This window comes from Arvicanthis niloticus, chromosome 29, assembly GCF_011762505.2.
Source record: "Arvicanthis niloticus isolate mArvNil1 chromosome 29, mArvNil1.pat.X, whole genome shotgun sequence".
NCBI lineage: Eukaryota > Metazoa > Chordata > Mammalia > Rodentia > Muridae > Arvicanthis > Arvicanthis niloticus.
The window spans coordinates 17,514,550-17,643,060 of NC_133437.1; the positions used below are offsets into that span (position 1 = coordinate 17,514,550).

General features: G+C 38.1%; 1 protein-coding gene across 3 annotated transcripts; it reads left to right on the forward strand.

Annotated features, from left to right (window-relative positions):
• The first annotated feature begins 11,107 nt into the window (after positions 1 to 11,107).
• Positions 11,108 to 121,617, forward strand: Homer1 (homer scaffold protein 1). Of its 3 annotated transcripts, XM_076927153.1 has the most exons (10): positions 11,108 to 11,250; positions 48,174 to 48,330; positions 53,433 to 53,564; positions 56,356 to 56,448; positions 63,844 to 63,983; positions 94,108 to 94,143; positions 95,061 to 95,217; positions 99,683 to 99,793; positions 100,434 to 100,514; positions 109,158 to 121,617. In XM_076927153.1, exons 1-10 carry the CDS (start codon positions 11,246 to 11,248, stop codon positions 109,344 to 109,346), a joined length of 1,101 nt encoding a protein of 366 aa, XP_076783268.1. In that variant the 5' UTR covers positions 11,108 to 11,245; the 3' UTR covers positions 109,347 to 121,617. The 3 variants fall into 3 exon arrangements, with proteins under 3 accessions (XP_076783268.1, XP_076783269.1, XP_076783270.1); XM_076927154.1 differs by lacking the exon at positions 94,108 to 94,143; XM_076927155.1 differs by lacking the exons at positions 94,108 to 94,143; positions 95,061 to 95,217; positions 99,683 to 99,793; positions 100,434 to 100,514; positions 109,158 to 121,617 and adding an exon at positions 74,217 to 75,059.
• Positions 121,618 to 128,511: the final 6,894 nt, after the last annotated feature.

Sequence of the window (128,511 nt, forward strand, 5' to 3'; positions counted from 1 at the left end):
AAAGGAAATTGAAATGCATATTAATGTCTCATTCTATTGTACTATAGTTGAATTTTGAACATTTATTTGAGCCAGAATCTGGATCTCAGTATTCAGAATGCCTTCAAACTTGTAATCTTTCTGCCTCCCAAGTTAGGCATCACTATATGCATTTTTTTCTTTTTTCCTCTGTGTGTGTGTGTGTGTGTGTGTGTGTGTGTGTGTGCCTGTGTATATAAGTGGATGTGCAAGCCATGGAAGAATTTTTCTTCCACCAATTTTCTACCTTTTTATTTTGTCTCGTTTCTTGAGACAGGGCATCACTAAGTAGCCCTGGCTGGCCTAGATTTCTCTATGTAGACCACGTTGGCCTTGCACTCACAGGAATCCGCCTGCCTCTGCCTTACAAGTGCTGGTATTAAAGGTGTGCACCACCATGGGCCAGCTTTCCATCTGATTTTTTAAGACAGGGTCTTCCTCTGTTACTGGAGACTAGAGATTCAGGTAGACAGGCTGGCCAAAGAAGTCCAAACGATCCTTTTGCCTTTGCCTCCCAGCACTGGGATCAGAAGCACATACTGACTCACCCAGTGTTTGATGTGTATGCTAGGGATTAAATTTGGGTTCTAGACTAAGCACTTTACCCTCTGGGCCATCTTTTGTGGCCCATATCATAGGTATCTTTAATAACATTTAAAACAAATTGGTTTAGTTTTATATTATTAAAATAATACATGCTCATTGTAAAAAGAAGTCAAACAACAAAAATTTATTAAGGGAAATATAGAAAAATAAAACAAAGCCTTCATTTCTAACTCCCAAATATACATTCGCACATCCTAAAGGTAACTGCAATTTACTGTCCATCCAGAATTCCTTTTTGTATTAGGCATCTGTCCATATCAGCATGTAGAACCTCTCTAACATTTTTAGATAGCTGCACTGTATTTTATTGCAATGATTATGGCATCATTTACTTAGCCAGCTCTATACGGATGAACAGTTTACTCCTTTTTCAATTTAAAACAATACAAAAAAAATCTTTGCACATGTTGCTTTGAACACTGAAAAAATGTTTATAAAATATATTTCTTGAAGTAGACCTGCGGTGTCAAACTTTACCTATCTCCAAAGGCATATCAATTTATATTCTTACTGGGTGGGTGAGCTTGTCTTCCCAGGTGCTGAATTAGAAAATAACTGATTTCTTAGGACTGGCAAATGCAATGTAACTTGGACTGTTTGCTATCTATCCTTCCAGGTTCATCCTGCACTCTTCCTTACCCCAAGATGACAACCACAGGCTCTACCTGTAGCTTCCTGTCTGCCAGCTTTAAGAGAGAACCCTAGCCGAGGGAGGACTGGGTAAAGAAGTGGACTGACCAGTTATCAGATCTCTGTATGATGGCTGCGCCCCTTTAGCAAAGGACACAGCTGCCCAGGCAGCCTTCCCTGTGTCTGGGTTCCAGCCATTGCTTTCTTTCCCTGACCGTTCAGGCACAGAAAGGGTGTTCTATCTTGTTGGGCCAGGTCCTGCCTCTCTCCCTTTTCCCATCTATCCCACCTTTGTAAAGGGTAATATCCTTATTAAATGCCCCTCAAAGTACCCAATTTAAATTTCCTGGTTCTGGGGACCTCAGTCTCCCTAATTTTTCTGAGCTATGTATGACACTTCTAAATCCATGGTCTAGTTACTCCAGATTCTGTAGTTCCTCTCAATGGATAAGGAACCTGACACAATTAATTTCTGCTTAAGGAAAGCAGAACATGATAGTTTATTCGACATACCACAACCTGCTGAGCACTCGCTATGTGCTAGACACTGTCTTGCAGAAGGCTCTGAAGAAGAGATGAGGAAGGTTCCTGAGACACAGGTGTGTGTGTTGTGTGTGTTGCATGTGTTTCTGGATGTCCATGCCCATATATGTGAACGTGGAGGGCAGAGATTGATATGAGGTACCTTGTCTTATCACTCCCCATGTTTAAAAAATTATTAATTTTATGCATATAGGTATTTTGTCTGGGTGTATATTCATGTACATATGTGTTCCTAGTGCATGCAGAGGTCAGAAGATGGTTGGATCCCCTCAGACTAGTTATAAATGGTTGAAAGCTGCCATGCGGGCACTGGAAATTGAACCTGAGTACTCTGGAGGAGCAGTTAGTGCTCTTAACCACTGAGCCATCTCTCAAGCACTAACCTTATTTATGTTTGAGGCAGGCCACTTACTTAACCTCTTGGAGAGATGAGCTGGCAGTGAGTCTCTGACACTCTCGTCTCCACTTCCCAGTGCTAGGATTATTGGGGCGCACTGCCAAGCCTGACTTTTACATGGGTGCTGGGCATCCAAACTTGTCCTCATGCTTTGCAGTCAGCTCTTTACTGACAGAGCCATCTCCCAGCCCTGTTTCTCATCTTCTGAAGAGTGTCTCTTCATTTCATTTGCCCATCTATTGATTGGCCCACTTGTTTCTTTGTCTATTTTTCAATAGGTCTTTGTAGATGCTAGCTATTAAGTTCCTATGAGATGGATAGCAGCAGGCAAAGATCTTCTCTCTGGGCTGCCTTTTCACCCTGTTTTCCTGCTGTGCAGGTTTTCAAGCTCACACAATTCCGTTTATCAATCATTGCTATTATCCCCTGGGCTGTTAGGGCTCTCTTTGGCAAGCCCCTGGCTGCGCCTGTATCCTGAAGTGCCTTCTGCTGGCAGCTGCAGTGTCAGGCCTTACATTATGGTCTGTAACACTTCTTGAATTTATTTTTATATGAGGTGAGACCTAGGAATATAGCGTCATTGTTCTACAGGAGGATATCCAGATTTCCCCAGAATCATTTGTTAAAGGAGGCTGTCTTTTTCTCCAATCAATGTGTGTTTTGGAAATTCCAAAATGAGTTGGCTGTAACTGTGTAGATTTACTGTAGGGCCCCTTGTTTTATTCCATTGGTCTACATGTTGTTTTGGATCCAATACTGTGCTCCTTTCATGAGTATGGCTCTGTAGTATAATATAACATTCAGCATTTTGATACCTCCAATGTTGGTATTTTTCTTCTCAGAATTGCTTTGGTTGTTGGGTGTCTCTTGAGCTTTCTTATAAACGTGGGACTGCCTTTTTAGTTCCATGAAGAATACCTCTGGAGGTTTTGGTGGTGGGGGAGGCGCTGCAGTAGATGTGCAGAACAGCTACTTTCATAATGTTAATTCTGCAACTCTGCAAGCAAAAGGGGTCTTTCCAGTTTTAATGTCATTTATCCATTTTTTTTTCAATGTTTTAAAGTTTTCATTGTGAGACTGGAGCGATGACTCAGTGGGTAAGAGTGCCTGCTGTGAATGCAGGGAGCCCAGGACAGATTTTCAGGATCCACATAAAAGCTGGGAATGCTTTTCATGCCTGTATGCTCAGTGTTGGGAGGCAGAGATAATCAGATAATGAGCCAAAATGATGGGCTTCAGGTTCAGTGAGATAGACCCCCTCACACACAAATGCACACTCACGTTCAGTGAGATAGCTTCCCCATCCACACACAAATGCACACTCCCAGCATACGCATATGCCACACATCTAACACACAAACACAAAAAATAAAAACAATGATAGGTGTTTTTGTATCATTAGTTTGGTTTAGTCCTAGGTATTTTTTATAAACATGTGGTTTGCTTGTCCAAAGGACACTGACCCCTCTGCTGTGCTGTAAGATACTTAAGTTTGTTCAGCTACAACATATTGACACAGGGATGGACTAAGTCGCCAGTGTACAGGGATGGGTATACAATCTAGTCTTGACTATGAAGCCACAGAAGAGAACTGGGGAGGGACAGCACGAAAGATTGTTTTCCCTGATGAGTAGGAGGAAAGGAGGAAATGCATGTCGCCTCCTCCTCCTTTCCTTTCTTCAGATGCTCTTTGTCTGAATAGGAAGTCTGGAGATTAAAGATGTGACAAATATGAGATAACAAGAAGACAGCAGGGTGAAGGGACAGAAAGGATGCTGGTGACACCTTGGACCTTTAGAATCAACTGCAAGATGACCCACCCCCTAAACCTCCGGCTACATAAACAAGTAAAAATAAACACAGTGTGCTTTTAGCTCTCACCGTTATTTGGACTCTCTGTATCTTGCCATTGAAAACAATCTAGCCCACACACTGGGAAATGGTATTTAAGTTAACAGAGGAAAAGAGGGGCCACAATCGTGTAGTTTCTCTTAGGATAAGACATGAAATCTGGGTTTCCTTCAAAGTGATGGCAACAGATACTTGATCAACATAGGAAAATACATTTTTGTCAAATGTAAAATATGATGAAAATATAATCATTATTAAAATAATAGATGTTGTGAGGGTGTTAAGTGTAAACTTGATGGGGTTAGAGGACAACCAGATAACTGGTAAATTCTTATTGGTAGAGTGTCTAAGGCATGCATAAAAGATTCACATTTAAATCAGTGGTCTTACTAATATGTCTAGTATTATATTATCACCAAGTACCATTTAATCTGTGGACAGTCTTGAGTAGGACAAAAAGACAACAGACAGAATGCTTTTCTACACTAGAGGTTGGACAATCATCCCCTGCCCTGAGACATCAGAATCACAGGTTCTCAGGGTTCTAAATCTGGCCTAAGAACGATAGATACTATTGGCTTCTCTGGTACCCGGGTCCTTTAGGCTAACAGTGAATCGTTATGCCAGCTGACAACTGCTTGGTTCTCCAAGGTGCAGACTGGGACTTTTTGGTTTCCATAAACTATGAGTACCAAACTTACAATAAGTCTGTCATCTGTCTCTCATCTGTCCGTCTGTCTGTCTGTGTGTATATATTATATTGGTTCTGCTTCTCTAGAGAACACTAATTCCAATGTAACCTTTAGAGAAATTATGGTCTGAACCAGATTAAAATAAATAAGAGCCTCATAAATAACTCGTGAAATGTTATGGCTAAAACCATCAAATGCTGAGAATTGTTCTGCCCGCTTATATTGGAGAGAAACTTAACAGGGTTGTGGGTATTGTTTCTGTCAGCTCAGGCATGTCCGAGACGTTACCAATTACATGCAGCTTCAGCCTCATTTCTCCTGGAAAGAAGGCAATTTCCTTTACAAGCATGCCTGTTCTGAATGCCTTGGGTGCTGTTTTTATACTTGCTGGCATCGAGAGTCACAAAATGAGGTAGCTCGTTTTAAAATATTTTCCTCATGGTTGTTCTGTTTCCCCATTCAGGAAAAAGATTATTGGTTACCATGGCAATCAGCTTCCGCAGCATTCCATTCTAAGTAACCACACAGGTGCAGCTTACTCCACATTCTTTACCGTGGTTTCCCTGAAGACTGCGTGCTTTCCCAGCTTTCCCTGTTCTGTGTCTGCCTGCTTGAAATGTCTAACAAAACAAAGTTAAGCTAGGTAATTTGTTGAAAGGTACTATATCCCCCGAATGTTAAAAAAATACAAATAGATTGCAAATTGATTTCCTGATTATGGGATTATTATTATCAAGTCTTGTATTCTATTCAGGCCCTCAACAGGACCTGACTGGAAACCTTCCGGAATTTTCTTTTACAAGCCTAGGACTGTGTTTTATTTTTCTGACAATACTTGGAAAATCAGCAATGAGATTACAATAAAAACCAAAGCAGGAGAGTGCCATGAGGTCATTTCCCATGCTCTATAGACATTTTCCTGTGGATAATTCTCCAATCTCGCTCTCTCTACAACTCACAAACCATTCTTTTTAAGAGAAAAAAAAAGTATCAAGTATGGATGCTATCAGATGGGTAAATCTGTCTGGAAGACTTAGCCTTGGAGAAACCAAACACCTATATTCCCACTCTGGAGGTTGTTTTTTTCCCCTCTTTTTAACTGAAATGCCTCTGAAGAGACCTTTCAGCCACCTCATTTCTATTGAGATGAAGACTGGTAATAATAATAAAGGATGTTTGAATGAAACTCAAGTTAATGATGGCCTATAAATGTGCTAAATCTTAAACCATGTGAAATGAGACTTTTAGCATCCACTAGAAATTCTTTTCTACTATTTCATTCTTTTCTTGTTACTTTTAGTGTTCACTGGTTATTTAGTTTCTTATACATTTTTGTCATAAGCTAGTGGGATTTCTATTGCTGGGGAGCTATCTAATATTTCTGCTTATGACTTTTTTGAAGTGACAGTGACATTTTGTGATTAAAAATACAATAATTCCAAAGGGAGTTGCTATTATCTAATGTTAGTCAATTAAAAATAAAACCTGGCTTTAACTCTCTTTTCTACATTTTTTTTTTTTTCTAGGTCATGAATGACTTTTCATTGAAAAAGACCCATTTCATGACACATCTATGAACAATCCCCATTGGAGACTACCATCTTCTGCTAAGGGCATGGAAATAAACTCAAAACTGAAACAGATGTCTTCGCCCACAGATTCTAAAATCAGAGGGTATTCATAAACCGCCCCACAAATTTGAGAGCATACTGGGAAAGAGAAACTGTTAAAAAACTGAAATGCTACTAAAGTACTTTCTTCCTCTTCCGGTGAGAGAAACTCATTCCTTTCTAGGAAGTTCAGTACTTTAAAACAATAAGGAAATTAGAGTTGGAATTCATGGTATCACAGCTCATTTTAGCAGAAAGGATATTTATTGATAGATAAAAAGCCACACAATGGTTCTCAGACTGCTGTCGGAAGTGTACTAGAAGTGTTTCAAAGTAGGGTAGGAAGGGCATTTATTTTCCCTAGAACACGTCTCATTACGTTTCTAGGTTTTACTTACATCTTTGGCAAAATACACACAGTTACTTCCTGATATGTGAACCCCACACATGGGAAAGAACAAAACTAGGCCAATTATTGCTAGAAAAAGACGCTGAAATGATCACTTAGGTTTTGAGTAATCATATCACAGTGAGCCGTCAGATTTACATACAAAGAGTTGCTCTCTTTCCGATGGCAAGAGGTAGCTGAGAAGAAACCCCACTTACGACAAACAGAATCCAAGCAAAGGGCTAGTACTCTTAAAGGCACTGAAGCAGCTGATGGACTGTCTTGGCATTTGGGTAAAAATCTGATAAAGAACACAAATGGGAGGAAGTTATAATCATAGGCTTGAATGAAGTGTTTGAAAATGGTAACGTAAGAGTTAATTAACACGGTAAGAAAGACCCAGAAATAGAGACTTACTTTAGGTGGGAAGTAGTTTTTTAATTTTTTTTTTTCATTTTAGAGAGTAATAACACTTTGCAAAGATCATAAGATGACAGTATTTGAAAAATAACAGTGTCATTGCTTTTGTATTTTATATTTAAATAAAAAGCTCAATTTATCTGAAATGTAACTTAGTGCCAGTTTCTATCAGTATGCTAATATGCATTAGATAAATTGGAAAGCAGATACTTGCTTTTCATTAACCTTTCATTATAATGTTAAAACAAAGCAAACCCCTTAGTTACCCTTCAAGTGAGAAGATCAGAGTTGAGATCCCCGGCATCCACACAAGCCCTGAGTAGGGTGGCAGTCCACCTGCAGTGCCAGCACTGGGAAGGCAGAGACCGGAGGCTCAGAGTAAACTGGCTACTTGGATTAGCCCCCCCTGATGAGCTGAGTTTGGCTGAGAGAGAGAGAGAGAGACCCTCTCTCAGTTGATAAGGTGGACAGCAATCAAGGGAGATTTCTCACATTAAACCTCTGATTTTCATTCTTGCCATGTACACATGTGCCAGCATATGTACACGCGCGCGCGTGCGCGCGCACGCGCACACACACGCACGCACATACACATGCATACACATGTGAGTAAAAGGAAAAAAACCCTCAGTCTTTTTTAATATTTCAAATTTAAAGCAAGATCATGACTTTATAATGTTCAGATAAATGAGCAGGCAGTCTGATTAGTTTACAAATCGGTCCTAACACTTTGCCCCTTTTACTCCCTGAGTTCCAAACTCGGGCAAGAAAATGTCAATGCAAAAGAAAAAAAAAAACAAAAAGAAAAGAAAAAAAAAAAAAAGAAAAAAATGTTGTTTAATTAAGAATCATGTACTACTATAAAAAACGTGTATTAAAACCACATATAGCAGGCAAGCAAGGGACATTCTTGTAATTGCATTGCTTAGGAAGGATTCGGGAGGAGAAGCTGGGAGTTCAAGGTCTTAGTCAAACAAGGCCAAACAAAACCCACCACTCCTGGCATAATCTATAGAATTTTAGCTGACTTTATTTTGAACTGCATTGGTATTGATGTACCATTCTTCTAAGGACAAAATTCATGATTTCGTAATACTATTATGTCCTGGATTTTCCGGGTCACTTCAGGTTTTGACTGTTCTGTTTAATGTCAAATGACTTTAGTTTGTAAAATGTGGTCACTGAATCTATAGAGTAACTGAAGTACTAATGCCCTTCAGCAGTGTACAGCAATTCTATTTCTGAACCACAATGGTCAAGTTAAATAAAATAAAAAAAAAAAGCAAATCTCATTCTGTAAGTCTAACTAATAAAGGCTCTCTTTAAAACTTTATGATTTTAAAAACACAATTTCACACATGTAGCTATAAATTTATGGGTGGCTAATCATCCTTGCCACACAGAAAATGAAAATACACTCGAGAGGTATTGCGCTTACAAAATAAAAAGTAACCCAAATGTATGTTTGTGTTATTAAAGTGGGACGTCGTTTCTGGACTGTAATTCATATATCCTTGGTAACTCAGACCTGAGGCGATTCGTTGGCATTTGCGATGCTGTAGAAGGATGGATAATTATCTGAGGAACTAAGTTTTACTTTAATGAATTTGATTCATTATGCCTTGCAGAACCAAGGCTATGTTGAGAATAGCAACGTTTAGAACATTTGGAAATCTCCGTCTGCTTTAATCACTATTCTTTGTAATAAAGACAAAAAAAACCTCTATTTTTTTAAAAGTTAAAATGCACGGCATCAGGAGGGGAGAAAGCTTAAAAGTTGACTATGTTCGGGATGGTATTTGGAAATCTCCGTCTGCTTTAATTACTATTCTTTGTAATAAAGATTAAAAAAAAAAACTATTTTTTTTAAAGTTAAAATGCATGGCATCAGGAGGGGAGAAAGCTTAAAAGTTGGCTATGTTCGGGATGGTATTTGGAAATCTCCGTCTGCTTTAATTACTATTCTTTGTAATAAAGATAAAAAAACCTCTATTTTTTTAAAAGTTAAAATGCATGGCATCAGGAGGGGAGAAAGCTTAAAAGTTGACTATGTTCGGGATGGTATTTATGATTCCTAAAATTAACGGTGGTTTTCCCCGAGTCTACCAGTAGTGATCACTCTCCCTCCCACGTTTCCCTGCAGGTTGGGATGTGAACAGCCCGGGGATGCTGGTGCAAACCCCGTGGGAGAGAGAGACAGGACTTTACCGGCGAAACTTCGGCACTGTTGCTATGAGTGATTCATTCGCATTTGGCACATTTGTGCCAAGGAAACCTCTCGCCGCTTCCTTCTCCGAGCTCTCTCCGACTGTCTCCGGCGCCTTGGCCTTTAAGGAGAAGCGAGTGAAAAAAAGAGAGCAGGTTGGGCCCGGAGCAGCTCGCCAGCCCGCCTCCCCCAGCTTCCTTCCCTAATTTAGCAGTACTTCCGGCCGCGTGACATCATCCCCCGCACAAGGTGACGTGAGCGGAGGGTGACGTATGTGCGGAGAGGAGCGCGCTGACGTTGCTATTTAAAGGTCCTCCTGCGGGGAGGATGGAGACACAGCGCCAGTGCCTGGCGTGGGGAGCGGACCAGGCCGTGGCCTCCCAGAGCCAGCGCAGGAGCCGAGCGCGCTGCCCGCCCGCCGCCGGCCGCTAGGGGAGGGGAAGGAAAAAGGGACGGACCGACGGACCGGCCCGCTAATCCCCTCCGGGGTTGTTCCTCACCGCCCGGGTCCGAGCCCGTGCCCCGCCTCCGCCGCGCCCCACCTCCTCCGCGGGCCTGCGGCGGCGGCGGCGGCGCTCCGCCCCTAGAGCCGGGAGGGCCGCGCTCTCCTCTCCGCCCCGCCCCGCCCCGCCCCGCCCCCTCTCCTGCTCCGCTGCCGTGCTCGCCTCACGCCGGCGGCGCGGACCCGGGAAGCGGAGCCCTCGGCTGCTCCCGGTTCGGAGCCCGCTCTGTGGAGTCTGAGGCAGCGACGGGCGCCAGGCCGCCCGGAGCGGCGGAGGCGGCCGCTGAAGGGGAGTGTGAGGAGGCAGCGGCGGCCCCGGGAATGTGAGGCAGCGCGGAGCGGGAGAGACGAGCCGGGGTGGGGGCACGAGCCGCGGCTGCCGTGCCTCGGACGAGCCGCGAGCCTCTCGCCTCTCGCCTCTCGCCTCTCGCCTCAGCGCGCGGCCCGCCAGGAGCTTGGGGGCTGGGTGCCGGGGGACCGCGCGGGGGCTGGGTTCTCTGATTCATTCATTCTCCGCCGTCGGGAGCCCGAGGCCGCGGGTGCTGCGAGGAGAGGCGGGAAGAGGGGCGGCCGCGGAGCGGGGCTCCATTGTGCTCGGCGGGGGCCGGGAAGCCGAGGGAGGTGGGCTCGGGCCCCCAGCGCTGCTCCCCGGCGGCTGCGCCCCCAGCTAGCCGCCAGCCTGGAAATGGCTCCGCTGATGCTCCTCGTGAGAACGAATCGATCCTTCCCAGCCTTCTCTGCCTGCTCTCCACCTCCTCTCTGCTCCGAGTCTTAGGAGGACGAACATTCAAAGGACAGATTCCAATGTGGTGTGCCGTGCACATCGCGAGTGGTCGGGGCTTGCACTAAGAGATTTCTTCCATATAATTTTTTTTTTTTTTTTAACGTAAGGGAGACAGTGGCATTGCTGCCTGTAGGATTTTTATCCAAGTGCACGTCGCGTTGGGTTGCACGCTCCACCCCCAGGGACCTGGTGTGGTGAAATTTGAACCCACCGCCTTAGCCCAAAGGCCGAGTAACCTGGCTGCCTGAGTGTCGTGGAAGACGTGAGCGAAATGACCAGCGAACTCATTTTTTATTAGACTCGCTGAAGCTTGGCTTTTGCGTTTTTCTACACGTACACTAATTTTGTGGAATAGTTAAGTGCTATATTCTCCGCGCAACCTTTTCAAATTCCAAATGTTTGAACGTTTTGGTGTCAGCGCGAGTGAAATCATTTTACCGACAAGAACTAACTGAATTGTCTGCTTCGTTGAGTTGCCTCCGGAAAAGATCTTCGGGGGTGGAAAAGCAACTGCAAAATAACAGACGGAGAAAATTCCTTGGAAGTTATTTCTGTAGCATAAGAGCAGAAACTTCAGAGCAAGTTTTCATTGGGCAAAATGGGGTAAGGATTTTGTGCTTATCACAGCTTTAAATCTGCTTATGCCTGTGTTCAGTTGAGCGGTGGTGGTGACCATATTTTTAAATTCGATCCCTTGCAAAACGGGTACTACTTTAAAGTAGAGATTATATTTGTATTATTGTAGAGCGACACCAGAGGTCCTAATTGGAATGTGTAATGTTTGTAACTCAGTTATAGTTTTATTAATGATAAATATATGAAGACAGTGCACTAGTCTACCCCGTACCTCCTAATTGATCAAACTGCTGTATAGGTTACTAAAATTTTGCCATCTTAGGTTTGGTTGACGGTGTCATTTAAAGAGAAGAGCTGCATTCTTCCAGTACTTTGTAGAAATAATCAGTTGTACAAAGGGAGGATTGTAATGAGTAGTTAGACTCCAGTCCTTGGCACTGGTCCCTTGTAAGTTGGTGCCCTGGCAGTGCCCTCTGTTTTATCCTTGAACATCCAAACAGCTTGGTTTACTGGGCATTAAACGGAAATCTCAGTCTGTTTCGATCTCCACGCTGTGGGTGCAGGAGAGACAAAGCTGTTGGTTGAAGGAACTTGTTCACTTTTTCTGTTTGCCTCAGACCTTTAGCTTGTGCTAGCAGTGTCAGGTTTACATCTTCAGCATAGCCAAAAGCCAGCCTAGAGCACATTTCCAAAACTTTTCATTCTAAACACCGCAGCTTAATGAGATGCCACTTCTTTACTTAGGCTGGAAACCTGTGTTATGAAGTGACCGTCTGTTCATTTTAGTGGATTGTCAGTGCTGTCTCTGCATTCCTCCTGCGGTCCAACTAGCACCGATAAATAAGTAGTGGAGGAACACGGTTTAGAAGGATGGGTTTTGAAATTTATTCTGATAGCTTAGGAACACACATTTTATAAAGGTCTTGAATAGTTGCCTTTTGTCCTGGCAATTAGAATTCAAAGTTTATTACCTTATACAACTTTGAAAATAGAGACACGTGGCATAGCAGTTCTTCCTCAGGAATTAATTATGAGTTGATAATTATTTTTAATGCTTAAATGACAGGTGCTAAGAATGTAATTAAAATGCCTTATTCTATTTCTGGTTCTGCTATTAGTAGCATAGTGACCTTCAGCAAATTACTAACCTTTGTGGGCTGTATTCTTGTCGGTAAAATAAGGAGCGTAAGAGTTTTCCAACTACAAAAATGTTTGGTTTTTTTTTTTTTTCCTTTCTTCCCTCATTTGATGGTCAGCAGTTTTTTTTTTTCTTCTAATCTGTTTAAGTATGTAAGCTAGGAAATGAAGGTGTTAGAAACTGTTCTGGTCAGTTGCACCAATTTTTAAATGAGAAAATACTAAAAAATATGAAGTATGGCTTCCCTTGATTATATGCAGCTCCACAGTTTAAAATGTGTTTGTTTTTTTTTTTTTTAAAGCCATGTTGGAGTGTCATGTGCACTCTCACCTACACACAAAATCAAGTGGCAGCTTTTCACCAAGAATGCTGCATCCTTCAGACTGGAGTAGCATCATCAGAAAAGAGAATCAGTTTTCTGCATCTCATACATTACATGAATGCTCACTGTTTTACCAAGAGAAGAGTGAGATTAATTTAATAGTAAAGGGGACTTCTATTTGAAATATGAAATTAAGCTACCTACGTGAAATACATTTAGATACTCAACATAATTTGTGTATAAACAAGTCACTTGCCTTTTTGTTAAAATTATACTTTAGGGGCTGGAAAGATGGCTCAGGGGTTAAGAGCACTTATTCTTCAATAGGACTTTGTTTTGATTCCCAGCACCCACATGGTGGTTCACAATCCTCTGTAATTCCAGTTCCCAGGGATTCAGTACCCTCTTCTGACTGCTGCAGGCACCAAGCATGCAAGTGGTGCTCATACATACATGCAAGCAAAACACCAATACATATAGATTAGAATTTAAAGCATGAATAAAATAAAAGCTAAAAATGATATGTAAAATAAGGCTGTAATAGAGCTTTGCCTGGTGAGTGATATAATTTGAATTTGCCCCTCCAAAACTCAGGTGCAAAGCTTCATGGCCAGTTGGTGATGGCTGAGTGTTAAAAGAGATCTAGAAAGAAGGGCTGAATATCCGGCTCAACAGTTAACAGCACTTGCGATTATTTTATTCAGATCCATACTTGGGAGTGTGATGCTTTCTTACTGAGGATGATTTGCTTTATTTGCATTGTTGAAAGAAGAAGGGTGGGTGGAACTAGAAGAAAATATACAGCAAAGGCATTCACAGACGTTTCTGCCCTTTGTGAGTGAATAAGCACAGCCATCTGGGCCTCTTTGAAACATACGTTAATATGATGTGACCTTTAAAGTTTTCCCAGGCAGTCCTTAAATTACCTTACTTGGATGATGGATGTCCAGAATTTCATGTGGATAAGGAAGTTTATATATGACAGATGGATTTTTGATTAGTATTGTTAGAAGGTTTACATTTACCTTAATTATAAGTATAATTAGGGAATAAAAAAATTATTTTTCAAACCAAAATAAATGATTAGGTAGAAAAAAAAATGACTCCTGTAATACTAGTTTATGAACTCCACGAAAAGGAAAAGGACGGTTGAAGTCAACAGTTGGCAGAGTCTGTCAAAGTTTCGTGCACCATGGAGTGAGGTCAGCTGAAGTATGGATGTGTAAAAAGAAGTGTACCAGACACCTTACAAAGATAGCTGAGTATGAAAAAGGAAACCCACAAGAAGCTTCAGTGTCTCCATGAGGCGTGCCTGCTAGGCGCATCCCTAGTAGTATATCATAATGTAGCAGTGAGTCTGGAGCTCTCTGAGAACACTTGAGAAGGCAGCAGATATCAAGTCAGTTAGTTCAGCCAGTTACTTTGTGCTACTTTTTGTTTTTACTTAGTTTAGTAATGCCTGTCTCTATTAAGAGATAGTTACGTATAAAATGGGGGTTTTCCCTACAAAAGGATGTTGAGATTTTTGTTTGTTTTTCTGGTATCTACCTGACTTTGCAAACTTTGAGCCCTTTCTCTTGCCTTAAAGCATGGAGTGGGAGCTGTAGCATATTACCTGGAGTCTCATTTTGCTTAAGGAGGGGGTGGTAGGAAAAATGTGGAAATGTTGATCCACCGTCACAATACGAGTGCACTTTGTAAAGGCAGAGTAACAACTTAAGTGCAAGTACTTAGTTCTTTCTTAATTTTACCAAATGTTCAGCACCAGTTATGTGGCATAGACTCAGTTGAGTGTTGTTGAATAGTCAGTAAAATGTGGTTTTTCCCTATAGGAGTTTATGTTTAGAATTGGGGATCATGGTTTAAAGTTAGATGTGAAATGTTGGAAGCAGGTGATGTTAAATACTAAAAGGTAAGGACAGGTAGGCTTGGAAGACAAATTGGAGGGCATTTAGGCAGAACAGTGATTGACAGCGTCACTGCATAAAAGTGTGGACTCCTTTAATAGAGAGGAGTGAGTCCCCAGAACTTTGTCCAGGGCCAGGCTAGAGCTTTGTAGGCCAATGAAAGACTGGTGTTTAAACTTAAGATTTAAGATACATGACCCAGCCTTGTATGACATGCACTATACACCTAGTCCTCAGAAAAGTGAGGCAGGAGGATTTGGAGTTTGAGACCAGTCTGGGATATATAGAAAGATCCTGGGTTTTGTTTTGTTTGTTTTTAAAGCCAGACTATTAATAAAAATATGATCCATTGGCAGCATACATTTTTAGGCTGTGATCTAGTATTCATATTTAAATATAAAATGACATAAAAAAATATTCTTACTTCATGTGATGCAGTCGGGTAGTTTCTACTATCATTTCATTTCCATTCCATTTCCTTTTCGAGAAGAAACAGTAGTGAAGACCCATTAATTGGAGTTAACAAACCTGTGGTAGCAACTGGCAATTTAGGAAAACACTGTTCTTGGTGGTGTGGGAAGAACCCATCAGTATGGGACCATAAGCAAGCAGAGCACTAACAAGAAGGCTCAGAGAAGTAGTGAGAACAGCCTAAGCCAATTCAGATCTGTATGCTGTGTCCTGTAGAAACAACAAGCTGAAACAGTAGCTCTGGCTGGGCAGTGGAAATGGAAATGACAGGCCCTGGGATGGTCCCAGTGTGCAGAGGGAGGGGCAGAGAAATGTGCAGCTGGACTTTAGAACTAGGAGTTTTCAAGTACAGCTAGAAATGTGTGCTCAAATAAGAGGCACTCATGAAACACTGAGACGGAGAGGTGAGAGAGAAACTGGCCCCCGTTGCTGACAGTCAAGATAAAAGGCATTCACATTTCAAAAGATCAAATCTCTGTTCTGGTGTTGAGCTTTCTTTCTGTCTTGAATGTTGCCAACTGAATAAAAGAACAGGAAAATGGATCCCAAATATTTAGCATTATCCGGTATCCTCCAGTCCTATTTTAAGGCTTAAATAACTGTTAAGTGGCTCTAGTATGTTTAGTTAGGACCTGTTTAGTTAAATGTAATGTACAGGCTTTTGTGTGTGTGTTGCTTGTGTTTAATATCTTATGATTTGTGCCACACACAGTGGAAACAATGTAGTCTGTAAGATACATTACGTTTGTAAAAGAAGTAAGAATTTCTTGGAGATCAGAAACTTATCTTTTTAACTGAGTAATTTTGAGGTATTGTAAGAGTTCACGTTAATTACAGAAACATTTTTGTATGTAATAAGGAACTTTTAGGTAGCTTTAAGTCCATATATGAGAACAGGAAACATTTTCTTACTTGAGACACAGAGTATTGCTGAGTAACTCAGATTGGCCTCCAGGTTTGATCTTAATGCTTCAGCTCCCAGAATAGTGTACCACCACACTCCATAGAACTTTAACCCTCTGAATAGGAGTATAGGTAAAATTTCAGCAACAAAACCCCAGTCACAGTATATAAATATAATTGTGTATCTAGATTCATTCTTTTAGGTCAAAGGAAAAAAATGTCAAAAATAACAGCACATTTTCTCCTTCTCTGGACACCTTTCTCTTTTCTTTCCTCTTTGCCACTCCCTTCCCCTTCATCACCCCCCAGCCTACCCTACTTATGAAAGGGTTATCTTGTACCCAAGTGGTTGGAAACTTGTGATCCATAGCTTTCTCAGTCCTTGAGTGTTGGGGGTGAGCTACCTCACTCAGCTTCAATTTATGTCCTTAATTGTTATGACATCTTATATTGATAGTCTTCCCTTGGAGTTGTAAATCTAGTGTGTTGGTCATTTTGTGTTTCTAAGTTAAGTGTCTAAGGAAGGAGAAGGGAAGAAAAATCCAAAACAAACTAATTCTTGTTCTTTGCTTTTGCCTTTAAAAAGACATTTATGAGTAATTGACATTCATATCTTTTTAATATTTTGACTTTTTACTCTACTTTTATTTTTGTCTTATTTTTATAGTTTCAAAAAAGCTATAACGGGTCTTAAATCCATTATGGCTTTTGTAATTATAGCTAAGTAATTTTTAACTGAATTCCATTTATATACTTGATTATCTTTTCTATTTTTAAGGTAGGCTGACCAAATATTTTTCTCATTTTTTTTATTAGAAAATAAAATTGTCCATGAAATCTAAAATAATGTCTAGTCAATGTTTTATCCTCATAATGGTTTACCCTTGCAATTTTTCTAGCTTTTGAAAAATATCTTAATCTCTTTAAAACCTAATATTATTGAAACATTAACTCTACCCTAGGGATATCTTGCTTTTTTCTTTTTAAGTGAATGTGTGTGTGTCTGGAGAGAGGAGCGTGTTTGCATGTGTGTAGGAGGGAGGCATGTCATTGTGTGCAGGCTTGCTTAGGACGGCCTGACATTGGCATCAGTGTCTAACTCAATAGCTCTCCACCTTATATTTCAGCAGGGTCTCTTGCTGAACCTGGAGCTCACTGTTTTTGGCTAGTCTAGTCAGCATGCTTTAGGGATGCTGTGTCTCCATGTCCCTTCCCAAGTTCTGAAATTACTCCACCCACCTGGTTTTTACATGGCTTCTGGGGATCCAAACATCACACCAGGCTTCACATTTGCTGGGTAAGCCTTTAACCCATGGAACCATCTTTCTAGCTCTGGATATTTTCTTTCAGTGTTCTATAAAACGTGAAGAACACTTCCATCTTATCTTTGAAATGAAAGGGTTGTTACCAAGTTCTAAGGTAGAAGGGCTGTAAGAATTGACAGCTTTTTGTAAAAACTACCAAGTAATGGAAGTGAAACAAAAACTGTGTCTTCAGTCATGGATAGCATGCATTTATTTTCATTACTGTATAAAGTTGTTTAAAGTCATTGTCACCGTGTCTTATATCTAATGTCGCATCTAGATCCATGTCTTCCTGTGCTGCAGGGTCCAAAAGACCATAAAAGAGAATGTCTTTGACATCTTAAATATTATAGAAGGACTTGTTTCTAGTTCTACTGTTTTTTAGTTGTTGGGTCTTAATAAAATATGCCCAAAGGTCGTGGGAGGTACAGCTCAGTGATGGAGCAACCTGCCAGCAAGCTGAGGTTCTGGAGTCAGTGCTTGCACTACTGCCTCAAGGAGATAGGGCAATGGGAGGGAGCCTTACCTCTGATGTGTTTTCATGGGCAAAATCACATTGTTTCTAACAGATGAGTTTGTAACACAGAGCCACACTTGTAAAATTAGCTGAAAGGATTTGAGTGAATTAGGTCCCATTCTTATATACAGAAAAATCCTTATTTCTAGTAATTTGGATATATCATTTATTTTTTTATTTATTATAGGTAGACTGTTAATTATTTTTTGTACTTACGTATGCCTCAGGATAACTTGAAAGCTTATTACAGCTTTTTTTTTGTTTGTTTTGTTTTTTCTTAAATATTTGTGAGATGTCTTGGGGTTATTCTGTATTTTTGTGATTTGGAATTTTCATCCCTGATTACTTTCAGTTTCACCTGTTAGGCTCATAAAGATCCCTAGTAAATGATTTTGAATGGAATAAACAAACAAAGATCTCAGCATCTCAACTTAGGGAAATGTTATGCCTCTATCCTCCGATGTCCCTAAACTTAGGATAATTACTTCAAACCTGCTATCCCTTTAGCTTTTTCTGTGCTGCCTTTTGGCATGTTCTTTTGTGAACCGGTGCTCTTTCCTGTCTTACTCTGTTGTTTCGAATGGCTGGTTTTTGGCTTCTAACATTAAAATGTGTATGGTTTGCTTAATTGCCCTGCCAGCTTCCATCATTTTACTTAATAAGGACTCCACCTACTCTTTTAGTATTGCTAGGGATCACTAAGTATTATTACCAGGGTTCAACTGAGTCAGAAGAGCTGGGCATGGTGGCACATGCTTTAAGTCTCAGCATTCAAGAGGCAGAAGTAGACAGGTCTCTGTGTTCAAGGCCAGCCTGATCTATAGTGTGAATTACAGTACTACATAGAGAAACCTTGACTCAAAACAAAAACAAAACTGGAGTGAGAAGACTCTTAAGCCACCCTTACACCCGACTTTCTTTAAGGTTCTTTGTTGATTAAAAAAGCACAACTAGTTAGGTCTTGCAGGATGTTCTTTTACTTTTTCTGCTAATTGTCAAGAGTTTTATTATTTTGTTAAGTCTTTGATAAGTTCATGCACATATTCAGTGTGTTGTGAACAGAGTCACCCCATTGCCCTCTCCTATGTTTCCTTCTCTTAGGGATAAACTCCTCCTTCCCAACTAGCCCCTTCCCACTTTCGTGTATTATTTTGTGTGTGGGTCTGTGGGTCTGTGCATGTTCATGCAGTCATAGCTGCTGTGTGTTTGTTCTCCATGAGATTGCCCATGTCATATCTAGAAACCAGCATTTTATAGGACTCCTCTACAGTGCTTCCCAACCTTTCTAATACTGCAGCCCTTTCATACAGTTCCTCATGCTGTGGTGACCCCCTCCATCATAAAATTATTTTTGTTGCTACTTCATAACTATGATTTTGCTACTGTTATGAATCATAATGTAAATATTTTTAGAGATAGATTCACCAAAGGGGTGATGACCCACAGGTTAAAAACCACTTTTCTAGCCTTAACAGTGTTTCTGCTTCCTCATCCTTGATGTCCCCTGGCTTTTGGAGGGGATGATACAGATGTGCAGTTTAGGGCTGAACGTTATTATTTTCAGCATTTTACTAGTTAAGAGTCTCTGTGTTGAATGTTAGCCACTGGAATAGGAAGCATCTCTGGCCAAGGTAGATAGCAGTGTTAATCTAAGGGTATAGCTATAAACATTTAGAAAGCAGTTTGATTACATATCCATTTAGTTTAAGTAATGTACAGAATTTTAATTGTGTTTTTTCATTATTGCATTTATTTGGTATTTTATTAGTGTTAAATATATTTGTGTTACTATTTCAATGACAATATGGGATAAAGTATAAGATAGTAATGACAATGTTACTGTTTTAGTTTATTTTGTGACAAATTAGTGTATTCTGAGTATCAGTATTTAATCCATAGGTAAATTTACGTTTTTTTTTTTTTTTTTTAATGTGGCAAGGAAGCTAGTCTATAGAATATTTCCAAAGATGGTAGTATTTGCCATGATGCTAAAGTGTATAATGGGGCTGGAGAAATGGCTTAGTGGTTAAGAGCACAGGCTCTTTCAAGAGGACCTGGATTCTATTAAAAAACTTACACGGCAGCTCACAGCCATCTGTAACTCCAGTTCAGGGGATCTGATGTTTTCTTCTATAGTGCACAAAGATGAATGTAGGCAAACACATAAAGTAATCAACTAAATACAAAATATACAAGAGTGTGTATTTTCAGGACTGCATACATAAAGTATGTTTGTATATACAAAAAGTATGGGAAGGAGGGCTGTAAAGTGCTGCCATGTTTCTAGGAAGACTACTTGTGAATTTTTTTGAGTCTGAAGTGTGTAGTTTCTCTAAAGTGAATACATTTAAGTCAGTAACTGCTTATACATATAGCTATCTAAGCATTTTTTAAATCAGTTTTAGCTTCTACATCTAACATTTTAGTTCATTATTCTCAAGATTGACTGAAGAAGTAGTTATTCTTCTGTTCCAGCAAAAACTGTTTTAAATGTAAGGATTACTCTGTTGACAGTTCCTGGAATATTAATGGTATCTGCATCTTTATGGAGAAAGGGCTCCAAAGGAACACGGGACTAGTGGAACATTACACAACTATGAAATGATAGACCATGTGTTAAGGCTTGCGGCTGCTGGGAACCTAAATGGATGCTCAGTGATTGCTTCAGAAAGCTGTGTTTAATCCCTCGTAGTTCTTCTAAAACATTCAAATTTAGTGCAAGCTTGGTATCTTGGTGAGTTCCTTAAATGCATGTCTCTTGTCTTTAAGATGATGAAACCCTGCATTTCACTTTAATGTATTTAAATCTGCTTAATGCATTAGATTTGGAATATATTGAAGTACTTTAAGTGATTTGACATTATTGCACATGTTTGGTATATAGTGTTTCCACCAGTGATTTTAAATTGAAACTTTTATAAGCCAATCTTCCTTGTAGTTACTGGGCACTTCAGCCTCTGGAATTCTTATGGAGATAGAATCTTTTTCTCTGAAGATCTCAGGCTGGTGGGTGGAGGAGGGATACTTAAGATGTCATTTTGGAATATTTTTCCTATGCTAAAAAGCACAGACCTACAAATGGAAGGCCAGAATATAACATTTCAGTTTCTGAATCACATGGTCTCTACGTCACTTGCTTTTCTAATCTGTAAACAAAAGCTGGACCATACTGTATCAGATTTCTAATTTGTCATAATTGTTTAAAAATTATTTTATTTCATGTGTATGAATGTTTGGCTGTAAATATACATGTGTACCACATACTTACCTGGTGCCCACGGAGGCCAGAAGAGAGATCTCCTGTAACTGGAGTTACAGAAGGTTCTAAGCTGCAATGTAGGTTCTGAACTGAATCCCCAGGTCCTTGAAGAACAGTAGCTCTTAAGTGTGAGCCATCTCTCTAGCCCCTAAATTTGTCCTTCTTTTGGAATTACCTCCTCCTGAACTCTAGTGTAGCCATTAGCTAGTCAGAACAACACATGGTAGTGTGAGGTAAAAAGGCGTAGGGGTTAGTGAGCACTGTGAGAAAGTCAAGAGACCATCCGCGTCCTAAACTCATTGTTCTGTAAACCTAGTCAAAGAAGCACATCTCTAGCCTGATCTATGATTTATTCTGAAAACTATTATTATCATTTATCATTTTTATAGCAGTTGTGGTATGTTAGGTAGGATACAGTTTTGAAATGCATTATCTTGGCTACAGCAGGAAGAAAACACAATTATAGTATGATACTGGCAGAAATTAATACTAGATTAGTAGTTCTCAGTTGTGAGCCTATATCAGTACCTCCTAGAGGACTTGTTAAAAAGAAAACAGATTGCTGGGTTTCCTTTGCCTTCAGAGGTTTTTCTTCAGTGGGTCTAAGAGTAGACCAACAAATTTTTCTAACGAATCTGCAGTTACTGCTGCTGCTGCTGTTCCTGCTGCTATAGTGACCTTACTGAGGGATGCTGCATTCCTTCTGTGAAGGTCATGAAAGTGAGAATTTCTGTCTATTCAGAAAGCTTATCTGATTCTTAAAAGTGCCTCTGTCTCCCATTCCCTCCCTACCTCCTTCCTTAGGCACAATTCATACACTTTAAAGTTAGAAAAACCCTATGACAAACTTGGGGCAGCAACACCTGATTTAGCAGCAGACCTAGAAGATCCAGGACAGTCTGAAGCCAGTTGCTTTGAACCTGAATGCTTTTAACCATACTTAACAAGTATGACCATTTTCTATTCAGGGTTTCTTCTGCTTGCTGGCATTTTTAAATGCATTGTTTATAGAAATTCCTGATACAGCTTTGACTTCTAAAGTTCTCTGTTTTAGGATAAAATATGATTTTCTTCTAAATTACTAATTTTTACTTAGTTTCAGGTTGCATTGTTTGTCGTAAATATTAGGCTTTTATTGCTATGTGAGATTTTACTAGTAAGATTTTACTGGCTTAAAACAATTTACTGGTTTAAGACAATTTATTATCTAGAAGTTTCTGTGGGTCAAGAGTCTAGGCATTGACAGTTAGCTGAGCCGGGCGGTGGTGGTGCACGCCTTTAATCCCAGCACTTGGGAGGCAGAGGCAGGCAGATTTCTGAGTTCGAGGCCAGCCTGGTCTACAGAGTGAGTTCCAGGACAGCCAGGGCTACACGGAAAAACCTTGTCTTGGAAAAAAATCTTCCTCATGTGGCAGTCCAGGTGGAAGCTAGGATTGGGATCATTGACGCCGGCTCTCCTCTTGTTGTCACTAGAAATAATTTCTTTGCTTGCTGTGTGCCTTCCAGACCAAGGAGCCTTCTTCCTGGCTAGCCATTTACAGATCTCACCTGCATAGATCTAGAGCACTTAGGATAATAATGTCCCTTTTGAGTACTTCACAGTCAGCAGATTTGTGATCTGTCATTTGTGTGCACCCTACTCTATAGTAACTGTTCATCCTCTCTCTAGAGCAGTGCTCTCAGCCTTCTAATGCTGTGACCTTTACTACAGTTCTTCCTGTTGTGATGAACCACAGGCGTAAAATTGCTGATTTGCTACTGTTATAAATCATAATGCAAATATCTATGTTTAACTATGGTCTTAGATGACCCCCGTGAAAACACAGGTTGAGAACTACTGCTCTGGGGGATTATGCAGAAAATGCCATCAAGGGAATAGTAGTCTTGGAGGCCATCTTAAAATTGGCATATCAACTGCACTTTTTTTTTTTTTTTTTTCAAAGTCTTTAACCTTTAAGAATTGTCATCTGTGCTTCTGCTCCTACATGGACTGGTTACTCTGTATGCTTTCCAGATCTTCCCTTTTAATTTTCATTCATTTGCTGGATACTGTGTCTTTTGTGTTTTAATAACAGCACCTTTTGCTATAATACTATACTATACTATAATTCTGGGCTAGGTAGAAGATAACCTTTTTTCAGGTGTTATATACTTAAAATTGTTCTCTCTCAGTTGTTGAGTGTATTTATATAGAAAAACATTTTGTAAAGATCCTACTGTGTTCTAGTTTTTAGTGCTGTTGAAGCTGATTGTTTCTGCCGTTTCTTGATGTGTATTGTTGATGCTCTGGACCTTCTTGATGGTATGGCGTAGGGTTTTTCTTGAGTGCTCTTATTTGTCCGTTTACCTGCAGTGCTGTGGCTTGAACCCATAGCCTCCTACCTGCTAGGCATGTGCTCTGCCCCTGAGCTAGATTCCCAGCTCTGCTTTTGTTTTTACTTTCTAATCATTTGTTCTTTAGTATTTGGAAACGCACCTCTCTAAATTTGGAGATTTCCTTGTATTTTAAAGGAATAATTTTTCTCCTCTCCCCTACTTCCTGAGTCAAGGTCTTATTCTGTAGCTCATGCTTTAAACTATCCTGCCTCAGTCTTCTAAGTGCTGGGATTATAGACGTGTGCTATCTTGCCTGGCCAGAAATATTTTCTTACCCTTTTTTTCTTCCCTCTTTATAAACTGCCAGTTTGTTGGATAGCAGATCTCCTTTCAGTCATGCATGAGATTTTAATTTCTTTAAAGAAGGTTTTGCACACACGTATATACACATCCATATCTCTTAGAATTCTGAGATAAGTATATTTCTCATTAGACGCAAGGGTGGTTTCTTTTGGGAATGGTCTGGTTCTATTTGTAGCCTCTTTTCTTAATACTCCTGTTTCAAACACTGTTCCCTTTTGTGGAAAAGGTATTGATGTTAGAGCAGAGGTAGAGTCTGGAACCCAGTGCTCTCTATCAAATCTCAGCAAACCCCTAGTTAAGTCCCACACCTTCAGTTCTCTGCAGTCACCTTGCCTCTGTCTTCTGGCCAACAGGCTGTTCACATAGGTACTTTCACATTTCCTTGTACTGCCAGTTCAGCTACTATATATTTTGTTTTCCATGCTTGAAAAATTCATTTTTTGTTCTTTGATCTTTTGGATTTAAACTTCTTTTTCCTTCACTTTGACTTAAATGGGACTTTAGAAAGAAGATAAATGTGCGTCATTATTTGCCATGTTTAATCAGAATCACTGATTCTTTAGGTCTTGAATTTATATAAGGCATCTTTCAGAATGTTTTGATACTATTGATTAATTGGTTGGATTTTGGTAGATGACAAACATACTTTTTAAAAATCTGTCTGTAACTAACACCTGCAAACTCAAGAATAATGTAATTGGGGAGCTAGATTGATGGTTCAGTGTAAGAGTAGTTGTTGATCTTTCAGAGGACCTGGGTTTGATTCCCAGCCAGTACAACTCCCAGTTTCAGGGGATCTGATGTCCTCTTCTGGCCTCCTTGGGCACACATACATGGTTCACGGGCATACTTGAAGCCAAAATACTAATACACATAAACTAAAATAAAAATATTTGAGAGAGAGAGAGAGAAAGAGAAAAGCAAAACAAAACAGAGACCTCTGCATAATTTGCTCTCTCTGCTGTATTGGACAAACCAACATGTGAGTTGTCCTTCAAAATTGGGCCTCTTGAGCACTTGTAAACAAAACAAAACATTAAACACTTAATTTGTGTCATGAGTCACACTAGGTACCAGCAATGGACATGTAAACAAAAAATTATACTAAATACTGTAATAGAATTTGAGCATTTGATGCAGTCAGGTGTTTTATATAGACAGCTAAGTTTAAGATGAGGCTTGAAAAACAGAAATTGGAGGAAGATGTGAAGAAGGTGATTGGGATATTTCAGGTGGGGAAGATGTGGGTAGTTTCGGAGTAAAAGTATCCTTGTTAGAGTACTGTAAAGTACTTAAGAGAGATGTGAGTAGAAAGCTTCTGGGGCCAGTTCATGACTATCATGTTAAAAGTATTATACATTTCCCCCAGGTTAGTGGTTTTCATGTGTATATGTGCCTGTACCCATAAAAGATTTGAAGCATCTTCCTTCATACAGATATATTTATAACTTATATGTCCTAAATATGCATGTATATTTTTATATGTGTACATTTTGTATAAGAGACACATTACTTATATAATAGGCATACTTGTATATAATAAAACATAAAAGTAGACATGAATAAAGAGGAAACTAATGCTATTGCTTTAAGTAATGGTGACCATTAGAATAATTCCAACTAGTAGTTTTTACCATCCTTGCATTTTATTAACCATTCAGTCGTCAGTGTGGGGAAGTGTTGTGTGTGTAAGAAATAAATGGAATCGAAAGACACTTGAATTTAATTCCAAAGTAGGTTAGTTGCAGGAGTTTAGTCAGGAATAATTGTTTGAGTTAAAACATTGCCCTAGGGCATGGATTCAAGAGATTTAATAGTGCCATCTCTTAGAGTTGACAGTAAACTAGATAAATTTGGAGAGTAGGGGAGTAAAGAAGTTGGCTTGCTTAACCATGAATTGAGGTAGAGAACCAGTTGGAAAGAGGCAAGTTTACATTGGAAAGAGGTGGTGACTGGAAGTTGGAAATTTATGGTCGTCATCATTGAGAATATCTTATAATTGTGCTAGGGATAGAGTTTGGGGAATCATTAGAATATATGAGTATTGCTTGATGCCTGAGTGTGGATGAGCTCATTCAGGGTATTTATAGAAAAGAACAGGCTAGGCTTCTCTGGGAATCATCATTTTAGGAGCAGGCAGAGGAGCTGGGAGAACTGTCAGGTGAGAGAACATGTCATAGAATTAAGAAAATAAGCTTGAAGAAGGGAGTACCTGGGATCAGATGATAGAATGCCCAGCTGAGGTAAGGAGTCCCTAGTGAGTTTGCTCCAAGAGTTCTTTAAAGACTCTGCTTTGAAAACACGGTGCCACCTTGGAAACCAAATTGCTACAGAGTGAGGGTGCAGGATGAAGGAGCAGATTAGAAACATAGATGTCTATGTTCATGAAAAGTGTCTGGGGATAGGAAGGTGGCTACAGCAAGAGCATTCACACAGAGGTCTGAGTTCAAATCCTCAGAACCATGTGAAAAGCCCAGAATGGTTACCAGTCTGTAACTTCCATATTCTACAGGTGAAGATAGGAGAGTCCTGCACTTGCTGGCGACCAGCTGGACCCAGGTTCAGTGAGAAACGCATCTCAAGGGAATAAAGCAGAGCATGAAAGAACAGAGCACATACTGCATACACCACACACATTCTCCCTTTCTCTCCCAGACAGACAGACAGACAGACAGATACACACACACACACACACACACACACACACACACACACACACACACACACAGAGACAGAGGAATATGTGTAAATCAGTGTAGCTTCAAAATTCTGTAAGGTTCAAAAAGTTGAGTTTTATTTTTAAATATATAGGCATTCTTTGAGAAAAGAATCAACAACTGAAAGTATTTTTAAAATAAAGGAGAAATCGTTGAAACATAAGACAGGATGTGATATGGGACATAGGTAAAATAGTTAACTGTTAATAAGAGAAATAACTTTCTCATAAACTGAGGGAAAGGGTGAAAAGCGAGCTATGGCTGTATTAAGTTTGTACTTTAAAGGGCAGGAAGCCTGTAGGGAGTTCTTTAGTTGGTAGACTCCACTTTCTCAATTTGTTTTCTGGTTCCTCTAACATATTAATGTGCCAGGCACTGTTCTAAATGTACAAATCAATCTGTAAACAAAGCCTTGCCTTTATGAAGGTTATATTCTAATCACTAGAATCCAGTGAGTGATAAATGACAAAACCATCTGCTAAGTGTAGAGTACATACTCAGCACCTTGGAAAGAGAGGGGAGATCCTGGGAGAGATTGCTAGTCATGGCCTCTGATAGCTTTAGGGTCCGTTAGGGCCCAGCTGAGGTAGTGACCACAGGTTTGGGTGACCTTTGACTGTTCTACTCAAGTAGGTAGAAGAATTTTCATGGCTTCTATTCTATTGAAACATGAAAGGACTGTGTCTAATTTTAGTGTCCAGTTTTTTTTTTGTTTTTTTTGTTTTTTTTTTTTGTCTTGTGCTTTGAGACAGGGTTTCACCATGTAACTAGGAGGCCTGGAATTGGCTATGTAGATATGTAGATGAAGCTGGTCTCAAACTCAAAGAAATTTGCCTGCCTTTCTCCCCCAGTTGCTAGATTAAAGATATGGGCTATCGTACCTGATCTCAGAATTATTTTAATGTTTTCTCTTTAGTTGTTTGTTTTCTTCTTAGAGAACATTCTGTGATCTTGGAAGATCAATTTCATAAGAGTTTGTTGAAAACCATCAATTCCTTTCCCTCCTTTCCTCTTTCCTCCTTTCTTCACTGCTCCAACCCCCCAGCTACTGTGGGCTAAACCCAGGGCTGTACACAAACTAGAAAACCTCTCTACCACTGAGCTGTCACCCTAAACTCAGCCACCAATTGAAACATCCTGAAACAGTCCTATAGAAAGTTTTAAAGCTTTTTTGAGAGCCGAGACTGTATTTAATATATTTAATAGTCCTCTCTCATAGTTCAGCACATATACTCATGGTGAATCAAAGTGTATAAAATCATGAATAAGGCTTTTTCTTTTCTACCTAGGAAGTCTTTTTTGGTTTTTTGAGACAGGGTTTCTCTGTATAGCCTTGGCTGTCCTGGAACTCACTCTGTAGACCAGGCTGGCTTCGAACTCAGAAATCTGCCTGCCTCTGCCTCCCAAGTGCAAACTTCTTCTTTCTAAGTCACTCAAAGAAACTTGGACCCTATACTAATTCTGATTTTGCCATGATAGCTTGGGCAGTGTTTTAATTTTATGATGGTCTGGCATGCTAAAGAGATACATGGTAACCGCTCATTGGATAAATCAGTAGTAAATGAGAGATAGAGACTTTATGATACTGAAGAGTTTATTCTTTGCTCTGTAAAGCAGAATTTTATGTGTGGCTCTTAATATAAAGTCTCATTTTAGATCTTGAGATAGGGCTTAGGCTACCTGGGCTGTAGGTAGCGTGCCATGATACAGTGCGGACCTACTAGCTTAGCAAACAGACTGTGATCTTGAGCAAGTTATCTTAAGTATTGTATGCCTCAGTTTTCATATCTGTAAAACAGGGACAGAATTATGAAGATAAATGGATAAAGTAATTAGAGGGTTGTTAAAACTTTTAATACTTTTTTTTTTTTTTTTTTGGTTTTTCGAGACAGGGTTTCTCTGTATAGCCTTTATTGTTCTGGAACTCACTCTGTAGACCAGGCTGGCCTCGAACTCAGAAATCCGCCTGCCTCTGCCTCCCAAGTGAAAACTTTTAATACTTAATAGTGACTAATGATGGTTCTTATTACTCTGTGATTTTTTAAAATTTTCACTATAGTTTTCCTTATTTTCACTTAAAGAGGACAAAGGGAAAGAGGACTTAACTGCTTAAAGAGGAAGCAGTTCCAGATCTGCTTCATTAATAGTGAAAAGTATGGGGGCTGATGAGATGACTCAGCAGGTAAAGAGTGTGTGTGTGTGTGTGTGTGTGTGTGTGTGTGTGTGTGTGTGTGTGTAGGGGTATGGAGACCAGAAGACACTGGAGCCCCTGGAGCTAGAGCTATAAGTGGGTGTGGGCCACCCAATTTGAGTTCTGGGATCCACACTCTGGTCCTCTGGAAGAGCAGGAAGTGTTTTTAACTGCTGAACTCCCTCTCCAGCCCATGTTAAGGTTTTAACTTTCAGATGTCCATGCATATGGAGGGAGAGGCTAACATTAAATTGACATCAATATTTTTGACATCATGTTTTTTGAGACAGGATCCCTTGTTGAACTTCGAGCTTACCAATTGGCTGGACTCGTTGGGCCAGCAAGTCCAAAGACTCTTTCTGTCTATACATTCTCAATACTTACCAGTGTATATAGATATATATTGCTCTGTCTAGCTTTGTTAAATGTGGGAATTTGAACTCAGATCCTCATAGCCGTTTGGTCTAGTAGTTTGAATGAGTATGGCCCTCATATGCTCAAATATATAAATACTTTATCCCCAGTTGGTGGAACTGTTGGGAAGGATGAGAAGCTGTGGCCTCGTTGGAGGAAGTATGTCACTGGAGATGGGCTTTGAGGTTTCAAAAGACCATGGGTGCCTCAGTCTCTCTGTCTCTGCCTCATGCATGGGGATCAGGCTGTAAGTTCTCAGGACTCCTCCAGTTCCATGTCTGCCTGCCTGCTGCCATGCTCCCCACTGTGATGATCATGACTCTCCTTTGGAACTATGAGCACCAAATGAAATGCTATTCTTTTATAATTTGCCTTAGCCATGGCATCTCTTCACACAGCAATAGAAAAGTACATGTGGTATGCTCTTTATGACCAAGCCATTTTCTCAACCTCTTAATTTTTATTTTTAATAAGGAAAATTTTGAATGTATTCCCTAACTGGTACATAAAAACACAAAAGTTACACATTATTAAAATAAAACTTAAAAAATAATATTAAAATGCTAAAATGATATTTTAATACATATATTTCTTACTGACTAGGTTAAGCCTATTGATTTTTTTTATTTATTTCTTTATGGCAAAAATCAAATTCTTTTAGTTTTTGATTGTTTTCTGAAGTCACTGTGCTATATACAGCAGTATATCAGAACTTCCTGTCTATCTACAACTTAGCACTCATTGATCAATGTTGATCAATATTTCTATATGTTTGTTTTTACAGAGCCTTGTTATATAGTACAGATTGCTCTTAGACTTATAACCTGCCTGTCTCAGCCTTTTGAATGCTGTGTATGTGCCACTAAGCCTATCATCATTGCTGTTAACAGTACACATTTCTAGCACATTCCACTCTACTTCTGAGTGAACTCACACTACCTTATGTGCAGTAAGAACCTTAGTCCTTTCATCCTTTTGTAATTCAAGGAGTCTTTGCCTCGTGGATGTCAAAATCTGCTGTTACTCAAGTCTCTTATATAAAATGGCACAGTATTTGCAAGTAATTTACACATATTATCTCATATAGTTTAATTAGTTGTGTCGTATTGAGGTTACACTAGAAGTTTGCTCGTGTTTGATTTTGTTCATACTCTGAGCTCTTTTAATTATTATTTATGATAATAAAATGTAAGAACTATGGAAATAATTCTTTTACTACTATTTAAAGAGTAATAGAAAGGGGGAAAGCATTGGCATATGAAGTTTTAATAGTATATCTGTGATTGGTTAAAGTCATGATAGGTATGGTATGGTATGGTATGGTATGGTATGGTACAGTATGGTATGGGTTTGCATACTGCGGGTATGGAGAGCCTACTTCATAGTGTCATTCTTCTACCTTTGTGCTATTGTATGCTTTAACTCCTTCCCCAACAGTTCACCCACGAGGAAACTAACATTCGAACTTACACGCTTATGGGAGCCATTTTCATTCAAACCACCTTATTCTACTCCCAGGCCCCTATAGGGTTGTAGCCGTTTCATAATACAAAATGCATTAATCAAATTTCAAAAGTCCACATAATCTTTCCCAGTCTTAACACTATTTAAAAGTCCAAAGTCTCAAATGTACATGGACACCTTTATCACAGCAGAGGCAGGCAGATCTCTGAGTTTGAGGCGATCCTAGTTTACAGAGTGAGTTCCTGGACAGCCAGGGCTACACAGAGAAACCCTGTCTCAAAAAAAAAAAAAAAAAAAAAAAAAAAAAAAGAAATAATTTCAAACTCTCTTCTGAGACTTAAGACAATCTCCCAACTGTAGCCTCCTGTAAAACCCAAAAGAAAAATACATACTTCCAACCTAAGCTTTGCTTTGCTGTTGCTCTTTAGGAACAGATGACTCCTCAGCGCATTTGTTTTCACAAGTTGCAGGATTAGCTGGGTGGGTGGGGTCTTGCTTAGAGGGCACCACTCCCTTCATTCCATTTCACACCAGGCTTGTCTGTAAACTTTTCAGCTGAGACTTGGCTGCAACTTTCATTCTTTGTCTCTGCAAACAACAAGAATAAAAGCCTAACACACTTTGTTTCTATTTCTATACCTTTCAGTTAAATAGTTGATTTCTTTTTTTTTTTTTTTTGAGATTTATTTTACAGTATCTAATTTTTAAAATCTTAATCATCCTGATCACTCTTTAGCTGTGATCATGATGTACGCTATGGACAGGAGAAAAGCCCTCTCAATACCCAGAGTGAAATTTCTGTGTAGCTTTTCCCTGTGCTTAGCTCTTTCCTCTAATTCTTGGTCCTGCCACATCTCACATTTGGTTGCTTTGCCATTCCAACTTGTATTCTGTCCTAAACAATTCTGTTACATTTGTGTGCTGTGTCTGCAAACCCTCTTCAATGAGTGGAAACATTCCCTTTTCTCAGGAATCACTGTGCTATCTTGCGTATTGTCAGTGTTTGAAAACACTTCATGTGTTTTATTCAATATTGTAGATTTAGGTGGGAGAATAGATTCCATCAAGGTCTAGAAGTAGACCCTTAGGTATGTGAATAGTTTTTTTTTTTTTTTTTTTTAAAGCTGTAATTGTGATGTGTCACAAAGTGTCATGAACGTGGAAGTTTATCTGGGATCTGAAGGTGCTGCCCAGTGAGTACTCCTTACATGAAGGTGTTAGAAAAGCAATGAGAGGGAGTGTGGGGCAGGTTTTAGATGAACAGTTGTTGAAAGCATTCACAATGTAGCAAATAGAACTCAAGATTTTTGTCTTTTGAACTCTTTTTCATCATTATTCCAGGATAGTTGTTACAATTGTAAGTCTTGATTATTCAGTAGTCTTTGTATTGGACAGTTTGAAGAAATTACCTTGCCTATTTAGCTTGTCACTGTTTTGTCTAACAATATCTGGAAATAGTTGATGTTAATAAATGTGTGTGGAGGAATACATCAGATGCTTCTGTGTTTCATATATAAAGGTAGCAAAGTTCATTCACATGGGGAAGGTTGGAACTCAGTTGTGAAAGGGCCTCATTAGAGAACTTCATAATTGTCTCTGCTGGAATGTTGTTGATATAGTGCAGCAATATAACTTTAGTTAGTGTTCATGCTAAACACTTTCTTAAAAAGCTACTTAAGAATTTGATAAGATCTATATATGTATACTTATACTACCTTTACATGTATTTTGAAGACAGCTCTTACTATGGGAATATATATGCATATATATATACATATATATATATGTGTGTATATATATATATATATATATATATAGATAGATAGATGTATGTGTGTGTGTGTATATATATAATTTTTTTGAAACTCAAAATATAATACTTAGTCCAAATCCCATATCTTCTTTAGCCATTGGTTGGGTTTCATGATACATAGCATCTGACAAGCATAACATGACAAGAGGAATATGCATATTTTCATTAAAAGATAAACTTTACAGTGCTTTCTACTTTTCCCACCACTAGTTTTTCTATTTTGACTTTATTTTTTCCTGGCAAAAACACCAAGAATTTACTTTCTCAGCATTTATTGAATACCATCTCCTCCCCTATGGGCAAGGCATAGGTTTGGTGACAGCAGTAAACTCTGGTTTCTGTAATAATTCTTCCATCCAGTTATTCAGTATAGGGCTCTAGACCAGACTGTATGTGGATGTTGGTGATATAATGTGCCCAGCTAATTGCATACCCTGTTGATCCATTGGTACCTCATCTTCAAAAGGAGGATAATGGTAACTATTCACAAAGGTTAAAAATTTTAAGGCAAGTAGTATTTAGAACCAAACTCTAGAAATTGTTAATGGTGATGAGAATTTACCACATCTTGTAAGTGTAGGCTTTTGTCTTCAGGCTTCAGTGTAGCATATTTAAATGTCTTAGTTTGCAGTATCTGATGTCTGACTTCCCTCTGGCACAGATAAAGTTCCTGAACAGTTTCTTGTATGCATCTTGATTTATTCAATGAATAATGTTAAGGCCTCACTTAATTCCAACTGCAAAAGGTTAAAAACTATTAAGATTTTCCTGTAGCTATTAACCTTTTGATTCAATATCTGGTATTAAGCCATTCATTTTTTATTATATTAGGTCTTTGACCTTTATTACACAGAATTTATTTCCACAGGAAATTTTTGTTATTTTGTTTTTTAAGCCAATAACTATAAAGCAAAAGAGTTGAAAGAGTGTTGAGTTTGGGTATAGTTCAAAGTCATCTTCAGTAACCCTGAAACATAGTAGATTACTAGTTTCCATGATGGAAAGTTTATAGGCCCAGTCGTCTGCAAGTTCCCAGAGATAGCTGCTATGATGTCATGAATTAAAACACATTTTATAGCAGCGTTTTCTAACCAATAGGCTCTTCATATTCTTTCCGCTCCTCTTCTGCAATGTCCTCTGAGTCTTGGAGGAGTCAGCACTCAACAGTCACTCATTCTTGGTGCTTTGACCAGTTACCTTTTCTTCAATAACTATGTGCCCCCACCCTGCCCTGGAAAAAGAACCTATATGCTAAAGTACTTACCTTTCGGGCAAGATGCCCCCACTGATGCAATAGTAGCATGACTATTGTATGTGTGTGTTGGGGGGAGGGCGTTGGGTGGCGGGCAACTATTTTCTTTTGGGATTGAGGCCTAAAAGGAATTAATGCCTGACACTGCAAACCTGGTCAAAAATCCATGGCTAGGAGACCATAGGCCTTACAATGAAACCTACTACTGCTGTTCTACTAAACAGATGTATTATCAAACTGTCTTCTAAATATTCATGTTTATACTCACAAATTAGTGCTGCTCTTAGCCTTGGTCAGAGAAGTTTCTTTTTACATTAAAGACTTTTCTTCTCCAGCTGCCTTCATAGCACCTTTCTAAGCTTGATTTCTCTGTTTCCTGCTGCTGAAGGGTATGATATCTTCAGCCATAGGCTCATGCCATTCAATTCCTGCTGGTAGTCAGGAGCGATGTCATAGTACAGTAGCTCATATTGTTTTGGGAGGCTCTGGGTTCTTGCCTAACTACTAATAGTACTTAATTCCATACTTGGCATTGTAATTTTTGTTCAATGATATATGGTTTCTGGAAGCAGTATTATCTATCCGTTCAGGATATTTAATCCCAGAATCTTAAATTTTTTTTTGCCGGTAGTTAAAAAATATTAGATTTCCATGTGGCTTTTGAAGATATATTTTAGTTAGGTTAACCACCCCTGCACATATATGCACGTTTCACTCCTTTCTTTCTCCAGGCTCATCCCGACTTAAACCGTCCTAACTTAGTATTTCCCAATTTGCTTTTATATCACTGTTCTACTGTTCTACTGTTCAATGCCACACATATACACAAGCCATATCCCCCTTTTGGAACTTCCTTTTTTCTTTCCCCCTTTTTTTTTCCTTTTTCTTTTATTAAGTATAGGGTCTTATATGTAATCTCAGGCTGGCCTTGAATATGTAGGAGGCTGCCTTAGCCTCTTGAGTGCTGGGTTTATAAGCCTGTGCTTGCCTGCCTACCTGAGAACTAAAAGTATTTAGTAACTGCATCTTACCTATTTCTATTTTATAGGAGTAAAGAACTTAGGTTCTTGAAATTTTTGATAGTTTTACATGTTTTAATACTTTTCATAATTTTGCATCTGACAATTCAACGATGGATTAAAAACATTTGAAAAAAGGAAGTCTATACTGAACATATTTGGGCTTTCTTGTCATTTCCTAAATAAATTAGAATAACTATGAAACATTTCTATTATTCTGCATTTATATTTTGTATTATAAGCAATCTAGAGATAAAATGTGAGGGTTATGTTGGGGGTCGGGTGCAAATATTATACCATTGTATATATAGGACTTTGGAGTTTTCACCTGTGATGATTCTGGTGTCAATCTCCTGTGGATACAGAGGGACCACTTCAATAGAAAAGAGTGAATGCATTTAGGATACTGGAAATAGAATGGTGTCGTTTTATAAGAAATGTTCCAGTGTGGGTTATAAATCATGTCAACTTTGCATTCCTCACCATATTCATCCTTTATGGTGAAAAGGTCTTTAAAATTGCCACAATGTATAATTGCTGTAGTTTGTTGTGAGGCTCCTTGTTGTTAACAATACCTTTGTTGTTTAATTATTTCTCCCTCATTTAATAATTTACTTTTCTCAAGCATTCCAAAGGAACATTGGACTGAGGCTTAAGAGTTCTTGTTTGGATAATTTTTTGACAAGGTAAAATTTAACCACAGATATTACCACTTTATTTAGTCTCTAGAGTATGGCTTTTATGAATCTTAAAATAACTTTTTAAATGGTTAGATGAGATAACTTGATTTGGGTTTGGATAATATTTATTTAAATGTTCTAGAAGTCTGCCAGATGGAAAGGCTTTAGTAGAATTGATACTTCTGTGTATAAATTGGTTAAGTAAGGATCTGCATTTAGTTAAACCATCATCTTTGCTAGCTTGGAAATCCTGTGGTTTCAGATGATTGGCTTGCTTACTTTCCCCTTAAATAATTAGTTCTCTTACTAGTTGTAGGATCTCTTAGTGTGAGCTTGCAGTTTTACAGTTAAAGCCACAGAAGCAGCTGTAGAATTCTTATTAGGTAGGATAATGCTAGCTTTGTTGTACACCAAGAATATAATTCTGAGCTGACCTATTGAAAAAAGTTTTGCATCAACGAAGATTTGTGCCTGGTTTCCTTTGCAAAGAAGGAATCGTTTTATAAGTAGGAATGTCTTCAAGTCTTTTTTTTTTTTTTTTTTTTTTTTTTTTTTTTTTTTTTAATGAATCTAATATCCCTAGAGCTACAAGTACTTTTAAACTGGGACTAATTTTAAAAATTAAGACATTTCAATGTCTTTCAAGTCTAGATTCTTATTGCTCAGATTTATTGTGTGTGTGTGTGTGTGTGATCACCAAGACAGCATTCCTAGTTGTGTTTTTAAATACAGATGAATAAATTGGGTTGAAATTGTTTGCTGAAGCATTTTTTTCCTCATATAAAAAATGGAGATGAGTCAAATCATTTGTAATTAATTCCACCAATGAGAAGTCTTAAGCATTTTGGTGTGTAATCTTTTATTCGCTTATTAAGCTTTTTCCATATGCCTTATATATTGCTATTTTGCTTGAGGTACAGTAATTAAAACAAGCAAAATCCTTTTCTTTGAGAGAGACAGAGTTATGATTTTTTAATATAGGTACTAGGTACATCTTCACTTAGCGAAGAACTTGAGGAGACAAAGGAAGATGCTGGGAGGATCTGAGGGAAAGGAACACTAAATAAAATTCTTAGGTGGGTGGTGGTGGTAGTATAAAAAGGGTTGGTTGTCTGAAACATCAAGAGGGCCATTGTTATTGGAAACAAAAGCCGAGAGACAAATGAGGTTAAAGGATGTAGTTGATGAGAATGCCCCCGACCCTTATGGGCTCACGTGTTTGAATGCTTTATTACTAACTGGAATTGTTTGGGAAGGATTAGGAGGTGTGGTCTTGTTGGAGAAAATGTGTCACTTAGGGTGGGCTTTGAGGTTTCAAAAGCTGATTCCAGGTCCAGTCTTGGTTCTCTCATCTACTGCTTATGAATCAGATGTAAGTAGCTAAGGCTACTGCTCCAAGGTCACGTCTGCCTGCTTGGCTACTGGTGTGTTTCCCACCATAGTGGTTATGGACTAACCCTTTGAAACTGTAAGCCAGCCTCAATTAAATGCTTCCTTGTATAAATTACCTTGGTCATGATGTCTCTTCACAACAGTAGAACAGTGACTAAGACGAAGTGGGATCTGGAGGCACATCGAATGCGGTTCTTCCTCCTAGCAACATATGAGAATTACCTTGTAAACTTAAGCCATTTATTGATGCTGTGCTCCTGTGTAGCCACAGTTAAGAAATAGTAGCAGAAAGTCACTAGGTTGCATTAAGGAAGGAGATGTTGAAGCCAGTGAAGAGTTTGGAGGAATTTTTTTTTTTTGTCTTTGGTTTTCTTATTTTAAAAAGAGAATATATTAGAGAATTTTCTAGACATAGAAAAGTAACTTCTAACTCTCTTCTTTCACTAGTCATCTACATGTTACCATATTTGCTTACTTTGTTTTTTTCCTTCCCTGCACATCCTCCTTTTCACTAGAATATTTTAGTGTTGCTTTTTTAAAAAAACAAAACAAAACAAAACAAAAACCAACAAAAAATAAGGATCATTATGGTTTCTGAGTTGAGATAGATAAGAGACAGGCAAGGCCTAAAAAAAAAAAAAATGCACTTTTTGGTTGATGTTTCGGTCATGCAGACATATAGTGTATCCACTCACTTATGAACCACTTTCATTTATTATATTGAACAGTTTATGTCATTGACTATTCTGAAACTTCATTTTTTCATGGTTAAATACTATTCCATTCGAATGTAATTTAATCTTAAACTACAGAGCATTTTAACTCATACCCTTCTGTATTCAGCTGTGGTGATAGGCCCTGTCTTAGTTAGGGTTTCTGTTGCTGTGATAAGACACCATGGTCAAAAGCAACTTGGGGAAAAAAGAGTTTATTTACCCTTAGCGCTTATAGCCCATCATCCAGGGAAGTCAGGACCGGAACCTGGAGACAGGAAATGAAGCAGAGGCCATAGAAGACTTGCTGCTTAAAGGTTTGATCTTAATTGCTTACTCAGCAATTCAGTTCGATTGCTTATAGAACCCAGTTCCACCAGCGTCCGGTTAGGGGTGGGGACACCACTATCTGTGAACTGGGCCTTCCTACATCAGTCATCAATCAAGAGAATCTACCACGGGCTTGCTTACAGGGCTGTCTGCTGGAGACATTTTCTCAATTTATGTTTCCTTTTCTCAAATGAATCTAGCTTGTCTCAGGTTGACATAAAACTAGCCTCTACAGATCCCAATAAATAGGTCTCTGTAATTAGTCCTATAAGATAAATGGATAGAAATGCTTGGTCAGAGGGTGTATACAGAAATCTAAAGGCTTTGAAATACATTATCAAATATTTTCCAGGAAGACTCTACAGACAATCTGACTGCTTCTGAAAGTATCAGTTCCGACTCTCACTAACATTGAATTTTGTCAGATTTTTTAAAATACTGCTTCAACAGGTAAAAAAGTAATTCTTGGTTTCAATGTGCAGTTCTTTGATTTCTAATGAGATAGACTTGAGCTCTCTCTTCATTTACATAAAAAAATAATCATTTGTATCAATTGCTAGCTATGTGACTTTAAGTCATTTAGGAATTTTACTTTTATATTATAAACCTGCTTTGTAGGTTACTCATGAATATTAAAGCATTTTAAAAATTGAGAGTTTTAAACTTTTGACCATTATACATAGTTTTTTGTAGCTAAAAGTTTCATGGACCAACACATACCCCCTTAGCAAGTTTGAGTTGTTTTGAGATTTTTATATTCATACTTATTTTTGTAAGTGCTTTACTGACCATTATTGATCATAACCTGGGTGTGGCCTACTGTTTGCAAAGCACTGAACTGCTCTAAGTTATGTGCTGCTGGGTTTGTTCACCCCAGAAACTCAAAAGCCAGCTAATAAACTTTACTTCCAATAGAGCTAGATAGGAAAAAGGCCCCAAACCCATGCTGCTGTATTCCTGTAGCAATGTTAAATACATTTCAGTCTCTATGATGCTGTACCAAGTGAATCATTCACATAACTGTTGGGAGATACAGCTAACGTATTTGAGCAGAAATAACATTATATTTGCAGACTCCACAATTGAAAAACATGGATGAAAGAATTCCATTTGTGATTTTTAGTTCCTTAAAATATGACAAAAATGATAACACTTAGTTTTAATATAGCCGTTTTTAAACAAAGAAAGAGAATGAGAGCTGGGTAATACTAGGAAGTCAGAAGTTGAGGATGTGTTTCTGCCTTATGTAAAGTACCAGGTATTTACTGGTGGACTTAACAGTGAGTAAGAATGGACTTGTGGTGGGTGTTGTTTGGAAACTACTTGGTAGTTTCCCTGATTGGTAGTACAACAGTGTTTTTACTCTTGATATGTAGATTAAATACGTCATATCTGAAAAAATTTATACTGAGTAGAGTGAATATTTTAAATTTTTTTTTTTTTTTTTTTTTTGGTTTTCCAGACAGGGTGTCTCTGTAGCCCAGACTGTCCTGGAACTTGCTCTGTAGACCAGGCTGGTCTTGAACTCACAGAGATCCACCTGCCTCTGCCTCCCAGGGTTTAAAGGTGTGTGCTTCCACCACCCTTGACCATTGTAAATGACAAAGGTATGAGCTTAAGACATTCACCACTCCTAACATTCCACATTGGAAAAACTTAGAGGAGTGTTGCAAACACTCATTATATAAAAATTAATATTTTTATTATATAGAAATTTTATATTGAAGAACCAGTTTATCATTGGGAAAAGAGAAGAGTATGTATGTTGTATCTATCCTGTATTTTTTAAACAGGTACTACCCAATTAGAAAAATAGGTAACTCAGCCCTTCTATAGAGAATATTGACATTAATTATTTGTCTTTATAGTACATATAGTTAGTATTAGATATGAGCTATCCCTATGTATATGGTCTGAAGTCATTATCTAGTATAGCATTCTAGACATATGATGTGAGTTATGTGTGTCATTTTAATTTTCTTTTAAAGTTCAAAACAAACCCAATTTCAGCTTATTTTGATGTATCACATTATCCTTAAATATGTAATAATTAGTGTAGAAACAAAAAAAACCTCCACTAACTTTGAAATCTATTATGTATTTTCATTTAATGAAAATTTCTACTCTTGATATTACATTTTCATTGGAAGTACTTCATCAGAATATATGTTTCATGAAATTTTTTTCAAAGTTGTCCCATATATTTTTTCCAGTAACTGAATTTTCAGACTTTAAACTTTCTCATCTTAGTAGTACCTTCTTCACGTCCTCTGTAGTAGTGTAGGAGTGTCTACTGTGTTAGTGATCATAGTGTACTGTCATGTAAATGGCAAAATAAATTGACTACATATGAATAACTAGTCAGAGTTTGTAGTGTTAATAAAACTAGAGGAATGGTGAGGGATTTTATTGTTTGAGCAATTTACAACATTTTTGTTTCTGTGTGTATGCATAATACCTATGATCATTTTTCAAATACTAATATTTTGCCACAGCACCTTTGTATCTTTAACATCAATCTTGATTTTTTATTTATTTGTTTAGATATTTCAGAGATTGCGAATCCACCTGTATGTTTATCGCCTATATGAAGAACGGTGTAATGTAGTTGAGAATTATCTTGTTTTTTGAAGGTGCTTTTAGACCTTAAATGGCCTTTTAATGTTTAAGTCATTTTTAAAGTTTAAAGAACTGAATGTCTACTGAGAAATCTTCCTCAGATTTTTCTAGTACATACTGTATTCCTCTAAATTTAGCTTTATTTAGACAAACTTATCAAGATGGAAAAGAACATTTTAAAAGTTTAATAAAATTGTTAATACCAATTTTATACATAATTCTAAATGTTATAACTCCTGATTCATTTTAAACTCATAGTATTTTAATTGTGTTTCTAAGTAGAGAAGATTTTAAGTGGATGGAGAAGCAGAAGTGTGTATATCTTCTTGTGGCAAGGTCATGTTGTAATTTTTTATTTGTCACGGACATATTTGCAGGTTTTATAATGCACCACCTGCTGTGTGTTTGGTTCATCACTAGATGGAGTTCTTACAATAGAAATGTTTTCCTCAAAGTAGACTTTATATATATATATATATAAAGTCTACATATATATATATATATATAAAGTAGACTTTATATATATATATATAAAGTATAAAGTAGACTTTATATATATATATAAAGTAGACTTTATATATATATATATAAGTAGACTATATATATATAAGTAGACTTTATATATATATAAAGTCTACTTATATATATATATAAGTAGACTTTATTTATATATATATATATATATGAAGAATTAAACATATAACATAGTAATAAGAGTTCTTATGTGGTACTGTTCTATTGGTTTGTACAAAAAACACCAAACATTTTAGTTACAATTTTTGTTAGGTGCCTTTGGGAAGGGATGGGAAAGGAATTGAGACTTAATACGATAGAATAGTGGTTTGTATCATGAACTTAGCCAAGATAAATCTTTTAGAAATGTCAGTGTCTGTGCTCCTGCTTGCTTGCACGCAGTAGAAGGCCATGGGTGTGCGTGTGCATCAGATAGTCCTCTGTGCACTACTCCTTGGCTGCCCTGGGCTTGCCCTGGGCTTTAATCTCACCAAGTGTCATTCTGCTCTTGCCACTTCAGATAAAGTCCAAACCAGAGTTTTGTTTTGTTTTCTTGTTATTTTCTCAAATCAAGGGGAGGTATTTTTCTCAGGAGTTGGATATACCTTCTGTACTTCTGTTAAGCCATCAGGCCGGTTTAAATTTCTGCTCCTTTACTCTTCCTTTTTTCCTTTCTGTAAATAATAGGAATACTTTTGTGTCAGCTACTCCATCAAACTCTAAGGGACTAAAAATCATTCAGTGGCTCGTTGGTACTCTTTGAAAATGTTCCCTAAAACATGCTTTTCCCAAGTTACATAAATGTAACTTTTCAACAATGACATTTTAAAAGATACTGTAGGGCTAGTGAGATGACTCTGGTTAAGAGCACTGACTTCTCTTTCAGAGGTCATAAGTTCAAATCTCAGTGACCACATGGTGGCTCACAACCGTAATGAGATCTGATGCCCTCTTATGGGATGTCTGAAGACAGATACAGTGTACTTACATATAATAAATAAATAAAATTTTAAAAAAGATACTGTAAGCTGGGCAGTGGTGGCGCTCGCCTTTAATCCCAGCACTTGGGAGGCAGAGGCAGGCGGATTTCTGAGTTCGAGGCCAGCTGGTCTACAGAGTGAGTTCCAGGATAGCCAGGGCTACACAGAGAAACCCTGTCTCGAAAACCAAAAAAAAAAAAAAAAAAGATACTGTAATACTTTTGCAGGGGTAAAGAATTTCAGTAGTAGTTAGAAGAATTATAAGCAAAAGTAGTTCTCTGTTCCATGCTCCCCTTTATCCATCTGCATGGCCAGAGGCAGCTGCTTTAATTTAAGAAATAAATCTAATACTTATTTCTTTCTGAGGTCGTCCTCATATAGCTTTAAATGCTGTTGTGTTCTGGTTACTAGTTCTGGATATTAAATCTCTGATAGATCATTAACTGAGTAGACAGTGGTGGTATTCAACATTCTTCCTTCTACTTCTTCAGTTGTAGAAGTCTCCCTTACAATGGTAGGATGGCTTCTTCAGGTGTAGCAAACAGTATAGAAGACAACATTCTTTGTTATGTGTTATCTGCTGGTGAATGTCCCTGGAAGCCTCTAACAAACTTCTGAGTTATTTCATTTACCAGGATAGCTTCAGAGCTCCATTTATAGACCAAGAATGTTCTGGCAAGAATAAAGTTGTAGAGGAAGGTGGGATATCTAAGGTTAGCTAAGGAGGAGCTAGAAAGGATGATGAGTGGATAATCAGCCAACAGTGTCTCAACAGTCAGATTCCCAGTGGAAATATTACCAAGTGTAGTCCCAATAAGCAGGCCACTGTGCTTTGAAAATAAAGTAGAAAAGGAGTTATTTGAAGTTAAAATCTTCTTTATATCTTTGCTAAAGTGCCCATTAGTACTTAGATATCTGAAAAGAGACTAGAAAAACATCATTTTTCTTCAGTTGTATTTATAGGGTCTGTACTTTTGTACTTCCTTGGAACAAAGCTTTATTAGTAGTTACAATATTTGCAAAAGTATAGATTTAAATTTTAATAATCATCTTAAACAGCATTGGCACTGATTCCTTTTGAAGTCAAGGCTATTCAAACAATAAAGGTGAACTTTTTTTCCTAAATCTAAATTGTCAGTATCCCCTGGAAAGTATCATTTGTTTTGTTCAGTTTTAAAGTGCTCAGTTCTTTCTTATTGCACAGATATTAAGAGCTAGATATAATTCTTTGTCACCTCTATTGAATTTGAATAAGACTCATCTTTATAACAAGGTTTTTTATTTTCTTAACTTTCTCACCTCAGTTATCATCCACTTTCAGGTTCCCGTGTCTATATTTAAAGTTTTAGAAATCTAACACTGAATATAATACTTTAACAGACTTTTAGCTCAATATATAGAATTCTTTAAATTTTCATACCAGTTTCCTAAAATAAATTAATGAACCAAGAGAAAAACATCCCAGTAAGCTGTTCTTATATTAGTACAGTGCTCCTTATCACGTGCTGTTCTGGTTATAGATGTGAAAGAAATGACCAAGTACACTAGGCTTATCTCTAGGATTGAGTGTGTGTGTGTGTGTGTGTGTATGTGTGTGTATGCGCACTCGCGTGTGCTTTTCTAAACTTGTCTAAAACATTTCTTAGTGAATGTGTTTGCTGTTTGAGATTTATGTTAAATTCCTTAGAATGGTTACTTTGAGTGTTCTTAACACATATGTGCTAAATAAATAATACTGCAGTCATTATTTAACAAACCCTTAATTATGTATTACCTATATATACATATTTTCCAGTGACCATTACTACACATATATAATTAGTAACATCAGTACTGAGGTTGAATATCAAGCTTAATTTTCAGTAAGGTAATAAATACCTCAGAATTTGTGGTTTAATTTTTATAGTATGAATAGAAATACAAGCCTAGCATGAGGAAGAGATTAGAGATAAAATAATTGTCTATATACTGGATTATTTAGTTACATGAATTTCTTTATTGCAAAACTTGTTAGGGTCTTTGCTATTCAAACACATTTTCATACTTTGAATTGGAAGTAAAATAAACATTTTAAAGTGGAACTTTTGCTTTTTCAGATAGTTGCATAGAACATAGAAAAGCACTATTTGATTCAGTTAGTATTTTTGTGAATTATTGTGAAGCAAGTAAAATGATCAACTTTTACTAATAATTACTGTCTAGTTTATTAGAGAAAGTATTGTGTCTATCACCGGGATGCTTGACGGTTTGGAATGCATTTAAGTCTTTCTAAAGATGAGACATCATAATTTGAGACATATATCCTTTCTACTGCTTCTTCCACAGCGTTTCTCTGAAGAAACTTATTAACATGCAGAGTATTTTAAACTGCTTTGGTTATAAGATCTGATGATTTTCCCAAGCTCTGCCTTCACACGGTCTCCTCATCTAAGTTCTAAACATGTTGGATTTTTGACTGGACAGGTCAACTCACCAAATCTTAGGCCTCTGAATTTGGTCAAGAGTGTGTGTTCTACTTCTCGTCTTTCATTCCAATCTCAAATCCTTTTTTTCCTTTGCTATGCTGGCTAACAGCACTGTTGTCTCTGTATTTGCCCAAAATAGAAATCCAGGAAACTCGGGTTCCTCCTTCACAATTCACATCACACCGTTGACATTTTGGGCTAGATAAGTCTTTGCTGTCCTATGCATTGTAGGTGTTTAATAACATCCTGTCTGTTACTCACTACATAGCAACAGCAGGCTCTCCCCTGACCTTGCTCCCCACAGTTTTAAGACCTGAACCTAGAGTGTTAGGTGTATTGTGCAGATAGGCAAGTGTAATGCTGCCAACTTTATCTTTTTAAACTGCACAATTATTTCTTGTCTGATTTCAGTTGCTTCCAATGGAGACCCTCAAGAAGGCTTTTCTGTTTCTTCATTCCTATATCTTACTAAAATTCTTGTTTTATTTAAATTCAAGAAATATGTATATGCTTGTTTTGCCCACATGTATGTGTATGCAAAATGTGTTTGTGTGTGCCATAGGGGACCAGAGGAGGGTGTCAAGATCCCCTGAACCTTGAATTACAGGTGGTTATGATCTGCTGTGTGAGTGCTGGGAATTGAACCTTGTCTTCTGGAAGAACAGCCAGTGCTTTTAACTACTAAGTAATCTTTCTAGCCCTTTTACTAAAGGTCTTGCTGAACACACCGTGTATTATGCTCCCTTCCCACTGTGCCCTGATTTGTATTAAACTTTCCCCAAGCATTCATTTCTCCACAAGAGGCCTTATTTTATTAGCATGTTTTATCCCATCACCAAGCCAAAGTGTTCAAGGACAGAGATCCTGAGCTACATCCCCAGCCTCTCTCTCAGTTGTTTGCATGTAGTAGGTGGTTTTGAATCTTTTGCTCCTATGCTTGTATCAGATGTTGTAGTGGTCTCATTAGTTCTAGGAATTCTCTTCTTTGTATTAGTGACAATCATTTCCCCAGCCTTTGTCATCTAGACTTTGTTAGGTTGATTCTTGACCACAGACATCTTAAATTCAACTTTAATTAAGGAGCCATTTATTCAGAACATTGAACAAAGCAGTATATGTCCTTAGTTGATATTCAGATGTCATTTGTTTATGAGATAGCCAGTTAGCAGATGTTACTGAAGAATTTATTGTAAATTGAGGAAGTTAATGTATAGAGAGTCTTTACTCAATTTAAGTAATTGTATTTGAACTATATTGGCTGAATTATAAATTGTATCTCTGACAGTTGTAAGCAACCAAAGATTCAGTTATATTGGACATCTCCCTTTATATGCCTTCATAACATTGTGTGTGACTCAGTTTCCCTGTGAGTCGGAGTTGGCTATAATCTGATCAGCTATACTTTAACCTGTAACTCTAATTAAAAGAAAAAGAAGATAGGGATTCCAGAGGTTGTGAAGTGAATGATTAAAGGTGGAGAAAGGAGGAATGAGCAAGCCCTCACCATGCAGAATTCTTGATACATTCACTGCCTTACCACACCAACATGTCTCTGTGAAAGGACTCCATCTAAGAGCAGTTATGCTTCCTTTTAAGGGTCTAGCACAAATATATTAGTCTTTAAAAAACAAAAAGAAAAAGAAAAAAAAAGCTTTAATAAAGTGGGGGCCAGGTTTTATTTCCAGATTAAAAAAATAAAATAAAAAACTGGGAAAGCAGCAGATGACCTGTAGGGACTGTACCTTTCATGCCAGTGCCCTATGTGCTAATGTGTGTAGCAGGCAATATGGTGTCCCGCCCGTGGGGCTTTTACTCTGAAGAGCCTTTTACCTCAAAACCCATCTGCTGTCACCATTTTATTTGCTGCTTTGTTTTGCTTTTCTTTTCCCTATACTCTGTTTTCCCTGAAATTTTACTCTTTTGAATGTACTTTAAATTATTTAGAATAAAATTTGATTTATTTAGCTTTAAACATTAAATATTCCTAGTTAAAAGCTTAACATTTTGAGCCAAGAATGGTGGTTTACCCACTGTAATCTAGCACTTAGAAAGCTAGGGCAGGATGGTCTTGAGTTCAAAACTAGCCTGGGTTATAATAGCAAGACCTCTTCTTAGCCCCCTCTCTCACAATACGTTAAGTTAAAATTTTTAGGATCTTGAGCTCCTTCAGAAAAGAAAGGTATGCAGTGAAGTGAAAGAGATGAGATTTGTTTGAACTAAAGAAAAACAAATAGCAAACATGACCTGGTAAGTGTGGTTTTTAAAGCCTGTTTACTCAGAACTTGGAAGTCTGGACTATAGTGCTCCTGTTACTTGCAGGTTGTCTTGTGCCTACCTTTCCACCTTGTAATATTATTTTGAGTTTTGATTAGTTTTTGTTTTTCTACTTGTAACTCTGTTGTTTAGATTCTACATGATTTAAGAAAGTGCTGTCTATTATTTTGAGTAGGTCCTCCATATCCTTTTCAGGAAAGGATGGTATATTGAATGGAACCTTTCAGTTATTACAGAATGATGTAGTGATAAGTGTGTAAAATATTAAAATGTTACAGCAGGACTTCTTTATTTTTATAGTCTATTCTATAGTATATTCTGCTAGTCATAACACTCAGGATCTATAAAGGTTCTAGGAATAATTAATTAGCAAACAGTGTACTTTTGCTCCTAGGGAATATTATACCATGTTCCTATAAGCCTCTCATCACATTTTTATAAACCAGCCAGTACATAACATTGTTCCATGTGCATTTCTCCCATGTCACTTAATCTGTCTATCTAATTTATTTATAGACATGGTCTCTTTATGTTTGCAGCTCAGTTCAGACTTGAACTTTAAGATCCCTGTCTCTGCTTCCTAAATACTGGGAGCACAACACCCAGTTGATGTGTGCTTTCCTTTATTATTATTGCTGTTTTAACATGTGACCAATTATAATATGACTTATGCCTGAGTCAAGCTTATCTAATGCAGTTTTCTTCATAAGGCACATTAACTTTCCACCCATGAGTATATAACACTTAGAAACACTTCAATGTTATGCTGAGGGGCCATTTTAAGTAGTGAACGCATTTATAATAACACAGAAGTGTAAAAACCGTGGTGCTAAACAGACCACTAAAAAGACAGCTGCTTGTATAGTCTAAGTGCGGAAACAGGATGAGAGTATTGTCTTGTTCATCCTCAGGTGGAAAAGTATATGCTAGGTGAGTCACATTTCCCACAGATCTGTGTATATGGCAAAAACTTAGCAAAAAATAAAAATCACAAGTACTTACTTGACTATTAATTTGGTTCTTTACTGCTTTGGTAAAATAATAACCAAAAACAAATTGAGGGAGGAAGTGGTTTATTTGGCTTAGAGCTTACAGTTCATTATGAGGAAAGCCTGGGCAGGAGCTGTAGCAGAACTTACAGATGACCATTGCTTACTGGCTTGCGTAGCTTGCTTTCTGATACAACCCAGAACCACTTGTTCGAAGGTGGCATGTCCATCATTGGGCTGGATGCCTCCCACCCCCATGAATCATTGATCAGAAAATATTCCTCAGAGACCGCATCCAGAGGCCAATTTTATGCATGTAATTCCTGAATTGAGGTTTCCTCTTCAGGTGACTCTAGTGTTGTCAAGTTGGCAAAAGCCTGCAGAGTTACTGATGACTTTAGTGGGTAGCTGAATTCATGTGTACAGAATCTCTGAGTAGCAAGAATTGAGTGTAATTGTTTTAACGAAGTTTATATTTAGACTACTTACACTTCATACAAGAAAGATTCTTTTATTTATGGATATATGTAAGTTTCTCGTTAATGCAGTCACTTTTACAGTTTGTATGTCCTCTTATCTAATGAAGTAAAACTGTTTTTAGTTATCATTTTCTTTCTTCCCTCAGGGAACAACCTATCTTCAGCACTCGAGCTCATGTCTTCCAGATTGATCCGAACACAAAGAAGAACTGGGTACCCACCAGCAAGCATGCAGTTACTGTATCTTACTTTTATGACAGCACAAGAAATGTGTATAGGATAATCAGTTTAGATGGCTCAAAGGTAAGCTGCATTTACTTCAAATCTTATTGCTTTATATAACATAGAACTTCAGTTTCATTCATATTTTTATTTTCATTAAAATATTTCTTCTAGACTTTTTGAAGCTTAACTTTAGGAAATAAAAAGTGAGTATTCTTAGAGTAATAGCATTTTCCCCTCAAGTTATTTGTAGAAACTAACTTCCTTATTATATTGAGGAGACATATTCTTCAACTTTATGATGGGTTAGTTTATTTAATAAATATTCCTTGTATTTCTGTTTTAACATTGATGTTAAATGATAAGAATATTTCTGATAGTCACCATTTTATTATTAGAACAATACCAGCTATTAGAAAGGCATTTATTAAGCTTACAGTTTGAAGGCTAACAATACAAAGGGAATAGCCCTAGCTTCCTGATGCTTCCCTTGGTTGCAGCACTGTATGATACTTTAATGATGACCAATGTATGGGTTAGCAAGTAATTACATTTCGAATTGGTGGAGCTGAATGTGGTCAGGCCTGCTCTCTTTGTGACAGTCCATTCAGTAGAATTGAAGGAGTTCTTAAGATTCACCCTCTTAGAGCACATTCCCAGTGGCCTGATTACCTACCTCTACACACCTTTGAATTGTCTATAATGCCTCCTTCCAATCACAGGATCCAGGGGCATGGGACTGAGGATCTGGGTTTGGATCCCAACACACACACAGAATCTCTAGCTCCAGGATCTGACACCCCTTTCTGGTGCCCTTTGTAGGCACCAGGCACACATGTGGCAAAATACTCATAAACATGAAGTAAATAAATCCAAAACAACAGCAGAGATCCTTTAGGAGAACACAGTTAATGATAACTAACCATAACAACTTCTGTATACTAGTCGGTAGTTCTTAAATTATGAAGCCTACCAACTAAAGTTACCAACTAAAGTAACACAAGTGTAAGACAGAAATCTTAAAAGTTTTGCTTTTAGGAGAGGCATCAAGTACAGTCGGCTCCATCCTCAACTCTTCAATTACTGTTATAGTTTTCATGGGAATGCTTTCGAGGTCATCCTTACTCTCACATTTGTGTAAGTAGTTGTAAGGATTAAGTAAGTTAGTATCAGCAGAACACACTTCATGCTTGGTGGACAGTATGCTGTTCAGAAGGGAGAAAATCTGTTTTATTACCAGTGAACTTTGTGTAACTAACTTACATTCCGAACATCAGATTCTGAGGTTTCCTTTCTTGAGTCTTTCTTGGAGCTGTGAGGCCTTTCTGACCTCTGTGAGTTCAGTGCAGACGTTAGGAACAGTAGAACCAAACACCTCATTAGAATTCGTGCTGCTTCCAGTTTGCTAGCCATGTGACCTTGCACAAGATAGTTAACTTCTGTGCATCTGTTTTTCACATGGAAAAAGGATTGTTATCCAGATAATTAGTCTTTCTTTTCACTTTTCTGTGAATGACTGAAAAGACTTAAGATTATGATAGTTAATTTCTGTAAAGTGTTATTTAATGAAGAGTAACTGCTCATATGTTTGGTTTAGTGAAATACAGCAGGTATTAAATATTATCTTAGGCTTTAGACCAATAATTTATTTTCCCTCCTTTAACTTACCGTTTTTGTAATCTATTGTATTCAAAGTACAAATGTAATGTGCTCTTCTTAGATGGTATTTAAAAGGTGGAAGTACAGGTCAACTGAAGCAGTCTGTGTTTAGGAAGAGAATTTTCATTGAATTAAATGCATTTCAGTTTTTTCAAGTCTTCTTTACTGTTTCACATCCATTTCTTTGTTTTTTCATTGTGTTAGAAAGTCCAGAGAACCCAAAGAAGACAATGTTCATTTATTCTTTGTATGTGTGTGGGGGGTTTATGCACATACGTGCACACGTTTGAACACGTGAAGCTGTTAGCTGTTGAGTTTTCTGTCTTTTTTCCTCTCTTCTGTGACAGGTTCTCACTACTTAGCTCCGTTTGGCACTAAAGTTTTTCTTTTAAAAAAGATCTTAGTTATGTCCTAGGCAAAAAAATCTAAGAAATAAAAATTTCAAGAGTAAGATTATTTAACTTTTTATTCAGTGATTCAATGATTAATAATACAGAAACGAGGAAAGGTTCAGAGTTTAGATTAGAATGAATCACTTTAACAAATGACAAAGAAGTTATTTTGAAATGGTTGAGATGAGCACCAGTGTCCACCAGCACACTGATGAGTCCTTCTTGTTGCTTATTGAATGTATTATCACCAGCCATTGAGAGTTAGTGGGGTCTGATGCCAGAACTTCCTTTTCACCTTATTTAACACTTGGGTCCCTCCTCAAATGTTTCTTGGAGAACACTGAAGGGCCACAAAATGCATCCTGGTCTTTATTTGCTTGCTCTGTCACATCCTTTTTGCATCCTGGTCTTTATTTGCTTGCTCTGTCACGTCCTTTTAGGGACTTCACAACTATTAGCATGCTCTGACTTTCCTCTGTTAGCTGTTACTGTACTTTGTCCCAACCAGCTCTGTGACCACATTGCTTCTCTTACTATTGTGTCTCAGGTTTCCAGAATTGTGCTTGGTAGCCAGTAGGCACTCAGAGAACATCAGAGACATCCTGATCCTTTGTTGTCTGTGTATAATCTTTTTTCTAGTTAAGTCTTTTTAAACTTTTTTAAAGATTATTTTATATACATATGAATGTTTGCCTGCATGTATGCATGTTTGCCATGTGCATGCTTGGTGCTTGAGAAGGATAAAGGAGAGCATCAGATCCCTTGTAACTGGAATTACAGACGGTTATAAGCTACCATGTGAGTGCTAGGAATTAAACCCAGGTCCTCTGCAAGAGAAACAGATGCTTTAAACCCACATCTCCAGCCTCTAGTCTTATTTGATGACCTTTCCACAAATCAAAATCTTTGTAAGCTATGCTTTACAGACCAAATAGTGTGCTGGTAGAAGCTGCTTTGAACCAAATGTTGAGGAAGATTTATAAATACGTTAAGTTTTGTACAAAGATAAAAGCTCTTGTATAGCAATAGATAACACATCCATTTCCTGTGAGGAAGGAGAGAGCCAGTTTCTGTTGTACTGTTGGGCCCCATTTTGGCCCTGGCTTGGGCCTTGAAAACAAACCTGAGCCTGGCTCCAGTTTTGAGACCTGTGTTAGTCACTTCCATACTGGGATGACTCAACAGGACCTGTTTAGCCCTGCCCCTGCTCAGCTATTGCTGATGTAGAGCTTTGCCATTGGCCCTGTCAGTCACCCCATACCCTCCATTACCCTTCCTCTTCCCCAAGTCATCTCACCCCTCCAAAACCCCTCCTTCCTACACTCCAAGTTTATATAAACAAGAGGTTGTTACACTAAAGTTGAGTTCCTGCTCAACAAGACTCCCGGGTGTGTTTCTTTGGGCCGCAGACACTCACCATCCCAGTCAGCCCCCGAGAGAGACCTGGCTGGACCAGGACCTCTCTCTCCTCTCGCCTGGACCTGCTGGCTGCAAGAAGCCGACATTGTACCATCTTTTGTTTAGTAGGACATATGTCCTATGTCCTTGTTGAAAGTTCATCAATACCTGATAGCTCATAAATATTTTATATTTGTGGTGTTTTTCACTTGATAAACAATTTTTTTTCATAAAATGCTGATTTTTCATAAAATGCTAGATGACAAGTTCTGAATTTGACAACGTGTATATCTTGGATACTGGTGGAATTGCATTTCTTAATTTTAGGCGGCACTAGACAACCCAACTAAAAATTATCTTTTTTTCCAGCACTGGCAGAGATCATGAGTTAATAATATGTTATAATACCTGAAATATGTTATGATCTCCAGACTTAATCTTTAATCATGAACATGAAATGCTACTTTTTCCAAGAAATGATATAAAATAGAAATGCTATTGCTACCAATCTGTTATTTTATGAGAAAGGAAATGAAAATATTTCTTAGAAGGTTTTCCTATAGTAGAAAAAAAAAACCTGCTAAATGATTGTCTCTTTTTCTGTATGAAAATGTATTTTATGTAAATCATATTTTAAAAAAGATTCATTATACATCTTAAAAACATCAAAATCACTTTTATTCATTCATATATTATGTTACTTTATTTTTGATTTAGTTTTTATTTTATGTATGTAGGTGTTTTACCTGTCTGCATGCCAATATGTCACATTCATACCAATTGCTTGGAGAGCCCAATAGAAGATGCTAGACCCCCTGGAACTGGAATTACACATGGTTGTGATCTGCTATGTAGGCGCTACATATTGAACCCAAGACTTCTGGAAGAGTAGCCAGTTCTCTTAACCACGGAGATATTTCTCCAGCCCCTTATACATTTATTTTTGAAAGATTCTGTTAAGACTAAAGCCTATTTGTTTCTAGAGAACAGCATCCAAAATTAATAAATAGTGATCCTGAACATTCAAAAGGAAGAAGCTGACCACATTAAAAAACTATTTGAAGACTCACTTGCCTAGTATATGCAGGGTCCTGAGTTTAATGACCCAAAAAGGGGCAAAAACCAAGATAAAAGAAACTGCCAACATTTGTCTGTTACCAGTTTGTTTTAAAAAAAAAAAAAAAAAGATGGTTTTACAAGGTGCATCTTTGTGACCTTTGGTTTCTAGCTTAGTCAGTAAATTGCTTATATGTGCATATGCATATATTGCTTATATGAGGATCTGAGTTCTTTCTCCACCACACATGTGCTGGACTAGGTAGCATATTAGTAATCTTAGCACTGGGGAGGTGAGGACAGGTAGATTCCACGCCTTGCTATCCAGCCAACTTAACCTATCAGCAAGCCCCAGGTCCTAGCGAGAGACCCTTTCTCAAAAACCAACCTCCACAGGCTAGACAACCTGCTCAACTGCTTATCTGAGGTGTCTGACCTCCACAAGCACATGCATGTATGAACACACACACACACTCACACCTTTGGAATTTTTTGGATCATTGAACGTGTTTCTATAGTTCTACTAGTCACATATTTCTACACTGCCACCACTCATTGTCTTTATTTAACTTTGTAAGTTGTAAGGGATCCTCTTTTTATGTAGCTGAAATGGTCTTGTACTTAAATGCCTATTTGCTTCATTTTTGGCTGACTACTTCTGTTTGTTTTATTTTTCAGGCAATAATAAATAGCACCATCACTCCAAACATGACATTTACTAAAACATCTCAAAAGTTTGGCCAGTGGGCTGACAGCCGGGCAAACACTGTTTATGGACTGGGATTCTCCTCTGAGCATCATCTTTCCAAAGTAAGTTATTTCAGTACATCTTCATGGAAATCTTCATCTCTAATTTGTGTGTCCTAAATATAAATAGGAAGTGGAAAGTATAAAATATAGGAGAAATTTGTTTAATATTCTGAGAAGTAGTCACTTTAAAATAAGAATATTAATATTAATACATTAAATGTTATATAAATATAAACAATACTAAACTTAATATCTATTGTTTATAATTCTTCATGAAGACTTATTGTGCACATTAACACAGTCACTACTGGTTGAAAAGGGCTTCTTGTATTGAATTATCTGTGTGGAGGAAGTAAAAGGTAAGGCCTCTGTTCAGAAGGAGTTTTGTTCAAAAAATAGTACCCTTCAGTTGGCGATGGTCTACAAGATAAGTAACCATCAAACTTTCAAATTTTTTATTAGAATTTAAACTTGACATAATAGAGATTTCAGGTAGATTTTGTTGTTGTTGTTGTTTGTTTGTTTCTTACTGTGACAGTGATTTGCCTGGATGTAGAGTCTCAGAAATGTCTGCAGTACAGAGTGAGATGCAGTCAGATCTAGAGGAATTTCTTGAGTAATGCTGGTCAAATGAATTACGATGGCCAGAAAGTCATAAAGTGTAGATCCTCACCAGGCTAAATACTAGAAATAAAACAGTTATCCTGGCTGTAATAAAGCCATCTCATGCTTAAATCAGGAGCACCTTGAGTGCTTGTGGATATTACATGGAAAGGGTAGAAAGAGAGGAAAAAGTACACAGAAAAGAGAAACAATCACCAGGTGCTAGATGACTAAGATGACTGTATTCACTTTGTTCACTAGATTTTAAACATAAGATATAAACTTCTGTGTTAGCTATTTTGTTAAAGGATCTACCCTCACTTCCAATGCTTACATCAGGTTTGATATAAACAGTATCCAATGATTAAATTATTCCAGCACAAGGTAACAGACTCTTAGAGACACAGTTCATGTTTACATCAAACTGTAAGCTTTTTTATTTTAGAAATTTGTTCAGATCCTTTAAAATAAATCATTTTAAATGGCTTCGACTTTTGTGAATATTGGCTTGATTTATAATTAGTTTAGTAGTTGAAATAATCTGTTTTCATCTGTTTTAGTTGTAAACATTTATTTACATGGATTTTTCAATATAAATTAAAGTTTAAAAATCAAAATTTGAAGCTACTTTAAATATTGTCTTTGTAATTGTTAAACCATTCTCTGTAAGATGCTTATAGTGTGTTACATGATTTGACTGCGCTTAGCAAGTCTTACTTTTTGAGTATGTTTTTGGGCTGTGGTATAGGTATGTTAGATGAAAATCCCTCAGTATAGCAGTGCAGTTGAATATTACCCTTCCGGAAATGAGCTCTTTGAGAAGTTACATGTTTATTCTAATATATTAGGCACTACTCACTGTATAGAACTTACTGTGGGTTGTCTGCTAACGGAAATTATAAGTAGTTTCTACTACATGGATTTCATGACTTATACAACAAAGAGCCCAAGTATGAGTTGGTTTCTGAAACAGTCTTTTATGAAATGCTTCTTAGTTAGGCTTAAGTAATTTTTGAAAATCAATTAGATCCTTCATTATATGTTTCCAAGTTGCTGGGTAGCTAGCAAATGTAGTTAAGGGTTAGTGAGTTAAGACCTGTCAATCATACAGTCTCATCTTGCCTCCTGTTACTTGGTGTGTGTGTGTGTGTGTGTGTGTGTGTGTGTGTGCACGCTCGCGTGCTCCTGGAAATAATTTTTATTTTTTTTCTTCTTCAAGGTAGAATACACTTTTAGCCAATTATTACTAGTTGTGACCCCTAGCATTTTTAGTTTTGATTGAATGTTGAGTAATAATGTGATATAGTTTACATTATTATTGCTAACTGCAGGTGCTTCAAGTTACGTGGAAAATTTGGGTTTTGGGTTTATTTTGTAGCCCACCTAACTACCTCTGAATATAATGATACAATAGCTTCCATACCCAAACATAAATAGGTCCTGTATGTGACAGTGGTGTTCCTATGGGTTTCTTTTTGTTGTTGTTGGTGGTGGTGGTGTTTTTGAGACAGGGTTTCTCTGTGTAGCCCTGGCTGTCCTGGAACTCACTCTGTAGACCAGGCTGGCCTTGAACTCAGAAATCCGCCTGCCTCTGCCTCTCTAGTACTGGCATCAAAGGCATGTACCACCACTGTCCAGCTTCTATGGGTTTCTGAGAATTAGCATTTCATGTATAACTTTTTTTTTATCTCAATGTTTTATGTTATTCTTTTTCCTTTTTAAACTGTGTGTTACTGTTTTCTGTTACTGAATTGGCTGTTTAAAAATCTTTGCTAATTTTTTTTAGTTGTTGCTGATAATACTAAATATAATGATATGTAATATAACTTTGACAATGTGAGCATTTACATTTTATTAATAGTTAAGAACTTTTTCTTACTATTTTGATATATAAGTAGATAATTGAGTATATTTTCTTAGTAATTAAGAAAAAGCATAGCATATGCCTGTCTAGTGATTCTACCACTCATGTGAGTCTTAATAAATTGCGTCTTAATAACAAAAGAAGGACATGGATAAGCCAGCTTGCCAAATTCTAACTTCTTTATGTGGTGATGTTTTGAATAAGATTTATCACAGTGCTTATATACAATTTTTGGATTTCTGGCTTCTTTTCCCATCTTTTCATACTACAAGCTTTATTTATTGGGAGGCTGTGCTGTTTATGTCAGTTCAAAAAAATGAAGGGAAATATGGCGTCTGTGGCATACTGCTACTTGGTTAATGTATATAGTCTATGTGTGTTCAGTTTGCAGAAAAGTTTCAGGAATTTAAAGAAGCTGCTCGGCTTGCAAAGGAGAAGTCGCAGGAGAAGATGGAACTGACCAGTACCCCTTCACAGGTGGGTGTCATGCTCTGCTTTTATGTGTGAGCCTAGATCATTTCAGACTGTCCCCTTTGTGCCAGAGTGAAATTTGGAAGCATAATGTCAAATTAAGTTACCAAAGTAGATACAGAAATACACTGCTTAATTAATCTCTACTGACAGAGAATATGTCAGTGGTTACAAGAATATTTTTTTTAAAAAATCAATATTAACCCAGATAACCTTTATATATCCAACAATAGAAGAGCAAAAGTACCTGTGGTTTTGTCCATATTCTTTTATGCAGGTAATAGTAAGACAAGTTTGGCTCAGAAGGACTCCTCAGGCCAGGAGAGGTTCAGACAAACAAATAAACAAACAAAAAATTCACTCATGTCCGAGAAGTGAGGTGTGATAGACACGTCATGTAGCACTCCTGGGAAAAGCTGAAGGGAGTAGTTAAGAGGCGGAAAGACTGGAGGGCAGCTAGCTAGACGTTAAATTGGGATTTCATGGGGAAAGTGGCAGAACAACAGTAGTTTAAGATTGACTAGTTTGAACAACTTCATTGGCTCTCCAATTTTGTTGAGGTAATGAAGACAAAGGAATATGTTTCTGTGATATGAGGCCAGATAAAGAGACATTTAATATTGGCATGGTTGGTTTGACATCACAGGTGTGCTCCCCATAAGACCCTTAGTTTCTCTTAAGAATTTGTTAGTTCTAGGGGAAATAGACTGTCTAGTCAAAGCATTATAAACCATTGGATAATTGAGATGAGTACTTATGTGCAGGATTGACTGCCTGAGTTCTCTCTCCAGAACTCACAAGGTGGCAGGAAAGAACCAGCATCCTGGTCCTCTGTAGCTCACGTGTCTGCTTTAGCTTGTGCATCTTTTGCATAACAATAATAACAATTAAAAAAATCAGAACATTACAAAATATAAATCATTGTAAAATACAATGCGTATTGTTTGTTTTTCCTGATCTTAAAATCTCCTGATCTCTATTTGATAATCCTTACTAAGTATAAAGGGCTCATTTTTTTTTATTTTCATTCGGAGAGTTCTGCAAAATGCTTTCCTCAGAGACTAAACCTTTACTGCAGATTGAACCCAAGGTTCATTCTTCCATACTTGTAGTAGTCTGGGGTAATTCTGGGTGATCTTTGTTAAACTGTGTTGAATCTATTTGTTAAATGCTCTTCTACTCCCATGATTCCTTTAAGCATAAATCTATTTACAGTTATGTGCCAAAATGTGTTTTGAGTTCTGATTCTTAAGGCAGATTTTGTTGTTACCAAAAGATGCAACAAACAGCACATTCAGTAAGTGAATACACAAAAACATCAATAAATTGAGTGGATAATAGATTACCATTGTATTTATTTACTGTTTCTCCAGTTATAACTTAATACTGTGTTTAATTATTTGTAAATGACTACAATTTAGTAAGCTAATTTCTTATGTGTAATAGAAGGGAAGTTTTTAAACATTTACTGTGGCCGCCTGTGGCCACGATCAACTGGGTTTACCTGAAAGGGTTGCTGGGATTGAAAGCTGGAAGGAGGGTGAGAAAAGATGGAGCGAAGACAAGTATTTTGATTAAGGCTCAAAAGTTTAATGTTCAGCTCTCAATTTAAAGGGGAAGCCCCACCATAGCTCTTCTTGTTTTAGCCGGAGATAGGTGGGGGAACCCATCTTTGGTCATTGTTGGAGATGGGTGGAAGAGGAGATGGGTGGAGGAGCCCATCCTTTGTCACAGCTGGAGATATCTCAAGACAAGCTCAGCAGGCAGTCTATTTTTCTAAGTTCCTATAGCAGAATGTATGTATAGCCAAGGTGGGTAACTACACCTAGGTGTCTATTGTCGTGTAGCCCAGGTGGGTGACTCTACCTAGGTCATATTATTTGGTCTATTGTGGTAAACAAAGTCTTTCAGGCCTGCTCAAGGCTGGGGGAAGGGCATAGTTTACTTTTATCAAACCAATCTAGAAAAGGTAATCATACTTGAAAAAATGCTGTGATATAAAAAATAATAAAGAATATCTTAATTTGATCAGCATTTGAGATACATTCCTAATTTATCTTTTCAAATATTTGAAGTCTATTAACTTACTATGTAGGAGCCAGAGAGAAAAGTAGAAAAAACAATTTCTTCTTTCTCCTCTTCCCTATATTTGTGATAATGTAATGCTTCTGTTTTGTTTGGATGAAATAGTTTAAACGGAATAACTCATGATAGTAGTTGATCAGAACGTTTGTTTAGTTTTTTGTTTTTGTTCTTTGAGGAGGCAGACTAGTTTGGAGTATTTAAGTGTTGGGATGGGAATGTAGTGAAGGATTGAGATCACTTGTGTACCGTTGGATGCCCACACTAAAGTTAGAACAGAACGAGATGGGAGCAGAAGATGGCTCAGTGTAAAACCACGGGCTGTGCAAGCCTGGTGTGAAACCACAGGCTGTGCAAGCCTGGCAGCCTAAAACTGATCCCTGGAACCTCAGGATGGAAGGAGAAACCCAGCTCTTGACTCTAATTCCTCACTCCGTGACCCTTCCCTTTCTTATTCCTACCCTCCCTCCCTCCCTCCCTCCCTCCCTCCCTCCCTCCCTCCCTCTCTCCCTCCCTCCTCCTTTAGGTCTCTGTCTCTCTCCTCTCCCTCCTCCCTCACTTTAAACATCTCTTTTCCTTCTACCTCATAAATATACAACAAACAAATTAGATTAAAGCACAGAACAAAAGCGTACACATTTTCAAGTCAGACAGAATCAATCATTTTTAGTGACTGGGGAAGATGCTTAACCCAAGAGTGCTTATACACCTGTAGCATGGGTTTTACATCACTTACTCTATTGGATCAAGAGAGGTAAGTGTGCTAAGGACAATGGCAGCTCATGGTTAGTGGATGATGTGTGCTCTAGAGCCCAGCTTGAGTCTTGTCACTAACCTCTATTAGCTTTATGGAATAGATAAGTGATGGTAGTAGGTGTGTGTACATGAAAAATGGTAATAAGACCAACTTATTCTCAGTTATTGTGAGAATTCAATAAGGATTAGAAAATACTTATACAAAGTAAATTTTTAATAAATATAGGCACCTGTTGATATTGATGTGGTTATAATGGTTGGGATAATAATTATAAAGTCTTTAAATTGTCTGGCACATAATAGTGTTAGGAAAACAGAGATGCCATATGTTTTAGGGTTTTTATTGCTTTGATAAACCATGACTAAAAGCAATTTGGAGGAAAGGGTCTATTTGGTTTTTTATCATAACTCAGGCTGTAGACCATCGTGGGTAGCCAAGGCAGGAATCTGAAGGCAGGAACTGAAGTAAAAGCCATAAAGGAACTCTACTTATTGGCTTGCTCCTCATGTCCTGTTCAACTTGCTTTCTTATATAACCCAGGACCTCCTTAAAGGTGACACTGCCCACAGTAGGTTAGACACATCAGTTATTAGTCAAGAAAATGCTTCACGTGCTTGCCTGTAGGCCAGTCTGATGGCGGCAGTTCCTTAAGGCCTCTTCTCAGACGACTAGCTTGTGGGTTTTGTTTGTTTGTTTTTCAAGACAGGGTTTCTCTGTGTAGTTCTGGCTGTCCTGGAACTCACTCTGTAGACCAGGCTGGCCTCAAACTCAGAAATCCTCCTGCCTCTGCCTCCCAAGTGCTGGGAATAAAAGCGTGCACCACCACCGCCTGGCTCTTGAGGACTTATTAAAGCTCGCTGCAGGTTTTAATTTACTAGGCCTAAGATGAAGCCCAGATATTACTAGCTCTGATTTCTTTTCCAGAGGTACTAATGCAATTGGCCTTACGTAAGAAATGATATAAACAAACAAGCCATCCCACCTTTTTCAAGACTTGAAATGGAAAGAGTTTGTCAGTTAGAGAACAGTTCGCCACTTCCATATTGTTCAACTCTTAAGTGAAGACTATATATACCCTGGCTTAGTATGGAGAAAATTAAAGCTAGCATGAGCCTGACAAAGTAATACTGTAATAAAGTCAAATCTGTGTAGGCTGTGATAAGTCTAGATGAAGTCTTAAACAGTGGAAAGGGAGTGAGAGATTGGGAGAGCCGGAGACCATGGGGATTTAGGCTCTGTTTTGTCTGTTGGAATCAAAACTAATAATTGATCTGCTAATCAAGAAAGAGTTAAGGCTTGAAGAACAGGTCTGTAGTCCTAAGTACTCTGGAGGTTGAGGCAGTAGGATTATAAAGTATGCCCAAACTACAGACCGGCTTCAGAGTCAGTCTGGACAACTGAAATAAATAAAATAAGATCCTGTCTTAAAATAACAGTAAGTAAAAAAAAAAATAGGGTTGAGCTGTATGCAGCTCAGTGATACAGTGCTTGCTTAATATGCAGGAGGTCCTCGATTCAATCATCATTGTTGGGAGAAAATGCGAAGAAAAATGGTTTAAAGCCATGGGTCGCAACTACTTTGGCAAACGTCTGTCCCCCAAAACATTTACATTACGATTCATAATATTAGCAAAATTACACTTATGGGGCTGGTGAGATGGCTCAGTGGTTAAGAGCACTGACTGCTCTTCCAGAGGTCATGAGTTCAAATCCCAGCAACCACATGGTGGCTTACAACCATCTATAATGAGATCTGATGCCCTCATATGGGTGTCTGAAGACAGCTACAGTGTACTTATATAAAATAAATAAATTATTTTAAAAAAATTACACTTATGAAATAGTAACGAAAATAATTTTATGATTGCAAGTCATCACAACATGAACTGTATTAAAGGATTTTAGCATTAGGAATATTGAGAACCACTGTTTTAAAGGATTCTTGCTTAAATTTTTTTTTATGCTAGAATCAAATAATTTTAATTCTCCAATTTTTTTTTTTACCTAAAACCTTTGAACATGTTGTTGATTTGAACCTTACTTTTGTCTTCCTGATTTTACTAATAGTCACTCTGGAAGGTCCCTGCAGGCTAGCCAGCAAGGAAAATTTAGGTGCAGGAAGAATGAAGTTTAGTTCAGCTCGATTTAGATAAGATTTCTTGGTATCTGATATCAGCTTATGTTTGCTGTATTTAAGCACAGCACAATTTTGGGAAATTTTTTTGATAACAGTTAACTTAGCCCCATAAGTACCACAAAGCTTAAGACATGTTTATGTTGAAGCTCTTTTGTCTGTGTGATGGGTCTTACCAACTTAGAAACAGTGCTCAGGATAAGGGTGGAGGGAGAATGGCCAGGGTAAATACAGTCCATGTACAAGTCAGGATTGGCCTGGCCCTAAGACTGCATAGATGCCACTTAGGCTGTTGTAAAGTACAAATGACACCTCTCACAAGGATGGGGTTTATGGCCCAGAAGTGCTCAAGGTTTATGGGGGAAAGAGTCTGGGATAAACAAGCCTAATACATGGGCAGAGCCTGGCTCAACAGCTACAGAATGTAGTTGTAAACTACACTTCCCCCAGCAGTCTGGGAGAACAGCTGAGTATCTTCTCCCTTTGGAGAGATGAGCTATGCATTGACTTTTCCTGGCATCTCCAGTGTCTATCTGTGTGCTCAAGGACCTTTTTGTTTTTTACAAGTTTTCTTTAGTTTTGAGGGGTTTTGGGGTTTTTGTTGTTGTTGTTGGGTTTTTTTTTGCTTTGTTTTGTTCTTGTTTTTAAGGGTGAGTTTACTTTGGCTTGAAGTTCAAAGGGATATAATTAATTATGGCAGAGAAGGCGAGGCAGCTGGTCACATTGCATCTGAAGTCAAGAGGCAGAGAGAGAGAAATTCAAGTTAAACCCTGGTACTTGCAAAGATATCCAAATACCCTATTTTTCTCTGATACTATTTTTCTCTGGTAGTATATATGATATTAGGTAAAAATACATAATATACTATATATACTTAATTCACCTGTAAGTTTTATTTTATTTTATAACCATTTACTTTTCAGACATTTTAAAGCATTTCATTTGGTTTTAATTAAAATAACTACTCTAGTTTTGTGTTCAAATTTCAATATGCATAATACTTAATCCAGTTATTTATTATGTAAGTACATTTGGCATAAACAATCTTGAAGGCAAATACAGCTGGCTCTTGTTAAGCATTTAATGCAGTTAACTGAGTAATAAAACAGTGAAAAATAAACAAGGAGAGTGATGGTTAACTTCACAGTCAGTCAGTCCATCTCCCATCCTGAACTCGGGGCTGGAGAGATGGCTCAGCAGTAAGAGTACTTTATTGTTCTCACACAAGACCTGAGTTCAGTTTTCAGTACCCATGGCAGGGAGCATACAGTACCATGTAACTTCAGGTCTAGGGGATCCAAGACTCTCTTCTGGCCTCTGTGGGCACAGAGAGAGAGAGAGAGAGAGAGAGACAGACAGACAGACAGACAGACAGACAGAAACACACACACACACACACACCACCCCTACATGTAAATTAGGAAATAAAGCTTTAAAAAAAAATAGTATGGCTTAGTTCATATTCTGTTATGTTCCTAAATGTTTACTGTTTTGCTAATCCTTACTATTGACATAATTAAAAGTTTAAATTAATCTTCTAGATTTTATATTTATAACTAAAAAACTTCAATGATAAGTCTGTTAATTTCAGAATCCAAGTAAAGGTGCCTCTTGCCAGACAGGAATAGAGGAAACCTATGGCCCAGCTACGTGCTACACATGCACTGTGCCTGTGTAAGATCTGTCACAGTTGTCAGGAAATGGGATTTCAGAGATGCTGGTTCTGAATGGTGACAAAATATAGGAAATAATTTATAAGAGAATATGACAGGGTTGCCTGAAATCTCAACTTCATCTTCTTTATGTATCAAACTCATAAAGTTTCTCCCTCAGATTTTCCTGTCAAATTTGTATACAGAAAAGAGAGATATTGACAGCTTTATTGCAGTATGAAATAATGAAGTGGAATAAGTCCTCTGTGAATGTTAAGTAATGAAGCAACTGCTTTAGCTTAACTAAAAAGGATGAAACTAAAGAAATTTCATTTCCCACTTTCTTAGAATTCGTGTAGAGCCTAGTGAGGAAGGTGGGGCTGCTGGTGCTCCACCCTGCACCCTGCCTGGGTCATACACTGTGCTGCTCGGACTGACCTTGAGAAGGTCCTCCACCTCAACCTCTGCAGTGCTGGGATTCCCTGCACTCACCACCTTTATTCTGTTTAGTTACCTTTATTAACCCAAATAGTTTCAGGGTTTTGAAATTATATTTCTAAATTGTTATTTGTATAATTTATTATTTTTTGATTAATTTTCTTATGAGTTGATTTTCTGCCAAAATAATTGTCTTTTTTAAACTCAATTAAAATTTCAACTGCCATTTGATTCATCACAAAGAGTTCATTTAGATGAAATTGTGTGCTTGAACAAAAAGTATAACACTTTAAAACACTCTCTTACTCTTTTTTTTTTCCCTCTCTCTCTTTTTAAAGGAATCAGCAGGAGGAGATCTTCAGTCTCCTTTAACACCGGAAAGTATCAATGGGACAGACGATGAGAGAACACCTGATGTGACACAGAACTCAGAGCCAAGGGCTGAGCCAACTCAGAATGCATTGCCATTTTCACATAGGTACACATTCAATTCAGCAATCATGATTAAATAAGGTGGATAAATATGGAATTCATTTGGTTTTTAAAACTCTTAAAGTTACAACCTTAGAGTGAAAAATCTCAGGTCAGACATCTTTAATTTATTGTTTTTGGTTGCTCTGATTGACTGAATATATTTCCATTATCTATGTGGAAAAAGTAGCATTGAGCTAATTATAGGAGAAGCTTTTTCAATTGCTAAAACATAATTTCTTTCTATCTATATTTTAAAGATTCATTTTGTTAACCAGTTTTCTGTTTTTATATATGTTATATAAGATTTATAACTTGTAATTAGAAACAAATGAATTCCTACTCTAAAGGAAAGCTTTACCAGAGGTCTACAGGAGATGTCAGAGAAGACAGGGATACCAGGCGTGAGCCTGTTAACATTAATGCCAGGTTTGTTCTCATATGCCAACAGGAGGGAAGCTTGACATCCCGCTGATTCTTAAAAGAATTCTGTATTCTAAAAGATACATCATGTTCTAAATGCATCTTAAACTAGTAACATTAGTTATTGGCTATACTGTGGTATTACTAGACTGTAAAGATGAATGTGAAATGGCACTATTGAAAGTATTTTTTTTTTTAAAAAAAAGCCTATCTACCTTAACACTAATTTTTACCCTTTTTAAAATGCTTTCTATAAAATACTTTTAGGTAAAATTAAGAAAATAGGTTTGTTTGTTTTTTTTTTTTTTAACTGCACATTTTTTGGAAGGACTTAGAAAATTACATCTTTGACAGGTTAAAAATTACAAAGTTAGATATTTCAAACTCTCTTAAGTGAGTTTTTATTGCAATTGAACTGCATTAATAGGGGCATAGGATTAAACATACTAGACCAGCAATAAGGGATCTCCTTACTAGGCTGTGGAACAAGGAAATTAGGGATGATTCTTAAGAATAAATGGGAATTTTTTAATGTAAGGACACTCTACTGCTAATGCTAATAATTCTACATAAGATGGTAGACATTTTGAAGAAAGTTGTTCATAATTTTAATTACTGTAGTATAAGTGCTTTTTTCCTCTAGCTATAAAGGTAGCTGAACACAGGAAAACCTTTATTCCCTCAATCTGACTCCCATACATTTGTATTTATTTAGTCAGCATAGTTTTTTAACAAAAGACTGCAGTTCTTTGATACCATTACAGAAATTACGTTATTTAATTACAAAGAATGTTATTATAGGATAAAATTTTTAAATATTTTAACTATAATAAGGACAGGAAAATTTTCCTGTTTATTAAATAGTAGTTTACATTTTCATTTAAAAGACTGAACTGCACTGAACATTCATTATATACTTGGTTTAACACCTAAATTGAGCCATATACACATTCATATACATATTCATTATATACTTGGTTTAACACCTAAATTGAGCCATATACACATTCATATACATATTCATTATATACTTGGTTTAACACCTAAATTGAGCCAATACAATGAAATTTAGGAATAAGAACTTTTAAATTTAACATTTGAAGAAGCTATTTCTAGTCTATTCATCTGAATTTTTCTAAACATTCACTATTTTGTTAATCCCCTTCTATTTGTATTGCTTCCTTAGAATTGGTCCTCATCCTGATTTTCCTCTGTTCTTGAATGTCTGATACAAATTACTTTTACCTTAAAGATACTGCTTCTGTGACTTGTTATGGAGGATTTGACAGTGTTCTAGTAAAAAACCTAGATAAATTAAGCTTATAATTATGGTAAAGGCATTTTATAATTATATAGTTTTTCTTATTATTTTAAGAATTTCCAGCTATAGTATTTTATGAAAGTATTCCTCTGAATTTGATGTTTTAGGATTATGTATTCATCTACTTCCTTGACTGAAATAAAGATTTCCATATGAGGTAGATTATTTACAGCTACTGCAAAAATCCCTGATTGTCAAGGTAGAAGATCTCAGAGATAGTGTTATTCAAGATTTCCTGAGCTATGGTAGTTTCAAATAGGTTTTTCATGGCTTCTGAAAAAGAAGACAGTAAAGTTCACTGTAGTAAGTGTTTCAGTGTTAAGCATTTATATGTGTATGCTGAATTATAATGTAAAGCATCACAGTATGAAAGCTCATGCCTTTGACTTATTATGAGAAAACTAAATCTTTAAGTTTAGTTTATGTGTCCTAGGTCCCATTGCTCTTTAGTAACTACTTTAATTTGACAGCTCAGTTCTTCTGACCTTGCCCTAGTATGTATGTATGTATGTATGTATGTATGTATGTATGTGTGTGTATATATATATATATATACATATATATATATACACACACACACATATACATACACACATGTTATATATACATACTAGGGCATATATATATATACATATGTTATATATACAGTATATATACACATATAAAATATATAGATATATTCAATTAGTTAATAGTACATTTAACCAAATGTCTGACATAAGTATGCTATGTAAGTAACTGTCTGGAAAGACCTATATAGAATTGAGATTAGCATTTCATGAGTTAGAAACAGGAAGAACATTATAATTAATATTTCTTAAGTCTAAAATACTCATATATTTAAATTGGATATACTATATTTCCCTCTTGGCAAAGGAAGACAAAAATCTTGAGTTTAGAGATTACCTAGATTGTCACTTTGCCTTTCCTTCCTGAGTACTTGTTTTAACAACAAAAAAAGAGAGACTAGTTTAAGAAAAGGGCTTTGCTAGTATGTTCCTGCTTTTGTTCAGTCTAATTTTACTGCTAAATGGAGACCAAAATCACTAGAGCATCTGTTTTAAAAGAAAACCAGGACAGTTATGATGGCCATACCCAGGGTACATAGTGAACACAACAAAAGCCAAACAAAAAGTGCAAGGGTAGCAATCCAGTCAGTCATGCTACCTGCAATGGTAGCCTCTTGTGCTTTTCTTAAGAGTCATAGGTTATCCTGTGTCTAGAATCGGCAATTAGTAAAGAAGCTGTGACTTTTATTTAGGCTTGACAATTTTAGTAATGTGGTTCTAGTCCATTCTATAACTGTAAGCTTTATTTTAAAATTATGTTGATTTAGGAATACAAAAAATTTATTTTTAATTATAATTTCATTATAAGATTTTCAGATATGCACAGACAGACTACAATAATAGACTCCCATGGAAATACCACTTCGGCCTTAACAGTCAGGGGAAAATCATGGCCATATCACTACACTCACCTTGTTCTCTATTAATGTGTCATTGCTGCAGTGCTGAGATTCAACTACAGGTCTTTACACATGATAGGTAGGCCCTGCACCAAGTGCGCCACACTCCCAGACTTACCATTTTATTCTTTTTATTTTAATTTTATGTTTTATGTGTATGGGTGTTTTGCATACAGGCGTGTCTATGCCTGGTACCCACAGAAGCCAGAAGAGGATGTCAGATTCCCCAAAACAAGTTATAGACGGTTGTGAGCCACCATGTGGTGCTGGAACTGAAGCTGGGTCTTCTCAGGAGCAACTAGTGTGCTTAACCACTGAGCCAACTCTCCACTCTATATTGTTTTATTTTTAAAGCAAATCCTAGATACATAATTTCATCCACAATAATTTCTTAAAATTATCTTGAACTCTTAAGGAAATGTATATATTAAGCTATTACAGTTTTTATTTCTCCTAATTCAGTGGTATAAGGTATAATTCTTTACCTTGAATCGTTTACTACTTTCTTTGGTTTCTGAAAACTATGCTGCTAAATTAAAATGTAAACATATGGGCTCATATATACTTTAAGTTAAGTGCTATAGTTTTATGTCCTTGTCATAAACTATGCAATAATAGTCTAACCAGATGGTTTCAAGGAATGATCACTCCTTGGTGCACTCCTTTAAATGCTTTCAGAAGCTTAGGATGTGCGGAACTGGAAGACTGAGTGTAGATGTTTACTAAGTTCTTTACATCTTTTCTAAATTGCTTTTTTCTTTATTTTTAACTTAAAACATAATTACCTTTTGAGGTTGAACAGAAACTCATTGACAAACTAAAGTGACTTTTTAGGGTATTCTTTGAAACCATAGTCTTATATCTGGGGACTAAAATGTCATTAGACCCTAATAGACTAACTTGTATGTTTGTGTGGGGAAAAAGTTTTCCTCTCTCATTCAAGGTAATTGTTTGCTTCCTGGTGTCATTTGTGTAGAATTCTAGAAAGTGGTTGGATTTTTTAAAATAAGATTTAAGACAACCTTTATTCTCTTAGAAGTAGTTTTATATTATTGTAGTACTGTTGGAATGTGATCCTGAAATATATTAGTGAAAACTAAAATTTCTATTTTGTTAATTACAACCTTGACTCTCAGAGATGCAGTATAATACTGATCCATAGCTGCTGTCATCTTTCTGAGGGTTCAGAACATAGTGCAGCAGTTTGTGAAGCCATTTTTTACTGACAAATTTTGATAAGTTTGGTTACTGTAATGGAAAGTAGGCTCTCAAGCACTGACAACATTTGGATTCTTCCAGTGTTTGGATAATACACTCTCATGGTGCTGCTGGACTTTATGCATTTTGGAGGTACTGCATGTATCTTCCACTCTGTTTGAGATTTTTCTGCAGTTTATGTGTTTGCAACAACTCATTAAAAGGTGTATGCAGAAATATTTTGTAGTATATTGATTTTTGCTGTATGACAGTATAATAATAAACATGGGTTGATTCACTCCATTTGTATTTATTATTCTAAGCTTCAGAAAGACACTAACTTGAAATTATACCTAGAGGTTTGTACAATTTCAAAAACTAAATTTCCTTGGATACTTTAGGCGATATTTTAACCAGTTTTTTAAAAATATAAATGTTTATATTTAAGTAAGCTAAAGTATACCAAATTTTTATAAATTAAATACAGTTTGTACTTATTTGCACATACTACAAATATATAAAAAAAAAGTGAATGGTATTCAGAGGTCTCTGTACTTCCTGGTATGCTGTTGCACAGCTTCAATCCTGGTGTTCTGGAGGCAGGAGAGAGTAGATCTCTGGGAATTCTAGGCCAGCCAGGGTTGCATAATGGGACCTTATCTCAAAGAGGTCTAACTTATCACATGCTATGCACATTTAGGGACATTGTCTCCCTCCTTTTTAAGTACTAAACAGAATTTAGGTTATAGTTATGAGCTAAAGTAAAAATAATTGCTGTATATAATTTTTATTTGGAATAAATCTATATAGCTGGGATTTAATTTCGTTAGAAGAGATTTTTATCACTGATAAATTATAGATGAAAAATTACATATTGCGCTCCCTTAACTGCTACAGTTGAGTTTTTTTTTTTTAAATATGTTAAACCTCAAAAATTCTATTTTTCAGAATTAATATGAAAGCTAACTTGAGATCATAATTCAGCAATTTAGAAATGCAGAATTTACTTTACATAATTAAAAAGGGTGGCATTTTATAAGTGCTGTCTTGTTAATTAGCTTTTTAAATACTGATCTGTATTCTTTGCCAAACTGAGAACAATTATATTTTTTAAAATAATATGCAACAAAAGAATCCAGTTTATCTACCAAGATTATTAAATACTTTTCTGAATAGAGATACTTAATTTTCTGCCTTAAATTTTTGAAAAACTGCTTTCATTTTTTTCTGAAGTCAACCAAGATTTTGTGGAAATTGTTCAAAATTTGCTAAAGCTTTTGTCAGACATCATCACTCAGTATAGTTAATTTATTAAGAAAATTATTCTGTGAGATTTTGACATTTCTAGGCACTTTGAGTGGGGTTGCTGCCTTTCGGAGATGTCAGTCCATCTCCGTGGCTGTGAGCATCCTCTCACTGCTGTCTGGCTGCAGTGAGATATGTGGGAGCTGGTCATGGGTGAGAGCCATCTAGATGATCCCTGTCCTTGGAGGCTTTAAGATTTCCCCTCTCTCTTCTGTCCTTAGCAAACCACTGTGTGGATTCCAGTGGAAGGAGGTGTGTGATCTGGACAGATCTGCTCCAGCACATGAGGAAAATGTGTTTTTTCTATTGATTTCAGACCTAAGAGTGTTAAGGGTTAAGACCAAAATATAACAACTGTAGAGAGGCAGGCAAGCCACATACAGAGATGACAGTTGTGGTGTGGGTGCTGGTAAAGAATGATGAGGTCTGTGATAAACTGGAATGCTCAAGAAGTGAAGTCAGAGGGATGTCATCCAGGTGACTCATCTGATTTCTCCTCTAGAGCTTTGACCCCAACCTCTGTCAAGGTCACACCAATGCTTGCTTCTTACATTAGGCTCACATACTTCATAGCACAAAGTAAACAGATGTGTGCTGACGTGTGTTGGAAGTGTGCCCCGGTGACTGCCTCCCTTATGGAGTGACCACACTAGTGAAACGAGCATGCCAGCCGTGTTCATTATGTCCATTTGCCAGTTTTCCATTCACAGTTTAGCTTCTTAGCCAATATGTTAATTTTCATGACTTTTCCTACATTGAAGTTTAAAATATTAGGACTTTGGAAATAAAGGAACTTTGGCCACTATGCGGTTTAGAAGCCACTTGATTTTATGAAAGTGGAAACAGTCAGAGAATTTTCTATAATTTTATCTACCTAGTGGCTGCATTGCATCTGAGAGTTATCCAGAAGTCTGGACCCTTAGAGTCTGACCTGACCTAGGGAGATCCTCTATATAAACATTAAAAAAAGCTTTTTTCTGTGTCAGTTTTTAAACACTCACAGGACCTCCTAATCTTATTATTGTTTAACATGCTTGCCTCTGACTGTTCAACTTCTTATTTGGAAATTCTCAATGTAACTTGAATTTCTTTCATACATTTTGATTTATTTTAGATGCACAGTAGAGAATTCATTTCTTTTGAACAAATAAATGACTTTTTCTGTTCCTTCTGTTAACTGAGGTAGTAGAACAAGGTACATCAAGTTGGTTCAACTTGTTTATTAACACAAACACACATTTAATAGAACTAGCAATGGTACATATTTAAAGAATAATCAGCTTAATGTCCTGATTCTAACAAAACCCATTTAGCTGTTAATATTCTCTTTTCTATTTTTAATGACAGCTTTTTAGCAAAGTAACTCATGCTAAAGAATATAACATATGCTCTTTCATAGTCACCTATAAAAATGTTCAGCAGTTTTGGTATATTCGTGTAATTATACAACGTTAACTACAGTGAATTTCCACCCCTCTGTTGCCTTTTGTTCACCATAGAAACAAACCTGTACCTATTAGTAATTACCCCCGTTGCCCACACATGCATTCTCTTCCATCTCCCAACACGGAGCATTCCTGGCTCTGTGACTTCGCCTGTTCTGTTTCATGTATATGAGCTCATATAGTGTGCACTGAGTCATTTGTTCATTCCATGGTAACACTTTCGAGGGATTGCCAGGCTGTTGTAGAGAGCAGCTGCACTATTTTGCACGTCCATCACCAGAGTATAAAGCTTCTAGTTTCTTTACATAGCACCAGAACTTTTTCCTGCTTGTCTTACTGGATGAGCCCTGACCCAGGTGCCCTGAGTAAGTGTCCCACACTGAGCAGCGCTCTTCTCCCACACCTTCCCTTATGATCCCCACCTCTTGAATAAATTTGTATTTTGTTTTGACTTTGATTTCCCTAATGGCATCTTTTGATATGCCTGTGGACCGCTTACATATCTTCAAAACAATGGCTACTCAGATCCTTTACCTGCTGTCAATTGAGGTTTGTCTGTTTTTGATTTGTGGACACCCTTTATATATTCTAGATATTAAACCCATATCATATGAATTATTTTCAAATGGCTTTGCTCATTCAGTAAGTTGTCTCTTTTTTGGATATTGTGTTTTTCAGTACAAACATTTTATTTCTTTATTTCTGATTTATTTATTTATTTTTTTAGTTGCTTGTGTTTTTAATACCATATGTTAAGAAGTCACTGGCTAGTCTGAGGTCATAAGATTTACTACACTTTTATTTTCTTCTGAGTTTTAGCTCTTCAGTTTCAATCTCTGGTCCATTTATTGCATGTGGTATGAGGTAGAGGCTTGCCTTTTTCTCTGGGATTATCTGTCTTTCTATTCCTTTCTTTTTTTAAGGCCATTCTTTCTCCATTGAAAATATCTTGGCATTCTAAACAAAAACTGTAAAAGATTTATTTCTGAACTCTCAGTTCTGGCCCAGGGATAAGTTCTGTCCTTATACTAATACTATATTGCCTTCATTATTTTAGCTTTGGATTAATCTTTAAAATTGAGAGGTATGATTTGTATAGCCATTTTCTTTTCTTTGTTTCTTAGTTTCTTTTTCTTTTTTTTAAAGATTGAGTCTTGATTCCCTACAATTTCTAAGCAAAGTTTATTCTATAGAAATTCCTTCTAAATTCCTATAGAGAAGTTGTTGGCATTCTGATAATCATTAATTATGATTAATATTAATTTTAATAGTTTTAAAGCAGATTCCTCAGGACTGTCTATAGATAAAATTATGTTTTCTGCCAACTGATAGAGCTTTACTGCATTACTGTTTTATCTAGATGCCTTGTATTTCATTCCCCTAACAGCACTAGCTAGTACAGTATTGATCATCACATGATCTTATTTCTGATCTTAGAGCAGAGTCTTTCATCATATATAAGCTGTGCAGTCTTTGTGCATCTTTAGCAGGGCAAACATGTTCCCCTCTATTCTTAGACTTTTAACATGTTTTTCCATTATACTAATTCTCTTATGCTCCAACAATGTGATGGTTTTAATAATTATACATTGACAAGGACAGCAGCATCCATGGGTTATTTCAAGAGAAAAAAGAAATTTGATAGGGAAATTTCTTATAAAAATGTTCTAGTTTCAAAGAAGACAACACTGAGCCTCAGCTTTACTGCATTAAATGTGAAGATTCCCATCATACAGGAAGTAGTTCTTATGTAGAAGATATGAATAGTGCTTACTTGCTACCTGGTTTTTAAGATGTATTATTGTTTTGAAGATTAAAGTTATTCATTTCAGATAATTGATTTCTTGTATAATTGCTCTACAAATGACTTTTTCTTATTGCACTATAGAAATGTCAACTGGTTATTTTAAATGATCATCCATATATGATTGGGAGGGCAGTTTTCCACCTGGTTTCCTTTAGAGGGGTTGTGTTTTTGGACACGGGCATTTATAGTGTTTAGTAAACTTCTGCATTAGTCTTTAAACAATGCAGGAATGCTATGATAATCTTATAGGACATTTTAAAAGCTTTGCATGCATAGTGGAATAGGAAGTTGTAAAGAAATTAGTGTTAAAATTTTTTTACCTCCATGTACCTGAGACACAAAAGGGATTTGTTTTAATTTTCAACAATAAAAGTAGTTTATGACACTCCTGAACTGCAACCTTAGACATAGTTCTGCAAAATGCTTTTTTAATCCAAGGCACAACTTTGGTTTCTATAATGTGAGGCTAATAAATTTGTAGAAAATATATTTGATCCTGTGGCTTAATACATTTTTATAACTAATTTTTTCTAAGGTATGCTTTTTGTAAGCTAAGTTACTATAAGAGACCACCTAAGGACTTTCGTGCTCTACAAAATACAGTACTTCCGCATGCAATGCAGAGAATGGGCAGTAATTGTTAAATTATTTAATGGAACAGATTATGTGTGTTGTCTAATTCCATGCACTCTGCTGTCGTTTACCCCCTTGGTTTGCTTTGCTTTGCTCGTTTTGTTTGAAATGGGCTTTGGCTATGTAGCTTGGCCTGGCCTAGAACTTCCTTCTTGTCTTAGCCTTCCAAGTGCTTGCATTACAAGTGTTTGCCACCACACCCAGCTGGTAGTCCTACCTCTTTCAAGACACATTAACTGTTCTGTCACTATTACCTGTGGCCACAAGTCTTAGGTTCCATGACAAAAAGAGAGATTCTTAATGGGATGTTAGAGGCTTTCCCACATGCAGGCCCTGCTAGGAGTCAAGCCCTGAACCCATACTGGACACAGTAGCTTATTGGAGATTTGCCAGAGAAAGACATAATGGACAGTAAGAAATAAACACAGACACCATGTTTCTAAATAGATTCCTACCCCTTTCCCCAACTACCACTTCTTAAACAATTCTACTTGAACATCTTTTATTTCTTTTTATGGAAAAGTTGGGCTCTTGCCTCCCTTGCATCCTGATACTTAATGGATAGTGTGTTTTTTTTCAAGTTTTTTTCTTTTTTAAATCAGTTCTTAAAGATGGATTTTTTTTTTTTTCTTCCTGTGAAGACAGCCAATTTCCTTTGCTGGAGAACTTCTCTGGCCTTGGTTATTTTTTAAATTAGTGAAGTCATCATTTTCCTTGGAAGAAGAGGCTTGGCAGTTAATTCTAATTGAAAAGATACAAATGACCCCTGACTGAGAGAAACCCCTGGAAGAAACATGATGTTTAAAAAGACTATCTCATGTCATGCAATTTTAACATTGAAGAATGAAAAGAAGGTAGTTCTTTTTAAAGAAGACACCTACTTGACTTCTGTGTGAAGAGAACAGCTAAACTAGAGCCGTCTAGAGAAAGAAGAGATGGACTTGGGAAGGTTCATGTTTTAGAACTTTGGAAATGTCTCGCTTCACTAATATCCAGAAGACTGAAAAGCCCTTGATGAAGGGGGGAAAAATCTGTTGAAAATCAAAGTAACTCTGTGATGAAGAAAGTAAAAAACAAGCAGGTGGTTTTCTTGGACTTCTAAATAGAACTGGTTCATGGATTTTATTTTTTTTAACTCAACAAAATTGCAACTTTTCTCTATGTAATCTTGGCATATGTAACATTGCTCAAGTCTATGTATTGTCATGAATCCACCTCCCTACCTCACAGGGATGTTGTGAGGCACACTTTAATGAGTCCCACAAATGTCTATAAATGGTAATTCATGCTTAGCTCTTTGTTGATAGTATCTGTGTATTTTTAAAATTATAAGTGCTTTATTATATCTTTGAATGAATATTAGGTAAGATTTTTAAATGGAAGATAATGGCATCGTATTTGGTTTATTAGTGAGTATCCTTGTATAAAGAATAATTTGGCAGCATAAGATGTTAAATTGATTATTTTACAATTGAGCCTTTATATAATAAAAAAAAGCTATAGTAAAAATGTCTGGGTTTCCCTTTTATTTAGATGGCATTACTATACAAATAAAGATTTGACAAATATTTCATAATATATAGAAAGAAAATTCATATCTACTAAATCAGGGCAAGTCAGGAAGTAAATTGAAGAATTCAAATTTATACTTGATAATTGTAAATAAATAAAATTCTTTCCTATATGATTATATCATTGAAATATTTTATGACTTAACCTATGTGCTGTATTAAAAGGAAAACAAACATAGCTCTAGGACAGTGGTTTTCAATCTCTGGGTTACGACCCCTTTGGGGGAGTTGAATGACCCTTTCACAGGGGCCACCTAAGATCACCAGAAAACACAGATTCCTATCAGTAGCAAAATGACATTTACAAAATAACAATGAAAACCATTTAATTGTTGGGTTCATCACAACATGAGGAACTGAATTAAAGAATTGCAGCGTTAGGAAGGTTGAGAACTACTGCTCTGGGCGAAGAGTGCTGATGGTGACGGCCTTGTTTGGTTGGTTTTGCCGTGCTGGGGAGGAGGAACCCAGTAGGTCATATGTACTAGGCAGGCACTCTTAACACATAGCCCATAATACCTTTTGATAAGCTTTACAAACTTCATTAGAAACCTACCTACAGTCCTATAATGTCACCATAGGTCACTCAAAGGAGACACGCGTAGGAATGGGAACTATAGAAGGGACCTATAGAACTTAGTGAAAGAAATTACTTGGATCAGTTTCCAACCCTCCTGTTCCACTCTTTCCCCCAACCCGTGTGTGTGTGTGTGTGTGTGTGTGTGTGTGTGTGTTTCCTTGTTTGCTTTTGTTTTGCAGTGCTGAGAATCAAACCTAGGATATTTACAGGTTAAACAAGCTTGTAATCAGTGAGCTTTAACCACAGCCTGATTGATCATTTAATAGTTTTATGATCTGCAGTCATTTAAATATTTTATACATATATATTGATCTAAGTAGGGGAAAGTGGCCTATATTGTATAGTTTTTCATATCCATTTTAATATACACATTTGAATACTTAAGCATATTTTGGAAATTTTGAGTTCCTTTACAAGGAGGTAAACAGTAAGCTGTGTAGTAAATTTGAAAACAATAATGAAATCACTGATAAAACTTTATGCATAAGAATTAATAAAATAAAGCTTCACAAAGTTAATCTTGAACCTCACTTTTTATATACCAAAAATGAAATTTTAAGTTTAAGAAGCCAATTATTGCTTAAAATACCTATTAAAAAAAAGTACACCCCACAATACATTTAATAAGGTATATGCTTGCTTTTCTAGTTGATATAAAAGTATTAAAGTAAATGAAAATGCTTTGGAAATAATGGAGACATACAATAGTACCATAGTAATGTTAGTTTGTCTAATATTTAAAACTGCTTTCTTCCACCAATTTTATTACAGGAATAATTTATAGGATGCGCCTTGATCCTAATTTAACTCAGGAAGGAATCAATTTCTTAGGAAAATATGAATTCAGATTGAATATCTTTGATTTTGGCATGTGAAGTTGAATATGATTTTTTGAATGTGAAATGCTTCAAAATCTGAAACCTTTTTTTAAGTGTGCCAATATGCCACAAATGGAGAATTATATATCAGATCACATGTGGTAGCTCATAGTCAACCTTCAAGTAGACCAAAAATACTATATAAAATTATCTTCAGACTATGTTTGTTATGTATGTATATTATAAAGCATGTATATAAGGCATTTTAGATAAGGGATACTTTCATATGTAATGCAGTGGTTTTGCCATCATTTTGGTCTCTAAAAATACAGAATGTTCTTAATCTTATGTCAAAAATGTAGGGATTGTGTACGTAGGTTCTCCAGGCTTAGCCACTGCTACTATTCACTTAAGCAACCGACTTTGTCTCTGAGCAACGGTTTTCATCTGTCTGGTAGAAGAGAAAGGTTAGCATATGATTTCTACGTACGTTTGACTTAATTATCTTAATATGATCTTGCCTTTAGTCAAGAAATGAGTAATACATCCTCTCACTGTCTTCTGTGGCTGTGCCTGAGAGTCAGCACTGACTTTATAATTGCTAAGACACAGTAATGTTACTGTGCTATATAAAGAAACACATTACATACAGCAAATTAGATAGCTCTGCCTTTAAATATTATGTTAAGAAAAAGTAGTATTTTATGCTTTGGTACAATGTACATACATAATTGAAATTATTTAAATCCTCCCAGATGGCACTACAGATTCAGAATGTATGATAAATCAGGTACTGTTCAACAATAGACTCTTGTAAAGTTAAAGCACTAGCCTAAGATATGGGAGAAATTCATAAGCTCATGGAATGGATTATTATAATAAGTTTCAGAAACATATTGCTATCTGGTAACTAGACTTAAAGATGAAAGCAGGATGATAAAAGCTTATAGGTTGAATTAAATCTATACGTGAACATTTGGACTTTAGCAGCATTACTGATGATTACACTGGGAATATAGTTCAGTGAAGTCCTAACTAGGGGTTGAATCCTACACATACGTTCATACAGACTCTTATAGGCACAAATAAACAAACGTCAAGTTGAAAATCAGTTTACTCTATAAAGTGCATCATCTATTTTAGCATCATTGTACCAACCTATGGGAAATGATGACATCAGATTAGCAAGTGCTTTTTGGGCAAGCAGGATGTAAACATTTAATGAGTGATATACTACTATATCTGAACTTTTAAGACATCTAGCATCCTAAATAGTGTTATTTGATACTGTACATGTGACTCATACCTACCTGCTCAGCCAACGTTTTATACTAGTTTATAAAAGTAAAGTATTTTACCCAAGGACCAACAGAGACGACCCTTGCATTTAATTCTCTGAAATTTAATAATATCAAATGAAATGCCATCTTTGTTTTCTAATTTTCCTGGGGAGATATTTTGTAATGATTAATTTATTTATGAATGTTAGTTCTAAAGTCTGAATGCCAGATTGTATGCAGTATCATTAGTTCCCATAAAGATTAAGATGGTGGGGTGTATAGAAGCCCACTCATTAAAGGGTAGCCAGGTTTGTATTTATCCTTTATTTGTATAAATTTTTCTTTTGCCTCATCTCATAAGAAATAGAACAGACACAGTTACCTGTTTGTTTGGTTTTTTTTTCCCCCAGAGGGGGGGAAAATCTGAAAAATAAGAACGTTAGGGGTTTAAAAGTATTCTTTTATTATTCTTAGAAATTTTTAGACATATATACAATATATCATTGTGATGTCCTCCCCCACTTCACATCCCCATTGGCCACCTTCCCAACACATGCACCTCCTACATTTTTTATTTTTATTTCTCACAATCCACTGAGTCCATTCATGCAGTCCCATGAGCATGGGTTTAGGGCCATCCATAAGAGTCGCCATACCCTTCTACAAATCTGTACAAACCGGAGTTAGAACTTGACCAATCCTCGCTATCTCTGCTTAGTCTTTGGTCTGTTGGAAAGAAATTGTAAGTCTCTAAAGGAAAGCAAACTTCAAAAATAGCAATTAACAGGATTTAGCTATTGCTTCGCACAAAAGTAAGTTAGGATGGCCTAAAAGTACAGTTGAAATGCAGTGAGTACTGAGTGTGTGCACATGTAATCATTTGAGGGCATAATAGGCATTTAGGTTAAGCCCGCGTGGTCATGTTCATTCATTTAAATTTTTTTTTTTAATTCTTGGCAATAATGTATTTGATCTTGTTCACCTCCATCCTCTTCTCTTACCTCCCCAGTCTCTCTGGAGCCCTTCTTCCCAAACTTTCCCTCCTGCATTGAGACTTCCCACCCCCCTCACCAAACATAATAACCAGCAGAACTTAATAAGTGTTGCTTGCATGTGCGTGGGTGTAGTGTTATTTACTGGATCATGGGAAGCTTACTTGTGTCTATACCCTGAAGAAAAATGGCTCCTCCTTCCCTCAGCTGTTTCACTCCTACTCCTCAGCTAAGGGTGAGGCCTTGTAAGTCTCTTCCCCCATTCATCTTAGAATGTTGACAGGCTTCATTTTGTGCAGATAACCATAACTGCTGTTGATAAGACCGTGGCCATGCCATGTCCAGAAGACATCTTAAAATCCTCTCCGCATCTTCTGTCTGTTAAATTGTCTTCTATTCCCCTTCTCTAACGTTACCTGACTTGGAGTGGTAGCAGGCTGGGGGCCTTGAAAAGAGGTCCTGTTTAGAGCTGAATGCATAGAAGTCACTCTTGGTACCATGACCAGATACAAGTTCCTGCCTTAAACACTGCCCACTGCAAAACAAAACTTCTCTGTCCATGGCTGAGCAGCATTAATCTATAGGTATAGACAAATATTTTAGAAGACTGTTTGACATTGTGTTCATTTTATAATCGTAAGTGACATGAATCTTAAAGTCCGGTGCATATGCTTATGGGTTTGTAGTCTTAGTAGTCTTCCGAGTAGCTAGCTGTCTATCTTAGCACTGCTTAGAGCTAAGCAATCCATTTCTGAAAGCATCATAGGATCAGCATACATGCCCTATAAGCAATATTGCAAACCAAGAGCATCTAGAGAGGCCTTGTAAGAAGTTGAATCTTCCAACATAGCTTCAAGATATTTTGCAAAATGAGCATATCTAGAGTTTGGGGCACTTGGAAGGCACAGTTGTCTGTAGTGTTTAATATATGTGTGTATATACATATATAACCACATGCACAGGAAATCACTTACCAAGTGATGAGTGTAAAGTCCTCATCCCCACATCTTACCCGGGCTACACCTCGCGAAGCTCCTAAGAACAAAGCTCAACAAAGTCAGATGCTCCGTACATGACTTCTAACAGATGAGTATTAAGATGGGCTGACGAATAGATACTGCCCGAAAGGCCTGCTATGCTCGGCTTGACCAGCGTATAATATTTGTAGGTTTGAGATGGTTTTGCTCTCATCTTGAGATCATAGAAGAAAACATCTGGAAAGATGAAAGAAAAACTTGGAAGAAGTAAGGATTTTTTTTTTTCTACAGAGTTTTAAGAATAAAGACCAGGAAGAAAGATGTACTTTTTAGTTTTTTATTCTCTTAAGCTTTTTGAGGATCATTGCCAGCTTATTCATCTTTGAATCTCACTGTCTGGTGTGGTGTTTGACACATTGTAGAAGCATAATAAACATTGAATCAGGTGACTGTTGTATTTTCTATATTAGATCTTTTTTTTTTTTCTTCTTCTGTTGTTAAGGTAGAAATTCCTTGAGGATGATGAAAACACCTGAAAATATTAGAAAATACTATTGACTTTCTACATTTAATACATTGACTGCTTGAATTAAGTTTGTGAAATATATAAACTGGTAGACTGGCTATTTAGTAATTACCAAAATGTAACATCACATATCTCAATAAAATAACAATGTAAGTGCCCATAGTGCTCAAATGCATATTGAATAGTTACAGTTATCTGAATTGTGAATATATTAGTTTTAACCCTTGCAACACTAATAGGAATTGTAGTTTGTAATCAGTAGTGTTGTTGGCAGTTTTAAAAAAGGAGAACTTACAGAGCAGTGTGTAAGACATTTATCCAGAGTCATCCTGGAAATTGCAAACAAACTTTAGTTTCAGTCCATCTTTTAAACTGAATTTTAGATGCTGAGAAAATTTTCTTGAGAAGATAAATACATTCATTTTCCTTTTGTTTTTAGGTACAGAGTAATACAACCTATTGAAGTAATAATTTTAATTTTTCCCCCATACTTGATATTTTGTATCTCCCATACTTGTATTTACAAGCCTAAGTCTAAATCATTGTACAGTGTTAACTTGTGTTGCATTATCTAAGTGTGGGGCAGGGAAGGGAGAAAAGAGAGGGAAGGGAATGAAGGAAGGTTTTTTTTTTTTTTGGCCTGGCATAGTAAGTACTTTTGTCGTGGCTGTGTTAAAATAACTGAAAGAAATGAGAAAAAGCAAAAGCATTTGTTTCCCCTCACCATTTGAGAGGGTACAGTCTTATCACGGCAGGGAAGGCGTAGCTGCACAGTAGCTCAGATAAGGGCATTGGAAACGTAAGGCTGCTGGTTGCATCACATCAGCCAGCAGGAATCAGAGCAACCTTGGCTCAAACCCTGGCTCTAATCCTCAGTGTGCCTTCCCAGCAGTCTGCTTTCTCCACTTCTGTCCACCTTTTAAAGGTTCCCAGAGCAGAGACACCAAGAGGAGACCAAGTATTTAAATACACACGCCCATGGGCAGCATTGTGAATTCAAACCATGATACTCCATAACTGGCTCCGGGCCATCTCCTAATACAGAGTGCATTCAGTTCAACTTCTGTACTTTCACAGTTCCAACACTGCAAAGTTCCACACTTGCTGCTGAAACTGAAGGCAGACTCCTAGCTCCTGTAAAATAAAGAGCAAGTTAGCTGCTAGGAATGTGCAGTAGCATAGAGTAAACATTCTCGTTCTAAACAGGAAGGATGGGGTATACACAGGAAGATGGAAAACCAGCAGGGCAATGTGCTGCTCCTGGTAATGGCATCTTGGCTCCCAGCAGGCTTTGCAGCATGTTCTTTCCTTCTGAGCTGCAAATCTTAAATATAGATAGTAACTGAACCAGACTTCTTTAGATATTTCAGCATCTTCATATAAAACTCAGATGAAGAAAAATGCATAAATGCCCATTTTTTTTTTGTCAAATTTGTCACATAATTCTAACTTGCTAAAACTTTGTGAAGAGTCACTTCTGATTCTATAAAGTCCAGTACTATTTAACACTGCTAAGGTCTTGTGTGGGTATACTGTAAGTACTGTTAGTAAGTCCAATCATTTTAGATTTCTCTGCTTGCACTTCATTATTCACTCTTATAAAAATGTATCTGAAGGTATAGTTTTACTCTCAAAAGATAAATGCTTCTGTGTCATGGGAGTAGGACTCAGTGGCAAAGCACCTACCCAGCACACACACGCTCTGGGATTAGTCCCCAGCAAACAGAAGATTAACAGCTTTAAATACATGAGGTTTTGAAGAAACAATATGGCAGCTAGACTTTCAGGTCTATATTTATGTAGTTTCACCTAAAGTTTTCTACAAATGAGTAATAATTATAGAGATACAGTCTATTGGGTTGAAAATAAGTCATCAGTTATAAGTATAAACAGGAAGGCATTTATTCCAGTGGGCTGTTTGTATGGGTGAATATGTGATGGGAGCTTCTCATAGGCTTAGACTATGTGTTTTCTGGGGTTGCTTCGTGAAAGATGTTAACTAAACCCTGAATCTGTGTTTAATAGTAAGTTCCTGGTTTCACCACAGCCCTCATTTTTCCCTAAAAAGCAGCCTAGAGAGTAGTGATGGAAGTAAAATAATATTCTGGGCCATCTGCATTCACATATAGTAGAAAACTATTTACTTCCATGTAAGTACCAGCATAGTGTGCAGTCCATTTCCACAATGTAAGTCTCCAGACTAGTCAAGAATTTCATCCCAAAGACTGACATGATAGCCCAGGTTAAAAGCACTGACTGCTCTTCTAAAGGACCCAGGTTCAGTTCTCAGCACCCACACACAGTTAGCATCTCTAACTCCAGTTTCCAAGGGATTTAGCGCCTCCTTCTGGCCATCTGGACAATAGGTACACAGACATACATGCAGGCAAAGTACTCATAACACATGAAATTAATTTCAAAAGAAGAAAAGAATTTCAGCCTAGCTTTACTGTTTTTATTTGTGACTGGCATATTCTGGTCTCACTAAATTTTACTAATCCACATTCTAAACTCATTGGAATGTAGTTTTTCAATGATTTCTGCATGGCATTCATCCTTAGTACCCTGTCATGTGACTGTATACAGCCAATAGGTTATCTTTTGGGCAGTGAAGTAAAGGGAACGTGAAAAAGAGAAGTTATAGCTCAATAAGAGAAGCTGTAAAGTAGGCATCCAGTACAAGTCCCTAGTCCTTCAGTGTACCCAGAAGTTAGTTCTCATAGCCTTTGCAGGTAGATAGTCTGTGTTAGTTCAAAATTAAATGCATGTTAATGAAGTTTAGTTGTAATGTGATGATGTCACATGAAATATTCTTTCAGAAGGTAAACGTGGTGATGTATGCCTTTAATCCCAGCATTTAGAATGCAGAGTATGTGGATCTCTGAGTTTGAGGCCAGTCTGTTCTACATCAGAGTGCCAGGTCAGCCAGGACCACACAGTAAGACCCTGTCTCAAAAACAGACAGACAGACAAAAGAAGTTCCTTAAAGAGCCATAGAGTACTAAGACGATTGTTTGGATCAAGGAAGGCAGTTTTTGTGGTGTGTATGCTCAAGTTTGTCACTGTTGCTAGAAGAATAACAAAGAATATTTTCATTGGCCCATTACAGTTGTATCATTAGCCTACAGCTGTATCATTAGTCTCCCCTTGACAATAGCAGTAGGTAATGAACTAAGCTGTTATTCATTCTCTGCCATCTGCCCTTGAGGTCATTTGCATAGTGCCTTTGATCAGTGCCCTTATCTTTGCATATTATTTACATAGCTTAAGTAGGCGGAGAGTTGGAGAAATGAATGTGCCTTAAATGACCACAGTTTTCTCATACCATCACTGGAGCATTAAATAGTTTTGTCTTTTGACTAAAACCTCTTCAAAAACAAAATTAAGCTGTAAAATTTTCTGAATCTGAGTACCAAATAATGGCCATTAAAAATACTGATTACTGCTAGCATCTAAAAGATGAAAAGTTTTCATGGCAAAATATTATTAAAATATCCATTTTTTTCCACCCAATTATGGCTTTGGCAAAATCTCTGTTAATGCTGTCTTTTCAATTCTGCCAGTTCATAGAGTGATTTCTACCTCTCGTTTTTCTCCAACAATACTTAATGGCACACCAAGCAGTTTTTACAGGGAATTTTCCTTAAGTGCCCATCTTTGGAAGGAAATGTATTTTCAAGTCCTTTGAAAGCTAAATCAACATATAGTTAGAATATGTATCTTGAATAGGTTATGATTATAATGTCATAATCTAGCAAACAAGAGGACAGGTTTACATTTAGTTGACCTCACTTTTACAAAAGATAGATTCATAAAGACTTCAAAAAGGAATAATTTTTCACTTAATAAGTAAGGGTCATGTCATGAAGACCTCAGTTGGGAATGCTGGGAAAAGGTTTCTAACAAAAGTTTAGTAAATAGTTAGTTATTTTATTGTTGTTTGTCTGCTTTTAAAAGGGATATCAGCATAAGTACAGGTGTCTGTTAATATAATGGATTTATAATTTGTAGTATCAACTTGGGCCAGATCTTTTTTAGTTTTCACTACAAGTTACCAATGACTCTTGTGAGCAGCTACCCTCTTTTAGATGGGCCCCAGTCCTGTAAGTTTACTGATACAGAGAAACTATTTCAATGTTTAGGAATTAAAATACCTATTTAAAAAATTGAGTCTTTTAAAGTAAACATAATTGAGAAGAAATTTAGTGTCTACATCTAGTTTCTTACAAAAAAAAATAGGCTGTTGTAAATTTTTAGTAGAAATCTCTGTGGGCTTTAATACTTGATGTTAGGAGCCAGCAAGACTGGAAAGTGGCCATAAAATTGTGATTTCTTGTGGTCTTCAGCTGTGTGTTTTTCCTCACTATAACTACATTAGGACAGAAAACAGCAACCACAGGGGGCCAGGCAAAAAACGTACAGATGTGGCACACATCTGTAGTACACCTCTAAAGTAAGATACACTCATCAATGTGGAAACATGTATACTACACAGAGCACAATTATGGGATTCAGGGCGTTTCTGAGAGCCAGCGTGACTCTATATTCATGAGTAAAAATAGAGCAAGAACTAGAATTTTTTTTTTTCTCTCCAAAATCTCATGGGAAGCTGCAGCAGTAGTGCTGAGTGTTTTATGGGCTAAACAATAAAATTCAGATTTTACCATGTCTCTCTGTCACGGTCAGACGCCAGCCTCTAGTAGCGACATTCCCACAGTAACTTGTGTTTACTCATTTTTTTATGATTTCATTAACTTGCTGAGCTTAGTACACCAAAGGTTTAGACTTGTCATAAACACCATATCTACAACACCAAGGAAGTAAGCTGAAATAATTCAGTGAGTACCTAATACTGATTTGACTTGAGTTACATCTATTTCAGTTATTTACATCACTGACCAAAAAAGAGCCCCTTTAAAATATTTAACATTAAATGTCTAGCTTTTTCTTAGCTCACTGAAATGCTTTTAAGGCTCTTTATTGCTTATTTATATGGGGAAAGCCCTAATATTTAAGCACCCACTACATATTTCATGCAGGATGTGGAGATAGTTATTAATCCTCGTGTTACAGATGAAACTTAGTGAGGCTCAGTGGATAACCCAAGACCCCATAACTAACTCAAGTTGGAGCCATCCAACTCCCAAGCCTATGCTTTAACCGCTTCTTCCAACATTCCGTCCTTGTTTAATGTGTATGTTCTTTACAGTTCAGAAGTATTTATAGACTGGTGGAAAGACCTTCTTGTAAATTTGGAAGTAACTTCATTAATTTTATAACTTTCTTAAAGGCAGTGATATTTTACTTTCCTTATAGGAGCTAGGTAAATTTTGTATTTTAGCTGATTTCTAAGATGTTGTTAATTATAAAAACATACACTGCGTTTCACCAAGGAAAATTATTATAAACTATAACTATGGTAGTTCTTTTAGACAAAAACCTTAATACAGGCTACTTTTGTTAAAATTGTGCCTGTGGTATGGGGGGGGGGGAATACATGCACATGTGTGCATATAGAGACCAAACATTTATGTTATTTGTCTTCTTATTTTGTTTTCCAGCCACACTTTGACAGGGTTTTTCACTGAGCCAGGAAATAGGCAGCTAGACTGTCTGGGCAGGGACCCCTCCCCCAATATCTGCTTCCCTAGTTTAGGGATTGCAGACATTCACAGCTGTACCCAGCTAGTTACACTGCTGCTAGGAGTCTAAGTTCAAGTCCTCATGCCCAGCACCAAGCAGTGTCCCAGCTCAGACAGGCAGATTACTGTTCTACATACCTGAGATATACCAACTGGCTTACGGAGTTCTTATGACTTCATTGTGTCTGGAGGCCCACTCTTCTGATTCATTTCTTGATGCTATAATTTTGTTTGTTTGTTTGTTTGTTTGTTTGTAGGCAGCTTAATCTGTAACTTAAGCTGGCTTGGAACTCATCCTATAGTGCAGGGTAGTCTCAGACTTGTGAAAATCTTTCTGATTCAGCCTTCTGAATACTGGTATTGAGACAGAGGAACACAGGTTTAAGCCAGCTGGAACTATGTAGCAAGACCCTGACACCCCACCCTGGGGTTGAAGGAAGCACCCTGATTAGTAACAGTAGGCTTTGAGTATTGAAGTTACAGGTTTATTCATAGGAGTTAATGGCAATAGGCTTTGAGTTTTGAGGAAGTTATGGTTTATCCATAGTCAGAAGTCCCTTTACATAGGCCATTTGCCTGTCAGACTCCAGAGCTCTTACTCATGTACTTCCTTCTGGCAGATGTATTATTTATGAAGAAAATTGTTCTTCTTTCATTAAAGGGGAATTTCTCTTCTTTAGAAAAACAAGTTTTTTTTTTTTTAAGAAACAAAAATTTGCTGGTTGTGGTGGCACATGCCTTTAATCCCAGCACTCTGGAGGCAGAGACAGCAGATCTCTGTAAATTAGTTTAGCTGGTCTACAGAGTGAGTTTCAGGACAGCCAGGGCTATGTAGAAAGAAAGACCTTGTCTAAAAGAAGAAAAGGAAAAAAGAAGGAAGGAAGGAAGGAAGGAAGGAAGGAAGGAAGGAAGGAAGGAAGGAAGGAAGGAAGGAAGGAAGGAAAGAAGGAAGGAAAGAAGGAAGGAAAGAAGGAAGGAAAGAAGGAAGGAAGAAAGAAAAGAAACAAAACTAAAATTCAGATCCTAAACTGTTAAATATATCTTTTTGTAGTTCTTTTTAAGTTGAACTAGTTTGGGGCCAAAAATTAATGCAAAAACACAGAAGGAACACAAGCATGTTTGGATCAGTGTCACTTTTTAATTCTCCCTATTTAGGGTGGGGAATGAAGAACCAAGTAGCACACAGACTTCAGATCAGCCAGTGCTGTGTGGTGTTTCCACGTAGGGACTGGCTTCATGCTTGACACAGGGAAGCACGTTTTAAAGAGGAGAAGGGGGTGGGAGACGTATGAATAGCCTAGTTTTAAGGATTTTGAAGAAGATTATCTAAATATCTTTTCTTTGTGCTACATTATGTACTTGAGTATATAATGTACAGTCTATAAGTGATCATTTTAGAGATTCCAGTGTCAGATCCAGAGCCCTGAAGGCCTGGGAGGAAGACAGCTGTCCTAGACTGTATAAGTGACATTGGCTTATTCAGAGGTTCAATAACTATCTTATTCATAATCAGGCGCTCAGTTTGGTAGTACTTTTCTTTTTTATTTTATATTAACATAATACTTTCATGAAGCTTAATACTTTCCTTCTAAAACTTTGACTTTAAATAAAGGGAAACTGAATTTGAAATCCAGCATAAAGAAACTCTGGTGGTCGTTTTGTTGAAGTGTTCTGACCTCCTTGTGGATTTGAAGCCAAGAGAAAACTAGCTGGTTCTTTCTGAAGGGAAACGGAAACTTTACTGAAAACCAAAAGCATCCACAGAATAAATAATTATTTTGCTTTATCCCAGCATTCAAACATGAGATCATGTTTCAGTGTCTCTGAATCATTAGAGAAATTTGCCTTCTTCCTGAGTAATTAAGGTATAACTTTCAAGATCATCTCTAATAAAAGACTAAGTCATCCCCAAGAACACCCACAATGTTTTTGTATTGGTGGAAATCAAACTCAGGGCTCTGGGTATGCAAAGTAGGGATCAACCTTCCCAGCATTTTTTAAAAAAAATATTTCTAGATTCTGATCCTGAAATAAACCTCTTGTGCTTGCATCGAAAGAAAAAAAAAGAAAAAAAGAAAAAAAAGGAAAAAAATTTCTAAAATGTAAAATACTGACATAAAGTTACAGGATCAGAGCTAATGCAAAGGAGGTATCAGTTACTGTTAAATATCAGTCTAATAGGGAGGAGACCAGTATCTTAGAGTCAAGATAAAGGAATACCCTTTTCCCCAACTTTGGTAAGGATACCAAAACATATATTTGCATGTAAGAACTAAAAGCATCTGAGATAACACTCATAAAACTTTTCTTTAGTATGGCAACCTTTGGAATTTATGGAAGTTGAAATTGTGTATGTCACTCTAATAAAGGCATTTGCATACCTGGTAGCCAAAAGAGTCTGTATATAGCCACAGGGAAGGACATTAAGAAGGTGATAAGCACACACACACACACACACACACACACACACACACACACACTAAGTGTATTTCACTGTGCTTTAGAAAGATGATGTCTCAAGGAACAGCTCAAAGTAGAGGAAATAGGATTTACCCTGTGATGACATTTCCGTAGTAGGAAAACGACTTTTAAATCATGCATTCGTTTACCTTGTAATCAGTGTTAGAGTGTGGAAACCTCAGGCTGCAGAGATGGTTCGGCAATTAAGAGCCCTGACAGCTCTTCAGAGGACCCTGGCTTGATTCCTAGCACCCATATGACATCTGTCTGAATTCCAGTTCCAGGGAATCCAACACCTCTTCTGACTTCCTTGAGCACTACATATACGTGATGCACACACATATATGTATCGTGCACATAAGACAATAAAAATTAAGGAGAAAATGTAAAAACATAAAAATTGAATATTGAACCATTCCCCTATGCTGCTTATTCTGGACTACATGAGTCTTAGATCTAATGTACTGTGGCCATGAGTACTGAAGTGTATGCAAATAAATCTGATAGGAGAATTTTCTTCAATATTTATTTTCTTATTTTAGTGTAATCAACTATCGTTTGGTGGCTCTGAAGAGTAAAAAAAATAATATGAAAATCTCTTAGCTTGACTGTCAGATCGTATAATACATCAGGGACTCAAGGTATACTCATGGAAATAAACAAGTATATTAACAGACTGGGTATGGTCAACGTTTTCTGTCTTGTGTCTTTGACTCTGCTTTGGTTTCTTACAACCCCAGCACACTTGCTCCTTGTACCTGCCTGTGTTTCCTTTCTTCTGTACATCTCTGTACAAGAAAATAGATATCATAGAACAATTCTGAGACAGTGCTACCAAGCAGTCACAGAAAGAACATACAAAAGCTCATAGAAAGCTTCTTATTGTATTTTTGGTAGTAAGATAACTTTCTTAAAGAATCCACGTACAGTGGCATTCCCTAACTTATCTAAGATAAATTTGCATACATTTTGACTGTTTGTGTTTTTGTAAACCTACAAACACAAGGTTAGAAGGTTCTCTGTTCTAGAAAGTTCTCTGTGCTCGTTACAGTCAGCCCCTTTTCTGTAATTTCATTTTGCAAATCTGATATACAATACGCATGAAAAAGTAACTTCATACCCATCGTCCCTCCCTTGACAGCATTTTCATGTTCCTTGTCATGACTGTGTTCCTCAAATATGAGTGGAGACATACGGCATTTGTCTTTTGGGGGCCGGCCTTTTGTATGTGACATGATGTCCTCGAGGTTCATCTGTGTTACAATACATTTCAGAATTTCCTTCCATTACATGTCCCTGTATACTACTTCATTCTGTTGGTCCAGCCCCCACTGAAGGACATTGGGTTGCCCTGTACCTTTTGATTACTGTGACTAACCCTGTATTGAGCCTTTATGTCTTAAAATATTTATTTCTTCAACCCTGTTTTACTAGTCCAGTAGCATACTTCACTAGGTAGTTCAATATTAATATACATGTTTTGTGCTCTCCTTTTTCTCCTTATCTCTCACTTTGATTTATAATTTTGTGCAGTTATGTCAATTTCCCTGAACCTGTCAAAAAACATTCTTATCTCTATTATATTATATTTATCACTGTCACTTGATTCTTGCTTGTAGTTTGCATTTCTCTGCCGAAATTCACTATCTGATAGAGCTTGGTGCCTCCTCTTCTAGCAAGACTTCAGGCGGCCATTTGCCTTTCTTGCTCAGTATATGCACCTGAGTAAGAGCCTGTGTATGCTTCCACTTCGGACAGTGGCTTCATTTATTGTTCTTTGGTACACGCTGCAACCTGTTGATGAATAGTGCATAAGAAGTAACAATGGCTTAAAGTCCCTTTATCCATGGGGGATTGGTTCCAAGCCCCTTTGTCAAGATAAAATCTGTGGCTCCTCAAGTCCCTTATGTCAAGTTGAATGGTATTTGTGTATTTACCCTTCTCTACACTTAATTTTATATGTAATAGACTCATGTAGTATATATGCTATATACATAATTAACACTTTATTATTTAGGAAATAATAATAAGTCTGTTTATGTTCAGTACAGACAAGGTAATTCTTCCTAATCTTTCCAGCCAGTGGTTGAATGAGTCCACAGATGCGGGATTCATAGATATGAAAGGCCAGCTACTGCGTTTCATCTTCTACTTGGGTCTGACTTTTGTGTTGGTTTAGGAGTTATGTCATTCTACTCGGAGTTTAAACTAGATTTTGGTTTTGTTTATACTTTCACCCACCTCTAGTATTAGCTTGTGCTTAGTGTCAATGCTGACCTGCTAGAGAGATTTTTCCTGCATTTCCTGATACCTCCTTAGCTTTTGGGTTGTCTTATACTTTATCCCTTTCACATGGAAAGTTGCTGTCAGCTTGACAGTAAGGACACACCTACCTTGTAGCAGCAGGTGAATTCAGTCTTGTTTATTGGAGGGTCTTCTATGGGAGTTTCTTACCTCTCTTAGAGACTGGAAACCCTAATCCTGGACAACTTTCTGCTCTTCTAAAGTATAGAGATTTGTCTCTTGTTTCCCAACTGTAATAGGTCATTCTCTATGTCCAAAGAAGTAGAGGTAACAGTTTGAGATTATCTTTTCCAGGAGACTAAGCCTAAACAGGTTTTATAGCCTTCATGTAGTGATGGCGTCTGTATCCATCCCCCTCTTTTCCCAGTCTTTCCCCTATGCTGCTTCTGATAGAAGATGAGCTGACGAGAAAGTGTAACACCTCTGCCCAACTATGTGCCTCCCTGGTCTTAGAAATGCTCTTTTGGTTTTATTTTGATTTTTGCCACAGGGTTTATCTGTGTAGCCCTTGCTGTCCTGGAACTCACTCTGTAGACCAGCCTAGACTTGAACTTGATCCTCTGAGTGCTAGGATTAAAGGTGTGTGCCACCACTACCCACCCAACTAGAAATGCTTTTTAAATAGCTTTCTTGCTCATAAACAGATATTCCATGCATATAATCATATGCATTTCTTTGTTGACATAGAAAATAAATATATTTACCTAGATTTAACCATAGCATACTGGGCATTTGGGATTATTCCTTAAACTTAAGCCTCTTTGAATCTAAATAAACAGCAAACTTGAAGATACTGGATGTCCTGGCTAATTTTTTTGTCAGTTTGATACAAGCTATAGTCATTTGAAAGGAGGACCCTCAATTAAGAAAATGCCTCCATAAGATCCAACTGTCAGGCAGGCACTTTTTTTTTTAAAACTTACTTTATATCCTGCTTACTGCCCATCTACTGCCCCTCTCCCAAAGCCCTCCCCGTTTCCCCACTCTCCCATCTGCTTATCCCCTTTTCCTCTGCACAAGTGGTACCTCCCTTGGGTATCCACCACCCTGGCATGTCAAGTCTCTGCAGGGCTAGGCTCATCCATTTCCATAGAGTCCAGACAAGGCAGCCCAGCTAGAAGAACACATCCCATAGACAAGCAATGGCTTTAGGGATAGCCCCTGCTCCAGTTGTTCGAGACCCGCATGAAGACCAAGCTACACATCAGCTACATATGTGTGGGGAGGCCTAGGTCCAGCTCATGTATGCTCTTTGGTGATTCAGTCTCAGAGAGCCCAAGCGTCCAGGTTAGTTGACTCTTGGTCTTTTTGTGGAGTTCCTATCCCCCCTCCCCCTTCAGTCCTGGCATCCTTCCCCCTATTCCATCAAGAGTCCCCCAAGTTCCATCTACTGTTTGTCTGTGGGTGTCTGCTTCTGTCTGAGTTACCTGCTGGGTGAAACCTCTCAAAGGACAGCCATGCTAGACTCCTGTCTGCAAGCATGACAGAGTATCATTAATAGTGTCGGGTATTGGTGCTTGCCCATGGGATGGATCTCAAGTTGGGCTGGTTATTGGTTGGTCATTCTCTCAGTCTCTGCTCCATGGGGGTGCCTGCATTTCTTAGAAATGGTATAAATTTTGGGTTGAAAGTTTTGTGGGCGGGTTGGTGTCCCTATCTCTCCACTGGGATTCCTGCCTGGAAACAGGAGGTGGCCACTTCAGGTTCCATATCCCCAATGCTGTGAGTCACAGTTAAGATCACCCCCATTGATTCTTGGCCACCTCCCTTATCCCAGATCTCTGTCATATCCTGGAGCTGCTCCCCACTTCCCCATCCCCATCAGTTTCAGATTTCCATTCATTCTTGTGGCCATCTGTCCATCTATGTCAGGCATCTTTCTAATGAATGATCTACGGGGAAGGGCCCGGCCCATTGCGGGTTCTATAGGCCTGGAGTTCTATAAGAAAGCAGGCTGAGCAAGCCATGGGGAGCAAGCCAGTTAACAGCCCCACATGGCCTCTGTATCAGCTCCTGCCTCCAGGTTGTAGCCCTGTTTGAAAGTTATTGTCCTAACTTCCTTCAGTGATGGACTACAATGTGAAAGTGTAAGCCAAATTAACCCTTTCATCCCCAACTCGCTTTTGGTCATGGTGTTTCATTGAAGCAATAGAAACCCTAACTAAAACACTGGAAAATCCTAGGGTTAATTGGAAAATGTTGGGCTACTTTACATATATACTTAGATGGTCATATCTCTAATAAGTACATTGGTCATATGAGTTAGGTTCACCCTAAGGATCTCATTTAAACCTTACTTCTCTAAAAACCTATCTCTAAATACAGATACTGTGATGATCTAAGAATTAGGACTTTGGTATATAAATTTAGGTTGTGGGGTTATCTTTGGCTGCATAACAGAAGACCCTGAAAACCTAGTTCAAATGTAGAGATCCTGCAGAATGACCAGGTCCAGTAGAGCATTCTCTAGCATGTAGTAGAGCATTCTCTGCTACATGGAATGTTCTGCGTCCTTACCAAGTACTAGTCATGCGCAGCTATTGTAGCTATTGACTGATTGTGTGAAGTGTGCCTAACAAGACCGAAAAGTGAAATAGCAACATGCAGCTAGTGGCTAACTAACGTTGTTAGTTAGCATGTAAAGACTGGAGGATCAATATAGTTGACAGATGAATCCAGTATCACAGATATAATAATTGAAATTAGTAGACATACCAAATTCTTAATAGATTTTCTAGCAATAGAATATAAAATAAAACTGAGAAAGATAGCATATTATAGCACCTTCATTCTTTCTCTATAAGATGGTGTGGTTCGTCTTTAGAATGGCATTGTTTCCTGACAAGTAGATTTTAGAAATAAGTCCTTAAAGTCATTTTCGTTTTTAAATAGGTTTGATATTTGCTTATAGCAACTTTTCAAATTAGTTCAATAAGATGTCAATTATCAGATTGACATTTAAATCAGCCCATTTAAATGAAACACTTCTTGGGGAAAACTGGTAGGTGGTTTTAATACAAACTAATTCATTTAGAGCTGGTGAATAGTTCTATGTTTTTTCTCAGAAAGTCTAAATCTAAAATGTCATTCTACAAAGGAAGAACTTGAAGAGAGTTTCTTTTTTAAGACAAATAGTTTGCTAAATTGATAGTTTCACTTATTGCTTCACTGTGTTGTTTAACTGGTTAACTTTAGATTTACTGTAAAGTTATAAAAAACTGCAGTGTCCCCATATACCTCTTACCACGTGTGCCTTAATTAATGCCTTGTATGATTCTGATATAACCATCAAACCTTGGGAATCAGCACTATTGCAATGCTACTGACCAAGTCTCTGCTTTTCACTAATGACCCTGTCTTTTCTGTGTTGTTTCTTTGGCAGTGCTGGGGATCGAACCCAGGGCCTCTCTCATGCTAGGCAAGTGCCTTACTGCTAAACTTCACCTGCAACCTCTATGTTTCTTTTCTGTTTTGAAAAACTACCCAAGGATCCGACAGTGTATTTTCTCCTTGATTCTGGTCCTCTGTCTTTTATTTGTATTTATAAAGTATTTTGATCAATTATTTTGAAGACTGTCCTTAAATTTAGGATTATTTTGTTTGTTTTTGGTTTTGCTTATTTGATTAACATTTAGAGATTGTTGGTTTTTTTTAAAAAACTGTCACTGAAAATGACCTGCTGTCCCTCTCTGTCTTGTGAGGGGTATGATGTTAATGTATCTTAAAACTGGCGTTAAACTTGAGAAATTTTGTTGATGGAAACTGCTTTATATTATATAATAAAATCACTATAAAATAGTTCATGAAAACATATGCAAGATGATTCTCCCTTGGAAAGTTAGCAAAGTGATTATCAAGTATTATCAAGAATTTCCAATGAATACTATTGCTTTGGTAATAGAAGTTATTAGAACCAATTTCTTGATTTAGCCTCTTATGAAATCATTTTATTATATTATTATAATAAATGTTTTATTGGAACATTTAAAAATTTTAATATACAGATACAAATCAGTAATTTTAAAAAAAAAATACACTACCTGTTCCAACCTAACTGCCATGTAAGCATCCTCGTTTGTTAGACTTTGGTTCCCTTAACAATATCATACATAGTTAGGTATTATTTTTGGCTTTGGGTACAGTATATATTAATGTATAGCTGTATCACATTGATCTGTTCCATCATTCTGCTAAAAGTATTTTTGTTGTTTTAATGTTTGGGTTTGTCTTTGAAAGCATTCTTAGACTGTAATCCTGGTAATAGAACTAAATATTGTTGTACATTCCAAAACAGAACTCAGTGAAATGATCAAGTGTTCTCCTGTTTCACTTTAGTTCAGCAATCAGCAAACACTGGGAGGCTGAACTAGCCACCCTCAAAGGGAACAATGCCAAACTCACCGCAGCCCTGCTGGAGTCCACTGCCAACGTGAAGCAGTGGAAGCAGCAGCTTGCCGCCTATCAGGAGGAAGCAGAGCGGCTGCACAAGCGGGTAAGGACAGCTCTGCCAGGACTGGGGTAGCAAGTTCTGTGGGAAGGGAAATTTGCACGTAAATGCAGCACATGGGGACATCCTCTGGGGATATTCTTTGGTTATCAGAAAATATATATGAGCTAAGTTTCAGCTTTTGCTGGGTCAAACAATATTCTTCAAGTTTAATGAGAGTGAAGACTACACAGCTATTGAAAGCAAATGAACTGATTGTAGTTCCAGCTGTGCCACATTAGCTGCATGCCCTTTGGGATTGTCTCTCTTTCAGCTCAGTATTTTAATCTATAACATAGTTTCTTGAAAGTTAACTGAGATACTTAACTGACAGTTAGTTGTACTAAGTTAAAAATACATTTCTCAATGCCAGTCAGTGGTGGTGCATGCCTTAATCCCGGTACTCAGGTGGGAGGGGTAAGCAGATGTCTTTGTTCCAGGGTAGCCACGTCTACACAAAGAAACCCTATCTCAACGAAAAATAATTATAACAGAATACATTTTTTTTTTTGTCCCAGCAGAAAAGTGCTTAAAGGTATTCCTAAGTACTTGGGCATATATGGTAGGAAGATTTCTTAAATTCAGAAGTTCAGCCGGGCAGTGGTGGCGCACACCTTTAAACCCAGCACTTGGGAGGCAGAGGCAGGCGGATTTCTGAGTTCAAGGCCAGCCTGGTCTACAGAGTGAGTTCCAGGACAGCCAGGGCTACACAGAGAAACCCTGTCTCGAAAAACAAAAAAAACAAAACAAAAATTTCAGAAGTTCAAAGCCAGCCTGGCCAACATCCTATGCAGTTCCTATGTATTGAGTATTTAAGTAGCATATGATTATACAGACTTTTGAGTTGCAGTCAGTAAACATTTTTTATTATCTTACTTTTGTTTTTAGTAAAGGAACAATTTGAAAACTATTGGTAGAATTTTTTAAATAAAAATTAGTAATATTAGAGATTTGAAATAGAAAATCAAAAATCCCAATACTGCTAATATTAGCAAGAAAACAATTTCTTAAAATTTCTTTGTATTGGAAACATAGAAATGCATTTACATCATAGGAAGCAGGTGTCACCAATGCCCCTTTTAAAAAAGAAACCAAATTAGTGAGCTCAGCAGGCAATAGGGGATGGGCTGAGTAGCAGAGCAGTGTTGAGCAGAACAGAGCCAAGATGGCAGACACACGGGAAGGAGAGGACTAGAGGCCCGAGGACAGACTTAGAACAGCATGGATAATACCCTCTCCTGTGCATACAAATTAACTTTCAATTTACCACATGAAAAATTGTAGAGCTCCGGGCAGTGGTGGCGCACGCCTTTAATCCCAGCACTTGGGAGGCAGAGGCAGGTGGATTTCTGAGTTCGAGGCCACCTGGTCTACGGAGTGTGTTCCAGGACAGCCAGGCTTACACACAGAAACCATGTCTCGGGAAAAAAAAAAAAGAAAGAAAGAAAAGAAAAGAAAAATTGTGGAGCTCTGTTTGTAATACATGAATATACTTAGTGATAGTAAGATAATTTTTGTAGTTTTTTATCTCAATAGAAACCTAGCTTAATGGCAAATTACTGATGGTTAATATCCATTGAAGATCTATCATATTCCCTTACTGTGTGATCCTTTCCTAGAAAGAAGGTTCGCAGCAGTCCGTTGAATTCAACATTAAAGAATTTATTTAAAAAAAAAAAAAAAGTGCACATCTGTAATCCTATCTCTTGAGAAGTGGGGCAGAAATCCACAGTTCCAAATAAACAGTCGGCAGTTTTTCTGAGTCTGTGCACTGTGTGTGTGTGTGTGTGTGTGTGTGTGTGTGTGTGTGTGTGTGTGTAGAGAGAGAGAGAGAGAGGGAGGTAGGGATGTTTTATAAAGTCTTCTAGTTCCTTTGAAGAGTGTTGGGTTTTTTATTATTATCATCAGCAGTCAAAAGATCCCTTGAATTTGTGGAACTGTGAATTTATATACCAATAGATTTAGTTTATTTCAATTTTTTTTTTTCAAATCTTAGGGGGAAATAAAAACTTTAGCCTAGTTCCACTCAGTCTTTAGCTTTAAGATATAACCCTCTTGAGGTTTCCCTGGAAAGCTTGAAGTGTTTTTAAGGTCTTGTTCATTTGACAGGATTTTAAACTGCCTTCTCTATGGCTGGTACCACCATGGCTCAGTCCTTCCAGTGTCTGTCTGGATTTTTCGGCCTCCACTTCCACCACACCCTTAACCCCCCACCCCCATGTCTTGACCCTAACTGTGTACTCAGCTGTGAAGTCCATTAAAGATTTGTGGAGGTCTATTTGCCTTTCATTTAATTCCCTCAGTTTTTAGCTCTTCCAAAATGTTTGAACTCAGGAAAATAAAGCTAAAGTTTCAGCTGGAGTGTATCAAACAGTACAGCCATCCTGGCAGGTGCCTTTAGACAGGCATGTATAAGTCATTGACACTTAGTGTGACTGCTTTAATATAGTTGGTTGTTTCTATGTTTTGCTGTTGTGTTTCTTGATTTTGTTTACAGGTTTATTGTTCTTAAATCTGTGGGAAAGGTTGTTACTAGCACTGAAATTCCCTTAAAGAAATTTGTAATCAGTAACAACTGCTATATATTAAATAACAAAGACTGTTTTAAGTGTGTGAGCATGTGTGAGTGCGTGCATTTAGAATGTCTACGTAGGGTTCTGGGTGAGTCTGTGTGGCTCCCATGTTGTGGTTTTGGGGACTGAAAGTGGGTTATCAAGTTGGTGTGGTAGTTGCTTTTACCTGCTGAGGTATCATGCCAACCCATTCCCATTATTTTTTTTTTTTTTAATTAGATACTCCATTTTGTGAACAAGGGAGAAAAGAACTTTGAGGGTTCCAGCAGAAGGGATTGGCTTTCAGAAGATAGGTGCTGAATTGAAAGTTAACTACCCAAGATCAGAATGGTCTTCAGAGGATACTCTAGTCATGTCAAGAAGATAGATGCACCTGATTCATTCTTTGGACAAAGAGAGTTGCTACTATTAGAAGTGTACATCTTGGCCAAAATAGATGTTGAGAGAGGTCGCAGCTAGTGCTTGAAAGGCCCCAGGACTGAATTTACCACTGTGGTCTGGTGACGCAGCCAGACCAGGCGTGCATCGCTGCTTCACATATGCAAGGCCCTGGGTTCAGTCCTCATTAGTGAAAAGAAAAAGGAAAAATATTTAGTATTATAGAAAGCAAAAGACATTGAATGTCATACAATGAAAGATTAATTTGTTAGCAGTTACAGACTCTAAGAAGAGAGACCACAGTTATAATTGAATCTACTACAGGAGCATTTGCATTTGTTCAGACCTAAGCAATAAAGGTCGATGTAAGGAAGTATATTGATACCTAAGTAGAAAGGAAGGTTGGCTGTGAAAAATACACTTCCAGAATGTACAGGGTGATTTGCTATTTGTAAAGTTTAAGGCAAGTTTGCTTTATTCTAGTCAAGCAGACTTTGAGAGCCTGGCGTCTAAAGCATGGGAAAAGTTGTCTGTAAATGTTTACATGATTTCCTCTTGTGTTAACTAGGGGTGGATAACCTTTAAGGACACTGACCTTTTCCTACTATATTAAAGGGGTGTCAAGATTTCATTACAAAATTATATTACTTGTAGGGTCTTGGTAAATTCTTTGTGACTGAAAAATTGTTCTCTTTCCCATAAGAGGCACACTTGATATGAAGTCATTATGATATCCTAGTTTTAAGGTATTTTTAAGCAATCTTTCCTTTTAGATTCTCTTTTATTTTGGAAATTATTTTTTTTAAAAAAATCCTTACTTCTAAATGCTAGTTTTGAAGATTACAAAAGGGAAGAACAGATGATTGTATCTATACTTGTATAAATGTTTTAGGTTTTGTTTCTTGAGACAGGATTTTTCCGTGTAGCCCTGGCTGTCCTGGACCTCACTCTGTAGACAAGGCGGTCCTCGAACTTACAGAGATCTACCTGCCTCTGCCTCCTGGGTTATGGGATTAAAGGTATGCACGACTACCACTTGGCTATCTAGACTTCTATAAATTTTAAGGAAGACTCTTTATTTAGAAATTTTTCATAGTGATTTATCACTTGTTTTTCCTAACCTGTCTCTGAGCAACACAATCCATCTAATAATCTTTTGGGTTTTGCCATTGCCCAAATTAAATATTTATCCTAAAAATGTATTTTATGCCGGGCGGTGGTGGCGCACGCCTTTAATCCCAGCACTTGGGAGGCAGAGGCAGGCGGATTTCTGAGTTCGAGGCCAGCCTGGTCTACAGAGTGAGTTCCAGGACAGCCAGGACTATACAGAGAAACCCTGTCTCGAAAAAACACAAAAACAAAACAAAACAAAACAAAATGTATTTTATGCTGAGAATCTAATAGTCTTTTATATAGTAATTCAGCATTCATTAATAAATGTCTCAGGGGTTTACTATGACCTCAGCAGAAAGCCTCTGAAATTGCCACTTAATTTAACCTGTGCTCTCTGTCACTTGCAGGTCACTGAACTGGAATGTGTTAGTAGTCAAGCAAACGCTGTGCAGAGCCACAAGACAGAGCTGAATCAGACCGTGCAGGAACTGGAAGAGACACTGAAAGTAAAGGAAGAGGTAGGCCCTACCATTTAAGATAAACTTTTATTGAATATTATGAAGCTTGTTCATTTTTTCCTGCTCTTGTTTTTGTTCTTTTTATTAATTGTATTGAACTATGGTGTTGCCTTTTATGAGAATTGTATTTATATAATCAACAGGAAACCATTAGAGATTAAATGAATTTTTGAAAATTCTTACTTTCTTTGGTTTCTATAGTCAAAAAGAGCTATTTTATATACCAAGAGAAATTATTTTATCTAAAACTTAAAGCTATTTATTGGTCAGATTACACTAGTTGATAAAAATCATTCCGTAGTTCCAGAACTAGGGGGCTGAGGCAGGAGAATCTTGAGTTTGAAAGCCAACATACATAGTGAGTTGCTACATAATGAGTTCAAGGTATAGACTACAATGTGAGATCCTGGCCCACTCGCAAAAAAGAGAAATGGAAACCCCTCTGTTTCAGGCAGTATACTTCTAAGGACACATACACCCTCTGAAAGTCAATAAAGGGTGGTGTCTGTCTGTTTGTTTGTTTTTAATTACTGTTTCCTAAGAACTAGGGTATAATTTCAGGGAAAAATTAGTTCTTCCTTCTTTTTATTGTAAGTTAATTGTTGTTAAAGATACTACGTTACTACCTTACCTTTTCTAGGAAATAGAAAGATTAAAACAAGAAATTGACAATGCCAGAGAACTCCAGGAACAGAGGGACTCTCTGACTCAGAAGCTACAGGTAAGCCGAGACATTTATTGATTTTTATACAGAGAAGCAGTAGTCATCCTTTCACAACATAAGGACTTTTTTGAGCCTTCATTTTTATACTTTTTCTCATTTTTCTTCTAGTACCTCTGATTCATGCCTAATGTTCACTCTTCTAGACATTCTTTGATTACTTCATTAGGTAGTTTGTAATCATTAAAGATATTTTTAATTTTTCTTACTGAAATACTTTGGAAACTTCTGTTTTTGTCATTAAAAGGTACCCTAAATTTAAGGGAAAGCATCTCAAACGGAATTAATTTAGTTTAGGGAGCTGCTGGTGTTTGTGTTCTGAGCTACTTTCTGAAATTTGGCATTCCTTGTGCCTTAATGAAACAAAAATTAGTGCCTTTTCCCTGTCTTTGGTCTTAAACAATTTTGTCCACTTTTTTCTGCATAGGTAACATACTTCCTGATTGTAATTGACATATATAAAAGATAAGTCAGGTGCTTTTCTCCTGTCCCTTTTATCTCCACAATAAATAACACAGAGACATGGTATTTTATTAAACACTCCAGGCACTAAGCTGGGCAGGCTTGACTGATTCTAACCCCACTATGCTGGCCTGGCCTACTTCCCAGCCACGAGTCTTAGTCTTAGCCATCTCAGTCTTGTCCTGGCCGCTGCTGCTCCATCAGTGTCCTCATGCCCACTTCCCTGGTGAGTTGCTCCAGGCTGGTGCCTCATGGCAAATCTCTCCCTCACCTAAACCCCTATCTTTCTCTGGGCACAGAAGTCCCGCCTTACTCCTACTCAGCTAATCGGCTGATCAAGTCTTTATTAACCAATCAGAAGTTGATAGAGAACAATGTTTTTACAAAATAGTGAGTGAGAAGATGCTTTGTAATAATGACAATAACAGAATCTAGACTACACCCAGATCTCCTAGTATAGTATTCAGCATTTGAATACATACTGCACAGAACCATCCTCAATAGACATGCATGCATCCCATGTTGGTGGGAGTCAGATTTAGAAAGATTTTTCAAAATTCATTACTAACTGCCTTTGCCAGCTTAAGCTAGTTGCCTCAAGAAGGGTTAGAAGCACTTTAGAATAAAAGCAGGAGTATTCACCAAGTAAGCCAATTGAAGAGGAACCTAGGAGCCCAGAATTAGGAGGAGGAGCAGTGGATAAGAAGAATCAGCAGTATTTGCTCGCTGTGTACTGATACTGTGCTGTCAGCACATCATAGTACAATGCAGACGGACCTGAGGCTTGAAGAAAAGTAACTTGTCCAACCCACATTTTGAATATCATAATTTAAGTTTTAATTTCCAAATTTTAATATTTGTATATTTCTAAATATCAACGTATTATATGCTTATAAAAATGTTTATTTTTTGTTTTCTAAAAATTCTTATCATACAGCAAAGCATGTGGCATTACTTTATCCACTGTTTGCTTAAAGATTTTTTTTTTTATTGTGGCTTTTTTTCATCATTCCTATTGGGATGGAAATTTATGTTGTTCGTGTTGTATATAATAATGATGGCCAAGTGAATCCTTTTATGCTAGTCTTACTCTGTGATGATTTTTTTGAGATAATTAAAAAGCACTGCTTGGTACTAGTGTCTTATGCTAAGAAATGCCCATCTGCAAAGCAGGCTCTCCTCTGAGCATCAGTTTCCCCTTGTAAGAAACAAAGGGAGTCGCTCACTTTTATTCATTTCTGTTTATTTTATGGTGCTCAGATTGAGCCTGGGGCTTTGGCATGGTGCAGGCTGAGTAAGCACTCAGCTGCTGAGCCTCGTTCCCAGCCCTGTTTCACTCCCCCACTCTGTTAAGTTACAGTTTTTTTTCATTATGAGTAAAGCTGAACAGTTTTTCATGTTTATGGCCATTTATCATTTTTATAGATCTTTAAACTTTTCAAACTTTGTGTGTATATATGGTGTGTTTATATGTGTGTGTATGTGAAGCTCAGAGGACAACTTTGTGAAGTTTGTTTCCCTTTCATCTTTCTTTGGGTTCTGGGCACTGAAGGCTGTCATAGTTGTGCAACTGATACCTGCTGAGCTGTCTCACCTGTTCTTTCTGTCTGTCTGTCTGTCTGTCTGTCTGTCTGTCTGTCACCTTCATACATCTTTGGGGTGCCAGTTGAGCTTTCACCTTAAGAGCACATGAGCTGTCTCCGGACTGTGACAGCGCATGCCTTCAATCCCAGCATTGGGAGGCAAAGGCAGGCAGGGGCAGACAGATCTCTGAATAGATCAGCCTGGTCTACAGGGTGAGTTCCAGGACAAAAAAACCAAGACAAAACACCCTCAAGCTGCCAGGTCTTCGTGTGCCTGCCTTTCCCTGTTACTGAGGTCTTGGCTCAGATGTTAACTCTTACAGTCTCACTGTTCAGGTCCCTGAGTGCCCCTTTCCAAGTGTGCTTCATGTCTGTCACCATGCCTCATTCCTGCTTTCTACTTACCACCATTTGAAACACTCTTGTTCACTCCAGTGCATTCTGACGTTTCTATTTTGAAGTGTTAGAGGAAAGCTGCAAGAATAAGTCAGTTATATGCCTTTCCCTTGCTTTCCCCAACGTTAATATTTTTGCCCTGTTTATCATTTTGTAGTGCCCCTCCCTCCTTCCATCCCTGGTTCCCTCCCTCTGCCTCTGCCTCTGCCCCTGTAAATACTCTATTACTGCTTTTCTAAAACTAAAGATCTTCTCTTACATAACCATCAAAATTATTTATCCACATACCTTAGTCAAATGCTTATAATTATCTTAATCTTTATAACAAAATTTACAAATTGTTTTTCAACCCAGGACCCATCCATTCCAGGTTCAGGTGTTCTGTCTGGTGGCTGTGTCTGTTGTTCTTGTGAGACAGCTTTGGCCAAGGAGAAACCCTTCAGTTTAGATCCTGCGCTCCTCATGGCCATGTCATTCTTTGAAGAACTTTACATTGCAGAGCAAGTGGATATTCCAGGCTCATCTCACTGTTCTCATCCATGGACCTAAAATTAGCCGTTTTTCTTCCCCCGTTTCCCTCTGTGTGCATTTGTGGTCTGTATATGTACATGTTTTTACTGTGTATAGATGCGCATGCACATGTGGAGGCCTGTGGTTGGTATCAGGAATCTGTCCTGCATTGCTTTCCAACTTAGTCATTGAGACAGGGTCTCTCAGAAAACCCACAGCACTCCTATCTGGCTAGACTTGCTAACCAGCTTGCTCTGGTAACCCTGTCTTTTAAGGATGGAGTTAAAACTGTCTGCCTTACCTACCCTGCATTTATTTACCCTGGGCTCTGGGGATTCAGACTCCAGCCTGTCACCTGTAGTGTTTGCACCTTTGAACCTGACATGGGCACTGGGGATGGAACTCTGCCCTTGATTCCGGCCTTCCTCCTAGATCTCTTCATACTTAGCCCTCATCACAGGGCTGTGAAGCTTTGCCGCCTGAGTTCTAGACAGGCAAATTCAGATCAGCATGCACCCAGTCACGACTCTTACAGCCTTACTTTTTTATGTGTCACTTAAAATTACTTACTCATTTTTAAAATGTTAACTTAAGCGTATTGGTGTTTTGCCTGTGTGTATGTCTGTGCACCACATGTGTGTACCTGGTGCCCCTAGAGTCCGTAGAAGGACTAGCGTTGGAGATGGTTATGAGCTGCCATGTGTGCTGGAATCAAACTCTGTCCTCTGGAAGAGCAGCCAGTGCTCTAAGTGCTCTTCCCTGCTCCAGCCTTTATGAGAAGTCTCTTTCCAGTTCTGCTTCTCTTGCTTTAATAAGTTTTGGGCGTGGTTTGTTTGAATGCTGTGAGGACTTCTTTCTTTTTTTGTTGTTTTTTTGTTTGTTTGTTTGTTTGTTTTGTTTGTTTTGTTTTAAAAAGTTAGATTCACCAAGATATTTCTCAAAGTGATTATTGAAAGTCATTTTTCTTCAAGTATTAGTTGGCCATTTTAATTTTCTTATCCAGCTGAGTGTGCTGTACACCCTTAATCCTGAGAGCAGCACATTTCTGTGAGTTCAAGGTAAGCTTGGTCTGTGTCAAAGTACAGGCCATCTAGGGCTACATAATGAGACCCGATGTCAAATAATAGTAATATCAACGATAGTGTATAGCCAAGACCTTCATCTCCAGTTCCTTTAGTGTCTGAGCTCAGTGTCCGAGAGCCTCACTTCGGTTCCTCTAGACATACCAGTGCCAAAAGTTAGTAAAACATGTCACACATGGAGTTTAAGTCTCCTTACGGGTCATTTTTCTTTTGCAATGTATCTAATTATATGTAGTTGAATATTTTTGTCTTCTATTTCAATCTCATTTTCTGTTTTTTTCCTACTTTATTTTGCTTTTATTCTCTTGAAATTTTTATATATAATTAAGGAATAATAACTGAACTTATACGTGTCAGTAAAAACTATTTTTGTTTTAATTTTATTTTAGTAGGGACCTTATAATTCAATTCTAGTTGCATTTTCACATTTTTTTGTTTAATTTTCATTCGTTTTTCACCAATTTAATTAACTCTCCCATTTTTGAGTGTATTTTTATAGCATCTTTATTTTTTATGTAATTTTTTTTTTAGATCTATTTGTTTTTATTTTATGTTTATGGGTGTTTTGCCTTCATGGTCTGCCTTTTTGTATAATGTTTGTAGTACCCTAAAGGCCGGAAGAAGGCATTGCCTGCTCTGGAACAGGAGTTACATACTGCTATCAGCTGCATTGTGGGTACTAGGAACTAAACCCAGGTCCTCTGGAAGAGCAGCCACGTGTTCCTAACCCCTTAAGCTGTCTCTCCAACCTTTGAGTCCCTAGTTTGGGTGCCCAGTTCAAGCTCTTTTTTGAGTACTTTTGTATAAACTTTAGTTCAACCTGGAGTATTGTGTTAATTTTTTTCTGCTTCATAGTTGGTTTCAAGATTTTTTTTGTTGTATTTTCTATTGTTTTTTATATCTTTGCATTTTTGTGGACAGAATGACAGTTTAAGGTAATTTATAAATTTGTAGTTAAAAGCATCCTCTTCTGAGGAGTAATAGGAAATAGGTTGTGTATATTTCAGCGTTTTACTTTTTCTTTATATAACAAGGGCTTAAACTTTTTGTTCTGTTTCTTTTGTCCTTGTTGTTCCTCAAGACTCCTTGCCTTTTATTCTCTTCTGAAGAGGTGTTGCTTTGCAAGACTGCCTCTCAAGTTTCACATGGAGTTTTCCCTCAAATGCAGACCTGTTCTGTCCTTCCTGGCTTTTGTTTTAGGGTTAGGCAGTAGCAGAGGTCTTCCTCTTTCCCAGCCCCTCGCTCTCTCTGTGACCATGGAAACAGACCTACAGACACTGTTACATTCTCTGAATGACAGTGATTTGATGCTTGTATTATTCTCTGTCTTGTGTGATGTTGAAGTCCTGACACTTGCACAACTTTATTTTCGTTGTATGTTCCTGTGGTTCATGGAGGATGGCTGGCAAGTGTTAGTGTACAAACTCATACTACTTTGTCCACTCAGAAATAGCTTCAACTTCTTTATTGCTAATATCTTCTTTCTAGATAGCATAGTGCTTTAAGTAAGGACCATTTTACTTGTGCTGAATATTTTATTCCTACTGTCTACTAATAGATGCCCAACAATTAATTGTTAAATAACTTCTTCAAAATATATATATTTTTTGAGACAGGATTTCTCTGTGTACTCCTGGCTGTCCTGGAACTCTGTAGACCAGGCTGGCCTCGGACTCAGAAATCCGCCTGCCTCTGCCTCCCAAGTGCTGGGATTAAAGGGGTGTGCCACCACCGCCTGGCAACTTCTTCAAAATATTTACATTTCTTTTATACATTTTTTCTGTGTAGAAATGAGTTTTTGATGCTTTTCTTATTGATTAAAATATCCTGTTAAATGTAAATGTTAATAGTCTAATGAAACATGTATCTTAAGTGCATACTTGATATCTTAAGTACAAACTGTGAAGCAGATGTCAATAAGACAATTTTGGTATGGCTTTTTTTAGATTGAATGGTGTAGGATTTAAATGTAGTAAAAATTAAATATACATGGTCCCCTTGGTCATGGTTTTAATATGTAATTTTTGAAAAAAAAAAAAAAAAAACTCTATTTTGAGTCTGTTAACAAAGGAATTTGAGATTCTGTAAAGTACTTTTTTTTCATGTGCACCATGAAATTGGTGGCCCTTGTATGCCTTAAAGATGAGGAAATTAACCAGCAAAAGCGATCGTAGAAGACAAACCTGGAGAGAGCAGCGAAGGCCACACGGAGCCTGGCAATGCTGGCTGTTACCTCGGTCACACTAGTTGGCCCCTGTCTCTAGGTTATCTATTCTTACCCAGGAACATACTCTCCATCTAAAAATAGGCCACAGCCATCTGCACAGTGCGAGTGCTGCTACGTTACCTAACTGGTAAAATTCCTGCAGAGGCCTCGCTTGGAGTAGGACATTCATCTGGAGTATAATGCTGTTTATCAACTGAAGGAATAGTGCTTTGTGTGGTCCCATTTAAAATGTTTGGATGTTACATGGGATAGCGAAGAGAACAAGTGGCCTTTCATTTCTAAGGGGGGCTGTAGAGGGCAAACTGGGCTGTGGTTGTGAGCTGGGCATGATGGGCAGTGACGTTCAGTCTATTTCTGTAGCTGGAAACATTCAATCCTTAAGCTTGTTGTTGAAATCAAAAGAACACTCTGCAGTCGTGAGTGGAATTTTTACATTTGACCACAGGACCTGATCCTCCCTAATGGTTTACAGACTCTAAATGTATTAACATTAATTTCAAATTTTTTATTAGTTGTCTTCACTTTGCAGATTATTTGAAGACTGATTAAAAACATATGTGACTAATATTGAAGTGGCTAACATTGAATAGCAGTTTGAGATTACCTTGGGCCTTTATCCTCTTCACTTACAAACTGTAGCTGTTCTGTTTCCCTCTTAACTCTTCTGCACATTGCAGCTCACCTGACATGTTATAATGTTGCTTGAGCTTTATTCATAATTAGTGCTGTCAAATCACATGATTATATTCAAAATTATCAATTGTTACTTTCTTTAATGTTTTCAATTCAGTTTACCCAAATCTTTCTCAAGACTCAATTTTTTTTTTTTTTTAAGATTTATTTATTGCATATGAGTACACTGTAGCTGTCTTCAGACACACCAGAAGAGGGCATCAGATCTCATTACAGATGGTTGTGAGCCACCATGTGGTTGCTGGGAATTGAACTCAGGACCTCTGGAAGAGCAGTCAGTGCTCTTTAACCACTGTGCCATCTCTCCAGCCCAAGACTCAATGTTTTAATTATATTTATATATTTATTACATGTGTGTGCCACAGTGGATATGTAAATTTCTACTGTGTGTGTGTGTGGTGCATGTGTGTGAGTGAATGAGTCAGGGTCCCACTGTGTAGCTGTTGTAGCTGTGAGTGTCCTGAAACTCACTCTGTAGACCAGGCTGGCCTTGATCTCACAGAGATCCATATGCCTCTGCTTCCCTAGTACTGGGATTATAGGTGTGCAATACTATATCCAGCTTAGGTTGTAAGTTTTGGAAACAAGCATTTTTTTACCTGCTTGAGCTATCTTGCTGGCTCTGAAAACTTTTATTTTTGAGAAAATTGTGAGAAAAATAAATATGAAGAAAAAAAGTATTTATAATTCAAACACCAGAATTCTTTGTTTTAGATCTTTATTTTATGTGGATGGATGTTGTGTCTGCATGCATATTTGTACACCACATGCCTGCAGTGCCTGTGGAGGCCAGTAAAGGGCGTTGGATCTCCTGAAACAGGCGTTACAGATGGCTGGGAGCTGCCGTGTGCATGCTGGGAATGGAACCCAGGTCCTCTGGAAGAGCAGCAGTGCTCTTAACTGCTGAGCCAGCTCTAAATTTGATTTTTAAAGCCAAAGCTAAATCATTACTCATGTAATTTTGGTTTTTTTGGACTTGCTACGTTATATAGTATTTGTCATACTTAGAAACATTGTTAAAAGCCATAATAATTCCTAATTCTTAGTGTACTAGAATTTAGACAATATCAAAAATTTAATCATTTTTGTATTGTCACAGAATTTTCTTTCTTTTTGTCATTTCTCTTTCCTGGATTGTCAGCATAGAATTGTCAGCTTCATACTTCTATTACTCTATCTATTCATTTTAGTTTTTAGAGTTGGACAGTTATATATTCGTAAACATACATTCCTTTGATCCTGAATATGGGATCAGGATCAGTATAAGACAGAGTTGGAGTCTCATTTAGGGAGTTGTTTCTTTTCTAACTCTTTCTTTAGAGTTACTGGTTAGAATTTATTTTCTCCTTGTCTCTGCCTACCTTCCTTTGATTTCTCAGTTACATAGGAGTAGCAATAAACTGGAGATGTACCTTGTCCTTAGGTTGGGTGGTGTGCTTGCCCTGTGACATGCATCAAGTGCTGCATGGAACCGAGAGGAGCAGCAGGTTGTTGTTGATGGGAGGTCAGATGTGTCCACAGTCAAGCCGTAGAGTTCTGAGACGCCTAAATACAAATCTCCTTAAATTGTATGAAGTTGAATGTCAGAGGCACAGCCTGACTGTCAGATTTAAGGGATTATAGTAAGAATGCGTTGCCACCTAAAGAATGAACTGACATGTATGTGTGTGTTACACTTTTCTTTCTGAAGGAAGTTGAAATTCGAAATAAAGACCTGGAGGGGCAGCTGTCTGACCTAGAACAGCGTCTGGAGAAGAGCCAGAACGAACAAGAGGCTTTCCGAAGTAACCTGAAGACACTCTTAGAAATTCTGGATGGAAAAATATTTGAACTAACAGAATTACGAGATAATTTGGCCAAGCTACTAGAATGCAGCTAGAGAGTGAAATTTCAGTGCCATTAGGTGAAGAGATACTGTCTGTCTTCGTAGGACTGTTGGGCTCTGTACCAAGCTTGCACAAATTTTTTTGAATATCATTCCTCCAGGAGGAGGGTGTTTTGAAAATTGGAATTGTATATTTCAGTATAAATTTTAGAATTTAGCTCATAGCTAGTTGGGGAAAAAAGACATGAAAAACTTGAACTACAAATTACCTCCATGTATATTGGCCATAGTTAACCAGAAAGTTATAAGTAGACACTTTAATGCAATCTTTCCCCAATATTAGCCAATGGGAGAATTAACAATGTCTGGGTCCCTTCTCCTTTTTTTGTTCAACACAGTGAAGATTATCTGCTTTTTAAATTTATTTATGATATCTACAGCTGTGTTTTGTGCAAAAACTTAGTAATGGAAGCCCTGTCTTTGTTGTTATCTGAATAATTTCTCAGGATATTTTTTTCGCTGCTGAGAAAGGGCCATTACCAATTAATCCTTGCCAGGAGTTGGGGAGCTATGTCTCTAATTGAAACTCTCGATAAATGGGTGTCTGGAGTTCTTCCCTTTTTGTACTGAGTGTTTTCACTCTAGTGACTACTCTGGTACACTCTGCTATCTCCAATCTTGTCCTTTGTATAGTTTACTTTTCCATATTGATTCCATGTATTTATGAGAAGATACTGTCTCCCATTTTATTATACATTTTAAAGCCAACTAAACAAAGGCAGCTGAGTCCCTCAGATATTTTTCTTTTTAAATTTATAGTAAATTTGACACACAGAACTGAAATACAGAAGTCCGTCCTTGACGGTTTAGTCTAGCAATGTTAAGTATATTTACAGAAAATATGCAGTTACATTTATTTATATATTTGGCAAGAAATCTTTTCTGAGTGATCAATGCATTTCAATTTATGAAAATAATGGTTAGGGGCACTGTTTATTATAGGTAATTTTAAGGTGTATAGCTGTTTTCAAGGAGGTCCACTTCCACCTAGCAGCCAATCAGAGGACTGTATCTAAATTGTGACCGTGGCAGATAGGTCTTCACAGAAACCGTGTGTTTATTCAAACTTCACAAGGCAATATTTTGAACTGTTAACTAGGCATTTCAAAACAGGAAATACCTTCAACAGACTCTTCTCCAAGAGCAAGTTTTACTGTTGTTTTGATGTAATTTTAAGACATTTAGCAAACATGCATTTCTTTATATGATACATTTCTTTCACAAAACAATTTAAAAGTAAGCCAAGTGCTGTGTGCTCTGCCCGAGCAGGAATTGCATCAGAATACATATATCTTGCTGTACAATGCCTGTGATATTGAAGAGGGTTCTTTTTAGTGTATGCTTGAGTACCTAACTCTGGAGTCAATGAATGCACTGATTTTTTTTTGTTTGTTTCCCAAATGACTGAATTGTTAAGTACAAATTAAGCAGATTAACCCATTTTTTCACTCATAAACAGATTCTTACTACTAGTTTTGTTTTATATTTATGTGTATGTACGTAAATACATACATATTTATATTAGAGTTAAAAATAAATTGTTTGTTTCTAAAGTCAGTTTCTACAGTAAGATGTCTCTGGCACGTTTGTATCAGGCACTGAACTATCACATATCTATGTGCTATCTATCTCATCATCCCCATCACCTCCATCAACTTTAGGGAATTTTTCTTACCTGTCTATTATAGAAAGAATCATTTAGGTACACACGCTCAGAGCTGAGATACTTCTCTGATAAATCAGGAAATAAAATTTGTTTGATGGATAGAATTTTAAAAACATTTGATTTTATCTATGAGTTTCTGAATATCAAAGAATACCAGGTTTTCATTTAAATAGAGGACTAACACTAGGGATCAGGGAATTTAGTTATGAAGAGTTTAAAAAAAAATTTAAAAAATAAAAAAAAAAAAACAGTGTAAGCTGTTGATATGGTAAGCAAATTATTTTAATGATGTAATAAAATATTTTTAAATTTTGGCATAGTGATCATTTAATGGGAAAATAGCTCACCAAAATGTCTCCACTTGAATTGTACTGATAATGTGAGGCATATGTGTAATTCAATATATACATATACCTATATGTATATACAGAAATTATTTTTAATATTTTCCTACTGCTGTGAAATTTAAAATTGGAAAATTTTGTGAGTGTTTTCCATGTCCAATAGAGCCTAATTGTTTCTTTTTTTAGTAACTTAACAATCTCTTGAGGGCTGCACCTATAAATTCCCAGCTTGTCAGTAGACATGTACAGTGTTTGGGATAAGGTGGGCACAAGTGCACATATAAATAAAACCTTCTTGACTATTTTAAACATCCACTTATACAAGGAGTCTCTGGAACTCATTGCCTCTGAGCTATACGTTGTGTGCCTACTGTAGCTTTCCCATCGCTGTATTATACAGACATTTTGCATATTAACAGTTGATTTTTCCCAGAGATAAATATTATATAGTGTATCTATATTTAGATCAAGCTATGGTAATATATTGATCAGAACATAGTGTTGGGGACGATAGCCTGAACCTGTGGACTTGCAGTGACCCAGGAGGAGAGCAGGGGTCAATCCCATCTGTGTATAAGTTATTATAACTATGAAATCTTGTACAAAAGCAAAAACTGGAAAAAAACAAAAATACAGTTTTTATTTTGAAATACATTTGTTCTCTGGAGAATGTACTTCATCGTTTTTTTTCTCAGTCTTTTGAGGATATTTAAGCATTTAAGTGATGGCAGCGTTTACTTCAACCCTACAGGTGCTACTGGATTTTGCATTAGTATGTGATGTTTTAAAATCCTAACTTTGACATAAAAGGTTTTATAAGTATTTCCCTGACTGGAAAATTAGTTTTTATTCTTCTTTCTTTACCTGCTTCTCTCGCTTTGCCTCTAGATGTAAAACGAACATTCATGAAATTGCATTGCTCCTTGCCACTAAAGGGACTTTGCAGCACCATCAGAACTGCGATGCTCTGTTGTCTTGGGACGTTGGGAGCACTTAGGGGAGGAGCTTGTCACTTGTCTTTTTTTAGGTGACTCTGAAATGGTAAGCTGCCACATGACCTTAAAAAGCCATTGCTTTCCTCTGTTAAGGTTGCATTATCCTTCAGCAGGTAAGCCTCCACCTTCTCTGCTGTTTGCCCCTGGAGTGTAGTTTAAGCTGCCATCTCTGGATGCTGACTGCCCCGGGGTTGGACTAGGAGGCAGGCCGTGGGAACGCTTGTGGGTTATTGTTCTGAGCCTTGCATATGATTGATACCAAATAATTTTAACATTTGAAATTTTATGCTTAAAGACATAAAATAGACTTTATTGAACTTTTTTCTCCTGTATGCATTAACATAAACTTTTAGCATTCATGAAGTAAATTTTCATTTCTTTTCCTTTCATGGTGCTTGGGATCAAACCCAGGCAGGACCTAGCACAGGCTAGGCAAGTACTGTGCCACTGAGCTACTCCCCTGCCCTATACAAACTCATAAAGAAGAAAACTTTCAGGTAAGAAATAGTTGAGTTTGAGACATTTTTTTTTTTTTTAAAAAATCTTTAATAGGATACCATACTCTATGATTAGTAGTAATAAGTATTTGTTAAGAATATTTTTAAAAAATTTTAGACTCACTCATTCTATTGTCCTTAAAACAAAAACAACAAAATGTTTTAAACTGGCCATCAGCACTTGTACTTTTAATCCCAGCATCAAGAAGGCAGGAAGACTGAGAGCTGGAAACTATCCTGGGCTATATAGCATAAGACTTTGTCTCAAAAATAAAGAAAAATAAATTTAAGCCTAATATATATATAGAGAGAATCTGGATCACTGAAAGCTTCGCCCAAGAAATTCCCAGTCAGTACGATGCTAATGATGTGTTAGGCCCTAGGTAAATTAGGTACCTTTAAAGAGAAGATACGTGTGTGTGTGTGTGTGTGTGTGTGTGTGTGTGTGTGTGTGTGTGTGTGTATGTCTCTACCCAGTGCCTGTCTAGTGTTCATAGAGGTGCAGAAGGGTCTTGGATTCCATAGAACTAGAGTTATGGATGGCTTTGAGCTGCTGTGTGGGCGTTGAGAACAGAACCCAGGGCCTCTGCAAAAGCAACAATTGCTCTTAACCACAGAGCCACCTCTGCAGCCCTAAGTCTTTGAGGTTTTCATACATGATTTTTATCATAGTCTCTTCTGTTCCTCAACTCCCCCCCAGATCTTCCCCCTTCCCTATCTGCCCAACTTCATATTTGTCATTGTTTAAATATGCCTGGCCCAAGGAGTGGCACTGTTTGGAGGGGTGTCCTTATTGGACTAGGTGTGTCCCATTGGGAGTGGGCTTTAATACCCTCATCCCAGCTGCCTAGAAGGGAGTATTCTGCTAGCAGCCTTCAGAAGAAAATGTAGAACTCTTAGCTCGTCCTGCACCATGCCTGCCTGGATGCTGCCATGTTCCTGCCATGACGATAATGGACTGAACCTCTGAACCTGTAAGCCAGCCCCAATTAAATATTGTCCTTTATAAGACTTGCATTGGTTATGGTGTCTGTTCATGGCAGTAAAACTCAAACTAAGGCAGAAGTTGGTACCAGGGACTAGGGTATTGCTGTGATAGGCCTGACCATGCTTTTGTTTGGAAAAATGTAGATTTTGGAACTTTGGATTTGGAAAGCAGTGGTGTAATGGGCCATCCTAGTAGGAATATGAAAGACTTCGTTACTGAATGTGATTTGAATTGTGCAGACCTGGCCCAAGAGGTTTCAGTGGAGAACTTCAGTATTTGGCCTAGAAACTGTTTTTGTGGTATTTCGGTGAAGAACATGGCTGCTTTTTGCCCTTGTTGGAAGAGTCTGCCTGAGACTAAGGTGAAGAGACTCAGATGAATTGCATTGACAAAGGAAGTCTCAGAAATGCCCATCCTAGTATTTGCTCTCTGGTTAAGTCTCATGAAGACCTTTTTTTTAAACAAGCATAGCAAGCTGAGAAAGGAAAAATATATGGTTCAAGTATTAAAGGGGCTCCAGGAAGTGAAATGGAGCTGAATTAAGGGAGTGGTAACCTTGGGGCAAGATCCTATCCAGCTAAATTTAGATCCAGGTGTTGTGCTACACACCTTTAATTCCAGGAGATAAAGCCAAGCAGATGTCCAAGTTCAAGACCAGCCTGAGACAAAGCAGGTTCTAGGTGAAGAAAAGCTTAAATCCAGGCTTGGTGGTACACTCCTTTAATCCCAGGTGACATGCATGTAGATCTCTGAGGTCAAGGTCAATCTACAGAGCAAGATCTAGGACAGCCAAGCTTAGGCAGTGAAGAAGTTATAAAAGAGGAAGCTAGTGATAATGTAATAGAACAAGGGGCCATTTCCAGCTCCTGCAAGCAACAGCTTCAGCCTTCTGGCTCCGGCTTTGTACTCAAGGGTAGAAGGAGACTTCTGGGACAGTGGGTGCTAGTTAGCTGGAGCTAAGAAGTTAGTGGTGATTAAGAAGAGACCAGCATCACTGAGGTGACATATTCTGGGAAGTGTTTTCTGAGAGCACAAAGAAGCTGTGTTCCAGAGATAGCCAAGGTTGTACCTCATGCTGTGGCTGGACTTGGTAATGTGTATGAGTTACCCAGGTGGTACTGGTTTTGAAGGCATGAAGGGGTTGTGAAGAGCAGCTGAGGCTTGGCACTGTGAGAGACTATGGAAGGCCGTTGGTGAAGGTGCAGCCTCAGCTGTAGTTGATGGCCCAGGACCGAAGGGGTCATGCAAGGGAGTTGAGGTTTAGCATCATGAAGAGAGCCTATGAGAGGCTATTGTGTGAAGCCTAGTTGCAGCAGAAGACTCCAGTGTATTGGAGATGCCAGTACCATGGGATGATCACCAAGAACAGCAGCAGCAGTGGAGTGGATCAACCTGAGCTTAGAGTGCTGCAGAGGACAGAGCTGGAGAAGTGACACCAGCCCTTTGGAGGAGCCCAGAAGATCATGTGCAGATCCCAGACATTAAAACAAGAAGCTATGACATTGAAGTTGCCTTGTTCAAGATGCCAGAGTCGTGGACTATCTGCTCTATCTGCTGAGGAAAGCTGTTCACATAGTGGAACCAGCCCAGGAAAAGAAGTTTGTTGCAGCCAACAAAGATAAAAAGGAGTTGGAGATCTGAATCTGCTTTGACATCAGAAATGGAGATGTAGAGTTTGGAGTTTGCCCAGCTGGTCTTGATTTGGGGATTACAGTTAAGTGATTGGATCGATCTCAGAAGAGACTTTGAAGACTGGACTTTTAACATTGTTGATACTGCTATAAACTATGGGGACTTTGGAAGTTGGACTAAATGTAATTTTTATTATACAATATACATATATAGATATGACCCACATAGACTTATGGGGGCCAGGGAATGGAATGTCATGGTTTGAATATGCCTGGCCCAGGGAGTGGTACTGTTTGGAGGTGTGTCCTTGTTGGAGTAGGTGTGTCACTGTGGGCCTGGGCTTTAATACCCTCATCCTAGCTGCCTGGGAGTATTTTGCTAGCAGCCTTCAGAAGAAAATGTAGAACTCTAAGATTGGCCTGCACCATGCCTACCTGGATGCTGCCATGCTCTTGCCTTGATGATAATGGCCTGAACCTCTGAACTTGTAAGTCAGCCCTAATTAAATGCTGTCCTTTATAAGAGTTGCCTTGGTCATGGTGTCTGTTCACAGCAGTAAAACCCTAAGACAATATTCTTTCTCTTAAATGAAAGAGAAAAAAATGTGGGAGAAGCCATTTAAAACATGCAATGTGACCTGTATTGGCTGACTGCTCCTGGGCACTAGGCCTACCCTGAACTGGGCTTGACATAGTCAATGTCCCCACAGTGAAGAACTTTCCCTCTCCCAGTAGCTGTCAGTTGGAAAGAGCTTGTTGGTTAGTGGAGACACTTAGTGTCCACCTCTCTCCTCAGTGCTGGGACTTTGTCTGGCTTGGGTTTTTGCAGGTCTTAGAGTGTCTTTGAGAGTCCATATGGGCACCAGGCCTGTGATGTCTAGGAAATGTCTTTTCCTTAAAATCATCCACCACCCTTGACTCCTTGAATCTTCTGCCCCCTCTTCTGCATAGATCCTAAGCTAGTGGGGAGAAGCGTGATAGAGATATCTCATTCAGGGTTGAGATAGTATTAATGAAGCCTATGAAGCCTATGACTAGATAGGGTGGGTGTCCTAGAGGAAAACGTACTACTATTATTCTGTATGTGAACTTAGCAGTAAGCGATCCTAATGATACACTACTGTACCGATAGATCAGTGCATTGCTCAACCCTCATTAGAGAAGCTTCTTCCTGCAGTAGATAGCAATTAACACAGACTCACAGCTGGACAACATGCAGAGTGAGGGACTTGGAGGACATACCTTTAAAGGGAGCTACAGGTATTGTTTAGAGATAGAACACATGCTTAAATATATGCATTAAACCCATAGTAAAAGCAAATAAAAATGTAAAATTACAATTTTTTTTCTTTAAGTCATTTTTATCCAAGATATTGAGACATGAAGAAACCTGCATCTGGACTAGAATATGCCCTGGATCTCACAGAGCTCTGCCTGCCTCTCCACAGTGCTTAACTGTAACCAAATAAATGGGGATTGCCCTGAGGAGTTTCAAAGACACTGAGAAAACCCTGCCACTTGTTGGGATTTATAACCAGCTCTAAGACATGAGTTTCCACAGTCACCATTCCTTAGGGTTCTGACCTGCTTTTGTCAGATACTGCCATGTCTGATACACCCAGGGATAGAAACGCTACTCTACTTTCTCATGGTAGCATCAAGTGAAGGTACTCAGGTGTCTTCATAAATGCAAGCCATGGCTGTCTTTAGTTTAGAAAGTCTTTATGGTATTTTCCTTTGACATGTTTGGTCTTGTCTGTGATGACACCGCCTTGCTGAGAACTCATTCAGTTAAGTATCTTGTCTCAGGCTTATAAGTGGATGTTTGTCCTGGCTTTTCATGGATGACATCTCAGAAAGCATGGCCAGAGGTTGGTTGTGCATGGTGTGGGCTTCCTCTATAGTTGGAAGTAAATGGGTACAGGCTTATCTGTTGGACACCTTCTTTGTGACAGGCACTGGGCTTGCCATAGGGAAAGGAGGGCAAAGGAGAAAGGTTCAAATGATGTGTTCACACACAGTCTGGTGCTGGCACATTTGTCAGGAGGTACAGTTCTTGAGCATATTTCTGTGCAAGGTTTGTTGCTTTTTTGTTTGTTTTGTTTTTATTTTTATCTGCCTTGCCTCTCTAAAATACCTGTTAGAACTTATTTTTCATTTGTTTGTTTATTTTGTTGTTGTTTTGGGGAAAAAAAAGTCTTATCTAGTCCAGGGTAGTCTCAGACTTGATATCCAAGGCTGATCTGCCTCCAGCTCCCAATTTCTAGGGTCATAGGCATATGCCATCCTGTCAGTTTTTGTATGGCACTGGGTATTGAACCCAGGGCTTCACCTGTCCTGGGGAAACATTGTCATTTGAGTGACAACCCTGGCCCTGTTTGGATGATTCATAGCTGCATATCTTATGTTTGTTCTTCAGCCTTCCTTGATGCTTATACCTCTTGTTGCCATTGTAAATTACACATCATACTTCTACAGGTGTCTTATTCATGGACCATGTTTTAGTTCCCATTTAAAGAAAACAAAGCTAGCAGACTTCAGTGATTTTAAAGAAACTAATTGTTCATATGCAGAATTTCAGTCCCTTAAACTTAAGTAACAAGTTAGTTTGGAACCACATACTGGTAGTCCCAGCACTTGAGAGATTACAAATTTGAGGCCAACCTGGGATGCCTAGCAAAATCCATCATAAAACAAAATAGTAGAAGCTGGGTTTGGTGGAACATAGACCTTTAATCTCATGAGGCAGAGAAATGTCTGTGAGTTTAACACCAGCCTTATCTATATAGAGAGACCCTGTCTCCAAAAAAAAAAAAAAAAGAAAGAAAGAAAAGAAAAGAAATATACAAACAAAAAAACCCACAAAGAAAACCAGTAGGGCCTAGGAAAATGCTCAACAGTTCAGAGCACGTGTTGCAGAGGACCCAATTTCGATTCTCAGTGCCTACATACGTGGCTGCTTAAAAATCATCCATAATTCCAGTTTTAGGTAACCTAATGTCCTCTTCTGACCATTACAGACACCAGACATACACATACTGCACAGATCATACATGTACAACACTCATACACATGAAATAAATATTTTTTTAGAAAGTAGCAAGCCAATAATCAAGCCCTTAGGAAGACAGCTCAGCTCTTAAATTCTCTGTGAAACGAACCGAACCTGGAAACTCATCCCTAGCGTTGAGGGCAGCTCACTTGAGACATGCTTTGCTGCTCATTCTGGATGACTAGTCAGTGCTGGCTCTGGGCCATTAAATCATGACTGCAAGTTAAAGCTTGGAGAAGGAGGAAGGCCCTTAGCATTGTCCCAGTGAGACTACAGTTAGTAAAGGATTACTAAGGTACCTGCATTGTGCTGGGTGTGGGAGCTCCAAAGGCCTTCTTGGTGTCTTTTTCTCTTCCATCAAATTTGATTTAAATAGACATAACTTAAACATAAAATTCACCATTTAAGCTGTTTCTAAGATTACAATTCAGTGGCTTTAAATACTTTCATGGTATTATTATAACCACTCTACCTTTTTGTCATTCCTGGTGACTGTACTGTATCATTTACCTCTGTGCATTTGCCTGTTCTAGGTCCTTGTATGCATGGAGTCATTCAGTGTTTGTCTTTTGGTGTCTGGCTTGTTTCATGTAGCATTATATTCTCAAGGTTCATCGATGTTGTGGCATGTCTCAGAATTCCATTGCTCTTGAGGCTGATAAGATTCTATTGTGTGAAGATTAGCCATACTTTTTATCCACTCACTTTTTGATGGATGTTGGGTTGTTTCTACCATTGTGAATAATGCTGCTATGAACATTTGTGTATAAAAATCTGAGTCTCTTGTGTCATACAGGGGACTTATATACCTAAGATATAAATAAATAGTTCATGTGGTACTTCTATGTTTAACTTTTTGAGGAGCAAGCATATTAAGTTTGAATTAGATAAATGTGAAAAAAAAGGGGGGGGGAGCTGTAGGCTGTAGGAGAAGGTGTGAGCTTGCAGGGAAATTGTAGTCTCCAAGCTGGTGTTTTGTAATAAGTTCATATTTGACCCACGTGCCTTTTTTTAAAAGTGTGTGTGCACGTTATATGGAGGTCAGAGGACACCTTTTGTGAGTTGGTTCTCTCCATCCACACTGAGCTGTGGAGATTTAGATGTAGCCTGTCAAGCTTGCATGGCAAGCACTTTTACCTCCTGAGCCAGCCCACATGCCTTTTACACATTCTTTCTATAGACATTGAGCGCCCGCTATGGCCCAGGCTCTGTTTTGGAATAGAAACTACAGGGGGGAAAAAGGCCATAGTTGAGTACAAGACAGAGCTATTTACACTGTAAGTGCTGTGGTAAAAGAGGACTCTGGTAGGAAACACTCCAGGGAAGGGTGGGAAGACTTTTCCAAAGGAGGTGAACCCTCCTTAATTCTTGCTGAAAGGACAAGAGCTGGTCAATTATAGGAGTAAAAGAGTGACTGAGAGTGTATCATATGCAAAGGCTCAGACAGGAAAACACTGGGGCCATTTAGATTAGAGTGCAGAGAGGCCTAGGACATGGGAACGGGCATGACAAAGAAGGGCAGAAGGCACATTGGATCATTGTTGTTCATACACAAGGTTTGACTGAGGCATTGTTCATTCTGCAGTAGTGGGGAGATAGTGAGGGGATTTTGTTGGAAAGAAGAAACACAATATAATAAGACCGGGCAGTCATGCATGACAGTAGTCCTGCTGAGAGACTGCTGACAGCAGTGGCCCTGGGGATGATGAGTATGATTTCCTATCTTGTTTAGGTGCTTTGGGAGAATGCAGATTGACTGCTGGGCAGCTTGAACCACAGAGTGAGTTGAACACGAAGGAGAAGCTTGAAGGCAGAGAGAGCAGAGGCATGGACTCGTGTCTATTGCTCTTTTGTGCAAGGATGGGCATGACTGGAGTAAACGAGGTTTGCTTTGAATGAATTTAGTGTGTATGGAAAAATACCCAAGTGAAACGGAGTCTAGGTGTGAAACTTAGGGGGAAAAAAAATGGGAGCTACTTAGGAATAGACACTGTGTGGCAGCATTTGGGGGCCTCAAGACAGGGAGAGCACAAAGTGAAGGTGAGAATTTAGACCAGATGCAGTCCAGAAGAGTGGACAGGAAGGGTGGCTCGGCCACATGGTGGGCCTCTAGGAGCCAAGAGTGGAGTTCCAGAAAGCCATATTTCACATGAAAATAAAGCCACAACTCAACTCAGGTCTCAGGGCGATGCTTTAAAGTGTGTTCCATTAAGATCCTTTATTTGTTTTAAATATATTTTAGGTTCAAAGGAATTAAAAACCAACAAACTGAAATATGCTATCTTAGCATACTCAGATCCACTATGTATAACATTTAAAAACATTGAAATCCGGGTTAACTGATTTTTCCTGGAATTTAAGCCAAATTGGTAAAATTTTTGCTGATTTCTGTAGGAATCAGGACTTTCTCAGTTTGGCACAGAAATGGCATCTGAGGTGATAGGTGTCTTATAGCGCTCCATTTTAACATTTATGACAACAGCCTTATTGTCTTTAACGGTGTGTTTATCAGATACTCCATACCATTGTTTGTCACTGTATTGGACTTCATGTTGTTTGGGGGAGGGGAGTTGTTTACTAACGCTGCAGCCAGAAGAAGGTAGCCACTGCTTTCCTGTGGCTCCCCTGCCTCATGGGGTCAAGTTCATGGGGCTTAATCTTTCATGAAAGTTGTCTTTCAGTTTGCGAATTTGATACTAAATTCATGACTGGGACCAGGTAATTGTACATTTGCATTGCTTCAGAAAGTTCATGTTTCTGTTATCCTAAGTGTTCCTCTTTCTTATAAATTCAAAAGCATAACTACTTATAATCTCTCATAGAAATGATCTCAAATGGTAGCAACAAAAATATTCTCTGTACTTGGTTTTAGTCTGCTGTAATATTTGATTTTTATTTCTAGTTTGAGTTACATTTATAATTAGTTTGAAATATTTGAGTAGACATTATTTGTCACTTGAGCAACAAAATGAGCATGTTTGACATTACAGGAAGGAAAAAGAAGCCACCAATATTCACAGTTTGCTGAAAATATCGTATAAATTTTTCAAGTCAACTTGGGAATTGTCAAATAAACAGTAACTTTAAAGTTGCTTGTGTTCATCTTTTTCTGCTTTGTTAATCTTTGTCTCCTGTAGCAGAACCTTCATTTTAGAGTATGCTCATGCAGTGAGACCCCAGGGCTGCGTGTATGAGTACTGTGTGAGCATAAACATGGCTGCCTGTTTCATGGGAGTGTGGCCGGCTCAGTACGACAGTCTTCACAGCATTTGTATGAACAAAGTGGTTTTGTCACCCCCACTTTTAACCTGGGGAGTCAGTTTCAGCAGAACTTCGGGACTGGCCTGTTGAGAGCCAGGCCTCCTCCTGCACAGTGCTCGCCCATGCCAGCATGCTTGAATCATGCATGCAACACCTTTTTAAAGGGAGTATAGAGATTTATCAATGTGTAACACTTACAGCATGTCAAAAGGAAGAATCAAATGGCTTGTTTTTCATCTGATGTGGTATTATGTCTCTGACCTCCTGACCTCTCTCCTTTACAAACCACATTTTCTTAATTGTACAGTGGTTCATGTGCCTTCAAAAAAGCAACTTTTATTTATTATTGTGGGGGAGAGGCATGTGGGCTTCAGTTCATGTGTGGAAGTCAGTTCTTCCTTATGGATTCTGGAGATCAGATTCAGGTGAAACATTGTTAAGCCACTGAATTGTCTTGCTGAACTCATGTGTTTTCTTTCTACTTTCAAGTAATAAGGATAAAGCAAAGTTCACCTTTGACTCTCCTCTCTGTCTTGACTTCATCACTATGATGCACTGAATGGCATCCTTTCTGTGTGTCATGCATCTATATACAATGATATATGTGTATATATATCATTGTATAATTATATACAATATATAATTATATATACTAACAACTTTAGTTTATGGAGTAAATTATATCATAAGGTATAGGGTTTTCTCCTACTGTTTCCTTGTTTTAGGCTTTTAGATGTGTCCCAAGTTGTTATATGTACATCTGCCTTATTCCTTTTTCTTCTCCACAGAGTTCGCTCTCTATTTTGAACATAAGATTAAACATTTCCTTATTTTTTTTTCCTTAGACAGAGATTACTTGTGAAGTTTTAAGAGTATTCACAGTTATTTCCCAGTTACCAGATATCCACAGTGCCTATAAAATTCCACAATCATTAGAGCATATGAATTCTGTAAAGAATATTACCGAAAGCTGAAAAATAAATGTTTGACTTCCCGTGATGAAACTGCTTCTGAATTATAGCCCTGTCCAGCGGCATATTCAGGGACTGTAATCGATGGACATAATTGCCTGCCTTAGAAGAAGGGAGAGCACACTATAACGTCTCATCTTTGCCTGGTGACCAGGTGTGTGAACTATCGTATGTGCCACCATCTCCTTCTGCCTTTACATGCACTCTGGAGATCACACTCAGCGTGCAGGCTTATAGGGAAAGCACTTCTGCCTTTACATGCACTCTGGAGATCACACTCAGCGTGCAGGCTTATAGGGAAAGCACTTCTGCCTTTACGTGCACTCTGGAGATCACACTCAGAGTGCAGGCTTATAGGGAAAGCACTGTTGACACACTGAACCAAATGTTATAAATTCACAAAAATTTTTACTGCCTTTTTAAAAAAAAAAAAAAAGTCTTTGCAGCCATGATTTAAGCATGCTGCCACAGGTGAACACAGCTCAATAGAAAGTCTGTGGCTTTCTTTCCTGTTCAGCAGACCACTCCCTGAACCCTGGAGATGCCAGGGGTATCCGTGTAAAAAATAGAAGGTAGTTTAAAGCCCATGATGCTTTTATAGTCTTGATTTATAATGCTTACTCTTAGTCTTTAAAGCGGCAAACAGGAAGATGGGACGGAATGGAAAGGCACAGGAAAATGCTAGAAACTGGCAGGTGTCCTCCCTCTCAGGCCAGGAGCCACCATGCTACATCCTTCACGTTGCCTCCGGTGGTATCCAGTGCCATTTGGTTGGTCACCCATCATTTCATAAGCACGTCTGAGGTATGTGTCCGCCCAGGAAATAGAAGAGAAGGCCAGTCCTCCCGTCAGGAGCACACAGACTGGTGAGGGGCCACACAGCCCGCCTGCCATCAACCTGCAGGAGGAGCGCACTTGGGGAAGAAGTTCATGTCTTGGAGAGGCAGCATTTGAACTGTGCTGTCAAGAGGAAGTAGTTGCCCACGGAAAGCTCAAGGGGATGAGGGGAATGAGAAACACATTCAGTTTCAGCCTTGAGACCCTGACTGGGCACACCTGTGCCCAGCACAGAGGACAGAGCCCAGACTGCAGGCTTGGCTTATGTCCTTTAGCAGCTCTACTTTCCCAAGGATGAGAATCAGTGAAACACTTGAAGTAACATGACTACAGTTGCACTAAAGAGAAAGTAAGTCACTGAGACTACACAGTCAAGAGAGGCTCAAATATTCTGCAAGGTCAGATTCAGGAAGGCTTTTCACTGTAGCAGCCCAGGTAAAGAAACGTGGAAATGACAAACCGCTGAACAAAGCATAGGACACAGCCACGGGGTAAGTTACAAGAATTTGGCATTTTTACTTTCTGCTTCTTCCCTGGCATTTAGCATTCATTCCCTTCTCTCCTCAATCCCATCCTGTAGTGGAGGGTACTAAAAAGTCGACCAGGGAGCTGCCAAGTTGGCCATCTCAGTCCCACCAGCCTGGGGCCCCCAGACATGGCATGGTCGCTGTCTCTATCCGCCAACTCTGCAGCTCCACTCCGCTAGGCCTGCCCCCATGCAATAACCAACCACCAACCTCGAAGTTAGATATCACAATACCCAGTAACCAGTTTAAATCAAAACTCTTGAGCGTATAGTTAACCAGTCAATATCAATAAAGTCTCAGTACACCAAGATGCCCACACAATTTAAACAAGTCTGTCCCAATTATCCTAACCTTTGATACCAGAACTACCTAGCTACTTAAAGCCACTCTGGTATATGTCTGCCACCATTTTCCCCTGCCATCCTCTCTCTCTCTTTCCCTCTCCTTCCCCTCCCCCTCTGAGTCCTGCTTCCTCAGCAACTCTCAGCTTTGCCCTTCCCCTGTCCAATCACAGGCCTCCTGCTGCAAATAGATTGGACAGGGAAATTCCTTCCACACCACCCTAATTCAGTATCCACAAAAGCTTTCCAGTTTGGTGACGACCACCCCCCCCCCCAGTACTGAGTCTGCAATGGTCTCCCCTTTTAAGGTTTCTCTGTCAACTGGCATTGTGAGAACTGTCACAGTGTAGAAGGGAAGGACAGCAGAAGCGGGCATCTGTTTGGGGTTGGGGACGTCTCTAGGGAGGGCCCCTGGGCACACAGACTTCTTCCCATCCCACAGCCATTGAAAAAAATAGGAAGTCTCTAGAAGTAGATATAGTATAGCAAATGCCTCGGGACCCAGGCTTACCTACAGAATAATTCTCCATGGAGGAAGAAATGGCAAAGTAGCCATTCCAGCCAGAGAGCAGTCCAAACAAAAGGCCTTGACGGTGGGGGTGAGATACAAAAAGAGGCTGCTATTCCTAGACAGAGGCAGTGGGTAAGGAGCACATGGTCAAGGGCCTGATCAGAACAGACAGAAGGGACCTCTTGGTGAATGTTAGGAGAGAGCTCAGGTGCTTCCCGCACATGGCAGCATGGGTAGGAGAGATCCAGCCTCCCACAAGTGCCTCACCCTGGCATGGAATTTAGATAAATAATCTGTCAGTGAAGGGAGAGAAGAAAGCCTAAATCTTGAGTTGAAAAAGCCATGACTTCCTCTACCTCTGAACAGAATAAATGTTATAAAGTTTGTTGTCTTTTGGGCAAGATGAGCCTGCTCATGTGAAAGTCAGTGGAAAAATCTAATGTTCTTTCCATCATCCAACTTCATGGTGGATTCCAGGGAGGACCTCAGCTGGCTCTCCTAATCTGTGAGTAGATAGACGTGTAGACCTTTTTTTTTTTTCCCTAGCTGAGGCTTGAGAAAATGTACCTGCCAACCATGAACTGGCAGGAGCCTGCTAGGCAGACTGCTCTAGCCCTGGGCCACTTGTGAAGGTGAGCTCTTTTGGGCCACATGAATTTGTGTTGCTTGCTTCTCAGGAGTCTTGTTGATCTGATGCCTGCACACAATGGGAGAAATTGACTCAGGGTTACCAGGAAAGGATGGCTGGTGCAGTCGTGACAGACAAGTGAGAGAATAAAGAGAAGACAGGAGCCTGTGAAAGCACGGAGAGTATAAAAACCTGTGCAAGGAGAAAGGAATTAGACAGGACACTCTGAATGGACAGTCCAGCAGGGCCTGAAAGGGGTAGGTGACCCCAGGAACCGCGGTCTGAGCTTCCAGGAAGGAGCAACCAGCATAAAGGAATTTGCGACGGCGCTCGGTAGATGACTCCAACTTTTTTAAAAATCTCTTAGATTGGAAATTTGTTTTAGCTCCCTATCGAAACCAAGGCCAAATTGTGCCTGTGTGGAGATGCAGGATTCGACTCACAACCGCAGGACTTAAAGTTAGGTTTACCCTTGTGTGACCGTGTGGCTCTCCTGCTACGCAGGGAAAGGTGCCATTCATGTCAAGGATCATGGCAGCAGGCTTGTGGATCTGCTGTGGGAAAGGTTTTCAAGTGTAATGCCTGGAGTCCCCCTGTAAGCAAAGATCTCTCATCTCAATTATTATTTTCTAAGGTAAGGACAAGATAGCGGCGTTTCTTCTGAGGTAAGGGAGAAGGCTTGCTTTTCTGAGCCATTGCAGTGAGAATTCCATAAACACACCGTATCACTGTCACTGCTAGGATGTTAGAAGATTCACGAATAGGTTTGGAAGCTAGGGGCGTGGTGAAGCACTCTAATCACAGCACTGAGCAGGCAGAAGAGACAGGCAAATCTCTTGAGTTCATGGCTATTTTGGTCTACATGAGTTCTGGGACAGCGAGAGCCACTTAGTAAACACTCTGTGCCGTTGCGATTTGGCTTAGTCTTCAAAGCTCACAGCAAGCAGTAGTGTGAGCCTTTGTTCTCTGTGAGCCTGGTTTCTGTTAGAACAGATAAATGTAACAACAAAATGAAAGATCACAGCTCTCAACATGCTCTCTTTGATTGTTTAGTTCAAAGAATTTCTGACTTTCATTCCAGTTCTTTCACTTTGTTAGAAAAAAATAAACCAAGAAAAACTTAACCAATAAATCTTTAAAACATCTCAAATCTCCAAACATAATTTCCGTAGAGGAATATCACAAGGTACTATTGGCGTGATGAACACCCATACCCAAAAGGAGGAGGAGGAAAGGGTTTATTTTGGCTTACATATCCAGAGTCGAGACTTCACTGATGAAGGCTAAGAAAGGAACCTCAAACCACGGTGGGAACCCGGAGGCAGGCACTGATGCCGAGCCACGGGGGGTGCTGGGCACTGGCTTGCCCTTCATGGCTTGCTCAGCTGCTTATAGGACACAGGACCAGGGCCTATTCTCACCCACACTCATCCTTTAATCGCTAAGAAATGCCCCAGGCTTGCGACAACCTGGTCTGAGGAAGGCAGTCTTTTCAGTGTAAGGTTCCTTCCTCTCAGATGATTTTAATTTTAGCTTGTGTCACTGTTGAACACAAAACTAGCCAGAACAAGGATTAAGTGAATTTTGTTTGTTGTTGAGGTTATGATTTAAGTCTTCAAGTGACTTGATTTTTTTGTCTACAAAATATTTATTTTTTGACTACTTAATTACAATACGTAAAATGCATGTATCAAGGGTGTTCAGCTAAAATAAGATACTTGCTGCTGTCACTACGATAAATGCTCTTAAAATTCCTTCCATGAATAATACACAGCAACTACAATGGAGAAAAATGTTGAGTTTCAAAGAGAATCTTATACTGAAATATGATTTTAATATTAAGAAGTATATAGCTAAATTATTTGTCAAGTCAGGGTTTGATCCATTTGGTATATACTGTGGCATGAGGCATCCATAAAGGAGGAGGACTTGGTTCCCCAACTCTCAAAGGCTGCCCAGAGAAATGAGAGTTATTCAAAATTATAAGCTTCAGGAAGTTGTTACGGGACACTCCTGATAGACACGATGCAACAGCTGCAGACTATAGAGGTGCAATCCAGTAGTAACAGTTGAGCAAGGTCAGTCAGCCTTGTGGACATAGCTGACAGTGAGAGACACACAAAACCCTACCTTTGACAAAGGATGCATCCTGCCTTTGTCACTCCCCGAACGATGGCAGAGCCTGTAATTATTTAGAAAGTCCTTCAGCTGTGACCTCAATGTCTTCCTCTGCAGACCAACCTTCCCCTTTGCCCCCACAACAATTCATATCATCGTGGACAGGAGAGAACTGAAGGTTGTGCCTCTGAAGAAACTCATCTTGCCCTCTTTTTTTGGGGGGTGGGGGTGGGGTGGTGTTCAAGACGGGTTTTCTTGTAGCCCTGGCTGTCCTGGAACTCATTCTGTAGAGCAGCTGACCTCGAACTCAGAAATCCACCTGCCTCTGCCTCCCAGTGTTGGGAGGAAAGGCGAGCGCCACCACTGCCGGCATCTTTCCCTCCTTAAAGGCAAAGCATGCCCAGAAGTCCTGTGTTACCTCAAAATGTTTTGTGAGTGTCAAATATACCCCTACCATACAAGCCAAATTTAACTCCCAGTTATTTACAATAAAAGTGCACAATCCTGTAGACACTAGCGTGGTGAATCTATTCTCAGTGGATCCAAACCGGAAATCACTATCTGGTATAAGCTAACATCACAGTACTGCATCCATACAATAGACTGCTTACCCAGTAATTTAAAAAGGTAATGTGGTGTTGAGTCCCATGTTGAGTCAAACGGTGGCAAGCCCTACCTCCCTATTGACAAAAAAGCAGATCCATGGTTGTCTTTGGGCAGAGCAGACAATACTACAAAGTGCAGGACTATGGCTGGGGTGTAGATCTGTGGTGGAGCCGCTGGGTCCATCCC

Excerpts from the sequence above, each read along its gene's own strand:
- Homer1 (XM_076927153.1), top strand. Across the intron at positions 48,331-53,432 it reads TCAGTTTAGATGGCTCAAAG|GCAATAATAAATAGCACCAT; the intron begins GTAAGCTGCATT and ends TTTATTTTTCAG. Across the intron at positions 53,565-56,355 it reads CTGAGCATCATCTTTCCAAA|TTTGCAGAAAAGTTTCAGGA; the intron begins GTAAGTTATTTC and ends ATGTGTGTTCAG.